Source organism: Dioscorea cayenensis, chromosome 5 (genome assembly GCF_009730915.1).
Source record: "Dioscorea cayenensis subsp. rotundata cultivar TDr96_F1 chromosome 5, TDr96_F1_v2_PseudoChromosome.rev07_lg8_w22 25.fasta, whole genome shotgun sequence".
In the NCBI taxonomy this organism is placed as follows: domain Eukaryota; kingdom Viridiplantae; phylum Streptophyta; class Magnoliopsida; order Dioscoreales; family Dioscoreaceae; genus Dioscorea; species Dioscorea cayenensis.
Genome location: NC_052475.1, coordinates 30,629,727 through 30,771,033, shown reverse-complemented (window position 1 = coordinate 30,771,033; position 141,307 = coordinate 30,629,727). Strand labels below are relative to the sequence as shown.

Genomic DNA, 141,307 nt, shown 5'->3' with positions numbered 1-141,307 from the left:
TAGTATTATTAGTATTATTATGATTTGAAAAAGGTGAATAAACCAGAGTTTGTTAAAAGAAAGATATGGGTTTAATTTGAGTTTTCGGAAAGCACAACTTTGATTCTTAACACATCAACTGTATAGTAGTGCTACCAATAATTTGAAGATTTCAAAAGTTTATAGAAGACAAAGAAACATCATCATCAAAATCCCAATTGCAAATAGGGGAAATGTATTGGATCTACCATTTAACAGGGCTTTGATTGATATTTAATGTCTCATATGCATCAACTATCAATTTTTGCACTGTGAGCCTGGAATATGTACCAATTTTGTCTGTGTCAGTATGTAATTTAGTGGTTTTGTTGCTGTATTGTGCCTTCTAGTGGTATCATATATAGCTAGTTGTTCTCTTGTTTGCAAAGGATTCTTAAGATTAATAATAATCTTTTTTTATTAGGACCATGTGCCAAACACGTACTGCCAGTCTAAAAGTCATCTATCTTAATAATAGTTGCATTCACCTTGCATGAGGCTCATTTGTATAAGGTTTCTCTTTTTGAGCTTCTGAAAAGTAAAAGCTCAATATGATTTTATCTTCTTGTATTTAACGAAGAATTTATTTTCTTTGGGAGCAGAAATAAACTTAATCATGCTATTATCCAAATGTTCTGTAATACAAGATTTACATTAGTAATCACATATAAAATTATATTCTTTTGGTTTTTTTTTCCCTTCCATACCTTGACATCTTGTATATTATATGAATCATGTGCAGCATTCTTCCTATTCTTTTAATGTTGATTCCATAGCAAATTTTTGTTGACCACTCCACCTTCACTCTTTGCAAAATGACATGCTTTCTTCATTAACAGGAAAAGGCAAGAAAATTCCAGTCTGAAGCACCCTTTGGGAAAGGCTCCAGCATGACTCTGACCAATGGTTTCTTTTTTTCCAACTATATGCTAATAGTAAATGGAGTTTTTCTTGGATTACCTGCCACGATCTTATAGTGCAAATGCTAAGGCTATTTGGTCAACCCTCTTGTTTTATTTGTAGAATTTGGAAGCTGCTGGATATCCTGACTGCAATAACTTGTGGCTGCTGTTAGGGTTAAGTGACAATACTTAAAGATTTTAGACTAGTTAGAAATAAACTGTGAGATATTATCTGTTGTAATATAAGAGCTGAAAATGCGAAAATCATTAGAAAATTTTGCTTTGTTTCATCAAATGTGTTATCCACTTTGTTCACTTCTGTACCATATTCATAATTCAGATCCATGGATGAAGGATTGAACTGAATTCTTGTGCTTGTTCATAAATAATAAATTGCATGATGGTGGTCAGGTCTTGTTGGATTAATGCCCATCCGCAGAACTTTCTCATGCTAAGCACTTCATGTGTTATTGTTTGTTTTAGGCCAAGATAATTATTAGAGCATAAGCATTTGCTGTTTATTCAATTATAGAATTATTGTATGTTCAAACCTTCAAAGATTTCATATTTTCTTAGTCAATTAATTTGATCTTCTTGTTTTTCTATTAAATTTTGAGCTATTTAATTGGTTCCTGTTATTGTCCATTTGTCAAAATAGAGCTCTAAAGTCTTAGTAAACTTGGTCAAAAATATCCAAATTTGTTAAACTAGTTAAATAATTTTACAAAGATTTGTTCTAATTAATTATTTAATATTGATTGTTTTCTTTGCCATCAGATTGAATATGATTTCATTTTTGTTATTTTTTGTTCAGAATCTTGTCAAAGTTTGGATGCGGGATCATTAACATTATTTTACCATAATTTGAAATTGATTAAAAATTATGAAACAAAAACAGTAGTGGTTGGAATCTCCATTCGTGGCATGACCTGGTCCAACCCAAAATTCACACCAACCAACCTAATTTGAGTGATGTTTCACATGGTCTTATTTTAAAAATAAAAATTAAAAATTAAAAAATAAAATTCTGTATATATAACTTTGATACATACATACATATATATATATATATATATATATATATATAGTATTATTATCTTTCTTCATGTGCTCGTTTCTAATTGAAGACATAAATTAGCTTGGCTAAGGTGGCAAACCATGAATCAGAGGTACATCACTAACATTAATCACTAATGACGACTTAATTAGAGATAATATTTAAAATTAAAAACTAACTTTAGATTTAACCATCTGGAAAGGGTGTAATATATTTAAAGAATAATACAAATAAAAATAAAGAGAGAACAAAGCGTAAGCAACATACTAGTCTTTGGTCATCGCCCAGCTTTATAGACTAGTATCCTTCTTCCCCTTCAATTCCCTTATAAAAACACAAGACTCTCTCTTGCTCTTGCTCAAATATCAATAAAAATCAGAGAAGAAGAACAAGAAGAAGATCTTCAAGAATTCATTAAGGTTTGCTTTCTGTTCTTCAGATGCTGTGTTGTTAATGTTAACTGATTTTTTTTTTTTTTAATCAAGTTTGCATGGTGTCTAATGATTGATGGAGAAGTTGTGCGCTGTCTTTGACATGCTTCTTCTTCTTCTTCTTCTTCTTCTTCTTCTTCTTCTTCTTCTTCTTCTTCTTCTTCTTCTTGTTTTACTTCTTTATCATTGTCATCATAATCAGATCATTGATTTCTAATAAGCTATGTTTTTTTTTATTAATTTGATTGAATTTAATTTGTGTTGCTGTTACAACAGGTTTCAAATAAATTTGCATATCAAAAACAGAAACTTTCATGGCTTTTGGAATATCAGATGAATTGCTAGGCACCTTTGTGCCAATTGCTGTCTACTGGTTATACTCAGGATTATACATCTTATTGGATGGTTTCGACAAGTATCGCTTGCATACAAGAGCCGAAGAAGCCGAAAAAAACGTCGTCTCAAGATCATCTGTTGTCAAGGGTGTTCTCTTGCAACAAGCGGTCCAAGTCATTGTCTCACTTCTCCTTTTCATGGTAACCAAAATTCACAATTCTATTTCATGAGTCCAAATAGGTTACTTACAGTTAGAAATAAATTAACCAAATATATTATTTGAGCCCGTTTCAATCTAAAAGCTTTTGTATATTTGTATCAAAGCTTGGTTTGTTTGATTTATTTGCAACATAACACATATCAAGAAGAGATGTATTAGAGTGAAAACATCAGTTAATTGATTAATAATCTTATTACCTTAAGTTTTTGATTTAAATTAGGTCCAAATAATATGTTTAGTTTGCATCTAATACTTATAAAGATCATTTTCTTTACATTTTACAGGTGGTTAAGGATGATACTGCTGTCGCACCGAAACAACCTTCGATCCTTGTGATTGCTACTCAATTCGCTGTGGCAATGTTTGTTATGGATACATGGCAATACTTCATGCACAGATACATGCACATCAACAAGTTCTTGTACAAGCACATACATTCAAAGCATCACTCTCTTATTGTTCCTTATGCATTTGGTGCTCTCTATAACCATCCTGCTGAAGGATTGATTTTAGACACAATTGGTGGTGTTCTTTCATTTTTAATCTCCGGCATGACACCGAGAACATCCATCTTCTTCTTCTCCTTCGCGACAATCAAAACTGTCGACGATCATTGCGGTTTATGGCTCCCTGGGAATATCCTTCATGTTTTCTTCAGGAACAATAGTGCTTATCATGATGTTCATCATCAACTCTATGGAAACAAATACAATTTCTCTCAGCCATTTTTCACTACATGGGATAAGATTCTTGGCACACACATGCCTTATTCTCTTGAGAACAGAAAGGAAGGAGGATTTGAGGCGAAACCCATAAAAAGAGATTAAGTTTTTCATTTCATTTTTTTTAACATACTGTTTTCCCATTTGATCATGTTTGAAATAGATTCACTACTTTTGTTGTTATTTATATATAGTTGCCAAAATCAAATGCAATACTTACTATATGAACACTAGTTTCAATTCAGATATCTTTAAATCACATGGAATTCAAATACCAAAATCCTCAAGGTATCATGATTTTATCATGCAAGGAATTTGATAATTATCTTTTTAAGTAACTCTTAATCAGAAGAAATTAACTAGAAGTTTATCTTGAGTTTGAGTTTGGGTTGAATTCTACTAGGGTGTTAGTTTATCATTTAACACACACATAGAACCTATAAAAAAAAAGCCATATATTTCAACTTAAATATAGTTTAACAAATAAGAATTTAATGGTAATCTTTTGTTACCATATTTGGTTAGTCATGTTAATCACCTCTATGTCAAATTTACCAAAATACCCTTACATATAAAATTTTGAAAAATCTAATTTAAAGTTTTTAGATAAATAAATAATTAAATTATAATATTTAAAATTATTTTTTTACATAATTTTTAAATATACCTTTGTATTTACTAAAATACCCCTATATATAAAATTTTGAAAATTTTAATTTAAAGTATTTAGATAAAAAATAATTAAATTATAATATCAATTTTTTTTTCACAATTTTTAAAATACCTTGTATTTACCAATATACTCCTATGTATAAAAATTTGAAAAACTTAATTTAAAATGTTTAGATAAATAAATAATTAAATTATAATATCAAAAATAATAAGGGAAAATAAAAATCAGGGTTTTGATAATATGTGTAATAATGAATTATATTAAATGAGTGGGGTATAATTGGAAAAAAAAAAAAAAACATTACATATTACAACCAACTTGGTAATCTGGATGGACACCTATTTTGGTGGTAATCACATTACCACTTTATTTGAAAATATTTTACTATTGGTAATCTCACATTACCATCAGCATTACTACTGCTACAGTAACTAAACATGGTAATTTGAATCCATTAACACTAAATTTTCGGTAATATTTTCACATAATCACGAAACAAATGCCCTATAAGTATATTATGTTTGCCATATATTATACATGTGTTTCTCACACTATCATCTGATTAATTTCAAAAACAGATCCTAACATCATCAATCTTTTTCTCATTTCATCTCCAATTCTTTAACCCCCTGTTTGGTTCAGAGGGGGGGAGGAGTATGGAGGGTTTGAGAAAATATTGTGTTTGGTTCATGGAGGGGTGTGGAGGAGTAGTGTATTTTTTTTTGTTTAGTTGAAAAGAGGAGTAGGGAGGAGAGAGAAAGAGTGTAATGTGTATTTGACTATTTTGCCCTTGTACAATAAAATAGGTAATAATATATATATAATATATATAATATATATATATATATATATATATATATATATATATATATATATATATATATATATATATATATATATATAATATAATAATAATCAAATGTAGAATAATAATAATAACACTAATGATAGGGTTTTAATATATAGGATAATGATAGGGTTTTAATATATAGGATACAATAGGAATTTTACATATAGGTGAAGGGCATTAATGGTATTTTGCATTATTTAATATATGCATTATTTTGCAACCAACTATTCTCATTTGTGAAATGATAATGATAGGGTTTTAATATATAGGATACAATAGGAATTTTACATATAGGTGAAGGGCATTAATGGTATTTTGCATTGTTTAAAAAAATAATAAAAAAAAACAATAAATATCCACTCCCCCAAAAGACCCCAATTTGGGGGAGTGGATTATGAGGGGTGAGGAGGGGTGCCTCACCCCTCCTCATCCCCTCTCACCCCCCCTTCACTCCCCCAACCAAACAACACCCACACCCCCAACACCCCTCACCCCTCCTCCCTCTCCCAACCAAACAAAGCTTAAGGCACGATGTATTGTACATCAATGTACATGTATTTAAATAATCTTATCCATTATTTTATAAATTAAAATTGGTTGACTAACATAAATGCTCAGCTCTGATGGTGAGAATCAAATGTGTAAAAGAAATTTTCTTTATTATAAATGTCAACAGAACCATAATTCCCTATTCAACACCAATCAATGAGATTGTCATGTGATCGTTACTTTCAAATTCATTTTTTTTTAAATTCATTAAGGTAGCGTTTGGTTGAATATAATTCTAAATGCAGTGGATTTCTAGTTACAATGTAACTGGAAATACTTGGCTTTCAAAATACAGTGCAGTAAAATCTTGTGTTTGGTTGGATGTAACTGGAATTACTGTATTATAAGATTTTATGTTTGTTTCGAAGGATTTGTAAATCTGGAATTGGAAAACATGTGTATAAGTGTATGGATATGTCTGCGTATATGCATATATATATATATATATATATATATATATATATATACATATATGTATATGTATATATTTGTGTATATATACATATATATTTATATATATACATATATATGTGTATTTATATATGTAAACATACTATATATAGGTATATCTATGGAATGTATATACATACATGTATGTATATATAAATATATGTATGTATATGTATGTGCATACATATATGTGTATATATGTATATGTGTATGTGTGTATGTATAGATTTATGTGTATATATATGTATGTATATGTATGTGTATATATATACATATATGTGTATATATGCATATGTGTATGTGTATATGTATATGTGTATATGTATATGTGTATATGTATAGATTTATGTATATATGTATGGTGTATATGTATGTGTATATGTATATGTGTCTATATGTATTTGTATATGTATAGATTTCTATATATATATATATATATATATATATGTGTGTGTGTGTGTGTGTATATATACATATGCATATATACTGGTTTTGAACTCCCGGGATTTGGTTTTACGGTCATTTTGACCGTAAACCAAAATCCCTCAATGATGGGATTTCAAAAGCACATGAAAAATGAAATACATCAAAACAAACACCGGATTTTAAAAAAGTAAGAGATTTGGAGTTACATGTAACTCCAAATCCCTTGAAACAAACACTACTAACTTTTTAAAGTATTCTTCAAATGCCTGTTTAAACCCCACATCTTTGACGGCAGAAGAATGTAACTCCTCACATGTTGTTTTATAATAATATCTTCCAATTTTAATTTTCTATTTTTTTTAACTAAACACAATTAATCTTGAATTAATCACTTTACTCTGACTATCAAGTGTGCGAAAAATTCTTTTTTTTTAATAAATTATGGTTTATTCACTTTATTCAAAGTGTACAAAAAAATTCTTTAATATATATTTTTTAAATTTTATCATTGGATTGATATGTATTTCATGCTGAAGAAATAAATAGTCTATAATCTATTAGATTAGCTTGGATTTTTTTCTGATATTTTCTATTTTTTGGATTGTAAAATCTTCATTTTAGCAAAAACTTGATTTTATTTTTTATTATTTTTTTGTTGGATTTTGTTAATCCATAATTCATATATTATGGAGATAGAGAAGGAAAAATAATCCAGTTGCTAGAGCATTTGGATGACTCTTTGATGAAATTTAAAGTGACTACTTGACTGAATTACATGATTATTAGACTGTTATAATTAAGTGATGGCAAATTGTAATGAAAAATGTTTCAAGTATTTTTTTTTATATATAAAAGTGGATAAACCGCATATTTATTGAAAAGAAAAGACAAATAAAACCATGTTTTAAGTATTTGCTTTTATTAAATAAAATTCAATATGAATATAATTGTATAGATAATGCAAATTGATTTAGCTAACTCAATGGACCATTTCATTTTCATAATAGTTTTATAGATGTAAAAGTAACACTTTAGAGCATACTTTTCAACTGAGTCTTTTATTTTTCAGAATCATAATAGTAAGATTCAGAATCAAAATTCATTAACTTTTTATAAAAATATATAAATTTTATTAAACTTATACAGAATCCAAATTACAAATACGCAAAGATGGAGACCGAAATGTATTTCTAACATTAATATTATAAGAAGCAATATTATGAGAAAACATTAGTAGATATCCTAAATTAACTAAAATTACAGAAAGACTTAAAAATAGAATTTAAGAAAGATTTGAAAATAATTATGAAATTAAATATTCTTCTCAACAAACTAAAGGAAAAACATAAATAATTAAAAACTAATTACAATGGGTGTGCAAATCAAGTAAGAACTATGCGAGATATATATATATATATATATATATATATATATATATATATATATATATATATATTAATTATATGCATATGCTATTAAAACTTAAAATATAAGATGATGATAGCAATAATAGTATATATAAGTGGAAATATGTTAAGATAAAAATATTTCTAAGTCAACCATTGGATAGCCCAATGGTATGACACCAAAGTGTAAGGGGGAGATCATGGGTTCAAATCTCTCCCCCAATAGTACTGTTCCCTAGTACTGTTCATACACTGTTCATCTGGGATTTTTATATTATTCTCATATTGTACATGTACTGTACATCCGGGTTCTAGTGTTGTTTGGTACTGTTTATATTCATAAAAAATGGCGCTTGTGAAGAGCTCAAAAAAAGAAAAATACAAGTAAATAAAAAGCAGCTGGGACAGCGAAGAAATCCATTTGGAATCACAGGACAGTCGGAGCTGCAAGGTGGAGTAGATTATTCCTGATTCAAGGGGGAGTCAAGATTGCCGATGTTATCTGCGGTCCGTGCGCTCAGGAAGTCGAGGAAGCGCTTTATCTTCTGGGAAGCTTCGTTGAGGAGTTACTGATGAGGTAAAGAAGCTGTAGAAAAATATGCCAGCAGCAAATTAGACGTTTTGAATAAGACTTGAAGAAAAGACAAAGCAGTGTTTTGAAAAATGTGATTATTTTATTCCAGCCAAATATTCCAGATAATGACTATAGAAAGTAGGTCCCACACCAATCTAATGTATATGTAATAACTATATTTCATTTTAAAATTTAGATATATATGTAACATTCAGTGCATGGGCGGGCTGGCCCATGCACAACATGGCCCATCAGACTCACCTTGAGAAAATGTTGAAAATAAAAATAAAAAATTCCTTATTTTCTTGCAATATATGTCTATATACACACACATTTATATGAAATGTTAAAAAACCTATCACAACGTTTGGAAAAATTAATATGCTTGATAAATTTTTACACATTTAATTTTATTGATTAATTACTCATGAAACCATTAGTACAATAGTCAGATGGTAATGAGTTTATTTCTCGTATCAAAAGTTGAGATATAATTGAATATTTAGTGTGCGTGTTAGTGGTGATTACTTTCATATAATTTCAAAAATATAATCATAAATATTCTAAAGTATTTTTTAAAAAATAATTCTACACATGAATTGAGATGATTGTCTATTTATGTTTTAAATCTATAAATTATTTGGGTCTAAACCATTAAGATTCAATAACTATTAGGAATTAAATTAAATATATTAATAAATAAACGGGCATCCCATCACAAAGTGTTGATATCATTAAAAATGTGAAAGATATAGAAACACTTAATTGAAAATAAATAGTCACCAAATCAGGCAATATTTGTTCCCTTGCTTTTAAATTTATTCAAACCGATTCAAACAATGAAGTTTAGGATTGGAAATTAAAATATAAAAAATACTAAAACCTCACAAATATTTATACAGATATTATTTGTGTAGTTTTTTTTTAAAAAAAAAGTGGATAAACCACAACCATTAAAAAGAGTATTTGTGTAGTTATAGAGCTTCTATCTAACAATAGAATACAATGATTTTTTTTATTAATTAAAATTTTACAATTTATAGTCCCGTTTCAAATATTTAAAAAAAAATATATTAGTTGCAACCACTCTCATGTTTTGAAAGCAAAAAAATAAAATAAAATAAAACAGCTGGAGGATTTCCATACCAACATATAAGAAGCCTTGAGTTTTTTGGCACTCATTATTTCATTAATGACCATGCTAAATCAATCCCTTGACAACACTGACCCGCCTAGAGTGATTAATCTCTCAAATGCCTCAGTGAGAAAGGACAAATGATCCATTATATATATATATATATATATATATATATATATATAGAGAGAGAGAGAGGATCAATCCTCTATGCACGTTCACAGATTAAAAATCTGTGAACGTTGCTTTGGACCGTTGGATTTCGATCCAACGGTCAGACACTATTCAATAAACAGATGTATCAGTGTTTTATGAAGATAGCAGTAAAAACAAAATTAAAACTAACGAACTCATTAATCTAAAAATTGGTTCCTCACCGTAGCTAAAGGTTATCATTATCAGACTCTGCGACGCCTACGCACGCCCAGCAGAACCTTTTCTCATATATATATATATATATATATATATATATACTAGTTAAATTCCATTGTTTTGCGTCAAAGTTTTTACAATTTGATAGGTTTTGAGACAATATTGTATAAAGATAAATAATTCAAAACAAAAACAAAACAATTTAATCCTCCAAATTGTAACTTCAGATGAAACAATAGAAATAGAAAACAACTCTAAATTATAACATCTTTCCGTAGGTTGGCATATATAACTGGGTTTGCAAGTGTAACAAAAAAAAAAGTTTTTAGTTAGATGATATTACTATAAAAAATGATAAAACCTTTGTAATCAATCAAAACATAAGACCGATAAACTCTAACGTTTAAATAACTTCCTATATATAATGCAAAGTATTGGTATACTTTTTTTTTATAATTTTCTTTTAATAGCTATAATTGATTTTGAAAAGTATATATTGAATATGTAATGCAAAACAAATAAATGGGAACTTGAGTTTCTAATTTTTTTTTTTTTGTATTGGTAAAATTTTGATGGGAATCAAGGAACAACATAATTTAAGGCTATAATGTGAGAATTAGTTCTTAGTGGTTTTGATTTTTTTTCATCGAGTTGTTAGAGAGGATATGAAATCTATTATTATGTACTTAAATTTATTATATTTTTTATATCTCTTGACCATATTTTTTTATTGTTCTTTTATTAAATATTATTTTATCTTAAATCATTTTTTTTGTATAAATATTTTCTGGTGAGGGCTTTTATTCTCTTCTTTCCTTTTTGCTTGTTATGTACTAATTCACTCTGTTTCTATCCCAATAAATTTGTGGTTTATACATTTTAATCTATATATATATATATATATATATATATATATATTCTACCTATAATGCTATAATGTGGTTGATTAAACTAATTTTTTTATATTTTAAATTATATATTTATATATAATATTACTTTAATATACTTTAAAATTGTAAAAATCCTAAAGAGACTGATAGAATTTGCCAAGTTACCTTAAAAAACAAATGATATACAAACAAACTTGGTTTAATTGTTATTCGATATATATTTTCTAATTAATAATTTAATATGCATGGTGCCAGTTGGCCTAGTATGACATATATTATATAAAATGATAGTAGTTGTTCTTCAAAGCATGTTTAGGTGTCAAATGGGCACGGCAAGAAACCGGGTGATGGTTTCAATGCCAGATTTGTTCTTGTTTTAATTATATATATATATATATATATATATGATCATGTACTACATATGTCATCTTTGAACGTTTTTGTTATCAAGATATACTTTGAACTTAGCAGCCTATCACTACACCAAAAAAGTGTTTTTGAGGCGGGTTAAAGCTTTCTATAGAGGCGGTTATAACCGCCTCTATAGGTATAGTGTTGTTTTTTTTACCCGCCTAAACCGCTAGATCGTTCCGTCTCTATACTTTAGAGCTGGGTTTCTATCAACCGCTAGGGTAAGTTTTATTTAGGGAAGCGATTTTTTAATAAGAAGAGTAGAGGCGGTTATAACCGCCTATAGCTACTAAGTTTTTCATTACCCTTCAATAGTTTTAGAGGCGGTTATAACCGCTTCTATAGCTACTAAATTTTCATTACCCTTCAATAGTTTTAGAGGCGGTTATAACCGCCTATAACTACTAAGTTTTTCAATGTTCGAATAGTTTTTAGAGGTGGTTATTACCGCTCTATAGCTACTAATTTTTCATTAATTCTGAATAGTTTTAGAGGTGGTTATAACCGCCTCTATAGCTATTAATTTCTTCCATGTTTATACTTTTAGAGGTGGTTATAACCACCTCTAAATTTGTTATTGAATTCAATTTTAATTTTTTCCTATTAATAATAAATAAATTTATTGAACCTCAGAATCAAAAAAACATAAATTTTTTTCATTACATTCAAAAAAATACCCTAAATTCAATTTCATTGACCTTTATTGACATGTTATGAGTTAAAGTGCAATGTTTTTGAGTAATAACAAAATGTAAGAGGTTTACACTATTTATGTACTTTCATTACAAAAATATTTTTTTGAGTTAATTACACAAAGTAAAAAAAGCTTCATGTATCTTCATCTTCAACCCTCTTGATCTTTAACCATGAATTCTCCAAAATCTGCAAAAACATTAAAAAACCAATCTTATTCAATCAAAATCCAATCTTGTATTTAGAATGACCAAATAAAGCCTACACACAATACACTAATTTTAAAAAACCTAATTGTAAATTTGATATTTTCAAAGGCAGAAAAATAAAAATTGGCGAGCAAAGAAACAAACAATCTAATAATGTCAATCAATGCACTTATTGAACCCACAAATGGTTAAGATAAATAAAAGATATTACACTGATGTTTAACCAAAATGATTAGTTGAACTAGAATACAAAACATTGAATATACAACGTCGGTGACTAATACAATTTATGCTAGTTCCATTTGCCACATTGTTTTGGAGACTTTTAGTAAGAACCACAAGGTAACATAAAGAAAACCAAGTGAGAAGGGATTTTTTTTTTTCTTTTTTAATGTTATATCTATTGTACTATTTAACTAAGAAGAGGACTGTTATGTGTTTGTTGTAATCCATATGCTCTCTCTCTCTCTCTCTCTCTCTCTCTCTCTCTCTCTCTCTGGTTACTCCTTTTTTAATTTTTTTTTTAAAAAGTGATTTTTTGGGATTTAATATCTGGTATATTATTATTGGCTTCTAGGCTTTGATTGATTTGTAGATCATTTGTTGTTTAGTCAGTATAATTCAAGATCATGTGAGTGTGAATTCTTTTGTTGGGGGAGTAGGCTATTTCAATCTCGTAATATCAAATGGGTAAAATTATCATCAAGTTAAATTGGATTAATATCATCATCAATCTCTTAAATAAATTAAAATAAAATAAAGCCCCAATTATGTAAATATTAATAATATACATAGATATTAAAATTGTTCAATTTCTACCTGCAGTTATATAGCCTATAATCAAAATTCAGGTGTTTACATCCATTTTTTTTATTTTAAAGATCGCACTCTAAATGTGTTTTACCACATTCTAATGGTAGCTAAAAATAAATAATAAAAATTATTTACTGTTTTTTTCACAAACCAATCCAACCAACATTTTTTTAGAAATACATCTCAAAAAACCACTAAATTTCTTACCTAAATCCAAAAATAACCTTGGTTAACTTCCCAAAACAACAATGCCAGCACAAGTGACCAAATCAACCATGCATATGCATAAACTCAAACCCAAGGACAATTATGAATTTTGAATAGCCTGCAAGGATCTAGTAGAAATGCATTTTATGCATCAATTAGATTATGAAGTATTTAACTACCAATACATTAATATTAATAAACTCCAAACCCATGAGCAATTATGAATTTTGAATAGGTTGTGAGGATTTAATAGAAAGATATTTTATGCATCAGATCAAATACATAAGTACTTAACCACCAATACATTAATATTTATGAAACAATCTCTTAACATCAAGACTTTGGACAAAGTATAAGGAGCGAAACAAAAACATATGATAAGTAGGAGAAAGATAAAAGTCATCTGGCAAGGATTGCGCTCGGTATCTTTTTTAACATCTAAGATTCATAACCACAAATAGATATGCAAGCTTATATGCCTACACTACTGATCTACTAACTTTGATTGCTTGCAGAAAATTAGAAATTGAAATAGCGAGAAAAACAAAGTGCACCCTCAATAGCAAAAGTCAGTTGGCAAATGTTCCAATAAGTAAAGGAGCGAGAAATGGCAGTATCCATGTTGCTAAAATAAAGAACCTAAACAACCACCCAGATAAAGCAAACCAGAGGAAGAAGATTGTCTGCAGAAAACAGAATGGAACAGGAAAATGTGAGAAGTAATAATTAAGATAGATATAAATACCAATTATACTCCAAGGTCAGAATTTACTCAGCCCACAAAAACTATGCTAACATATAATATTTAATAGATGATGCTTCAAAGCTTCAGTTCTAAATGACTTTTTAAAATAAAGTAAAAATAAGACTCAGCCTCTACATTTATATACATGTTTTTAGATATCTCATGGCAAATTTCAAATGCATGCAATGTTAAAAACATGAAGAGAACTCAAAAGTTGCAAAAATTTTAAAGAATCACAATATGCAGTTTGGAATCTTCAGGAAATACACTCTTTTTCTTGCAAGGGACTACATATATATTCATTAGAAATCTTGAATTCCTTTTAAGCAAGGTCACCCCATCCCTGCTCATATTTTTTGGTCATGCAAATCAAAAGAATAATAAGAAGAGAGAGAGATGTTCCAAAGGCATTAGAAAGCAACTTTCATGGAAATACAAAAGAAAGATTGATATGTATAGTACATAATCTTATATCCTAGTTCTGAACCATATACCCTTTTGCCTCACAAAGTTACTAAAAAATGCCCTTTTCAACAAAGAAGCAGGTCCATGTAAAAGTCCTAGAGAAACTGTGAATGCTTACAAACATATCAGGATCAATCTTCCAAAGAATTACCTAATCAAAAAACCATTTTGAACATATAGGGTATGCCAGTGCTATCCAAACAAATCCTCTCAGAGATACAATTGCATAGAGTGAAAGCAACAAAACTAATGACATAGAAGTGAATCAAACAATGGAACTCACAGCAAAAACCCCCTGCCAAGAGGAGTCTCAAAAAAATTAGGGAACTAAACTATTGAATCAATTATTGTAAAACTAATAACTGATTAAAGATAAACCAATAAACATCAAGATCCTCTATTAATTCACTTCCTCCCAAATTTCCACACCATCATCAACACCATCCTCCAAAAAGTCTCCCATCCTCATAACTCCCCTGCTCCTCCTCCTCCTCCTCCTTTCCACCATCCTCCTCCCAACAACGTCCACCTCCACATTAAACAACGTCCACCTCCACATACCAATTGAGAAAAAACCCTAAAAAAAATCTCTCAGATGAGAATGCCTCTCTCATGGGGTTTAGAACTCACCGACGGAGGCGATCGCCGATGTGGTCTGTGCGGCGGTGCGGTCATCGATGCGGGCTGTGCGGGCGATGCGGCGAAGATCGGTGAAGATCGGGCGAGTGAGTGCTGGAGATCGAGAGAGAGAGAGGAGTGTGCGTGTGTGCGGGTGTGGGTGTGAGTGAGAGTGAGAGTGAGTGGAGAGAGAGAGTTTTTGTTTTTAATTTGTGGGGGTTTTTAAAACCGGCTGTAATTTATTTAAAAATATATATATAACATAATTATGTAGGGGGTTCTAAAAACCCCCTCTATTAAAGTGCTTCTAAAACTAAAATTTGGTGTAGTGTATGTAGAGCCTGCATCATCGTAGTTGGATTTACAATGTAGGAATACCTCACAATAACCATTAGATGCGCTGTTATTTGCTATTATTAAATATTTTTATAATTTAAAAAAATTAAAAATATATGCACCGAACTTATATATGCGTGTATATATATATATATATAATTTTGGTATAAAAATACTTTCCAAAGAAATCCAAGCCTTCAATTGTGAACAGCACAAGTGGACCGTAAATTAAAGTTAAATATTTGTCCATATTGAATTTCTCTTGATATACGTCATCTTTGAACTTGGCAGCCTATATATATATATATATATATATATATATATAATATTGGAATTCACACTGATTATGAACTCCTCTTAAAGCTTCATTAATTTTCCTCCAAAGTTTAATAAGGGCACATGAAATATAAGCAAAGCATACCACTAATCACATGTAGAAAAGAAAATATAAACCATAATTTAGAGAAATTCTAATTTTAAATCGCAATTAATTTCATAATCTATTAGATACTATATCTTATTTATAAAAAATTTATGAGATTAATTACAAATCTACCCATCATAGATTTAACAATTTTATCCCTACAAATAATACACATTATTATATAAATTCATACATTTAATTTAAATAATTAGGATTTTATCCAAAATTTATTTAAAATATTATAGTTTATTTTTTTTTTTAATTTAAAACTGGTGCTATATGCATAATTATCAATGTAATTCATGTACATCTATACAACTTGATGCATAAATATTATTAGATTCCCAGATAATGTGGTTGTCACAACCCACCAATATAACTAATTTTTTACAATTTTTTCAGGGACATACAAGTTTGAAAGTGGGGTTTTAATAAGATGATAAGTTAAAGACATGCCGCCAATAACCCTCCAATATATTTATCTTAAATATTTTTTGAAAAAAAGTGGATAAACCACGTGCAATAAATGAAAGAGAAAGAACAAAAGTCAGACCAAACGGTCAGAAACAACAACAGAACACAAAAGCCCACTAGAAATGGGGGCAAAACATGCCAGTCAAACACCCGACTGGTTAGGACCCACACAGATAAGCACTACCCCAGCACCTGATCAGAGACCCCTCCACCGAGAGCATCTTCACCGGTGGGATCCTCTTGCTGCCCAGAAAACACCAAGCTGCGACGAAGTGTAGAAGTATGCTCACCAAAACTCGCCTGCTGAGAAGAAGAGGTTTCACGGAGCTCGTCACGAGTACATTTCTTCTTCACCGACCGAGGAGGTTCCGAAACAAAACTTGCATCCTCCGTCCACCTGGAGGAGGGTTTTTTCTGTTGTTCACTTTTTCTGGCTCCCGGAGATTGAGGATGCTGATCTCCCACAGCCTCTGACCAAAGACCAGGTAAGAGAGTTCTGATAGTCTTCTCAAATGCAGATTCCGATTCATGCAATTAATAATGGATGGATGTGTGCAATTAATAATGATTTATATATATATATATATATATATATATATATATATATATATATATAGTGGCCTTGACCAGAGGAAAGTCTAGTCTTCAAAAAAAAAAAGAAAAAAAGGGGACAAGGAATGATAAGGAGCCACATTATCACATGGTACATCTAACATTAATTATATATGGTCAATGTTGTTGCACAATTATATTAATTTCCTCTAAATGAGAGATTTTTAAAACATGTAAATTTGAAAATAATAAAGTGATTTGTTTATCTCAAAGAAAAAGAAAATCATGAGAGCTAGTACTCGAAGTTACAAGAAGAACACATAAACTTAATTATTATAAGAAGAAAAAAAACATGTAGAGAGGATTAATCATTCATTAATACAAACATGTGGATGAGATCAAACCACATATATGTGCTTCCAAAATGAATAATAGCAAAAAATTAAATATATCTGATCAAACTTATTAATTACTTAGTATACTATATAAACTCTTATAATTAAGAAAACAGTTTATGATCAGTAGTGAATCACATATCCTTAAGTGGCCTAGCCTCAAAGCCTCCACCCTCCCTCTTCTCCACACTGAAAGGCATGTAAGTCCCAAAGACCAAGTCCCATGACATAAAGAAAGGCTGCGCATAGTTATACTTGCTTCCTTTGAGACGGTGGTGTATATCATGGTAAGCCACGTTATTCCTAAAACACAACCGAAGAGGATTCCATGGCAAATAAAGAGATGAATGCATGTCTATAGACTTAATACTTGCAAAAGAATAGAAGAATATGCTTGTCCTTGGCGTCATGCCGGAGATCAAGAAGGCCAAACCACCACCAATAGTATCCAAAATGAATCCCTCCAAGGGATGGTTGTAGAAAGCACCCCATGCATATGGCACAACCAATGCATGATGCCATGAATGTATGTGCTTATACATGAACTTGTTTACGTGTAAGTATATATGTCCCAAGTACTGCCATAGATCAAGAACCACCATGGCTATGAAGAACTGGCATAAACATATTAGGAATGGTGGTTGCTTTGTCTCTCCACCACCATCACCCATCACCATCTGCATATATATATACAGTGATACACACACACAAAGAAGATAGATAACAGCTAGCCTATATATTTATATATATATATATATTGAAGGTTGGTTTGAGATATAAATACAAGTATATATGATACCTTGGTGACTATGGTTTGCATGACTATCTGACCAATTTGCTGGTAAAGAACACCTCTGATAACTTGGGCTTTGGTAGCAACGTTCTGCTTTTCTTCTGCACCAACTGGATGCAAACGGTAGTCTTCTAAGTATGTACCTATAAATGTATATATGGCTGCGACAGTCCAGTAAACCATCACCGGCACATAGACGCTGAGAACTTCATCAGAGACATTAAAAGCCATGGATGATCCTTCATGCATGAATTATAAAAAACCAACTATAATGAATTAGTTACCATTGGAAATTAAAACAGTGTGAGATAGAAAAGATGTAAGGAAAGTGAGGGACATACATACAATTAAAGAAAGCTCAAGAGCTAGCTTTGAATGATATATCTTCTCTGTAGCTAGTTCTTGTTGGTGTTGCTTATAGGAAATAGGGGTCCTTTTATAGTGCGGAGGAGGCCCATGTCTTGCGTCACTATGCATTTTACTAGCATTTAATGTTTAATCAAAATGGGCAAATTTAATTAATGTGAGCTTCTTCCATTCCGGTCGCTTTCATCAATAATTATGGTGTGAATGAGGAGGGTAGTCTTTGGCTTTATCAGGGAAGAAAAAAAATTATTGGTAATCAAATGCTCGTTCAAATTTTTTATAAATAATAAAATTTTGAATCATAGATGAAGAAATATTTTTTTATGAATATAAATAATAATTATGTGTACATCTTAAAAAGACCTAGTCATTTATTTTGGAGAAAAAAAAAAAAAAGTCTTTGGCTTTAATTTCATTCCACCTCCTCAGTTTGCTTGCAATTGCATTTGCAATTAGTATATTATCTTTGTGCTCATGATGTACCTGATATATGACTTATGAGCGTGGGATAACAATTTATATATGTAAAAGATGGAAAAATAAATAAATTATAAGATTTGTTTAAAGGCATATGGGTTACCTGAAACATGAGAGAAGTGGGTTAGTTTGAATTTTTTTTTTTTTTAATGATCTATTTTTTTTTACTCTAACTGCTGTTCCAGCTTTATATGCTAGTATTACACGGAACTCCTAATTAATTAACATGTTATGTGTGTTTTAATTTCTATAACCATGTAAAGATAAATTTTACTAATTAACAAAGTTTGGATTTTATGTTTAGGAAAAAAGTACACCTGGTTTGAGGCGGTGGCAGAACCGGAAAAAAAACGAAGAGGGTGCTAACTTAAAAAACTAAGAACAAATTTTAAAAATTTATCTTAAAAAAAAAAATTTCAGATCAGTCGAATGATATGTAATCATTTAACCATCTAATTTAAAAATAATAATAATAAAAAGAGTGTTTTAGATCATAAGTTTTTTAAGAGGAAATTAAATAAAATAATCAAGGCGTAAACCATATTTTTTTTAAAATCTACATATATATTAAATCTTAATTTTAAAAAATCAAGCTCAAATAATAATTTTTTTAAAAATATATTTTTTACTATAAGTATTAATTTGTAAAAAAATTGATTTAAAATAAAATAAAATAAAATCTTAGAGAGAGACAGAGAGAGAGAGACAGAGAAGAGAATATCTGAATATCTGAATATTTGAAATAAAGGAGGGGTCTCCGATCCCTGTCCTTTTGGAGGAACCTTGCTAGGTTTTTAGACGGCTTGTTAGAATATCTGAATATGGAATATGTTTATATTTAGTTGATATTAACTTAGCAATATTTCTAAAAAAATATAACAACTCTATATGATTGCAATTTAATTTGAAACAAATCATGTTTAAGAGGTTCTCATCCAATACTCATATATTGCCATGATGATATGCTTAACTATAGTTAAAAAGTTTACATATGTTTTTATTTCAAAAATATGTTTTTTATTTTGTAAAATTACAAAAACCCCTCTAAATTTCTAATATTTCTAAAAATACCCCATTAATTTGGGAAACATACTACAATTATTGCCTAGTTATATCAACGTTTTTGAAATTAATTATTTATAAATACAAACATGTTGTTCTACCATTTTAGAAATTAAAGTTCGAGGAACTTAGTTGTGGAAAAGCATCTTGTAACAACCAAATTCTTATTTAATACAAGTTAATCAATAAAATCTGATTTTTAATTTTCATGAACAACCACGTTTAGTTGACTTTTGGTTGGAAATAATATTTTATTATTTCTGAAATTGGACCATGATTATCTCATTTTTTTTTAAAAAAAAAAAAGTGGATGATGATTATCTCATTTAGTTAAGTGGAATGGGAAAACTCTATTATTAGAATTCAATAACTTGGGTAATATTTATTAATTCAATAGGTGGTAATCTAACATTCCAAACAAAATATGAAATATTTTTCCCATTACATTCTTTAAGTTGAATAAAATATCAAAAATATAAATTTTTTAAAAAATTAAAAATAATTAAACTTCATTTTTCTCCCACAAATCTTTTATATTAAAATACCCTTATCAAAACATTTAATCAAAGATTAAAAAAACATTTGAAATTAAATTTCCTTCTCAATATTGAGTTGGACAAAAATAATTATATTTATTTAAAATAATTAAGTTTAACTTAATTAATATTAATAAAATTAAGTAATTTAAATTAAAATATTATTTTATTTAATAATAAAAAATATTTACTATTAAATAATTTTCATATTTACATCAAAATATTATGAATTATGATATATTTGGTATCTATTAAAGAAAGATATCTTGATAAAAAAATAATTGGTAATATAAAATTTTCAGCTATAAATATAATAATATTATATTTCAACATTCTTTTGTTAATTAAACTTATGTATATTTTCTTTAACATAACTTGGTAATTCTATTCCTAATGATAATATAAATTTCGAAAGCCTTAGGACATAAACTTTATTAATTGAGTTTAATATCAGGGCTACGATTTAGAGCTCATTACTAGGTCATAGGTATAGGGGTTGGTCCAAGGTATCTAGAAGCTTATTTATTATAATATTAACTATATTTGACCCCGCATTAACTATATTTTTATGCACATGATTTTAGAGGTTTTCCAATGTTCTCTGTGCATTTTAATATACATCTTCTTCTGAGACTGTTATGAATTAATTTATTATGTTACACTGTTAAACTTAGTGGAAGCTCACCTAATTAATTATATATCAAGCAGCCAGCCTTTACTACCTCATTATTATAAAAATCTATAATTAATTTTTTTTAATAAAAAATAGATAAGATACCATTTTATTGAAAACAAAAAATGATTAAAGAAAAAACGCAGGATAGTAGGTAATACAAAAGAAAAAAAATTGTAAGAAATACGCCAACATGATTCACTAGTGATGAAAAAAAAATTCTAAAAAAGCATTGAAAATCTAGTAAAAAATAACAATATTTAGGGGACAGTTGTCAAGAATATATCATTTATTATCGGTATCACAGAGACATTTGAAGAGTTGGCCACTTTGAATGGATCTGATATGTAAAGTTAACTCAGATTGATAAATGGAGTTAAAACTACGCTTGAATATTAGTACAACATCCTTAGTTTTTTTTTCTTTTTTGATCAAGTTGCAGAAATCAAAGAAGAAGCATATGATTAATTTTGATTATAATTAACAAATTAAAATAAAAGGTGCTTCAATTAATTAAATATTCCGGTGTTACATTCCAATCATATGTTTTAAAAGATAGCTCGGGCCAAAAATTTCCAAGAGGTACCTATCAAGATTAAGGCTCCAAAATGACTATACTGCACCAAATGATATTCGAGTCATGGAAAATACTGAATATTTGGTCAAAAAGATTTTAGATTTGAGAGGCGAAAGGATATTTGAAAAAGAGATCATTAACATTTTTCTCATAGCATGACAGATGTTGTTGTTGGTAGCTTATTGTAGTCGTATTTTGAAAGGTTGTCTAAATTTAGATTTTTGTCATCCCAAACCAACTAGTCAATAATGTTAATAGTACCGGAGCATCTACTTAGTCCATAGTCATTGGCAGAAAAAATTCACTTAAAAAAAGCCCATTGTCCTCCCAATGCATTAAGTTAGACTGATTAGGAGAAAAACTTGAAATGCTGACACTGAGCTCAGCAAACATCGACTTGACTTGGAATTAACCTAATCTTATTTCATAAAATTATTGATTAATAATTCTTTATTGATAACAACCAGACTTGAATATATATCTTGGTGTTTTAAATAAAAAATTTACAGTCTGATAACAACCATGCTTGGAATGTGTATCTTTTTAAGAAGAACCCTGTAGGGGCTAATGGAATGGTATGTTTTGTTCCAAGCGATAATGTTATTAAATACTTAGTCCATGCCAAACTTGTCCGTATAAGGTCAAAAGAGCTTTGGTCATGGAGTATTTATTCCTCTCATAATAATTTTTTTTTTTAAGAAAAAAAAAAATCTGAAGTTCAAACTTTGGATTGTGGAAAAGCATGATATTCCAACACTTTGGTTCAAAATTTCTTTCAGTTATTAACATAACACATCTTCTGAATTTTCTTCATCATTTGACTGAATTTACAATTTTCTCAATTGTTTTTCATGATTATAGAAATTCTCATTCTTTATTTATAAATACAAACATGTTGTTCTACCATTTTAGAAATCAAAGTTCGAGGAATTTAGTTGTGTAAAAGCATCTTGTAACAACCAAATTCTTATTTAATACAAGTTAATCAATAATATCTGATTTTTAATTTTCATGAACAACCACTTTTAGTTGACTTTTGGTTGGAAATAATATTTTATTATTTCTGACATTGGACCATGATTATCTCATTTTTTTTTTTAAAAAATGGATGATGATTATCTCATTTAGTTAAGTGGAATGGGAAAACTCTATTATTAGAATTCAATAACTTGGGTAATATTTATTAATTCAATATGTGGTAATCTAACATTCCAAACAAAATATGAAATCTTTTTCCCATTATATTCTTTAAGTTGAATAAAATATCAAAAATATAAATTTTTTAAAAAATTAAAAATAATTAAACTTCATTTTTCTCCCACAAATCTTTTATATTAAAATACCCTTATCAAAACATTTAATCAAAGATTAAAAAAAACATTTGAAATTAAATTTCCTTCTCAATATTAAGTTGGACAAAAAAAATTATATTTATTTAAAATAATTAAGTTTAACTTAATTAATATTAATAAAATTAAGTAATTTAAATTAAAATATTATTTTATTTAATAATAAAAAATATTTACTATTAAATAATCTTCATATTTACATCAAAATATTATGAATTATGATATATTTGGTATCTATTAAATAAAGATATTTTGATAAAAAAAATAATTGGTAATATAAAATTTTCAGCTATAAATATAATAATATTATATTTCAACTATATTATTGTTTTGTTAATTAAATTTATGTATATTTTCTTTAACATAACTTGGTAATTCTATTCCTAATGATAATATAATATTCTAAAGCCGTCGTTATTAATTGAGTTTAATATCAGGGCTACGATTTAGAGCTCATTACTAGGTCATAGGCTCAGGGATTGGTCCAAGGTATCTAGAAGATTATTTATTATAATATTAACCTAACCATATTTGACCCCACATTAACTCTATTTTTATGCACATGATTTCATAGGTTTTCCAATGTTCTCTGTGCATTTTAATAAACATCTTCTTCTGATACTGTTATGAATTAATTTATTATGTTACGCTGTTAAACTTAGTGGAAGCTCACCTAATTAATTATATATCAAGCAGCCAGCCTTTACTACCTCATTATTATAAAAATCTGTAATTAATTTTTTTTAATAAAAAATAAATAAGATACCATTTTATTGAAAACAAAAAAATGATTAAAGAAAAAACGCAGGATAGTAGGTAATACAAAAGAAAAAAATATAAGAAGTGCGCCAACATGATTGGCTAATGATGAAAAAAAAAACAATTCTAAAAAAGCATTGAAAATCTAGTAAAAGATAACAATATTTAGGGGACAGTTGTCAAGAATAGATCATTTATTATCGATATCACAGAGATATTTGAGGAGTTGGCCACTTTGAATGGATCCGATATGTAAGGTTAACTCACTCAGATTGATAAATGGAGTTAAAACTACACTTGAATATTAGTACAACATCCTCCAGTTTAGTTTTTTTCTTTTTTTTTTTTTGATCAAGTTGCAGAAATTGAAGAAGAAGCATATGATTGATTTTGATTATAATTAACAAATTAAAATAAAAAGGTGTTGCAATTAATTAAATATTCCAGTGTTACATTCCAATCACATGTTTTAAAAGATAGCTCAGACAAAAAATTTCCAAGAGGTACCTATCAAGATTAAGGCTTCAAAAGGCTATACTGCACCAAATGATATTCGAGTCATGGAAAATACTGAATATTTGGTCAAAAAGATTTTAGATTTGAGAGGCGAAAGGACATTTGAAAAAGAGATCATTAACATTTTTCTCATAGCATGACAGATGTTGTTGTTGGCAGCTTATTGTAGTCGTATTTTGAAAGGTTATCTAAATTTAGATTTTTGTCATCCCAAACCAACTAGTCAATAATGTTAATAGCACCAGAGCATCTACTTAGTCCATAGTCATTGGCAGAAGAAATTCACTAAAAAACAATCCCATTGTCATCCCAATGCATTAAGTTGAAAAACTTGAAATGCTGAAACTGAGCTCTCAAACATCGACTTGACTTGGAATAAACCTAATCTTATTTCATAAAATTATTTATTAATAATTCTTTATTGATCTTCAAAACAACCTGGTTGTCAGACTTGAATATATATCTTGGTGTTTTAAATAAAAAATTTACAATCTGATAACAACCATGCTTGGAATAGTATTTTATTTTATTTTTTTATTAGAACCCCGTGGGGCCAAGCAATAATGTTATTAAATACTTAGTCCATGCCAAACTTGTCCGTAAAAACTCAAAAGAGCTTTGGTCATGGAGTATTTATTCCTTTGAAAATTATTTCTTTTTTTTTTAAGAAAAAAAAAACACAAAATTTGAAGTTCAAACTTTGGATTGTGGAAAAGCATGATATTTCAACACTTTGGTTCAAAATTTCTGTCAGTTATTAACATATCACCATCTTCTGAATTTTCTTCATCATCATTTGACTGTATTTACAATTTTCTCAATTGTTTTCCATGATTATAGAAATTCTCATTCAAAGATCATTTTTTGCCAAATTTTTGAATAGTCACAAGATTTATTTTTCTTCCAAACAGAAAGTCTTAAATGATGAATATGAAACATTAATTAGGACTAGTAAACAGTACAACCATCTAGCTAGGTAAGAAATTGTATTTTATGTCATTTAATTAGATTTAAGTTACTATATTTTACTTCATTTTTTTCCCTCAAAAATTTTTATTAGTGGTGAATACCCAATAATTATATACATAATAAATTTTTAAAATTAAATTATTTTATAAGTGATTAATATATATATATATATATATATATATATGAATTACAAAAGCGTGTAAATGAAATTTTAGTACTGGGAGGCAACTCGTATATATGAAAGGAGGAAAATTACAAAATTATATATATATATATATATGAATTACAAAAGCGTGTAAAAAGATTATATAGTCCATATTTTCAAAATCAATAGATGTGAGACTGTGTATCAAACCAAAAATACCATGCTAAATGGAAATAAAACATATTATTTGAAATGGAAATAAAACATATTATTTGAAACCGATTAAGTGAACAGATATTTATATATTCAAATCCACATTTCCAATTTAACCAATGTTAATATAAATATTAGATGAGCTATTAATGGGACAATCATTGAATTATCCTATTAATTATTTTTTGCATTCACTAATATCACTTAATACTGAAATTGCACTATTTTCTTGCCCACGAGCATACATCCTGCAACTATTTCTCAACAATGAGTACAAAAATTTTCAAAAGATAAAGATAAATACAAAGGCTAACAAAGCCATCAATTTAATGTAATTAAATTAACAATCATTGAATTTACATTACAAGATCAAACCTATTTAAAATATAGAACCAATGTAAAAATAAATTACTAATAATCTACATAAATTTTTTCTCAATTAGATTCTTCAATACCTCAAGTTTCTGAATGATATTGGGATTCATCAAGTCTCTGGCCTCCCTCACAAGTGTACCTTCTCTACTGAAATGGTATGCATCTACCACTGTCCTTATCCAAGTGTGCAATTGCTCTGGAGTACTACTAAATAAGAAAATAATAATAATAAATAAAACATATACAAAGTTTATCACAGAAATTAAAAAAAATAATAATAAAATTTACATGTGATTGATTTCAGGCATGCTTACGTGTATAAACAATCAACATCCTTGCCTTCCAATTCATCCCCTGGAGTGAATGCATCTGTGAGAGCACTTAACTTTTCCTCTGGATCTTCAATTGTGAGGAGATATTTCAATATTCTGATCTCTTTTGGCACTAATCTCTGCAGATTTCCTACTGAAGTCTTGTATAAATGATACAATATGTCCTTTACCTGTAGACAAGAATGGGATCAACATTAAACACAAACAATCTGTTTTTTTTTCTCTCTCTCTAATTGTGAGCATTCATACCTCCTCTTTCATCATGTTTGAATCTTTGGCAGCTGACCAAGCTTTGGTGACCAACAACATCAGTGCAGAATCGAGTTGATTTTTCTGAGCCAAATCGTCTATCTTTTTGCAAGCTGCATGTAAGGTAGGAGAACTGAGGATATCTTGAAACTTTAACTCAGCGGCATTTATGGCCTCAATGCTCTCTGATGCAGCATCATAGGATTGCACAGCAGCTAAGCAGGTATTTCCTAATTTTGCCAATGCTGATTGAAGGATACAATGGAAATCAGTACCAACTTGGAAAAATTGATAGGTATTCAGAAACGTTCATGACATAATATAAAAACCACCAACTTTGATAAGTCATTAGATTGTAGTTACTGATAAATCAATCTCACCGTTCTGTTCAGCTGGGTTGTCAAAATATGATTCTGCCACAGTATGAAGATGCACAAAGAATTCCTTTGTGAAATCCTTACGCCGCTTGGCAACTATGTCATTTATTTCAGAGGGGGCCTCTTTTATCACATTAAGTAGTTCATTATGTCTCTGGACATCATCATCTATCTGAAAAGATAAATCACAGTAAGGAACACGCTGTTATTACCTACAAGAAAATTAAAAAAAGAATAATGCTATCACTGAACATACATACAAATTAAACAAGCATACCCCCTGAGTGTCATTTATATAAAATGAAAAAACTTTAAACAACAAAATATACTAAACTTTAGGAAACTCTTTGCTTAACATGATTACTCAGGTATTAGACTATCAAGCAACGAGAAGCAGAAATACAATCATAAACAATCTATAACATTTACTTGTACACAGGTCCCTGACTAGAGTTGGGTCTCGGAAGAGTTAAGCAAATGTATTATATAACTGTAGCCCCCACATTGTAAAGAGGCTACTTCTTGCCTCAAGCTCACAATAAGTAATTATGCTAAAAGCAACGTTATTGGTATGCTTAAGCCTATAAAGTCAATTATAAAATTTAAAACGTTGTAGAATACCTCCTTTAGTTTCCTACCAAGTCGAAGAAGTTTGTGCTTCATTCCAGGATCAATTTCGGCATCTGCCCTTTCCTGGCAGCGCTTATAAAAATGAGGTCTTAGGTTACTCCATTCCTTGCTAAACGCTAATAACCTTCTCCAATCAGTTGGTGTAGGCTTGTCAACCATGAATACTTCAATAAGTTTGTCACAAACCTTGATCATTTTATGATCATCTATTAACTCAGCCTCATCTCTATCATTCTCAGTCATCTCAACATCTTGGGAGGGGCTTTGATAAACAACTGTATTATCTGACTTCACAGAGGATGATGACAAATCCTCAGCATAATCACTTGGTGCTGCCATCACATCATGTCCAGATGCACTTAATGTATGCTTTGCATGATGTGATACATGTAATAGATGACCTGAGAACAGAAAACCATCCGCCAGTGATTAGATATGATGGCAATACTTTTATGTTCAATGTTAAATGAAAACAAGTAACAAGACTCAATAGTATAATCTAGCCAATAAATAAGATGGTCATTCTTCAAGCCACATAAGCAAAGATCACGAAGAATCAAATAGCATAATTGATCAAACATGACACCTACTGTAACAAAAAAAAAAATAATAAAACGCTACATCAACAACTTTATTGTTCCATATCTTTCAACCAAAATCATGTCAAGTGCTTGCATATGCTTCCTTAACGAAAACAGAACTCTGAAGAAACTCTTTGTCAAAATAAGCCATCATATTTTACAAGATTTGAGATTTAATTAAAGGGTGAAGCTGAAAAAGTAGTTAATGAAATGAAGGCTAAAAAGATCCAAAGACATCTCCATCAAAATTTTTATTTTCTCGTCTATTTCATTCAAATAAAATAGAAGAACATGGTTCCATTAACCAAAGATTAATCCAAGCAACATATACATTATCAAATCCTCAAAAAGAACACAAACAATCAACCATCCTTATATCACTCAAAATCTCAATTAATGTGAAAACAAAGAATGAACAAAGAGATACAATAATGAGCTAATAACTTCTGATGGACGAAAGGAAACCATTAAGAACATCACCAGCTTCTCTAATATTAAAAGGGTCCTAATTTTTTTTAATCAACACCAAGTGTGTAAATTAGACCTAATTGAAGCTCAAGAGCAGTACCTCAATGAATTGAATTTGGTGAAAAGGTAAGATTTTTTACCTCGGTGTCTACTGGGAACTAGATGGTTAAATAAATTCAATGAGATGGCTCGGCACCGGCGGGAGAGCGGGAAGTGAAGATTACCAGGGCGAGAAGAAGGACGCCAAGAGAATTCCAGAGCACCAGAAGTTCCCAATAAACAGGATGGAGTCCCCAGAGGAAACTGGAGATGCAGAGCTCGGGAAGCAACATCCATGGCGACAGGAACGAAATTTTAGGGTTTTGGACAAGATTGATCAGGTTTAGGGGTTCAAAGAAGGATGTTTTTCAGATTAACCCTCAATATTTAAACAACTAGTAAAACAAAATATCTTCTCCAGAGGGACTTCTTTATAAATTTAATTAAGGGTCATTTTGCAAATATTTGATATACGAGGACTAAGATGAGAATTCCTCAAAAGCTCGAGTTCCTTCTTTTCTCCAACGTTTTCCCAGACTTCCCGGAAGTCGTTGGTTCGGTAACTTCCCTCCAAAATCCGTTTTTCTCATTCCTTGCAAATGCTGGCATTGAACTCACTTCCTCTTCAACCTTTCTCAGCCAAAGATACAAACAGATCATGTGCATTCGTTAAATCCCGAACAAAGTTGGCAAAAATCCCTCCTTTTCCATGCAATCCTCCTTCACTTCACATCCACAGAGAAAATCTCTTCTGTTGCAGGTGTGCTGTGCGAAATCTAGATGGTGAATCCTCGTCCGGTGATTCCTTTTCGGTTCAAAGTTTGGTGAATGCTGAAACTTTGTCTTCAGTTCTTCAATCATGCACAAATTTGAAAGAGGTTAAGAGGGTGCATGCTGTTGTAGTGAAGTTGTTGGATGTCCCTGTGATTTTTATAGATAATAATTTAATCAGTTCTTACTTTAGATTCTCACAACTGCGGTATGCAGAGAAGTTGTTCGATAGAATGCCTAAAAGGAATGTTGTTTCTTGGACTGCGGTTCTCAGTGGGTATTTGAACATGGGTTTGGATGATGAGGCTTTGTGGTTGTTCCAGGAGATGATTGAGAACTCTGTGCAGCCTAATAGTTCGACATTTGCGTGCTTATTGAAGTTGTGTGGGAATTTATTGGACCTTGAACTAGGGCGGCAGCTTCATGCTTGTGTTGTGAAAGGGAATTGGAGCAATTTGATTGTGGATAGTGCCATTGTGTACTTATATGCACAGTGTGGTGATCTTTCTTGTGCATCTAGAACCTTTGAACGAATTCCTGTGCGAGATGTTGTTTGCTGGACTACAATGATTATGGCTTATGCGCAACAAGGGCGTGGAAACAAGGCATTCTCCATGTTCTCTCAGATGAAGCAGCATGGATTTAAGCCAAATGAATTTACAGTTTGTAATGTACTGAAGGGTTGTGCAGAAGGGAAGGAATTGAGGTTTGGGAAGCAGTTACATTGTGCTATAATCAAAGGCATGTGTAGACAGGATGTATATGTCGGAAGTTCCTTGGTAAGCATGTATATCAGATGTGGAGAGCTCTTTGATGCTCGACTAGTTTTTGATAGTATGACAACGAGAAACACAATCACTTGGACTTGCATGATAGCCGGTTATGCACAAAATGGCTTTGCTGAGGAGGCTTTATCATTATTTGAAGTAATGAGGAGGAGACGTGTATCTGCAAATAACCTTACGATCGTTAGTATTCTCAGTGCATGTGGTTTGTCAGGATCCTTATATCGTGGTAAAGAAGTACATGCACAAATAATAAGGAACCATTCTCACAGGAATGTTTTTATTGGTAGCACTTTGATATGGTTTTATTGTAAGTGTGGGGAGTATGATTATGCAGCAAGAGTTTTGGATGCCATGCCGGTGAGGGATGTCACCTCATGGACTGCAATAATTTCAGGACTTGCTAAACTTGAACATGGCTCAGAGGCACTGAGATTCTTGCACAAGATGTTGCATGAAGGTGTGGAACCAAATCCATTTACGTATTCTTCAGCATTGAAAGCATGTGCTAAAATTGAAGATGTGAAACATGGAAGATGGATCCATGCTTCAGTGAACAAAACCAGAGATCTGTCAAATGTGTTTGTGGGCAGTTCACTCATTCATATGTACATGAAATGTGGTTCTATTAAAGATGCTTTCAAAGTCTTCGATACTATGCCAGAGCGCAATCTAGTCTCATGGAAGACGATGGTTGTAGGCTATGCAAAAAATGGGCAGTGCCCGGACGCATTGAGGCTTATGTACAGAATGCAAGCCGAAGGATTTCATGTGGATGACTACGTTCGGTCCACAGTTCTTACTGCATGTGCTGATGCTGAGTGTGATATACAGTGGTCATCAGCTTCTTGTTCATATTCAGGTTGATTTCAATGGTGGTGTGGATGGTGAAATCATGTGTACTCTAAACTTATGATGATCCAAAGAACAAGAAATTATGGTGAACTATATAACGCCAAATGATCTCATGTACAAGTAGTAATCGGTTGTAAGGGCTGTCAGACTTGTTCTTGATTGTGTTGTTGTAGCATATAGTGAATTTGTATCAATGAACTTAGAAATATATCAAAAATTTATTCTGCGCTGTAACATCTTTCATGATGGAGTATTTTGTTTATATCACTTATGTTGATATAAAGGAGCTTGTAAGAAAAGTAGTAGTCATTTTCTCCATCTGGACGTTGTTGTTTTAGCAAATTATTAGGCAATATGCAGTTCTTTTTACCCACCACCTAGTGGTCTACTAGTATCTGTATGCTCGTCGGACATTTTCACAAATGGTGAGTGAGTTAGAATCACGATTTCATAAATGGTATAAATTAAAATCACGGACATTTTCACAAACGGTGAGTGAGTTAGAATCACGATTTCATAAATGGTATAAATTAAAATCACCGATGAAAGCATATATTTTAGGAGTGTGATTTGTATACAGATGGTCCCGGTGCTCATATGTATATATATACATTGTCTCCACTTGTTCCAATAAGGTTTATACATATCCCCATTTTTCTTAGCATCATAACCGTTTATTTTGGCAAAATGAAAAAAAATAATGTAGTTCTTTTTTATGATTCGAGAGGAGTATAGGAAAAAGAAGAGTTATTATTTTGTTTTCTCTATTTTTTTTACTATATAATTATTAAAAAAAAATTTGTACAAATGGTGACAAGGGTTACCCTATAAAGAGGTGTTAAAGAGATAAGTATGTACAGTGGTATACTAACTATATTGACTTAATGACCCATAAGAATTTACCATGTGAGCATTGTAAGGTGGACTAACATACATAGCAATTAAAATCTGTCACATGCACTCAAAATGATATATCAATAACCACAATCTCGTAATAGTAAATTTTCCTATCTTGCAACTTAAAGAGGTGAAGAATATGACTCCTTCTACAGAGGATCCGGTGAACAAGTAAAACATTACTAATATGGTATTCTATAGTATATCTATAATCTGTGTGTAGGGTATTACACAATGCTATGACACAAGGGATTCCACATTCACATTGTTTCACTTGCCCACCACTTATGGTGACTTCCATTTAACCATATAATTATTACAAAATTCTTTTATATATATATATATATATATATAAAGCTATGATTAGGATTAAGAATATACTCCCTCCATTTTTTTTTACTTGTCATATTTACTTAATTCACATAATTAAAAAAAGTTGGTTAAAATTAGTTGGTCACTTATATTTTTATAAAAATTTCCATTATTTTTCAAATTTACTCTTGTTTAAAAATCTAATAGTAGAGTATATAATTTAATATTTTGATTGTGATTTATTAAAAATTATACAAGTATATTAAATTAAATAATAAATTTAAAAATAAAATTATTTAATACTGCACAAAATTTTTAATGTGACAAATAAAAAAAATAGAAAATAAGGAAAAACTCCAAAACGTGACAAGTAAAAAAGAACTGAAAGAGCACAACGTTAATTAAATAAGAATCCGACCCAATAAGCTTCGGATCCGGAAACCAGATCCGATATGAACCCTTGAGAATTGTTAGTTAAAACCAAAAACCCTCGCTTTGCTCCTCCCAAATTCCCAATCCTCTGCTCTTCCATTCTCTTCAATCTCTCTGGATTCCTCAACTCATTCTCGTATTGGTTTTCTTCGTTGATGGTCATAGAGAGAGAAAGGCAAGAACTTTCGGTGCATCTCCGTGGTATTGCGCCATAGAAATCCATAAGTGAGGTGAGATATCTGACCGGCATCCATTGTTGCGCTTTGATCTTGTAGTTGTTCTTCTTGTTTGTCTCGCAATGATGATGTTTAGATTTTTTATCAAGAAGCTCTGTGGACCTGCTTTTCAGCATCCTTCTTCCAGAAATCCCACTTTTAGATGTATTTGCTGCTTCTCTACTTCCATAACCGAGGGAACCATACCTAAACCACCTTCTGCAGTTGAATTTAACTATGTTGGATTCTCCTCAGAGGAAACATTGAGGGCTTCAAAGCCCCTCAATGAATCAACTCTGCCCCAGCAACCAGAGTTGATCCTTGGTTTCTTGAAAAGAAGTGGTTTTGATGATATTCAGATCAAGAATCTTGTTTCTAGGCACCCTAAATGGCTCCTCCTTGATGAAGAAACCTTGCAGCCAAAGTTCAAAGCTTTGCAGGATTTGGGGTTTTCTGGTCCTGATCTTGCGGGGTTTATCATAGCAAACCCCTTTGGAATTTTCCGAGATTTTGAACATAATCTCTTGCCCAAGATTGAGTTTTGGATTGACCTTCTTGGTTCCTTTGAGGCCCTCATAAAGCTTCTGAAGAACAATAGACGCTTTCTTAAGCGCAGCTTGGAGAAGACGATAATTCCAAATGTAATGATGCTTAGGGAATGTGGCATTCCTGATATTAGGATCAGATCTGTAGTGAAGCACCGACCAAGTTTCATACTGCAGAAGCCGGACAGGTTCAAGACTTTAGCTGCGCATGTGGAGAAGATGGGAGTTCCTCGGAGCTCAGGGATGTTCTTTTGGGCACTTAGCTCCCTCCAAAGTACCAGTGTGGCCAGGTTCAATGCAAGGTTGAAGCTCATGAAGAGTTTGGGGTGGTCAAAGGAAGACTTCAATACTGCATTTTGTAAGAATCCATTGTTCTTGACACCCTCTCTGAAGGTTATGAAGGAGAAGATGGAGTTTTTAGTGAATGAAGTTGGGTGTGAGCCATCTTATGTTGCCAATCATCCAGTTCTTTTGTCATTGAGCTTGGAGAAGAGGTTGATTCCAAGACATTGGGTATTGCAGATGCTGAAGTTGAGAGGGTTGGGCAATAGGAAGAGTCTGACTACTGTAATGTGCTGCTCAGATAAGAAGTTTATCAATGATTTTGTTCTGTGTCATTTGAAAGAAATACCCGAACTCTTGGGGATTTGTTCCATTGGCCGCAAAAAGAAAGATGGCCTGGATGTCCTGGTTCAAAAACTCAGTGTCCTTGCATGAACTAAGGTATGAATTTCAAATTTTCTGAATTATTAGATTGATAATATTTTTGAGTCACTCTGAATGATATTATTATGAAAATTCATATTTGGAAATTGGTTGGACTTGTTCACAAAGCATCCCACATCTTGTAGTGTGAAGCAATTGAAGTACTTGGCAAAGTTTCCAAGGCTTGTTGTTTTTACCTTTCAAACTTGTGTTACATAGATTAGCTGACATGTTCAAGGATTTAACAGTTTTTTTTTTTTTTTGAAAAGGTCAAGGATTTAACAGTTGGGAAATATCTTTTAAATGAACTAGGTAATAATAGGTATGCCTTCCAGGCTACGATTAATAACAACTAATTCATTTTATGTACATGATGGCCAGTTGCTGGGAATATGAAAAGCTTTCGTTCCTGGCAGGGAACCAAGTGTAATTCTAATCTATTATGTATAATTTACGGCGGACATAGGTGAATCCAGTAAAATATTCCATCATCATCTTTGTGGATTTTCTTATTTGGAAAGTTAAAATGATGCTGAAATTTGACATTCAAGAGAAAACACAAGGAAATATTTGAGCTGTATCTTGATGTAAGAACTCTTCCAGGAATTACTCGGATGATCTAAAATGACTTACAATTTAGAGAGGGATTGAACTGGCTGTCCACCTGCAAGTTAACTTCAAGGCATACTAGTAGAACCATTGTGGCTTTTCTTTGTCAAAAATCCAGAGTTACAGAATTTTGGGTTTTGAGCCGGGGGCCACATATTTGTTCTTATGAGATTTGAATGATATTTTATCATGATTTGGAATGAATGTTCAATCGTTCCACTCTTTTCTTCTATGGTAACCTTCTGACAAGCGCTTCCACTCTTTTAATATGTGGTGACCTTCTGACAAGCTCTTCGGATATTTCATTATTGCTTTTTGTATCACATAAGTGATTAAAGAGATGATATCTTGTTGTCAAGGATGCAATTTCTGATCCATTTTCCATGGAATTTTTTTTACAGAATCTGTGCAATCCAAGAACTTACAATCATGGAATGAGATCAATCTGGTTTCTTCACCGAGGAGATGAATCTGGTTTCTTCACCGAGTACCAGCGAAGGAGGGAATCAAGAATTCGGATTCTGGTAATGGTTAAATTAAAGTTGAAACAAAGAAAAAATTGTTTTTGATCGAGTTGTTACTTGCTGAAGAACCAAATTAATTAATTTCTGCAATATAGTTTAAGTGCATTCTTCTTATTATTTCTGGTACTGAGGCTGGTGACTTGGTTGTGATTACAAAGCATTCGCGCAAAACATTGTGATTGTTATGAGATTAGGAACCAATTATCAGCATGCAGAACAAAAGTTTAATAAATTATTTAAAAAAAGAAGGTTTTTAATGGTAAAACCATGCATGCCATTATTGTTGATTATCAAAATAGTAAAATCCAAAAGTTGAAAACATATAACAAATAATTTTTGTTTTAGAAATTTCTGAATATAAATAGTTGCCTGTTTGCGGAGGAAAGATGAAGTACAACGGCATTTAATTTAGTCATTAATATGAAAATCATATCATTCTCAAGAAGTATATGTAGTAAAATACTATAGAAAAATATATCTTATTCATTTATTCTTAGATCATAGTTTAGTTTCCATTACTTCTCATTTATTGCAAACAATATATACTAGATAAATCTCTCGTTCAAAATAAATAAATAAATAAACATAAGGCCTTAAATCATTTGACAGTGTGGCATTAGAACTTTTTGGCTCTCAAAAAGGTCATGATATAAGAAGAAGAAGAAGAAGAAGAAGAAGAAGAAGAAGAAGAAGAAAAACAATGAAACTACAGCTAGCAGTGGTCAAAATATTCCAAAAAAGGAAGAGGGTTCTCACTTCTCATGATCAGTTTGAAGGGACATGATAGTACTTTCCGTTACACATGCACCTGTAAACAATAGGGCAAGACTCAGCAAGAGAACACTTGAAGCTCACAATCACCCTCTTGCATGGAAAACAAGGTCCACATGCATGAGAACAGTCTGGCAAGCTTGATTTAGACCCATATATATCTTTCAAAATATGATGATGATGATGATGATGATGATCCTTTGACCCCTCCATCAGAGCAATACTCACTGCAATTAATATATATATAACAATTAGCTAGAATCAATAAAGCAAGCTATCCATCAATAAATAAACTAAGTTTGAAAGATATATATGTATATATACCAGGAATAATGAAGAGAAAGCATTGGGATAGAAGAAAAAAGAGGAAAAGAGAGGTTGCAAAGAGGTTGGTTTGATGCTTCATTTTGGTTCTGGTTTGAAGATGATCAATATTGAAAGGTGATACTTTAAAAGATGAAGAGAAGGATGGATCATATATGTTGTGATGAAGAAGCACATCACATGATACATGCATGGGTGTTTATGAATGAGGATGGTCACATGAAGTATCAAAAGGAAGGGAAAGTGGAGGGAGTGAGTTCATTAATGGATGTCATTTGAAAGAACGTAACTGGAGGAGTTATTAATGCATGATGTGATCCTTTGAAAGGAGTTCACGGAGAAGGATATATACATAGGTACTGTTCTCTGTTGTTGGATTTAATGAAGCTCTCATATAGTAAAGATACATATATTTATGTGTATTTCAATGCATGGATTTCTTATGTTTTTGTAACTTTGCATGCATGGCATGCAGAATATGGGACCACAATTTCGTATGAAAATGGTCAACTTAATTTATTTCTTAGTTCAAGCAATTAAACTCTGAAAGAAAATGAGGAAGATCATGGAAAGAAGAAATTGAAACATGGTTAATTTCTTCAAGCAACCAAACACTAATTAAGGCTGTGTCATGATTAAGCCTACTGCATTACTTGCTCTTTGGACTAATGGTAAAATATGATGACGTACAAAGTCTTTTTGAATAATACGGACAAAGTCTATCAAAGAAGTATTATATTGGTTGTAGTGGTGTGTAATATTAAATATATTTATTATAATTTATTTGATTATTTTGGCTCACTTGTAACTTGGATCCGTGGCGCAATGGTAGCGCGTCTGACTCCAGATCAGAAGGTTGCGTGTTCGATTCAGGTCGGGTTCAAAACTATGTTTTTTACTATTATTATTTTTAAAACAATATAAAATCTACGGAGCAGGTGGTTTTTCATATCAATGGCAACAAAATCAAAATGTTGTATTTCAACTTACATTTAGCGGTGTCAAACGGGTCGGCATAGCTCGGGCCCATTATGGTCATGCACTATACGTGCTCAGACCGGTATTGCCGTCTAGAAATCATGCCGAGCTAGCACGACCCGCCAACCTCTAAGGTCGCACGTGGCCCGATCCAGTTATATTATATTTTTATTTTAAACCCCAAAAATATATAAAAAAAATACCCTAAATTTGTGCGTGCGGCCCGCTTCAGACCAACACGGCACGCCACGCCAAATGCAAGTTTTTTCTTTTTATTTTAATTTTTTTGGTATATATATATGTATATTAATCAATAAGGCTTTTAGTTCTAAGTATTTGAATTTTAAGATATTTTTTAAACAAATTTAGCAGGCACGGCCCAAACCCTAGGCCGTGCTAGGCTAGGGATTTGCAGCTCGCCAGCCGGCACGACTCACGGCCCGCTTCAGACCAACATGGCACGGCACACCATGCCAAATGCAAGTTTTTTCTTTTTATTTTAATTTTTTTGGTATATATATATTTTTTAGTCAATAAGGCTTTTAGTTCTAAGTTTTTGAATTTTAAGATATTTTTTAAATAAATTTAGGGAAGTTTTTTTATATTTTTGGGGTTTAAAATAAAAATATAATATAACCGGATCGGGCCACGTGCGACCTTGGAGGTTGGCGGGCCGTGCCGGCTCGGCACGATTTCTAGACGGCCGTATCGGTCTGAGCACGTATAGTGCATGGGCCGTAATGGGCCCGGTCTGAGCACGTATAAATATTTTCAAGTAAATATCATATTGTTTGGTTTGCTGTAATTATGAATGATTTATTTACTTGAAAATTTTATAATTAATTTTATTAATTTTATAAAAATAATTATGATAAAATATTTAATTATATAAATACTAAAGTATAAAAGTATGATATTTATTTAATTTTATTACTTAAAAATAATTTTATAATTATGAAAACAATATAATATTTTCAATAATAAAAATATTTAATCATATAAATAGTAAATTATTAAAATATTTAATATTTATTTAATTTCATTACCTAAAAATATTTTTATAATTATTTTTAAAACATTATAATATTTTCAATAAAAAATATTTTTGTCATAAAATTTTTTAATCATATAAATATTTAATATTTATTTAATTTATTACTTAAAAATATTTTTATAATTTTTTTTAAAACATTATAATATTTTCAATAAAAATATATTTTTGTCATAAAATTTTTTAATCATATAAATATTTAATATTTATTTAATTTTATTACTTAAAAATATTTGTGTTAATTGCCAAATACCCCTTGAAAGTTTCGTTTATATACATTTTCCCCTCTAATTTTGGTATCCCCAAAAACACCCTCTTTTTCTCTCCACTTATTTTTAAACCCTTCAAGTCGTTAAAGTGACTAAACGGAGTTGGGTGGGAATTTTTTTGACAACAATGACCTTCATCTACTAACGCAACTTTTTTTTTTTAATACGGGCTTTTATCTACTTGTAAGAAAGGTCTTCTTCTAACCGAGTCTTGGTTGTCCTTTTTTGGCATGTTTGCTCGTTCCATTTGGAATCTGTGAAATCTCGGGTTGGGTTGGTAGATCCGATCTGGAGATCGGAGTCACGGTGGAAACACCTAAATCCGCCGGCGACAGCGTGGGAGTTCGACGGAAGTGCACCATCACCGGAGCGGACCTCAATCGTTTCTTGGATTTATGGGTGTTTGCCCTGTTGTTTTATTTTCTTGGCGGCAATAAACGATAGACACAAAGATCAATGGTTTGAAGTCGGAGAACCCTTTAGAGGACTCCGTTGGTGGAGAGTTGGATCTGTAGACAAGCTCTGCTGGTGTTGGGGTTGAGGAGAAAGAGGTCGTGGAGATCGTTGGAGAGGTTGAGGAGCTAGTAGCATTGGAAGAGGAGAAGGAGAAGAGTGAGGAAGGTGAGAACTTGGAGAATCATACTAAGTTTCTGGTTGAAGAGACAAAGGAGAGGGAGAATGTAGTTGCGGAGGAGGTAGACAGAGATGAATTAGGAGACTAGGTATTTACACACAAACATACACTATTAAGTGGAAGCAGACTAAGTTAAGCTATTAGTACAATAATACATTATATTTTGATTAATTTAGATCCCAAAAACTCTTTAGAAATTATTGGATTAAAAAAATTAAAAATTAAAAATTAAACTCAAATTCAATTGGTCTTTTTTTAAATAAATGCTTAAAAATAATGTTTAAAAAGAAAAATATCTTGGAATAAGAACTTTAGGGAATTAGAACATAAAAGAATCACCTTTTTATGGATATATGAATAAATCATGAGACTATTTTTACCATGGATTAATTCTTGTTCTATAAACTTTAGGCTATTTTTACCGAGTACTCTTTTTAAATCTTGTAGATTCCAATCAATATTTTTCTTCCGAAATTAGAAGTACATTAAACATAAAGATAAATTTTTTTAACGCTTTTTACGTTTAATAATAGTTGTTTTTTTGTTTAAGTTATTTTTATTTCCGTTTATCAATCCCGGGTTTTTTTGTTGAATCTAACACGTTTTTCGTTTAACGGTCTCGATTCTTGCTTTAATTTACTCGTTTTTGTTTATCCGATTATGTTAGAGTGCATTGTTAAATGTTTTTACTTTTTTTAATTTGTTGGGTTTCAATAGTTTTTACATTATATGTTAATGCGTGTCGATTAAGTTTACTAATTTTTTTGTTTTAATAGTTTTTGGTTTTTTTGTTTGCGAATACACTTTTTTTATGTTTAACAATAGGTTTTTGTTTAAGTTATCTTGTTTTACGTTTAATAATTCGGATTTGCTTTTAAGGTATCGCGTTTCCGTTTAATAGTCTTGGTTTTACGTTTTAACAATAGTTATTTTTGTTTAAATTACCTTGTTTTCTTTTATCAATCCTGGTTTGTGCAAGCAACCCCATAATAAACATTCCGACAATTTCAAATTTATCCATACAAAAAGAATCGACATAAATCGGATGAATTTGAATTAAAAAAAACACACACACATACCAATTAAGAATCTCCAAGGTGATCGACATAAATTCTAAATCGTTCCTTTCTCTCTTACAAAACAACGAATACCCTCCCCCTCCTCATCCTCCTTCCGTTAATCCGATTTCTTCGGTTCTCTAAAGTACAACACATCTCTCATTAGTATATTGATTCTCGTCAGCCTCTTCCTTTTCAAGGCCGAGCCTTTCCCACCGACTTCATCGTCAAGGCAAACCCGAAGAACCCATAGCAACAGAAGGTGGTGATGAAAATGGTCGAAGGCCACTAGAGATCCGTGGTGAGGCTCAAGGTCTTTCAAAAAATATTTGAAAGATGGGAAAAAACTGGGTTATTTTAAAAAAGATGATGTGCTTTTATCCACCATTGTTGAGGGTAAAAATGGAATTCAATCAAATGAATTAGACGGAATTAGCTGAAAGGGGAAAAAATGAAGTGAAACAAAAAAGGAAGGGCTGTCCGGCAAATTCAAAAGTCAGAGGGGTTGTCTGTGAATTTTTTAAACTGTTAGGGGGTAAAAAATAATTTTCCCAAAATATTTTTATAATTATTTTTAAAACATTATAATATTTTCAATAAAAAAAATAGTTTAATTTTTTAATCATATAAATATTTAATATTTATTTAATTTTATTACTTAAAAATATTTAATCATATAAATAGTAAATTATTAAAATATTTGATATTTATTTAATTTTATTACTTAAAAATAATTTTATAATTATTTTTAAAACAATATAATATTTTCAATAAAAATAATATTTTGTCATAAAATTTTTTAATCATATAAATATTTAATATTTATTTAATTTTATTACTTAAAAATATTTTTATAATTAAATTTAAAGATAATTTACTTTATTAAATATTTTTATAATTAAATATAATGGTGAGTGGATACCACTTACTTTACTGCATTTCAATTTACAGCAAATTTTGTTATAAGTTGAAATACTGTAAAAGTGAGTGAGATATAAGTCCACCTACATATAAATGGAAGTTTTGCAACAAACCAAACAGTCATTTACATATAAAGCCACTTATATTACAGATACTTACAGCTACTTACAGGTAACCAAACAGCCCCTAAGTGAGAGTGACAAAGGTGTTGGAGCTGTTTATGCCTTGAAGGAGAATAATGCTCAAATATCTTATTTCCTTTGCTTGGTAGAGGATTGCAATCAAATTCTACAGGAGGTTAGGAATGTGCATGTTTCCTTTGTGTTACGATCTGCGAATATGGTTGCGCTAGACCAACTTATTCTATGCAAAGTTGATGGGAATGGGACTCTGCTCCTACTTGTTTATCCTATGTAATCTTGTCTGATTTAAGTTAATCTTATCAGATTTTTTTTTAAAAAAAAAAAAAATCTTACACTCAAACGTGACGTAGATCATTAACTTGTATTTTCATTGGATCAAAACAAATATTCTGTTAACACGTAATTTGTGGTTCTTGCCTAATTTGATTGGTTAGATTGGTGTGTTATTATGTTGTATTACTTTTTTTTATTCAATTTCAATATTAAAATTTCAAATTTAATTTATAATCAGTCTTAATTTTATTTCAAAATTTTTGGAAATTACTCTAAGACTTGTGAAATATAAATGATAAAATAGATAAATCATTATTCATAAAATCAAATATAAAATCAAACAAGTGAAATATGGAAGAAGAAAAAAAAAAATAGATACGAGATAATAAGGAAAGTGCTACACGTCACAATTACAACCACAGTACTCATGGATCATCAGTGCTTATTGGTTATTGTCAATCAATTTGGAGAAGAAAAAAAGTCCTCCATGCTGGAAGTTAAATTCATAATTCATGGATCGTCAGTGTTTAGTGGTTATTGTCAGTCAATTTAGAGAAGAAAAAAAGCCCTCCATGATGGAAGTTAAATTTTTAATGAAGTTGAGACATTGCTTGATGTGTGGATGAACTCCTTAAACTTGAATGCTTTCTTAAATACAAGAATATAGGAGATTAGAGCGTAATCAATTTTATGAACAATTGACCTGAAGACTTGTGATGAGCTTTTAAAAATATAATTGTTGGGCTCAAACTAAATATGCCAATAAATGACTCGAACTTCTCTATATTATTTCTCATATACATGTGTTATACAAATATGATTTATATATACGATTCTAAAATCTTATCTGTTTTTTCCTACTTTTTTTTCCTATTAATTGAAAAACATTTTTTTTGAATTTTGATTGTGATAACAAATCAATAGAATGGAAGACCAAACATTGTTGCAATTTCTATACTGTGTCCAGAAAGTCAATAGATTGCATCTGCAAATGACCAATTATATAGTGTTTTTTCCAATGTTATATTCCTTTTTTTTTCTTTTATATTGAAGAACTAACTCAAAATCTTTTTTTTTTAAAAAAACTTCTTTTGAAAATTCTTAAGAAAAAGATGCTAATTCAATAATATAAAATTAGCAAAAGTAAGGCAAGATGATTAAGATAACTAGATAAGGATAGGTAATTCTTGTGCTTGAACTAGCATAGTTTGTTTTTATCATGCCAAGATTCTAATTCAATTAAATTTGATTTCAATGATCAAAATACATGGTAAAATTTTCTAAATAGTTTCTTTATTTTTTTAAATTTATCTTTTTAACTCTTTTAATTTGAACTATAATTTTATTATAAAAAAGATGAACTGACATGACTTATTTAAATATAATAGAGATTAAAATTTTACAATTTAAAATGAGGGGAAAAATTAAGAGAATAATTATATCATTTTAAATTCGGTTGTTTTCTGTTCACACTCAAGTTTACAACAGCATGGTTAATAAATTTTAATTAATTACTAATAATAGTATTTTAAATTGAATAATTTAATATTAAAATTATTGCTTTTATATTTAATAATATCCATTTATCAATGTCAACAATCTTTTCGATAGCCTGACATGTTAAGCAAGTGTCAAACATCCCCAAAGAAATTTCCAACCAATTACGTGACTTGTTGAATTAATGAAGAAAAAAGAAAATTACATATATGCCCTTGAGAAAATACATATATAATTATTTATATATCTTTTATAAATATTGTATACTTTTTATGAAAAAACGTAACCATTTATCAATGTCAATAATCTTTCGATGGCCTGACATGTCAAGCAAGTGTCAAACATCCTCAAAGAAATTTCCAACCAATTACGTGACTTGTTGAGTTATTGAAGAAAAAAGAAAATTACATATATGCCCTTAAAAAAATACATATATAATTATTTATATATCTTTTATAAATATTGTTTACCTTTTTTTATATAAAACTGAAAAAAAACATAAGGATAATTATTTAAAAATCCCTGCGAAGTTTCATTTTTCCTTGCAGTCCCTGACATTTGCACTTCCCATATTGTCCTTTTTGCATATGTTCTTTTTTAGTCCATATTGTGACAACCATTAGTGTTTTTTTTTTCTAAAATAACAGAATTGTCCTCTCTTTTGCCTCCAGCCCAATCACATCAAACATTTTCTCTTGAAGCCTTCATCTCCCTCCTCTTTTGGTGTACTTCATCTTCATCTCCATTCTTTTTTTCTCTTGTTCTTCTTCCCTTTCTCGTTGTTTTTCTTGTCCTTCTCGTTGTTCACATTCTTTCTGTCGTTCAAGTAAGCAACATCTCTATTGGGTTTCGCTTAGTTCCTCCTTAGGGTTTTTACGCAGGTTTTAGTCATCATGGAGACATTTTGTGCTGTAATTCATTTCAAATGCGAAGGACGGCTGCTACAATTCACGATCCTCACCACATGGGAGGTTATTATAGGCGAGATATGTGAACTTTAGATAATACGCAGATAATACACAGAAAGAACGTATATTACACTGAAAAATAACATTTTACACCAGAAGAGACGTATATTACACAGAAAAGCCTGAAACTAATTATTGTTCTAAGTACCATCAAAAGTCGGATTCTATACAGGTACGAAATACACACGAAAAGCATGCAATAACAATCTACAGAAAAGGAGGTACGGAGGATGAAGATTTTTTTAGGAAATCAGTAAATCATCATAGTTTACTGGTGCGCCCGTGTCTCTTTAACAACCATTGATGTGCATTTAAACATACAAAATACTAAAATTTGATTCCATTAAATTAAATTTAATGGAAATTATTCAAATTTCAAGTAGTAATTATAATACACACATATGTTACAAAGTTCCAATGACTAGATGAGATCTTCAATCAATTTGGGTACATCATCACCATTAGTTGCATCCTCTTTCTCATCTCCACCACCATTCTCCATCTTCTCATCTCCAGTACCGCCGATCTCCAAACCGCAATCCCACTTCGAAGACCCCTCATCTTCTCCCAAAACCACAACCCTGTCACTAGAAACTCAATCTCCAACGCCCACAACAATCACATCATCTTGATTCCCTCGTTCCCCATCATCGACCTTATCGGCAACACCTCCACAAACAGAATTCTTCTCCTCGCTTTCACTTCTTTCGGCGACGATCAGAGCGTCCGGGATTTCACAGTTGTTTAGGCCGGAATCTTGGACACTGTTGTTGGCGGATGAGAGGATGCGCAAGCAGTGGTCATTTTCATGGAGAGAGATGGGAATGAGGAGGAGAGATAAAGGATGAAGATGAAGAGGGAAGCAAATAGGTCATTTCCATAGCCACTTAACTACACAGTAATGGCATCATGATATGATGGGAATTACTTTGAAAAAGAGGGACATTTGAGGAAACAACAAACTCAAGAGAATTTTAAGAAAACTGTAAATTATAGAGGGATTTATAGGGATTTAACATATAATATGCTTAATTTCGGAAATAGTATTTGTTATTTTTCATATTTAACTTAGTTAAACATTGATCCATGCCTAGACAACTAGAATATAAGTCAATTTATATACCATCATCGAATTAGATATCTTTCATTTAATACATTGAACTATCAACTAAAATATTCTAAAACACTAGTTCATGCCACGCTTAACTTAAAAGATAAATTGATATATAAGTAAATCAGAAATAGCCATTTCTCTTATCTCCATCCATGCGTTAAACAAAGGGGACGGCAACCTAAAATCAGGAGTATATTATTGTCTATGATTTTGTTAGGTATATTGGCAAATACGTGTGGACCCCTTTTTTTATTTTTATTATTTGAATTAGTTTAAATTTTTTTTAATTTTTAGATTTTAAATTTTAGATCTTATTTTTATCGTCAGGATTAAATCAAATCTCGTCGTCCTAATCTTTTTTGCTCCGGAACCCTCTAGAGAAGATCTTCACGCGGTGCCTAGTTTTTAATAAAAAGGGGGGAGACCGGAAAAACCCTACCTTCTCTTGTTGTCAAAGTGGCTTAGGCAGCGGGGTCCCGATTCTTGGTAGAGATAGCAACTCCGAGTACTGAAGGTAGGATCTTTAAAACTTAGATATTGATTTTTGGATTTTTGTTTCCTTGTTGTCCTTTTTGTTGCTTGATTTGTAGCGATGGTTACTTCTGATCCATTCTTTTGATTCTAGATTTTTTATCTATACCTCCTCTGAAATAAAATTAGAAAATCTTAGCATGTCATGCTATGTTTAAATGTCTCTTTAACTGTCAGTCCTCTATATTTGCTTTAGTATGTGATTTTTGAGATTTGTATATACTTTTCTAAATATCTGCAATTTTTTAGAAAAGTACGGATTTTTTTGTTATTTATATTTTAAATTATTTATTTATTATTATTTTTAGAATTATTTTAAATTATTTTAAATTTCACGTTAATGATATTTTATTTTAGAATTATTTGAAAGGTTTAATATTTATTTAAATCCGGATCATTTAATTCCTGAATTTTTAGATAATTTATTTAAATTCAGATTTTTTTTTTTTAATTTCTGAATTTAGATATTTTATTTAATTTTTGATTAATTTATTTATTTAAATTCATATTATTTAATTTCTGAATGTTAGATATTTTATTTAATTTATGATTAATAATAATTATTGGAATCACGCGACTGTTAAAAAATTTTTGCTTTGCGTAATGATATTTTTACCGAATAGATTTCCCGAACAGTTTCCCGGATGACATGTGACATGTCAAGTTGGCATCCATGTCAGCATCCAAGTTGGCATCCATGTCAGCATCCACGTCATTCTTTCTTTATTTTTTTTAGAAAAATTTAATTTCTTTTTATTATCTAAATTCTAAATTAAAACATTTAATCGAAAACCCCTCCCTAAACCCTAAACTAGGGGTTTGTGATTTCTTGTTTTTGGATTTAGGGTTTAGGGCTTAGAGTTTAGGGTTTAGTATTTATTATTTAGGGTTTAAATTTTTAGATTTTTAGGGTATAGATTTTGTAGTATTTGGGTTTATGATTTTAGATATAGTTTTATAATTTTTTTTTAATTTCAAGTATTTAAGAATTTTTAAGGTTCAAATTTAAAATTTATATATAAAAAATAATGACGTGGATGCGGATGTGGATGACAAGTTGGGCATCCACATCATTCGGAAAACCTATTCAGTAAATCTATTAGATAAAAATAGCATCCCTTTTTGTATTTTGCCAAATATGAATTTTGATAGTTTATTGTTTTGTGAACATATGCACACGGTTCAGGCTCGGGTCACCGAGGGTAAATATATGAATTTTGTTATTTTGTTTTGGCAATAGTTGTTTGGGGGCCTATATTCTTAGTATTATGACATTTTTATTTGTTTGAAATAAATCTATGATGTTTGATTGTGTTGTATTTTGACTTTTTAAAATGATCTTATTGTCAAGCTCATAAATGTTGTTGATATCTCTTTTCAGATCAAGAGTAGAGTTGAGTGGCGGATAGCTTAGCGGTCGTTGGGCAATCGCCGAATAATTAGCATGTAATAAGTCTCGTTTATTGTGGGCCTAGGTTTTATTTAAATAAATTTGTATTTTTTATTTTTATTTTTTGCAAAACTTATGTTCCTAAATTTTGCCTTCTTGTTAGATTTTGTAATTCTTGAAAGCATCCTTTGTTTACCTTACCGAGGGTTCGAATCCCTCTCTTTCTGTTTTTGTTAATTGACCAACATTATCCAATTTCTATAATTATGAAACCCATGTGAGATACGAAAGAGCAAGCTATTCTCTTTTTTAAATTGCATTGACCGAGGTTGAAGCTCCAGTGAGCCAGATTCAGGTGTGACAATATGATTTTCATAAGAGTATATAATTATTTACCTGTTTACTCGGGGGGTACTTATGTAATTTTAACAAAGTTATTGAATGCTGAAACGGAGGACTTTGACTAACTCAAGTCTTCATACTTTGCCTGCTCCAAGCATGCCTAGTTTTCGCCTTCATTTTCTGCGCTCTTTCCATTCAGCCTTAGATTCTGTGTTCCGCTTATCTAAGCAAAGCCATTGGTCCAAAATTTGTTGTTTTTAATTTATTTATTCAAGTTTGTCATCTTGTATTTGATCTTTTCTCTCTGTTGGAATCCCTTTGTCATTTTATTCTATTTTATTTTTTTATGTACTTGAAGTAGAGAAAGAAGTCCTCACTTAAAATGGTTGCAGATAAAAGTGAAGGGCGGGGGTTCCTTTTGGCAGCACAAGAAAGAAGAAACCCATGCAAGCCTGCAATGAATGCAATCATCATCTTAGGAGTTGGGAGAAGACATCTAATGGACCAGTTTCTTTGATAAGGGTAAGTAAGGGTGAGTGTTCACTTCCTTCTCATGTTCCTCCATATGCCACCACTCACAAGAATTACAAATAAAGTTCTTTTAAAGTTTTTATTTTATTTTATTTTTAAATAATATGAACAAGTCACGACAAATAGATATACAATTTCTCTTATTAATTAAAGTATCGTCCAGAGTCAAGTGCTTTAGCTATTTAGCTATTCAGTGTTGCAGGCAAAAGAAATTATTAAAATAATAATTATTTTTAAAACATGTTAACAGTTTTATTTTTACTCATGTATTTCACTATAATATTTTTTTAAAATGCATTTTATAATATCAAAAAATAATTCAAAAGTCTGCAATTCGTGTAATGTCAACTCTTAAAGGTGAAACTCTTTTTCTTTTTAAAAAAGAACACAGAAGTCCATGAAAAAAAAAAAAGATCAAAAACATTTTGGTATTTGTAAAATAACATGACAAGCACATGCCAGCATATGCAATTATGCAGAGCTTTTGAAGTACAAGTCTCAACAAGATAAGCCCAAAGAAACTCATACAACCCTCCCCCAACTATTGAAGCAGTTTGCAACAAAGACTCTCATTGGTGAGCTCTTCTTTCTTTCCTTCTTCTGTTTGTCCTTTGTATTCCATCTCTTTTATTAGTTCCTCAATCATTTACATAACTGATATGTATTTTTTTTTTTTTTTCTTTTGGTGTTTCCTTAATAAGAAAAAGAAAGAAAACAAGGTTAGTTATGTTAGTTGAACAATTTACAGTTTTGTGTCAGTCATTCTTCAATGTCTGATCAATTGTGTTAATGCAAATAATACAGCAAAAAAGCAATGTCTCAATGGAGGCAAGCCATTGGCATTGCACTTGCAATCAAGATCATATTAGTTCTTCAACCAGCATTAGGCCTTGCCAGCTATAGGCGAGAAGAAATTGTTTCTCAACATGGAGTAGTTGCTGCTGATGATTGGAGGTGTTCTAGAGTTGGGAGGGATGTTCTCAAGGAAGGTGGACATGCTGTCGATGCAGCGGTGGCTGTCGCACTTTGTTTAGGCGTCGTTAGCCCTGCTTCGAGCGGCATTGGTGGCGGAGCTTTCATGCTCTTGAGGCTTTCTAATGGCAAAGCTCAAGCTTTTGATATGAGGGAGACTGCTCCATTGATGTCTTCAAAGGTGAATTAGTAGTACAAGAATTTGAATTCAATAAATTAGTATGGTTTCATTGATCCAATTGTTTGATGTTTGTTGTTCATAGAACATGTTTGGAGGCAATGCAACATTGAAAGCAAATGGACCACTGTCAATTGCTGTGCCAGGAGAAGTTGCAGGACTTCATGAAGCATGGAAAATGTATGGCAAGCTTCCATGGAAAAGGCTTGTGATGCCGGCTGAACTATTCGCTCGAAATGGATACAAGATATCTCCTTATCTACACATGCAAATGAGCAAAACCAAAGAAGCAATTTTCGCTGATGAAGGATTGAGAAACATGCTGACATTGAATGGAAAACTCTTGCAACCTGGAGATATCTGTTATAATAAAAGATTAGCGAGTACATTGCAGGCCATATCAATGCATGGACAGAAGGCATTTTACAATGGTTTGGTTGGTAAAGCATTGGTCGGAGACATTCAAAAGGTCGGTGGGATATTGACAATGAAAGACTTGCAGGAATATCATGTTAAAATCACGGAACCAATCTCTGCAAATATAATGGGATTAGAGATCTTAGGAATGCCTCCACCTTCTTCTGGTACTGCTGCAATGATACTGGTATGCATTTATTATCACAACTCTCATTAAAATAAACTGCTATGGAATTCCCTTTTGATTATGTGTGTAGAAGTCATGTGCTCTGTATCAAATTGCGGTCATTAGACATGTGATCATGTGCTTCTAATATTTCATGTGTCTTCTATTTATTTAATCGTCTTGGAAGAAATGATAATTTTATCGTATTCTAATTCATGTTGTTGTTCTTTTTTCTTATGCACAGATCTTGAACATTTTAACTCAATATGGAATTCCTTCAGGAGTTTCGGGTTCTCTCGGTCTTCACCGGCTGATTGAATCACTGAAACACGCATTCGCAGTAAGAATGAAACTCGGTGATCCGGCATTTGTCAATGTAACACAAGTTGTATCAGATATGCTATCGCCGAAGTTTGCTGCAGAGTTGAAGAAAACCATATTTGATAACATGACATTCAGTCCTGATCATTACGGTGGAAAGTAAGCAAAACCATTGAAAAAAAATCAATAAATCATATTGCATTAATCAGTGTTTTATATATCACAATGTATTTGCTCACAGATATAAACCACTTGTGGATCATGGAACAAGTCACATATGCATTGTCGACAGAGAGCGAAATGCGATCTCAATGACAAGCACGGTTAATGGGTATTTCGGAGCACATATTCAGTCACTTAGCACTGGAATTTTACTGAACAATGAAATGGATGATTTCTCAATTCCTGCAAATTCATCAAGCAATGATGTTCCACCTCCAGCTCCAGCAAATTTTATCAGTCCTTTTAAGAGACCTTTATCATCTATGACACCAACAATTGTTCTCAAGGTGATTCATTTTTACTAGTCTCTTTAACAGTCTTAAAGTATATATATATATATATATTAACAGAGTTTTGGTTTGTGTTTGTGGGTGTACAGAATGGGCAACTGAAAGCAGTAGTGGGTGCCAGTGGAGGATCCATGATCATAGCTGGAACTACAGAGGTTTTTCTGAATCATTTTGGCAAGGGAATGGACCCTCTTTCATCAGTATTCGCTCCCAGATCCTATCATCAGGTCTTTCTATATAAATTTTATATATATAAATTTGGGTTTGTGTTCAAAGTTAGATGGAGATTATCTAACATGATATCACTGTTATCCATGTTGTTGTTGTTGTTGTTGTTGTTGTTGTGCAGTTGATACCTAATGTACTACAGTATGAGAATTGGACCACAGTGACTGGAGACCATTTTGAGGTCCCTGCAGAAACAAGGGCAGCCTTAAAAAAGAAGGGTCATGTCCTGCAAGCCCTGGCTGGAGGGACCATTTGCCAGTTTGTGGTTCATTCTTTGAAAAATGAGAAGGTGCTTGGAGGTGTAATTCATGGCAAGCTCACTGCCATTAGTGATCCGAGGAAAGGTGGTGTTCCTGCTGGGTATTAGTTTTTTTTTTTTTCATTTCAATGATGATTAATTAAAAGATTCTTCATTGTTATTGGTTTGCTTGAACTTTCAATTCATCAGTTTATTAAATTGTTAATTCATCACTTAAGTCTAATCTATATTTTGAAGTGTCACAGCTTGATTCCAAATAACGCCACCAACTAATGCTTGCTATTATAAATAAGCATTAAGTTTGTTTATTGCTATACTGTGCTTTGACCCAGTTTTTTTTTCTCGAAACACTTAATTAATTAAATTTTTTAATAAAAAAAAGGGCTTCTCGAAACACTTACAAACGTTTTTCTCAACGTCCAAGCTTCTCAGACCAAACACGTTTTGATTTTTTAAGGTTAAATAATTATGTGGTAACTGGTAAGTCATCTAAACACAACTAATTTGGTTATAAAAAAAGAATAAATTAAACTAATTTAATTTATGGCAAACAATCTTCAAGATCTCTCTCTTCCCATAAACAATTTGCACAAGAATTGTATATGAACATCTGATATATCTCAGGGAAACATAAATATTTCAAGCTTTTCTATGATTACATAATACACAGCCAAATCCAGAGCACAAAAAACAAAAGTGACAAAACCTAGCAGTAGACACAGATCATAAGTTTTCAAGTAAGAAAAAGGAGACAAAATGTGGACTGTATATACTAGAACAGTTATGATTCTCAGAACATGTTTCATAATCAATTGGCTTCAAAGATTACCTTCTTCTTGTTCTCAAAGTTTCAGAACTACTGTTATTTTCTTCCTGTTCCTAGCCGCGGCTTTCCTTTAACCTCGGATTCCTATCTCACAACAAAGACGATGTTAACGATAGCATAATCACAGAGTACTGACATAGATTATAGCCACCTCTGATTACTATCGAATTTTATATCACCATGTGACTCATGACAAAGTTCATTATTACGGCTATTCGTTACTGATAATGTGTGCATGAATTGGAGGAAAGAAGAAAATAATTGAAAGAAAATGTATTGATAAAACTTTCTTTCGTCTTTCTTCTGTTCGCTCAATGAACATGACCTAACAGAAGATGATCCATGCAAGTTCAAATACGTTGTACTTAAAATCAGATACCATCAAAGAGTTCATGAGTTAGAAAGATTTAACTTAATTAATTAGGAAGATGATACTTATCAAATAATAAACTTGAAATGACCTGTGGGCTATGGAGATAAATATAAGTCTTTGCGGTTGCTGGGTTGTGATTTTCAGCACCCTTGCTCCAGTCATAGCAAACCTGCATAATTCAAAAGATAAGATTTCATGTCAGAATATCACGTCAAATTTTGATTAATAAAGTCAAAATTAGCGTATGATATAAAAGCCAAAAGAATACAAGGTATGAAAAGAATACAAGGAAAAACATGTGAAAGAATACAAGGCAATTTTTCTGTCTCCGTTGTACTCTTTATGCATGAAAAAGAATACAAGGTAGAAAGCAAAAGCCACACAAACTAGATGGCATAAAGAAGAGATTTTGGCAGAGAAGGCAAGAGCTAGACTCTTATGTAGAGATAAACTACATAATCAGAGTTCCTAAGCTAATCCTGAACAAATCAGAAAAATTGCTCACCGCATATGCAAAAATTGAACCGTCATGGTTGAAAGTGCTGCATGGGATAGGACTACTGCACCTGGCCATAGCCTACAAAGAAAAATAAATCCAATTAAAGAAAATTAGTGTTTTATTGGAAATATTGGAAATCAATTTATACATTTGCAAAATCATTTGAAAATTTAAATAGCATATATTTTATTTGATCCATAAATTTACATAACAAAAATGATATAATTTTGAGAAGATAAAAACCATGTAAACTTCATGTGTAAATTAAGGCTTTTTAAGCAAATGGATGATATATATCCTTCTCAAAGTCAAGTCATTCATAACTTATTTCACACTTGAAGCATCTGAAATAAATAATTTTTTAACAAATACCATTAGAATGGTTCACTTTTTGTATGTATACCTTTCAAATTTATACAAGATAATTAACTAGAGCAGAAATCAATTGAAATACAAAAGATGAATTACTGTGTAAAACGAACCTTCAATCTCTGTTTGCTATCCTTGTCCCAAAAGTTGAATGCACCATCTGATCCTGCAGTTGCAAATGTATGGTGTACCTGTGGCAAGTCTTCCGCACATAAGATACTAAAAATTTGCACTGCACATAGAATTTTACACAATTATAGATGGTCATAACAGATAACACATGATGCCAGTTGATCCCTAAATACATATCTATGAGATGACACACTCTGGTTTTGGGGATTGGGTGTTGGCATAATCATCCATTCATTACTGAAGAGTAATGGGATCATTAAATGCAAAAATAATCAAAGATTCATTTCAGAGAATATGCCATTGTTCGAATTTTTATAATAAAGTCCCAAAGGTTTGCATTCAAAATAGACAAATTAGCAGACAAAACCCCATTGAATGGCCTTTCAAGCTAACTTCTGACCTAAAATGACAAACATATATATAGAAATTACAAGTTTATGATGATAACCACATTGTATCTTGGGCAAAAACAGCCATACCGTTAGGAAGAATGAAGAATAACTCAGAGAGTAACAAACTGATTAGCTAAAGTTAATCTCTCATCACCAGGTCTTGAAAGGAAAATGCTTGTTTTGTCAATAGAAAAAATAATGATAAGCAAGAAAAGCAAGACTACAGGACAGTGTTTGAAGTAAAATAAATAAATAATAATAATAACAATAGCATTCGAGAGATTAAAAAAAAGTTCTAATTTGTAAAGGATCTTACAGGATGAAAGTTCAATGAATTCACTGAATAGATCTCACTGCCCTCTCTATGGCACTTGAATGTGAAGTTTTTACTTTGCTGAGAATCATCCAAATGATGGACACCAACCCTTCCTTCAATAGATCCTACCTGCAAGGGAAGGAAGGAGAAACAGTGTTCACAATAAACCTTGCAGAGTAGAAACAAGTTGAAATTGCTAGTCATTGAAATACACATGTAATAATCAACTTGAGGAGGCAAGTAATGGGGTGCATTTACTATACTAAGAATTCATTAAAACCTTAATTACACAAGTTAAGATTTAAAACTTTTGGTGTCACTCAAACATATAAACAAGCTCCACTAAGGTTGCAGTAAACTGGTGCACTCCTGCAAGAAAAGCATACGGACTCTTGAACATTGGGAAGGATTAGCATCAAGCACTAAAAAATTCAAGAACACATCAATAGGTATTGCTTTCCTCTTAAGCTATTTGAAGGTTTCAATGAACGAGTTGTGCAAGTGAGCAGACCAATTAGCCTACGGTGCAGACTAAAAAAAAAGACAAGTTGTCATTGGGCATTCAATAGCACCATACTGTTATCCATTTGGTGCATTTACTTTGCCTATGACATAATTAATTGGGATGAATGCTTATAATGACTTAATGGCTGCAACCACTCCAGTACAAAAGCTGAAATAAAAAACAGGTAACTAAACATTTATATAGACAAATATGAAAGTGTATAAGATTCAGATATGCAGTGTCACAGAGCATATTACCAAAAAACCTTGTTGATCAGGAAATGCAGCAACACACCTAGTCTGGTACTTGACAGGTGACTGGATTCTCTTGAATTCGGCCTGTGGATAATGTCAGAGACAACAATTGTATGATTTCTCTATTGCGCATCTTAAGTTAGGACTTAGAGGGAAACAAAAAATAAATTAACATTCGAGTATCTGCACAGTAAGAGACAGAAAATCTATTTTGCCACAATCAAATAGTTTAAACTGAGTGAGCACATCAATGTCCAATCCTAACAGAATTTATAAATATCTAGTACATAAAAAAAACTTGTCTTCAAGCTAATTTGAGAGATGGGAGAGTATTTGATTTTATTGATGCATGATGTAGCATTAGCAACCTAAATTACAGATTTTAGGCATATTAACTAAATTGTAAGCTATAGACAAGATAAAATGAATTATCTTTGTAGTGGAAAGTATGTGCCAGATTTTATTGGCTTGTCACACTGTCCCAAGCATGCCATAAAATGATAGTTTTCATGAATTCATTTTACATGGACTCTGTTGATTTACCAAGCTAAAAATGGAGCTTTAGTCCAAATATTCCCTCGAGAATTGTACACATGCTCTAAACACGATGACACTGGGTCTTGTATGTAAAATGGCACTACTGATGGAATGTCAATATCTGACATTTTTGCTTATCATTTTTTGATTAAAGAATCAGGGATGGGTAGCATATTAAATTGGAACAAAAGCATGGTTAACAAACAGAACATCATCATATGATTATGTTAGACAACAATGATCCAGCATGGGTAACTGATTAGTTCTTTTCTGGACCATATATATAAATACACTATCAGCACCTGCACATCAGACAAGAAAAATCTTAGCTGTAGGCCATCACTAGTCAAATATATGTTACCTGAGGATTTTGCAAGTTATAAACTATCAGATTTCGATCTGCTGTGCCAACAACCATTAGTGGATATTGCACTGTCAGAGCATAGCACCTCTCGGGGAGTTGTTGGGTATGAACTGGTTGTGCTTGTCTGGTATCCCAATATCTAGGAAAGGTATTGAGAAGAGAAATATCAAGATTTATAAACTAAGAAAAACAAACATATTGCCTGAAACGCATTAAGACAAACTACAGATAGAGAAATGCTACAGAATTCCTGTGAAATTACATCACAAGAAGCTACAAATAGCCAATATTTAACAGATGTCAAAAGCAGTAAGTCTGCAGTTAGATTTAGAAAAACTACCAAAAGTATTCAACATTACTTTGACATGCTACAAGAAATGTTATAAGTCCGCCAGATCTTCCAAGGGCCATGATCTCAAAATCTGAATAGGCCCTGGAACCATGTAGAGGCACATATATGCTGCAAGTCTAACCATTTCAATACATATGCTACAGTAACCCGATACTGTCCAATCTAGAAAGGCTGAGGTAAATAAAAGTCACACAACCCAAAGCCCACAACATTTGAGAAATAATACCAAGAAATAGTAGGGAATCTACATATTTATCATGTAAAAGTTTATTTTAAAATGATTCAAATACATGGCCCATCAATTCGATATCCCAATCAAATAAGAATCGGCATAGAAGACACAATTCATCATTTGAAGCAAAGAGTTTTATTAGCTAAGCAAAATAACCACAGGAGGATGCTCAGTCACTGCAAGGAAGGATCTAGAAAAGAATAACATACAAGCTGATACTAAGAGCAAAGAATAAATAATGTTACAGAGACAAAGACATACTTTAGAGTCTTATCCCAACTTCCAGTTACGAGGAGGTTCATAGGTTGGATCCAAGCCAGTTCTTTTACAGGTGCATCATGAGCAGCCACTGTGGTCGCTTGGGCACCAGACATCAAAGGCCACATCTTAACCATCTTATCACACCCTCCAGAGAAAACTGCTGTACCATCACCTTTCCAGGTTGAGCAAAGGACCTAAGGAAATGGTTATATTTATCACCACATTAGAAATTTGCAAAGAAAGAAAAAAGAAAGCACGAATCATAGTTCAAATATTTCTTAGTTTTTTAATCTATTATAAGCTAACTTCATTAAAGGACCACATTTTTGTCAAAACTCGTACTGGCTGATCATGCGATATAGATGCCTTTGGTTGACTACTTCCTGCCTGAATCTCCCAGCATCTAACCTGCAACATGATTAGGGAGTAAAACAACCCATATCATAAAAAAAATATTAAAAATATAGTGATGCAATTACTTCAGCACAGAAATCTTAAACTTGATAAACAAATAAATATAAACAGAAGGAGGAAATATACCTGGTTATCCCAGGAAGTGGCCACCAAGTAGTTTCCAACAGGGCTAAAACTTAAACTAGAAACAGAATCACCGGGAGAGGGAAGCACCTGTAGTGAAGAAAACCATGTCACTAGATAATTTAGCCGATACTGTATAAAAAACCATGGTAAGCGACCTTAGTGAAAAGATATAGTCAAGCTGCAGCCACACGTCTCAGCAAGGAAATACATATTAGAGAAAATTACAATAAAATGGCAAGATAAATAGAGCAAGCATGACAATGCAGGGCCTCCTACCTCATAAGACTTGTTTGGATTTGGATTTGCATTCAGCCCTGAAAGGGCCATTTCCCTTTCCTAGTAAGCTCCTTTAAGTAAACAAAATTTATTCATTAGCAACTGAGAAGAGATGAACAAAGCACTCATAAACAGCAAGTATTTCACTAAATAAAGAAATGATCAATTTTCCAACTTGAGATCTCCAATGAAGAACATATTGATTCCACGGCCACATCAACCTTTTGTATATCAGTAGAACAAGAAAAAAGAAACAACAATCCAGTTCAAACAAACACCTTGTTTAGCAAGGGAAACAATGTTTGTAGCTAATATCCACCCACAAACACGACATCATATGATCAAATGGAAACTGAGTCCTAAAACCAAAACTTCTCCAACTCAAAATCTTTATTTCTCGCAAACTCCCATAACACCTCAATCCCATCAAACACAGCAACAGCAATCAATTATCATCAGCAAATTTCACGCAAACAGCCATTCCATTGTTCAAAAGCGTTGAATTTTACAAAAGCATAAATAACAGATTAATCAAACAAAGAAAACACAAAAGCTACAAATGCTCAATAAATAAAACGCAGCCATATCCTCGCCTCATCCAATCATACACAGTCCAGCAACAAATTCAAATCAAGCAACAAAATCCCACCAAAGCTAACACCCAAATCTCCAATACTACAACAAAAACGGCATTAAGACAAAACAGGCAACCAAACAAGACAAAAGTATCAAGCTTTAGATCAAAAGAGGAGAATCCTTGCTTCGATCCAAACAACAAACCAAGAATGGCCGAACATAAAGCTCAGAAGATCTCACCAAAACCCCACCCTAAACGAGAAGAGAGAGAGAGAGAGATGTACGAACGGATTCCCAGTGGTTTCTTGAAAGCCGAGAGCTTTGCGAGGGGTCGAGACGAAGAACTATAATAATGTTTTCAGAGAGCTTGGCAGGGAAAAGAGCGGTAGCAATGGACGGTGGAGATTCGATGTCTTTAATCGGACGGCTATAAATGCATCTCTGACAATGATCGGCGAGCTTGACGGTGGATATCTCTCCGTTCGCGGTCAAGACGTCAGATCTTACGTGGCAATTTTTTATTTGGCAATAATTTCCCAAAAAAGCCTTCAGAATGACCATTAAACCCCCAGGTCTTTCAAAAACTATAAAAATTTTTAAATTACTATTTTACTTTTATTATTTTTTATTTGTTTACTTTCATCTGAGTAAAGATAGAAATAATTTTTAAAAAAACTTGAGTCATCAGGATATTTAAATTTTTTTTTTTTTAAATCCCTCACTAGTCACATGTTACTTTCCCGGGACAAATGAGTCATTTCCTGCACTATAAAAGAGGTGTTACCATTTGCTGATTGATCCTTTGAAACAGTCGAAATTGCTCTTTGGGCAAATCTCTTTCAATGAGTTTATGTATATATCCCTGAAAAATCTAAAATTAGCATACATGTCCCAAGAAAAGTGAAATTTACTCATCTCCATTAAAATATTTATAAAAAATTTGTATATTTTTAAAAATATAAATTTAGTTTATAAATGATTATAACTCGTAATATAAAAAAAACTGAAAAATATGATTGTATATTACTATATATGAAATGTTTAATATTGTGAGGTATATACCAAGATATAAAATATATTTTACTTTTTTAAAAAAGTTATTAATGAAAATAGACACTTTAATTCAAGTCAAGAGCATTATATATATATATATATATATATATATATATATATATATATATATATATTTTGACAAATATAAAAAGTTTTGTAAAGAGTGTGCAGGAAACACAAACAGGGAACACAAACATCTTTAACAAGAAGACCAGTCCCACTAGGCTATGAATACTTTAGCAAGTCAAGAGCATAATATATGTAACAATTTTAATTTTTTTTTTTTTTTTAAAGGTGGATAAACCACTTCAATTAAGAGAAGGAACAAGTATAAAAACCCACACACCTGAACAAAACAGACAATTCAGGAACAAAACAACCCAAAGGACCCACACAAACCACAAGAAGTGGCACAACACCAACAGACGACCAACAAAAGAAAGAAAAAGCAACACACTGACAAATGGCGCCACACCGCGCCAGAACCAGAACCAGACCAGAAACTAACCCATGGACTGGGCCAAAGTGTCCTCAGAAGGCACAGCACCTCCTGATCCCTCCGAAAGCATAGCTCCACCAATCTCCTCCACCCGGGATCCATCCTGAAACAGACTACGGCGAATGGAATCAGCAGGAGCGTCCAACTTCGCTCTAGACCCCTCAGCAACTGAAGTAAACCAGGATAATAACATATGATCAATTTTAATGGTAAGAGCATGCGCAGTCAAACAATTAGCATTAAAATTGCAATCATTTCTAGCAATCCAAATATTCCAAACAATAGCTTTGACCACCAGATCTCCTAACTCCCGTGAATCATTCCTCAGCGAGGAACGCCAAGAACCCCAGATCAAATGCATGAATCTAGGAGCTTCTGAGAGATGAAAGAGGCGCTCAAAGTAGTCCCACACTTGTCTAGCAAAAGAGCACTGGAGGAACAGGTGATCCACCGTTTCCAATCCAGCATTGCACATAACACAGGTAGCAGTAGGGAGACGGTTGCACCTTCTTTTTTCAAGGTTCTCAAGAGAAAGAACTCTATCTTTCCAAGCAAGCCAGTTAAACAAAGTGATTTTCTTGGGACATGAGTTACGCCAGAAAAATCGCGCAACTGGGCACCGCAACCCACCATCTATCAAGAAGCTATAAAATGATTTAACCGAGAAGGTGCCATTGCCTGTAAGTCTCCACCACTTCCTGTCGCCCCCACTTCCATCCAGTCCTTGAATCCGCGACAAGGTATTTTGGATATCAAGGTTAGCCGAGAAAGGGGCCTGCCCACAAACAGTCAACATTTCTCGTACCGTACCATTGGGCGCAGTCGTCCTACTAAACTCCTCAGGCCAAAGAAACATAGGAGCACAACCATTAATCCAGCGATATTTCCAAAAAAGAGTCTCCATCCCGGAGCTCACGCCTTGTAACACACAACCTCTTAGAGCGGGGAGGCAGCTTAGCACCCCTTTCCAGAAGAAGGATACCCTCCCAGAAAGCCGGGGGAACATGTTCCAACGCTGCATGCCATAATTAAACAAAATAACATTCGCCCCACACCAAGACGCATCAGACATGAACTTCCACCACCATTTGCCCAACAACGCTTGATTGAAACAATGCAAATCTAATATGCCCCAACCCCCAAATTCGCGAGGGCGGCAAAGGGTCTTCCAACCAACCAGTCTACATTTAGGATGATCAATATCCGTCCCAGACCACAAGAAATCTCTACGAATCCTATTTATCTTTTTAATGACCCAGCAGGGTACCTTAAAAAGGGACATCCAATATGTAGGAATAGCCGAAAGGACAGAGTTAACCAAAGTGAGTCGTCCACCAAGCGACAAGTATCTCCCTTTCCACAATGGTAGCCGGTTGTTGATTTTAGTTATGATCTCCTCCCAATCCTGTCTACGAGGTCTTCTACCAGAAATCGGGATACCCAAATAGGTAACCGGGAGGATCCCCCTAGCGCAGCTGAGGGTGCTAGCTGCAACTGGATCTGGAAGAGTGTCGCGGTCGGAAGCATAAAGACAAGTTTTGGAGAAATTCGTCGCTAACCCGGTCATCCCTTCAAAGACGTATAACATCAGCTTAATCACCCTCAAATCTTCAAGGCCACCCAAAGACAAGATTAGCAAATCGTCTGCATAGTGCAGATTACACTTACGCCCGTAGTTCCCTAAAGGCACCCCAATCAACACCTTGGATCTAAGCGCGTGAATGAACATAGCGCAGAGGGCATCCATGACGAGCACAAACAACATGGGAGACAACGGATCTCCTTGTCTTAAACCCCTTTGGTAACGAACATAGCCATTAGGTGAACCATTAACCAGAATAGAAGCCTTGGAAGAGAACAAGATACTTTTAATCCAACCCACCCACCTATCTCCAAAGCCCCTGATTGTCAATAAATCAAAAAGGAAGTCCCAATCCACTGTGTCAAAAGCTTTAGAGAAGTCCACTTTTAAAATATGCCCAGAGACTCGACGCTTATGAATGCTAAAAAGTAGTTCTTCTGCAGTGGCAATGTTATCAAGGATGCATCGACCTTTGAGGAAGGCCGACTGTTCAGGATCCACCAGGCCAATTAAAGCCTTACTGAGCCGAGTGGCCAATAATTTGGAGAGGATCTTCAACGTCGAGTTAATCAAGCTGATGGGTCTGTAGTCACTGTGAGAGGCCGGCGCAGCAACTTTAGGGATAAGGGCGATATTGGCCCAATTGATCTTCTCCAGGTTAGCTCTAAAGTAATAGAAATCTTCACAGAGCCGGAAAAGGTCCTCACTGATCGTATCCCAATTTTGCTTAAAGAAAAAAAATAGGAAATCCATCCGGCCCCGGCGCTTTGTCACCCCCAAGGTCAAATACAGCTCTTTTAACTTCCTCAATCGTAAAAGGCCTTTCCAGATCCGCAAGATCAACATTCTCCTTATGTGCAAACAGTTTATGTAAGTCCACTCTGAACCTCGAAGGTCACTTCTGCCCAAAAAGAACCTTAAAGTGATCAGCAAACGATCTGCCAATATCACGAGGAGACACAAGCGTGTTCTCGCCAGACCGAAGCTGAGGAATGAAATTACGATTCTTGCGACCATTTGCAACAGCATAAAAAAATTTTGTGTTTTCATCGCCTTCTTTAAGCCATTGCAGTCTAGATCTCTGCTTCCAATAGATCTCTTCTTGTTTGCCCAACTCCACCAAATTCTCAACGATAAATTTTTCCTGATAAGCCTCCTCCAACGTGAGCCTCCTGGATTCCTTAATAATATCCAGACCCTCAACATCATTCAGCAAAGCCAGTTTCTTGAGTTTAATTGATCCATAATCTTTTTAGCAAGGATGAAAAGCCCCACATCCCACAGGAGTAATATCCGACCACCATTTTTGGATCAACTCATGAAACCCCTCTGTAGTTGTCCAAGCCAATTCAAAGCGAAAAGGCCGAGGGGTAGAAGTATGGGTCCCCACTTCCAGTCTAATTGGCACATAATCGGATCCCAACCTGGGAAGACACTTTTGAATCACTCTGGGGAAGCAAGCCAACCAGTTAGTGTTAACCAGGAACCGATCCAACTTGACCCAGATTGGATTCGCTTGACCATTAGTCCACGTGAATCTTCTACCTGTTGCAGGCGGCTCCATTAACCCCAAGTCGTGCATAAAGGAGTTTGCATTCCTGATGTCCTCAAGATTAGGGTTGCCCGATGATTTGTCGCCCACCTCAAAAATAGCATTAAAATCTCCACATATCACCCAGGGCCCAGAAATAGCACCACCTGCTAACCTCACCTCATCCCAGAACGTACGTTTTTTGGATCTATCATTTGGCCCATACACCGCCGTACAAAACCAGGTAAGATTAGACACCTTAGAACAAAATTTCATCGTTAGACTGAACTCCCCCTGCAAAGCAAGACTACCATTCAAAAGTACACTGTTCCAACCAATAGCAATACCACCCGCCGATCCCCGAGCAGGTACGAAAGCAAATTGATCAAGATGGCTCCCCCCAATCTCCCTCCAAATGGCAGGACAAATCTCCTCTAATTTAGTTTCTTGCAAACAGCAAACCTCAGCGTGGTGAATACTTAGAAAGTCCTTAACTAAGAAGCGTTTAGACGGCCGCCCCAACCCTCTAACATTCCAATTCACTAAGTTCATGGTCCACTAATAAGAAACCCGACCTTCCGCAGAGGTCGCCACATTTCCCAAATGACATGAAGAACGGGATAATTCAAGATTACGAATATGGTTAAAGCATTCAATCGCAGAATCAGAAAAGGAAATACCGCAAGCATCACAGTATTTAGCAATTTGAGCATCAGACCAATCAGCAATGAATAAAGGTTTAGAGCTCGTACCTTTATCACATGCTCCAGACACACCTTTCTTCTTAGCAGATTTAGGTGGTTCGATCAGGTACCCCGCTTCCTCATTGAACCTCGAGGAAGGTTTCTTCTGTCGTTCACTTTTCCTGGTTCCCGTCGCTTGCTCTATTTTACCCGATACATTCTCCTCATTCAAGCCTGGCAGGAGTTTCCTTAAATTCCTTTCAAAATCTGACACCGAAGCGTCCGAGTCGCCATCCAAGTCCTGTACCGACGTATCTGAAGATCGAGCATCATAGTTCTCCCCTCCAACCATTAGGTCAGTGTCACCGATGTCCCTCTCCTCAATGAAAGAGGAACCTGGGACAAGGGCCCAGACCCCTGCCAGAAATTTCCACAAGAAACCTGCTAGTGGTGCAATATTAGGAGCCACCGATTTCATCCCTGAAATTAATCTCTGAATGACCCGGGACAAAATCAGGCCCCATAAGAGAGCCTTGGGCCGAAATATGACCCAATTTCTCCACATCAGAACCCAAGGCCTGACCATTAACCATGTTCGGCCCATACTCTTCCATGGAATCAGTCACATGCAACGAAGGGGAGCGGCCCAATTGCTGGCCCACCTCACACAAGAGCACAGGATCATTAATCTCCTCGGACAAGTCGCAGCCCACAACCAAGTTAAGCCCAGCTACATCAACTAACGGATCTCCGGCACCAACATTGCTAACGTGGTCCAGCATTAATTTCAAAGAATCTTCAGCTGGGCCCCCACCTACGTTCACGTGAATGACCGGTTTCTCTCTCAAATCTGCAACCTTAAACTGATACCCACTTTCCTTAACCTGCACCCTCGTAGCCCTAGGAATCATAATCTGCACCGCATCATCCTTGGGAACCTTAACCTGCACCCTTCTTTCATTAACGTGCACCGCAGTCCCCCCAGTCAACCCATCACTGCCATCTGTCCTCTTCTTATCGTGGTCCGGCACCTCACGAGAACAAGCGCACCAGAACTCGACACGCTTACCCTTCGTACCCTGCGATAACCTACTTCCTGCCCCCTGTGACAAGCGGCACTCGGGAGACCGAGCCAACGAACGACCATCAGACCTCCCGGAGGCAGCTACCGGACCATCAATTTTGCAAGCCAGTCCTCGCTCAGGACCCTTGTCGGTGCCACTGTGGGAGCGCGGCTCAACCATCACCGGCTGGGCCTTTAACAGAGTAACCGGTAACCCTTCCATTCTCTCCTCCGCAGCTTGGCCGGACGGCGTCTCCTTGAAACAATTATCCACTAGCTGGGAGCAAGGCTCTACCATCTTATGATTGACCGAGCTCGCAGAAGCACCAGAGGACGGGCGCCGCTCCACCTCCTTCGTCTTCCCTTCACCCGTAGCAATGCCTTTCCTCGCAGCACTCTCTCTCGGGCCAAGAACATAGTAACCCAGATCCCTGCGAAAGACCGGAGCTTCTGCACGTTCCTCAGTGAACACCACATTGTATCTCCTCATCCCCATACTGAAGTCCAATACCAAAGGCAAGGAGACACCCAAACGGCGTCTCACTAACACCGAAAGGTATTGTTTATGGGGGAGCACCGCCTGCGAGAGCGCCACTAGCTCTCCCACCGGACGAAGAACCTCCGAGATTACTCGCCAGCACCAAGCATGGAGCGGCAAGTTCCATATAAGGACCCACTGTCCCTCCCCCGTAGCTCTCCCCACCGCTCCAATCTCAGCAGACCAAGGTGCAACCATGATCACACAAGGACCGTCTTTAGTCACAATCCTAGATTTTCCCATCTTGCAGAGATCCTTCACCTCCTCCTTGCTCGACAAAGGGAGCAAGAACGAACAATCGTTTAACGGTGTAATAGGGCCCGCCAAGGTCATGTTGATAACGGAGGGGATGACGACCAAAAGACTTGATTCATTAACAAAACCTTCCACCATAGACAAAACAGCAACATTTGCCAATTCCTCTCGCGGCTCTGAGGTCTCCGGAGGCAATGGGATCGAGAGAGAAGCTCGGTTGACCTGCAGGTTTCTCTCAGACCCACGCGAGGAATTGGCCACCCCGGCGACCGGAACACCTGTCGACTCCACCTGCAACCCCACACGCTTGGAACGAACGTGCACCTTCTTCCTGTGCGGACTCCTCCTCGATTCCACTGGGCAACGAGCTGCCATATGGCCCACACACGCACAACGCAAGCAAACGATTTGGTGTCGACAATCCGCGGTTTTGTGGGTGTTCCTGAAGCACCGTCCACAAGAGGCATCTTTCGGAGATCTCGGCCTCTTAGAGCCAGCGAGGGAAAACTGACCGGAAGGAAGCCCAGCGCCACTACGCTTCTCCACACGCTTCAAAGGAGGAGACTCACCTGAAGAGGCAGAGCTGGCAGCCTGAGCATACGACATACCTTTCTGCTGCCGCGAAAGACCTCCAGACGACGCAAGACCCGGCAGCCCAGCACCGGCAGCCTCCTTCCCTTCACGACCCCCACTTTCGCCAGGAACTCCCCAGAGGCTCTTCAGGAGACTCCCCATTTTGTGCCTTCTTGTGTATTATCTCATTTTTTTTTTATCTTGGAAGGATTTTTAAATTTTCAATCATATATATATAACCCAAATTATAAAAGCAAAAACTCTTGGCAATTTATTAACAAGAATGACCAAAAAAAAAAAAAACTTTGCTCATTGGATAGAGAGAAAAAAAAAAATCAATAGATTTAACATAACAAAATATACATCATGCACCACTACAAATAGCTGACAAATATTCACATGCTTTTCAATCTATAATCACTGGAAAGCATTCTAAGAATTTCAGCAGCTAACATACTTCTGCATTTTCTGCAACATTTCTCACTTCATTCATCAGCCATGAAGATCATCATGTTGGTTCGCGGGGACAATTAGCCCATAAGGAACTCAGTGTCCGAAGTCGATGGAAATGCTCACCTAGAGCGAGCAATCCTCGTGCTGCTTGTCGCGGCGTTAAAATATTATGCATTTGCCTCAGCGTTTGTTGTTGAAGGTTGTCTGCCTGTTTCAGGAGCAATGCATATCAAGATAATGCAAGTTCAATGAGAACTTCATAAATGAGAGATTGGAATGAATGTCGAAAACAAAATGATTGTTGCAGAAGAGAACTGAGAATCTACCTGTATTACAAAACTCGCAAGTGCATCCAATCTCTCCATTGCATTTGTCATTGCCATCATGTATGACATATCTGAGGTGCCGATAGGATCGGGAGTAATAGCCTCGGAAAGAGTTTGTTGAAGCTTATTCAATCCTTGGGAAAGAGCATCTTCGGCTTGCTGAGATGATTGTTGTAGACTGCAAACGGCCGCTAGCTGAGGTTCAGTCAGGGGATTGAGCTGCGCCACTAAGACCTGTCCATAACTAAGCATTCATATTTGTGATACAATTGGAGAAATAACATTTGATTATAAAGTAGGTGCCTCACCTTCAGAAGCTCAGATGGTCGAAATCCTCCGATCCACAGAAAAAATCGTTCTGTAGCTGTTCTCCACATCCCGGACATAATGTAGAACACATCAGCTTTGGTGGCTATTGCTTTTATGCGGAAGAGATCATCGTAATGCCGCATTCCACTTTCTACAAGTATCTTGAGCTCTACATCAGGAGCATTTGTTTGGAAAGCAAGTCCTAATTCATTCATTTGCCTACTCTGTTCTTCGACCCAATTCCCATACTCCATTTGAAAAGCAAGAACCTCTATTGAGGCCAAAATACAAGCCACATTACAAGTGCTCATTAGACACTAGACAAATTCAAAACAAGAATTTGATAAAAATTGTAAACTGCTTTTAAAAAGAATATACCAAGTTAAAATTTCATAGTTAACAAAAATCACTACGTAACACCAATGACAAATAAAATGAGCCAAGTACTTCACCTGGGCTAACACTCCCTGATAACTGAGGAGCTGGTTCTCGTAAATGACCACCCAGATACATAGTCTGCAGCTCTATACACTGTGATTAGAAGATGAACTCCAACCAAATGGTTATCATTAATATTAGTGAAATATTACTGTACCTGCTGTCTAGCCTGATCAAGCTCTTGTTCTAGCTGTACCAATCTAATGCGACTTGATTCTAGTTGCTGAACATACGCCTGGAAAAAAGTTTATAATTCAATTTAATAACTTGGATACACCATAATGATTCAAGTAACAGCAACAGATTGTAGATTTCCTCAGGTTAAGAATCAACCTTTTTCCGCAATCGGCTTTTCCGGGCAGCCTCTCGATTCTGTGCAAGACGTCTAAGTACCTACATATGAAGTTATGCATGGATTTAAGTTCTAGGGCGAACAACATTACTTATCCAACAAGTAGAGCTAAAAGAAGATGCCAATGCATTTGATGATCAATGCATTGCTTTTATTTTACATAGAACACTGCTTACTTCTTCAAGGGGTTGCATGCGGAGATATACCAGTTCAAGAGACTCTGATCAAACTTTACCTTTGATTAGAGGTGTTTAATTTTGTACAACATAATCAGTGAAATTATTTCAGATGAAAGTATGTTTGTGCATAACTTTTAACTGAGAAGACTTTAAGCATGATAAACACATTTTTGTACACAACTTAAATATCCATGTTGGCTTTAGACACATATGAAATAATGAATGCTAACATCATTAGATAGAAAGGTAAAAGAATGACCAAGTAAAATGAAAAGAATATTACAAGAATAGAATATTAGTATGACAAATAGGAGCTTTTCTCATAAATTTAAAGGTGCTTGCCTTATCAGTATGTTTCTTTTGTTCATATGTCTTTGCATCTTCAAATGTCTCATGATGAATGTCTTCCAACTAAAAGATAATAGATAACCAGAGTTAAAAAAATTAAAAACAACAACAACAACGGCTGTAAAATTCAAGATACAGTATGCATTAAGTTCCAAGATTCCTCACCTTGTTGTTAAATTTTACATTCGATTCAACAACTGTCGATGTGCTTGTGTTTTGGCTGCTTTCAGCTTTAAAGGAATCGCTCCGCATGTTCATATGATAGCATGGTTCATATATACCCATTTTTCCAGATGTAGCAAACTGAGTCGAACCCGAATTCATAATATTTGGACTGAGAGTAAAAACAATACTAATCATCCACAAACAAATAAGAATAAATTTCAAGCAACTCTAATTTAATTCTTTCACTGTTTGTTTGAACATATAGCTCCAATGCATGGTGCTTCTATGAGTTTCTTGAGAAAATGCCAGTCTTCTGAAAACAATCTTCATAGCAACAATTGTCGAAGAAATCTTCAGTTCATTTTAAGGTAGAACATGGTTCCATGTGACGATTTTAACCATTAGGAATTATGAATAACGACCAAGATTATGAAGCTCAATGGCATTGAACGTCTGTACATATATAATCACAATCAAAATCCTCTACTGTAATCTCCGCTTTGAGGTACACTTTTTAAAAAAACTAAGGTTCATCTTTAATGACAGATAAACCATGAAGAAAGGAAGGCAAATCATGTATTTAAACCCGGAATCTTGCATGACATCCACCAACAGTGAAATATTTTTGATGTGATTTTTCCTCTTAATGACCTTATGAAATGATTGAATCTCTGTAACTATTTGACTCTTATGCTTGGATATCATCTCAGAAGACTAACCATACAACTTCAAAGCAACTTCAAAGGCAATACATGAATCTAGTAATTGAAGGAGAGCTTGGCTTATAACATACATGCCATAATCATGCAGGAAAAAAAAAATCAAATAAAGAGTCAATAATCAAATCTTTTTCATAGGAAAATCTATAATCCAACATAGAAATTCAATTAAAATCTAAACAAAATGCGTTGGAGAAACCCATAGAGGATCAAAAGAATCAAATAAAGAAAAAGAAAAGCACTACAAATAAGATACATACCCAAATTAAAAAAAGGAGCCACTTTTAAACTTAAACGAGCTTTACTCAATCCAAAAATACAAGAACAAAAATCAGTGAAAACAAGATGGAAAAACAAAACAGAAAAATCTTTGAACAGTTCCAACACTAATCTCAAGGCCAATAATAACACCATAAGCTCGTGGTTATCCAAACAATCAACAACAGCAGCAGCAGCAAACACCAAATATGACAGATAAAATTCAATTAAATCTTTCTAAGAAAAATAAAAACCAAACCTCAAAATCACATCAACACTTTGATATCATCTCAGGAACAAATTCCAAGGGTCACTTGAATCTAAAGAAACACTCCAACGCAAAGCTCTAAGACCTTGACCAGTCCGCAAGGCCCTCTCGAATGGATTCGGATTCGAAAGATGGGAACTTTCACTATTGAGAAGAAGAAAAGAGGGAATTTTGGGAAAATCACAGAACTCGGAAGTGGAGTTTCTAGAAAAGTATTCCCTTTTTTTCCTTTTTGTGTGTGTGTGTTTTTGTTTTTTTAACGTCATGTTTCCACTGTTAAACAGTTAATTAACGCCGTTAGTTACAACGTCTAAACGCGGGAAAGCAAGCGAAACGGGCCACGTTGGAGGTGTAATTTTGGCTATCCTGTTCCTGCAGCTTAATTATGCTTCATTGTGCTTTTATTCAGGAGGTGATGAAGTTGTTCTATTACTCAGGATTCATGCAAGCATACCATTTTTGAAATAGAAAACTTTAACAAAATAAATAAATAAATAAATAAAATAGAAACAAGTGCCAATAAATTCAAACCAATAAAAACCTCACCTGTGTTTGCAGTGAGGCAAACTATCTTGAAGATAACCAAAATATAACTCCATATCTCTTAATATTAGAGCTTTACTTGCAAGATCATCATCACATATCAAGCTCCATAATCAATTACTTTATGTGAATTCCTATTCAATAAACATTAAAAAAAAAAAATTATATACACATACATACATAAAATAAAAATAATACGTGGGATAAATAGAAGAGGAAAAGAAATTAACAGAAATTTATTGTCAACTACTTAGAGAGTAGTTTTCTAGCTAATGAAAGTGAATAAAAATAAAGAGAGAGAGAGAGAGAGAAAAAGGAAGGAAATAATAAGAAGATGAGCTAAGAGTACTTACCAAAGCATGATCAGAGAAGTATAATGAGAGTGATAAGCAAAGAGAGAAGTTGAAGATGATGAGAATAAAGAGAAGAAAAAAGAAGGAAGCACCACCTCCACCTCCACCTCCACCTCCACCAAGTAAAGTGTCAACCACAATAGGATGCCAAATCCCATGTCACTCATTTCATCAAATAGTAATATCTTTTTATAATGGAATACCACAAAGCATACAAATAGCTAGCTAGAGTTTCATTCTCACAAGTAATATATATATATATATATATGGAGTTAATTAGGAGGAATAAACAATGATCAAGTGGGTTGCATCATTGTATATATTTTGAGGCTTGATTTGCATTGAAAGGACTCAACTAAGACGGAGGCTTTGATTCTTTTAAAGGATAAGGTTTGGTTTAAAGTTTAAATTTTATAAAGTTTTAATAAAGTTCATAAAGAGAGAAGTAGTTCACTAATATTTTGATTCTATGGTACAATGGTATTACCTAAACTAGGAAGACTAGATTCATATGCAGCTTTCCCTCTTGGTAGTGATCATGCAATTAGGTTTTATTAATTAGCCATTTGAAGTTTCATCCAGAACTATATTTTGAGGCTTTTTAATTTTTGTAATCACTTGCGTAAACAAGCAAAGCAATGGATGATCACTTCTAATTAACAAATAAAAAGCCAATGCCTTTGGAGTGCTCTACATGCTGTCCAAAGGGGAATGCAATGCCATGTGGGGTCCTCTTTGTGTGAATATATTATTATAATAATAAATTCCTACTTTATGAAAAAATATTTTATTAAAGCTTTTTATGATTCTCTAATTAGCCGACCATGGTTTTTTTGAGTTACGTAACTAGTTAGACATCACCATTTTTTTCTTTAAAAAAGAAAAAATCATGATTATTAAGAATATTATATAAATGCAAAGATACTAATAAGAATAGAGAGCCAAAAAATTTACCAAAAACCTTTCAAAATTCATCTTTTCTTTTCTTCCTTTTTCTTTATTTCTCTCTCTCTTTTCCTTCTCTTCTTATATAAAATATACAAATGAGTGGGGGTATTTATAGGGTTACAAGGGTTGAATGAACGACTATGATCGATTCGATCCGATAGTCCAAAATACCCTGGTAGGTGGAATAGTAACAGTACCAACGTTTGCTGCAGTGTTGTGTTTGCTACAGTGTTTTTCTAGATGGTTGCTACAGTAATACCGTCTGTTGCAATGCTTTACTACAGTAGGCATCCATTATAATATTTTATTTATAACAATGATTATATTTTGAGAAAAAAAGTAGTTACAAGGATTATAATGTTGGGGAGAATACTAATAAAATCTCTAACTTGGGAGTAATCTAAGTTTTTCGAAACTCAGGGAGATCTATATCTCTAGGCAATAGTCTTTGTTGGCCCAACTTCTTTTTTTTTTCTCTTTCTTTGTTTTTGTCCTTGTTTTTTCTCTTTTTTGGGGTTTTATAAACCTCACCTATGATGAGGTTTTTAATCAGTCTTCATTGTTTTGTCCTGTCATTTTTTTCTTTTCTGTGTTTGGACTATTTTTTCTCTTTTTTTTTAATAAAGTTGTGTTTTATCCACTTTTATTTTAAAAAAAAAAATCTAAAACTTTGCATACATAATAAGTAATATTATAAAATGCCTAAAAATCCACCAATGGTGAAGTGGGGCCAAACAAAAAGAAGAATTGCAAGTGAACCGAAGAGACAATTGATGGGATTGGATCATTTATCCTAGAGTGATATGAACTGATTAAGGTATTAATTGTTTTATTACGGTTTAATCAGCAATAGTACTAGTGAGGGAGCCAAAAAAGTCTAAGGGGGTGTTTGGTTTGAAGGAAAGCAATGAGAATCATTGCTTATAGTGAGGAAACCCTTGTTTGGATGTGGAGTAATGGGAGTGAGAGAGGCATGGGTAAAGAGTGAGAGAGGCATTGGGGAGAGTTCCCATGCCTCTCATTTTTGAGATGAGTGGGAGGGGAATGAGGGTTATGATGGGTAAATTTACTCATTTACCCTTTTATTTTTTTTAATTATAAATCTATTAATCTAAATAATTTATTATAATAATTAAATAATAATTAATCCGAAAATATTTAAATACAATATTAATTATAATAAATAAATGAATAATATTAAAAGTGAACTATTTTTAATTTAATACTTAATTATTTTTAATTAAAAATGAACTATTTTTAATTTAATACTTAATTATTGTAATTAAAAATGAATCATAATTGATATGAATGGTTATTATGACTTAATTTTTTTAATTAAAGTTAAATAATTATTTATTATGGTTAATTAATTATTAATTAATGATATTAACAAAATTTTTAGATATTAATAAATAGTGTCACATGTGAGCTATTAAAGTTAAATATCTTTTTTTATAATAATGAATTTATTTTTAATATTTAAATAATTTAAAAAATAATTATCACACCTCATTATATATATATAATAATAATAGTAATATTCATTTATATAAAAGGGCATGACGGTCATTTTATCATATTTTCCTTTTTCACTTTTTCTCATTCCCAATAAACTACCTCCCCAATCCTTCCAACCAAACATAGTTTTCATTCCCATGCCTTTTCCAATCCCCCTCATTTTCATTACTCCTCCACTCCTTTCCATTCCATTCCTTGCAACCAAACGGCCCCTAAGTTTGATTATCGAAAATAATGGTTACAGAACTCAAGCTTGACTCCCTCACCACTATTAATTCTAAGTAAGATTCATAAGAATGACCATGGGGCAAGGCGGGGACAAAGAGTCCCTCCCCACTCACTCCTCGTGATGTACAAGAAATTTCAGTTTTTGCTCTATTTATTAGTTCTTGTGTTAATGTCATTCATGCATTACATGCATAAAAGAACTACAAAACCACAACATGCAATTGAAAATCAAGTGACCATGTATCCTTCGCTGGAACTAATTAAAGTAACCAAAACTCAAACATTAAGCACCTACTGCAATTGACCTGATTCCAAACAAATAAAACAATGCTCATCATTGAAAAGAAAAAAATAAAACAAAACAAAAATACATCAACTACTTAGTGTTGATTGAAATTCATGGTTCTATAAAACAACACCGACACAAATAAATAAAATCTGGAGATGAGAAAATATATTGGGGCTTGTTTCTTTTGTTTTTACTTTATATATAAATATAATTTTATTTCATAACAGCGACCCCAAGCCTCCCATCTCAAGGCCAGTGGGACATGGGAGTTTTCCCCATTCTCGTCTCACGGGGAGGGAATCGGAGATTCCCCTCTCTATGCCCATACGTTTTCTTGATGACAAGACATATATACACTTTGTTTAAATTATTATTATTGTTATTATTATTATTATTGTTTTTATTGTTATTATTTAGTTAATCATTTATATGTATTTTAGGTTTTGTAGCATATACTCACATAAGGTGAGAACACATGTTTGTTAAGGTATTAACTCTGTATTTATACTTGACATTCTTTATCCACGTTATAAAAAAAAAAAAAATTTGTGGTTGATCATATACAATCACTTGTTTAATTTTTTTAATTATTTTTTTAAAAAATATTAGTAAAATAAATTTTATGATAATTCTAAACTTAGTTAACCAATGAAAACGTTTCAATGTATTGATGGACTTCGATATAATCTAAGCCATATCCTTAATATTAAATTTTAAATCTTGAGCTCAAACACTAGTAAACTAAAAGATATATACTTGCAACCAACCTTACAATATAAAAACCACATAATTTATAAAATTAAATAATATTTACAGAAACAAATCATATACAACATTGATATATAATATGGTGTTTTTGGCGCTTATATCATGCAAACAAAGGAAAGCAAATCTAAACTCTCTTGCAAACTTTTGTTAATAATGGTGGGCGACAATAATGAATAATGAATATTGGTGCTCTGTTTTGGTTGGTTGATTCCTTGTAGTGCCATCTTTCTTGGCTTGAGGATATGTTTTTCAATAATTAAAAAAGAAAGAAAGGAAAAGCTAATGTTGTAAGCTCTCTCCATCCATTTGATTACGGTTTTGGATCAAAAGTTGTATGTCTTCTTTGGTGGGTGGAGAATGCAACCTATGGCTCTAAATTAAATGTAAAGCCACTTGTCAAAGTTGGCAAGCACAATCTTGCTCATTATAATCAATCAAACATTACAAGGCATTGCTCACTTACTGTTTAAAAGATTCTCATCACATTGCTCTTGTGCCTTTCTTTATCTATTTTTATTGATTTATTAAATTACATAATAATGATGAAAAAGTGTAGTGTTAATTATGCCAATTTTTTTTTATTGTTTATTTATTTATTGTGTAACGTTGAAAACATAATAGAAAATTAGTCGGAAAGATTTTTGTCATCATTTTTATCATTTTTTCATTTTTTTAATCATATCAATACTTGACTATAGTTGTCTTACTTTGATATTTATATATTTTTTTTATAAAAAATTATAGCCATTTCTCCATTGATTCAGATTAAATTTTACTAAATTAAATCTGCATATAATGATATATATACACACAATGATATATATACACACACGATATGTCTTCTACAAACGTCTACATAACGTTAGTAGAAAATACAAAAACAAAAGAGAGAAAATTAAAAAAAAACAAGTATAAAAGGAATTTAAAATTTCTTTTGCACTGGTAGCTATTCATCAAATTTAATGCTTGAAAAATGAATATCCATAAAATTTTTAAACTAAGAATGTTAGTAAAAAACTCCCCTTCATATATGTATACACACACACACACAAAAGGGGTTTTATGAAGTTTTTATATCATCAAAGGCATATTTAATTGCTTATTTAATGTTCAAGATAATATAATTGTTTATATGTGGGCACAAACTATGTAAATTTTTATATAATTTTGTAATTGAACAACTCAATATCCCATCAACAAAACCAATATATTTGATTTTAATTTTAAAAAAGGAAAAAAAATAAAAATTTAACCACTCTAAAAAATATTAGCAGTAGAAATTTCCTTATTTTATTTTATTAAATTTATATTAAAAATAGTAAACTGATTGTATGATAATTATAAGATTTTGCAGGGATATATATGATAAAAAAAACAGAAATACTGTGTTATCGGATCCTAACTTAACGGATGCAAGGCCGGCCCAACAGGCCCATTGGATGCACTTAATCTTTACGACCCGAATCCGAATCCGAATCCGAACCCGCTTTAACGGGTTCACTTCCACCAAATCCGCTTCATTTTCACTCTCCCTCCAATTTCGTGTCTCTTTGTTTCCTTTCATTCTTCCCAAAACCCTAGCCCTAATTTCCATCCCCGCTCTCCGGCGAGAGAGGAGTTTGAGTGGAGATTTCGTTGATCAGCCGAGAGGAGAGTTCGATTGGAGATTCCTTTGGTCAATCGAATAACTCCCATTGGTAAGCCCTCTAATTCCTTGGATTCCTTACGGTTTTTGTTTGAAAAATTTTGAACCTTGAAGCATTGCAGTGCTACCTTTGGCTTCATTTTCTTTTCACTTTCCTTTGGGAGGTTTTGTGGTATTTTAGATTCATTTTATTGTTTATCGGAGCTTCCTCTTCTGATTGCTTGTACAAGCTGAGCATATTCGATAAATTTGATAAATTTTGTGTGCTTCCCAGTTTTTTGAGCTCCATTAAGTAGATTTTTAGTTTATTTGACGCTTTAGGATCTTCACAGATTGCTTTTTCTGTTGTTTAGTCTTCATTTTATGCAGGATAGGATATGCAATGTGTTTCCGCAAGGGGAGTTCATTGCTGTTATAATGTAGATCTAAGTTTCTTAGCATTAATTTAAAGGAGCATTTTTTTTTTCTTCAATATCTTAGTTCATTACGGATAGATGGAGGTTTTGCATGTTGGCTGAATAAACTTTGAACAGTAGCATTTTAGTTTGCTCTTGCTTGCTACAAAAATGTTGTGTGTAAGCTGATATTTGCATTTGGTTTGTTATCTATTCTTGTTTGGAAGTCAAATTATTCCTCTGTTGTTCCCAACTTCAAATTCAAATATGTGACTAAGTTGCCTTTTTATCTGATAGGGATTTTTCATGGTTGATATAAAATCATAAGGAGTGTCATGATTGATTCTGACCATTTGAGCATCACTGATGTGGGGAGAAGTGGTTCTCCTGGATATTCCCCGTTTAAGAAACAAAGGATGTCAGACAATTTGGATGTTGAATCTTCTCTACCCATTCTGTTCTCCTCTGATTATTTTACTGAACCATGCATTAGTGAGCTAGCTGTCAGAGAAGCCATTGATCCAGGCTACTGCAGTAGAGTTCCAGACTTTGTGGTTGGAAGAGTGGGTTATGGGTATATTAAATTTCTTGAGACTACTGATGTGAGGTGCTTGTATCTGGATCACATCGTCAAGTTTGAAAGGCATTCTGTTGTGGTTTATGAAAATGAGATAGAAAAGCCCTCAGTTGGATGTGGCCTTAACAAAGCTGCTGAAGTGACATTGGTCCTACAGTTGAATTCGTTGAACCCACGAGGTTTAGAATCTGATGTGCTTGTGAACAAGCTGAAGAAGAGCACAAACAGGCAAGGAGCACGTTTCCTTTCATTTGACATATTGACTGGTGAATGGAAATTCCTTGTCTGCCATTTCAGTAGATTTGGATTGGATGATGATGAGGAGGAAGACGTTGTCATGGATGATGCCATGGCCCAACCTAGTGCACCGATAAAAGGACCTCAAGTCCAGTCTACAGAGCTTGTGTTGTCACATTCACTTCCGGCTCACCTTGGGCTGGATCCTCAGAAGATGCAAGAGATGAGGATGCTAATGTTTCCTGCAGATGAGGATGAGATGGAGGACTTTGATGGCCACTTTCCAGTCCACAAGAGAAACTTCAGCAAGGATCACATGAAAGCAGATTCTCCAAGCTCAGGTGCTAAAAGTCCTATAAATAAACTTCCTTTACAAGATTCCTCTCGGAAGAATAGCAGCAAAGCAAGCCCTTCTACTGTCAGAAGGGCTCCACAAGCTTTACTTGAGTATAATGTGAACAGTTCTGACAATAGCCCTTCTAGAAGCATCCTATTGACAGGGCAAAACAAGGGATTGCCACTCAAGGAAATGAAGGTACAAGGATTTAAACTGGAGGTGAAAAATGCAACTCCTGTGACTGGTAGTTACTCTAAAAATATAGTTGATGCTGCTTTGTTTATGGGACGCTCTTTTCGTGTAGGATGGGGACCGAATGGTGTCCTTGTTCACACAGGAGCCCCAGTTGGTAGTACTGGAAATGTGTTATCTTCTGTGATTAACGTTGAGAAAGTTGCAATTGACACTGTTGTGAGGGATGAAAAAGGCAGGGTTAAAGATGAGCTTATTGATTTGTGTTTCTCTTCTCCCTTGAATTTACACAAGTCATTAGATCACGAATCTGTCGAAGTTGAGTATGGCTCCTACCACATAAAGCTTCAGAAAGTTGTATGCAGTCATTTGACACTTGCAGATATTTGCCGATCATATGTTGGAATAATTGAAAAGCAACTGGAGGTTCCTGGTTTATCCATGTCTTCTCGTGTGCTTCTGATGCACCAAGTCACTATATGGGAACTAATTAAAGTTCTATTCTCAGAGAAGGAGATGACTGGGTCTTTGAAACCTTCAATGGATGAGGATATTGAAGAAATGATGCTTGACAAGAAGGACATATCTCTTGACATAGACCCTGAAGCAAGCCCTTTTGTTCGCAGAGCTGAGTTTAGTTATTGGTTGCAAGATAGTGTTTGTCACCGTGTACAGGAGGAAGTAAGCTGTTTAAATGAATCTAATGAGCTAGAACATATACTTCTACTTCTTTCAGGACGACAGTTGGATGCAGCTGTAGAACTGGCTGCTTCTAGAGGTGATGTTCGACTGGCTATTTTACTGAGTCAAGCTGGTGGGTCAATGGTTAATCGGTCAGACATGGCACAGCAAATTGACCTCTGGAAAATTAATGGCTTGGACTTCAGCTTTATTGAGAGTGATAGGTTAAAGTTATATGAGTTGCTTGCTGGTAATGTTCAAGGCGCGTTTCAGGATGCATCAATTGACTGGAAAAGATACCTAGGGTTGGTGATGTGGTATCAACTAGCTCCTGATACGTCTTTATCTGTCATCATTCACACCTATCAACAGCTTCTGAATGAAGGGAGGGCCCCATTTCCAGTCCCAGTTTATATTGATGAAGGACCTCTTGAAGAAACATTGGACTGGCAGGCAGGAGACCGTTTTGATATAGCATATTATCTGATGCTTCTTCATGCTAATGAAGGAAAGGGCTTTGATCTACTTAAAACAATGTTTAGTGCCTTCTCTTCAACATATGATCCACTTGACTACCACATGATTTGGCATCAACGTGCCATATTAGAAGCTATTGGTACATTTAGTTCAAATGATCTTCATGTACTTGATATGAGCCTAGTTTCCCAATTATTATGTCTTGGGCAAATTCATTGGGCAATTTATGTTGTTATCCACATGACTTATCATGAAGATTACCCATATCTTCAGGCTAATACTATTAAGGAGATTTTACTGCAGTATTGTGAATCATGGAGTGGTCAGGAAATACAGCGTCAGTTCATCATAGATCTTGGTGTACCCTCAGCATGGATGCATGAGGCTTTGGTGGGTAGCAGCCACATTTTTAAGTGAACCATGCATACTATAGATGAAAGATTTTCATATTTTTGATATGCGCATTTGTGTCGTTTTACAATATATATGTTTGAAAGCCCTTTCTACTAAAAAATTCATATAGTTAACCTATTGTTGTTGCAGGGAATATATTTTCATTATTATGGAGATCTTCCGCAGGCCCTTGAACATTTTCTTGAATGTTCAAATTGGCAAAAAGCTCACTCAATATTTATGACAGCAGTGGCTCATTCCTTGTTTTTGACTTGTAAGTTTCTATTTGTAATTGTTTATCAAAAATAGTGCCAAGATTCCTTTATTTGAACCACACTATGTCAACTCTTCTGGTTGGCTGCCTTATTTCCCTATCCTCATATTAGATTAATGTCTTAGGATAGTTTTTATCTTGGGATAAATTGTAAGTCTATCTGACTTTTTACATATGCGTGCAGCAAAACATTCAGAGATCTGGAGGATCACTAGTTTTATGGAAGAACACAAGTCAGAAATTGCAGACTGGGATTTAGGTGCTGGAATATATATTGATTTCTATGTTCTAAAGAGCTCTTTACAAGAAGAGGACATTACTGATGAACCTGTAAGTAATTCAATATTTTGCTAGAACAACATTGCGCATGAGTATTTATGGTCTCTTTCCCATAGAGTGAGTAGCGAGAAATTACTTAATCAAGAAAAGAAAATTATGTAGATCAGTAGATCATATTATTCTTTTGACAAAACCTGGTTAAAGAAAATTTAGATTACCACCTGTATAAGATTTGATGACACATGCTGCCCTTGAGAATGAGTGTAGAGTGTTTTCTAACCATATCCTTTAAGCGTCTGAGTAATTTCCTCAGATATTAAGTTTTGTTTTTTTGTTTTTGGTTTTGTTTTTATTGTTTTGTGGTTGATTTATGTCTGGTGTGGCTTGTTCTTATTTTATGATTCAGCTTGAAAGATGATTGGAAGAAGTTATTTGATATGCATTGACGTTATTACAGGATCCACTGGAAAAGAAAAATGAAGCATGTAGAGATTTCTTTAGCCGCCTGAATGAATCGGTATTAATATGGGGGAGAAGGTTACCCGTTGACGCCAGGTACATGACCATTATTTTTTTGATTTATATTTACCACCTTGCATGCTGGCGTAATCTTCTGCCAAAGTTTCATCTAATTGCCATGCAATATTTGTGAACTGAAACTATTTCTCCTGATGATTTACATAGCCAACCCAATGTATATATTAAGGATTTGTTTGTCAGTGCTACATTCTTCACATGCCTCATGCTACATGGTGATACGGATCTGTGTATTTTTTGTTGAATTGTGTTTCTGTGGGATTGCCTTTTATAGATTTTTCACAATGATATGATTTTTTATGAGTATAACACCAAACCACATAAAACTCAAGACATGTTTTAAGTCTTCTCACTTCATGAGGTGGCTTTCATTTGATTTTATTTGATTTATTATTCGCAACAAACCTGAAGTCTGAGAAGAATCTCTTACAAAATAAATACTCCATTGTTGGATGAAACAGGGTAACCTATTCAAAAATGGTGGAGGAGCTCTGCAATCTTTTGATATCCACTCCGGGGGTTAGCTCAACACCCTCAGTTCAGATGAGCTGCTTCGAGACAATGCTCAGTGCTCCAATGCCAGAAGATATTCGGTCTTGTCATCTTCAGGATGCTCTCTCTGTCTTTACCTATTTACTCTCCGAAACAGCATCATAGATCCGTCTGCTCTCTTACATTTTCAGCGATGAAACAGCATCATAGATCCGTCTGCTCTCTTACATTTTCAGCGATGGTCGGAATTGCTATTGCGCATGTAATACCTGAGTAATGCTGTTTGGTTTTGGGGGTTTTGCCCTATTTAGGTATTCTTCTTCACCCTTACCTTGTCTCAGGTGCTGTTTCTTTTTTCAATGTTGTGGTCCTGTGGAGTTTTAATTCAAAATGTAATATAGCTTAATCTCAACGTCAAGGGTGTGAAGTGTTTCTGTATGCTCATAAGCATTAAACATGTACCTTTTTATAATAAGAATGTTTTAAAACACTCCCAAATAGAATTGGTAGTCTCTAATTTTATTAGATGTCTCCAAAGAGACAATTAGAAAAATTTTTTTTATCAGTTTGTGATCTTCTACCCATACTAAAGTCAGCATTTTTTTTTTACATAAGATTTAAGTAATTAGACAAATATAATTAATAATTAATTTGAAAATATTAATATCAATAAATAAAATTTATTAATTAAACAAATAACATTTTAATTTTAAAAATTAATTAACATTAATTAAGTGTCAACAGTGTTCTTTGTAAATTATATTAAATATTCAAGCCATAACCTTTTGCGGAAATCCTACTACCCATAAAGATTGCAAACATTACAAGACACAGTTCTGTAACCAATTATCAATCTGATGTAGTACCTGCAGGCTGCAACCTGAAAATTCATGAACAACAAAGTTCATCTCTGCTCAATGCTCAAAGAACAGAAAGAAAGAAAGGAAGAAACACACAAATCTTTGGACTAATGAACTGTCATACAATCACCAAAAGGTTTGTGAAGATCCAAACAAAAATTAAAAGCAGGGAGAAAGAACAACAACAGAACAAATTCAATCAGTTCAGTAATTGAAGAACTATCACAACAAGAATTCATCTTCCAAACAGCAATCTATCATTCAGAAAATGAATCGAATCAGATCTCAAGAACATCAGGCAGAGATCTCAAACAGCAAATCCAGAACAGATTCCACAATTGTACACTTGGTGAAGCTCAGGGACTTTATCAATGTTCCGCAACACAATCTTCTCCAAGAAATACTTCTCCGACCGGCACATTACCGTCCGGAAGTCATAGTCTCTCCTGCGCAATCCTCTGGACTTGAGAATCTCCACTACTCTATACCGAGGAAGCAACCTCTTCTCCAAACTATACATCAAGAGATCAGGATGCTCAACAACGTAGGAACTCTCACAACCCACATCCTTTAATAAAAACTTCATCTTTTCCCTCACCATCTTCTCTGAAACCAGAATGAAAACCGGAGCCCTACGGAATGCCATGAAGAAATCAGCTTCTGACCATCCAAAGCTCTTCATCATCTCAAGCTTCGCATAGAACTTGGCTTTTCCAGCTAAGTACACAGCCCAGATAGCCCATAGGAACAACCCTGACCTCCGGGGTACGCCGGTGCAATCAACGAGCTCCACAGCCGTCTCCAGCTTCTCCCTCTTCTGCAAGATGAACCTTGGAGTTTTGCAGACAACCATGACGATACGCTCGTCGGAGACGCCACATTCTCGAAGAAAGGTGAGATTGGGAATCACCACATTCGTCAAGCTCGTCGTCATCATCCAGTTCCCTCGCTTCACCAGCGTCATCAGATACTCCCCAGAACCCAAGAAATCCCTCCAAAACTTCAACTTCGGAAGTAGATTGCCCTCTAGGCTGAGGTGGAGAGCTCCAGGGTTGGACGTAATGAGGTGAACGATATCGCCATCGGAGAAGCCGAAGTCCTTGAACGCCTGGAACTTTGGGGTTAGGGTTTTGTGGAGATCAAAGCAGAGCCAACGGGGATGCCAAGACACGAGCTTTTTGATCTGGGATTGATCGAAACCATGAGATTTGAAAAATGAAACAATGGAATCGGGTCTTTGAGGGGATTTCAGGTGGGAGATAGATTTGGAGGCCTTCGCCGCTTCCACTGTGGAGAACCCGAGGGTGGAGACGAGGTATTCCGCCATGAAATTAGTGTTTCGAGCTTTAGCTTTCGCTTTCGCTTCCGCCGCCGCCGTCGCGGCGGCGAAGCCGCGCCGGAACGAGAGCTTGGGAAACATCACAGCTTAACGGATTCTCTCACACGTGTTAGGGTTATAAACAGGTCGGATTCGGGTTTAGTATAATAGATCCGACCCGTTAACCATTGCCATACCTTTAATTATATAAGCTTCTTCTCCTCATTTTGACTTGACTGCTCGCCGAGGAGAAGCTATTCGTCGGGTTCGGGCTCGGGCCTCATGATATTCAAATCCGTTTCCCGCCACGAATTCGTTTCCCCGGCGAGGCGTTTCCTGTCGTCTTATCTCCGGGATCGCTACGGCTTCATTCCCCCACCCTCCCTTGTGCCCTCCGATCCAAACCCTAGCTCGCCGGCGGATTCAGGTTGGAAGAAGAAGAAGAAGAAGAAGAAGCCCCCGTACAAGCCGCCATCCTCCCTGGATCTCGCTGGCCGGAAGCCGGTGCATTCCGACTTGCCATTCGACTTCCGGTTCAGTTACACGGAGAGCAACCACTTGACGAAGCCTATTGGGTTGCGGGAACCCAAGTACTCGCCTTTTGGCCCTGGTGCTCTTGACCGCACCTGGACTGGCGTCTGTGCCCCCGCCGTTGACCCCACTGTGCATTCTGTTGATGAGGGCGTGCCGGAGGTGGATGAGGAGGAGGTGAAGGAAAGGAGGGAGAGGATTCTTGGAGAACCGCTTACGCTGGCGGAGCGGAGCTTCTTGATTGATAAGTGCCAGAAGCACAAGACCAAGCGCCAAGTCAATTTGGGTAATTTCCTTTCCGTTCAGATGAATTCATTGAAAAATTTGGGGTTTGCTTTAAATGTTGTTCTTTTTTCTTAGTGAATTTGTACTAAAAGGAGTGTTTTCTTTAAAACCCATTTGCTTTTCATGTTCCTAGTGCGTGTTTAGATTGCGGAAACATAGAGGGAAATGGAAAGACAGCATGAATGAATGAAGAGTATAAATTGGAAGTTTAAATGTATTGGGAAAAAAAAAATCTTTATTATCTTAGGACAATCATTTATAAGGTGCTGTATGTTATAGGGAGAGATGGACTAACCCATAACATGTTGAATGATATTCACAATAACTGGAAGCATTCTGAGGCCGTTCGGATAAAGTGTCTTGGTGTACCTACTGTTGACATGAAGAATGTCTGCACTCAGCTTGAGGTATTTCTCCTTGTCTTTATTGAGTATCTGATGTAATGTTTAAGCAGAATTGATCTGATGATTTCTTGTTTATGTTTTCAGGAAAAAACTGAAGGTTTAATTATCCACAGACATGGTGGTCAGATCATATTGTACCGAGGAAGACATTATAATCCCAAGAAAAGGCCTGTAATTCCATTGATGTTATGGAAACCTCATGAACCAGTTTATCCAAGGTTGATTAAAACAGTGATTGATGGATTAACTGTTGAAGAAACTAAGGAAATGAGGAAGAGAGGACTTGCTATTCCTGCTTTGACAAAACTGGGTAATCCGTGTTTGTATTTTGTTTGGTAATTTTTAGTGTATCTGTTATGCATATTGTCTTTCATTTGAGTTATCTCTTTTGTAGCTAAGAACGGTTACTATGCCAGTCTTGTGCCAATGGTGCGAGATGCTTTTCTAACTGATGAGCTAGTTCGTATAGACTGCAAAGGCCTGCCAAAGAGTGATTACAAGAAAATTGGTGTTAAGCTTAGGGTATGTGTTTGATTTTTCATCTATTTATGGGGTCTACATATAAACTTTGTTGGTGATACTCTTGCTTTTCTAAAGCCAAATGCCAATTAAATGCTTTATTATGCATATCAAGACTGAAGTTTTTTTGTGACTGACAACTTATGTTAAGATTTTGAAACATGTGAGTAATGTATTTCACTTTTTCCATTTTGATATCATGCCCTTTGGACGAATCACATGTAAACTGATGGAAACTTGTATTTTTTTTATTTAACTGTTAACACCATTGAATTAAGATTTTCTTTTGTTGGAAAAACTTTCTCATGATTTTCTTTAAATATATTATTATGTTAGCTATCCATCTCGTTCTTAATGCATAGGACTGGAGTTGCAATTTGAAGTGCTGAAAGCTTTCGTTAGAAATATGGATACTACAGCGCATGTTTCTCTACCTCAATTGGGTTATTAATCTCAACTGGCCAAGGTTCCTGTCTCTTGTTTTAAGTCATATACACGAAGATATCAATCCTTAGACAGTGATATCATTGTTGAGAATCTTTAGACATGAATTCTTTTTGCCTTTGAAGCTCTGAAATCTAAATTATGTATGTTTGCTTATATGTATAGATGTATATAATCTTTAGTTATGATTAACTTGTGATCTTACATCCTATACAGGAACTTAGTCTCCATGATTTTTTGGTTGAGAATTTTTGCGGAAAATATTTTGTGTGTGGCTTCGTAATCTCACTATTTAAGCAAACTTCTTCTCTAGTTAGGAACTTCATGAAGAATGATTCTACTTCTTTTACATGTGTTTTCTGAGTTTCGCTTATGCACATATTATTGCAGGACTTGGTGCCGTGCGTTCCTGTGACCTTTGACAAGGAGCAGATTGTGGTTTGGAGGGGAAAGAACTACAGCAGTGCAACACAAGAAAACTCGGAAGTAAAATCATTCCCCCAAATTGCTGAATCTGATGTTGATGCAGACAACAGCAACTGTTCTCCTGATCAAAGCTCAGATGATAACCAATTCTCTCACACATCAGATGGTAGTGAACCAGATCAAAGTACAGATAGTGAATGATATTCTTAGACGGGAATTGAAGCTGCACAAGAAACACCAAGATACTCATATTTCACTCAGTGTTAAGGTGCTAAAAATTTATCAATTGAGCTATGGTTAAAAGCATATCTGATTTTCCAATTCAAATCTATGGCAGATTTTGCAATTCAGATTCCTCCTTTGTTTAGTGAGAACTGGTGCTGGGATGAACAAGCAAATGATGAACTGCAAGTCAACAAATTTCAGCTTTTACTTGCCATACTCTTCGGTAAAAGAAAATCTCCACAGGATTATCAGATTAGGAAAACTGTTTACTGTTGATTCAGCGAGATATTGATAGGCTAATTATATTTCTCTCTCTTTGAGAGTAACATCTATGCCAAAGATTTTGATTTATTAGTGATGTTACTTAAACTGTGGTTTGATATAGATCACAGAGTGCAAATTTGTAAGTCTTTACATGCAATTACAAATTTTATGCGGGTGTATATGCAAAATCTCATGGACTGTGTAAACAAAATAGAGAGCTGTGTCTTGCACTAAGAACTTCTTTGCTACGTCTGGCATCCTCCTCTTCTCGCCTCTCTCTCTCTCTCTCTCTCTCTCTCTCTCTCTCTCTCTCTCTTGAACAGTAGCTCTAATGGCGAAATGTCTGGCAATTATCCCCCATTTTGTCCATGTGGTCCTCTTAAACCGCCCTGTTCCCACCCAATCTCCTTCCTCCGTCCTCGGTGCCATTGCCGTTCTCTCCCTGGGCGAGTATGCTTGGAATGGCAATGCCAGGGGTTTGGGCAATGAAATGGAGCTGGGGAATGAGAATGATGGTTTTGAGGCGCACTTTGGTGGGATTGGATCGACGGGTGGGAGCTTGATGATATTGTGAATCTGTGAGAACCTGGAAGTTATTTGCTTCGTCGGTTGCTTCTTTTATTGTGGACATTGCACAAGTAATTATCATTGCATTGCTGCTTTATCTTTGAACTGCATGTTTGGCTTTTTCAAGTTCTGCAAACTACTTCCCACTCACTTCGAAAATGATAAATTATCTCACCATTAATTGCTCCCTGAAGTAATGACACGGCCATAAAGGAAAGTAAGTATTCTATTTCCAATACACTTCAGAATCTAGCCACAATGTTCTCTTGGATTATGATTAATAATATATATGCATGCTTGTTATTTGTGAAATAGTGTAACAGATTATTCTCCATTCTGTCTGAAAATGCTTTGCATACTTGTTTGCATTTATTTATCATTTGATATTGATTTGCATATCTTCTCATTTTGGGCCATTGATAAGGTGCACCATTATTTGTTATTTTTTTATTATTATTTTTTTAATACCAAGTAATATGAATAAGTTCATAAGTACAGGGGGAAATGACAGAGGAGAAAAAAATTGGAAGGCTGAAAGACCTTGCTAAATGACTAAAAGAAAGAGTTTGAGATTAGGCCCGACTTTCATCAAAATTGGGCAGCAATTTTCTACAAGGGTGGACATTCTTGTACAAGAATATGTTGATCAACTCTCTGAATTTCAGGTTAGCTTTCTCTTTCAGCCACATGATTTGTGCACTTTTTTTTTTCTAAGAAAAACTTTGCCTTCCTTTCCTAGTTTCATCAAGACAGTTTTATCTGCTTCTTGGCAGGTCGGGTATATCATGCAAGCTTGAAGGGACAGGAAATTGTGATTAAAGTGTAGAGACCTGGTTTGAAAGAACTTTTGACATTGATTTGAAGAACTTGAGGATTGATCTTATGCAAAACAGTGAATATATATATATATATATTTGTAAATCATTATGCATCCAGAGCAAAGTGGCTGCTAGTTCACTTTGCAAAACATTGACCATCATAACTATCTCATCATTCTGATATTCAGGTAATAGCTGAATACCTCCAGAAGGTGGATCCTAAGTCGGAGAGATTGGGTTGCAGTTTATGATGATTGTGCCTCGTGTATCAGGTTATGTTTCTCTATGGTTCCATTATTGAATCAGTATTGATGTGATTGATCCACATTATTCACTTTAATGATAAAAATTTTCAGTTTGAGTCAATTCTAAATGATAAGTTAATGATAATGACTGATATATGCCAAACATATTCTGTTCTGGTTTTTTAATTCCAAAGTCGATACAGCAAAGTTGATGTATATTTTTTAATGCTAATTGGGCAAGCATCATGATTAAGTTCTCTTTTTTTTTTCCTCTCTTTTCCCCATGCATCATGACTGCTGAGGCACACAGGCACTGTTTTTGCTGGTGTGATGCACTCTCATATGTAGACCCATGATTACTTTCCAATTAGGTGAACTGTTCTTTATCTTGATAAAAATTGCTACTTTACATAATAAAACTTAGACCACTTGGAAAAATACCAACCTCAACTGATAGCACCATTTGGAGCCCAAAGCACATATGGCAGACTTGGCAGTATAATGAACCACTCGAGAAAGATTTTCTGTAAACACTACTAAAAAATGCATTTATCTGCTTTTAGATTTGATAATACCGTTGCTTTCTTTAGGAGATAGATTGCACCAGAGAAGCAGCTAATGCCAAACAATTTTCCAAGAACTTTGGAATTATGGATTATGCAATGGTGCCAAATATCTTCTGGGAGTACATCACCCCACTTGTTGGTCTTGTTCATTGGCTATTCTGTTTAGATGCATGTTTCCTAGGAAATTTTCTTGTACAGTAAGTGCTCTGTCCTTCCCTTCTTTAAAACAGCTATTTGTGTGGACATACATTTTTACTATGGTGTTTGTTCCTGGAATAAAACAGGATAAAACAATTAGACCAGTTGGGTGTTGATCGCCAGAGGTAGTGATAACATGATACTGTGTTTCTCTGTGGGATTATATAGATTCATGTATATCGTGTAACCGCTTCAATAGCTGCCTATGATTGCTTGGTTCTAGTCTAAGTAGTTGATGGCTAATCCAAGTTTGATTTTCACATCATTGACTGGGTCGGTTGGGTCGGTATGCTGTGTAGAATCCTACCTGGAGCAAATTTTATCTCATGGTTTTTTTCATGTTAACTCGGTGAGTTATTTTTCTACATTTTTTTAAGATGAATCAAGATTTTAAATCATGGCATTCACTTTTTTAATAAAATATAGAAAGGTACTAAAGACGGAAATTTTGTATTGACTGCTGTAAGATTATAAGATACATGCAAAGCCTTTTCAGAACCACTTCATGGGCTATCAGTTTATATAGGGTTTACTATTTATCCTTTTAAAGGTTTGTGTTAGATATTATATTATCAACACAAGTTGTTTAATCTGTAATGCATAAATGAATTTAAATTTTCTTGTCTCTATTTGAAGATTTTGAAAGGTTTCTATCTTGACTGTAGGATTTATTTCAGCCACCAGCTCAAGTGCATTTGCACTTAAAATGGACAAACAGAAAACTGTTCAACTGACGCTAAAGTATTGGGCAATAGCCCACAAAGTGATCGTATATTGTAATTTGAAACATTGCTGCTTTGGAGAAGTTAAATGAGGAAGTGACCAACTTTTAGGCTGTGTATTTGAGAGCAATTTGTAGCAGGTGGCTTATAAATTTTCTTAGCTTCATTTATTGTGCTGCAGCATCCTGGAAATATTGCTGTGGATGATGTCAGTGGTGGGAGGCTGATCTTCTATGACTTTGGAATGATGGGGAGGTTGGTTCTTTTATCTCTGCTGCATTTAACTTATTGGTTATTTGATCTATCTATCTACTTGATTTTTTGTTATTCAACTTCACGCCATCCATTGATAGCAATTTTGCTGTCCCAATATGCTTGAAACATTATAAGGTGTTTATGAGAAAAATCCAGACAACGTTGGTTTATTTCTGCCATCAACTACTTATGACTGAGTGTCCTCTGATTCATCATCTTGTTGCTATGTTCTGTCACATGCTAGATAATTAAGATGTATTATTATTGATGGTTTGAAATTGGGAAGATGTGCACCCACTGATCAGTCTTACATGTAGGTGTTTTAAGCAATGATCCAGATGGGTGTCCTTGTTCCTTCTGGAGATATGACAGCTGTGAGAATGACTGCTTTGTTCTTTGTTAATAGGTGAGAAAGCAAGAACTGAATTTTCATTTATACTTCTTTACCCTGTCTCAGTTTCTGTGTTTGTTAACCTATGGAACAATATCATCGGCAGCTTCAAAGAACATCTTGCAGCACAATGGAGAGAGAGGGAAATGGTAACTAGTGAACTTTGGTTTTAAGAAGCAACTAAGCAAAGAAGAAAGATTTGAGAAGAAAAAAGCAACGATTAGCTGCAATAGGTAGTGTGTTTAGTTTTTTTTTCCCCTGTGCTAATTTAGAATAGATATAAAATATCGATAGTTGTGATGATTATGAACTAGTGTAACAGGGAAGACCTTTTGGCAATTGCCACAGATCATCCTTTTCGACTCCCTGCCACAGTCACATTGATTTGTTGTTAAGGCATTTTCAGGTTTCTAATTGAAATACCAAATAAATCACTAGTTTCATATTTGTATCCCCTTAAAAGAAGACTCTACGTAAAAGTAAATTTTTGTCTGGGTAGTATTGGACGGGATAGGCAAGGTCTTTAACCTAAGATTTGACATCACTGAGATTGCCAAACTGTGAGTCTGGTTCTGAAGTCTTTTATATACCTTCTCATGCTGATTACTCATTCTTTGGATCTTCAATATCTAATGGAAAGATTATATGACTGTTTTGCAGCTATGCCTCTGAATTACTTAGATTTCAAAAGGCCGGTTACTAAGTTGTTGTGAAGGCAACCCTTCTGCTCTTCTGTTGGACCTGCATGTTAATTAATTGAATGCCAGGATTTGCCATTATCTGTTAATTATTTTATCATACAGGACATTCATCAAGATTAGATCAACAGTCACGCTCATTTTACAATCTATTTGGACAGCTTGACAGAGTTGAAAAGCTTGCTGAAATTGCTCAGTGAGTGGTAATGTCTTAGTCTAACAATCTTCATCATCTCGCATCATGGTTGTACCTTAGCTGCATTTACATCCTCTTGCGGGAGCAAGGTGATCTTAGGCCTGGGTGTGAACTTAGGAGTCTGAGAGAGCATTCCAAAGAGCCACTGATACAAGAAAAACAATCGGAAATGTGAGTAGATTTTTACTCAAGTGCTTTGTCATTACTTTGTCATTTCTTTATGTAAATATCATTTTGTCCAGATCAACAATAAAGTCGAATTTTGGATACGGCTCAGTCTCAGGGATGATCCATTTCTTTCAAAGAGAATATATGTTCTTCAACATGTATTGGATAACCTGTGTAACTAAAATAACTGATCCTTTAAATTTGTCAACTTTTCAACACTGATTAACAACATTCAATTCAAAATTCGATAGAAACCTAGTTCTCTGATCAAGTACATTATTCATGCCAGTTTAATTGAGATAAAAGACATGTTGAACCTGAAATAGAACAATACAACAATGTTACAGTTTATTACAGGTATGAACAACTTGTTAGTTTCATGGAAGATGTCACACACTGTTCTCCTTACTCTGTCAACACAAACATTTTTTTTTCCATGCAGCATAAACTGAAAATAAGATGCCTTCTTGCAAAGCCTGCAATTTTTGCGTACACCAAGAAAGCAGCTGCAACACGCCATGAAATAAAAAATAATAATAATAACAATAACAATAACAACGACAACACCACCACCACTAATCATTATACAACATCAATAAATTTCCTGCCGATGACACAACGTGCCCATGCATTAATACGCACCACTGTGGATCCACTTCGGATAAACATCGAGCTTTGCAGATTGCAAACTTGCAGAGGTTAATAAAAAGGGTGGACATAAGCTCCTTTTTCTGCAACTTTCTTGTGGGCAAGAGATCATCTTGGCCCTGACAATTCAACTGCATGGAGGTTATCTGTTGAATCTAGGATCCATTCGGAGCTGCGGTGTGGGGCCATCTCCACTTCGTGGCGAACCACTTCTACCTTTTGCCATTCCTCCCATCGCTCTGCGAGACCATCTCCTTCAAGCATCCTCACCACCTCAGACATTTTTGGCCGTTCCATTGGGGAGCCCTGGGTGCAAAGTAGGGCCACTTGGATGAGTGATTCAACCTCAGCTTCTACGTAGTTATCCTGTAGATCTGGATCAACCAACATTTCTAACCTTTTCTCTTTGAGAAGTCCTTTCACCTGAGAAGAGCAAGTAGATTAAATTAAGCGGAAAAAGGAATTTGACAATGCCCAAAAAAAGTCTTCCTTCTGAATATTCTGACAACTCATGGATGGATCCCCACAAACATTGGACACCAAGTAAGAAAAATGTACACATTACACACCATATCACAAAGACTGCAAGCAGGACTAAACAGCTGTTAAACTTCGTCTTAGTTTGGCGCTTTTATTATAACCATGCCTAGTTATATAATGAAATGATGCAGGAAAGAGTATTCTAAGAAAATGATGCTTACCCAATCAAGCAACATGACATCATCATCATTTGCAAGCCGAGCAAGATCAAATGCTCGTTGTCCAGTAATCAGCTCCAGAAGCATGATTCCATAGCCAAAAACATCAGTCTTCTCTGAAGATTTTCCTGTGGATAGATACTCTGGCGCAATGTGCCCAATTGTTCCTCGGACAGCCGTTGTCACATGGGTATCCTTGTAGTCCATAAGTTTGGCCAGACCAAAGTCCCCAACGACTGCCTCAAATTCCTCATCTAATAAAATGTTAGCAGCTTTGACATCTCGATGAATGATCTTTGGATCACAATGATCGTGCAAGTAAGATAGCCCCCTTGCAGACCCTAATGCAATTCTTCTTCGAGTTGACCAGTCAAGAGGTGGTTCAGATGGAGGACGCTCTAGGGGAAGATCAACAAAAGCATTAATAAACATACATGAGAAAGCAAACTTACTACCCAAGAAAATTAATTTCTCCTGAAATGAAAAATTGAGAAATACTAGTTGCTAGTTGAGAATAAGTTCTAAAAATAGATAAATGACCCCACAGTTTTTAAGGTATGATTCTTCCTGCTACAGTTATAATGAGGGAAATGGGTACCTCTCAGGCATGATGCAACACTTCCATTAGCCATGTAGGGATAAACAAGCAGACGTTCAGTGGGTGTCATGCAAAAACCACGAAGACGAAGCAGATTTCGATGCACAGCCATGCTAATCATTTCTACTTCTGTTTGAAATTGAAGCTCACCACCAGGTGTCCGCTCTTCCTTCAGTCTCTTTACAGCCACTAAGGAACCATCTGCAAGTCGTCCTTTGTACACCTTTCCAAAACCACCTCTGCCCAAGATGTTTTTATTGCTAAAAGTATCAGTAGCAACTTGCAGTTCTCGTAAAGAAAATCTTTTCAACTGGCCAAGATGAACTTCTGGATCCTCTTCAGCTGTAGAAGACAAATGCAACCCATGACTTATGTTGTCCACCTGAAAATTTTACTAATGAGCCAATATCACTAACCAGGCACATCAAAGAAAAGTTCTTGTGGTTTGCGGCGGCGCCACCATGCAAACCCAATTGCAGGTGCAGCAAAAAGCAAGGCGGCACCTGCAGCAACCCCACCAGCAATTGCTCCAGTACTGGAGGGACTACTTCCTGTCAGAATAACATTAACAGGCATAAGAAACAGCATATAGCAGTTTAGCAATTACGTATATTGTGAGTGAAACATATTACAATACATGGTTTGAGGAGGAAAATAACACAGAATGGTGCACCACTTACAGAGATTTCAATTTCCAGCTCACTTGCAGTAATTTTAAGTGATGGCAGGATCAAGAAATGAAATAAACAGTCTATCCAAGCCAAAAAGGGAAAAAAAAAATTCCAGCAGTTTTACAGAACTAAGATTCAGATTTAAGCAGGTTAGCTTTGTTGTTACAATAGAATGAAACTGATAAACAAGAAAGATCTTAGAATAACATCCGGTATCACCTTGAGATGATGGTGGTCCTGGTGCAAGGAAAGGAGGTGGTGGAGAAAATGGCGGAGCACCAGGACATGGCTTTGTCGTACCAGGTCCGCATAAAAAAGGATTGTTGCCAAAACTGCAAAGTTTCAGCATATGACGTCAGCAGATATAAATCTGACAAATCTGAGTCTGGTTAAAGTTTTATAATAAAAATACCTAATGGGAGTAAATAATGAAAAGGAGCCTGAGGATGGAACTTCACCAGACAGATTGTTGTTTGACAGATCACTGCATGTTTAATTATCCAATGTTTATTCCACAAGAAATGATTTTCACATAGGGAAACAAATAAGACAAATAGAACAATGTAGATTCTTTAAAAACAGAAACAGAGCAACTTACAGAACTTGGAGTGCATTGATATTTGTCAATGATGTAGGAATTTGACCAGTCAAGCTATTATTGTTAAGCCGGCTATCCTTGCACAGATATTTCAAGAAACAAGAGCTTGTTAAAGTTTTATAGCTAACATGACGCACAATTATTTGACGAAGAAAGTAAAGCATTCATCACTGCAAAATTTATCCAAAAAATATTCAACTGATCTCAGTTTATACAACAGACCAGCTAACACTATTTCTCAATCACAACCCTGGACTCTAGGTTTACTTTGTTACATAATCAACAGATTAATTTGAGCAAAAGAATGCGTTTCCTGAAGCCAACCAAAATTGCTAAGGCAAGAAAAGGAAGTTACACACATCAGAGATATTAAAACTGAGATAAGAGATAAATTAACTTACAGAAAGCGCAGTTTTGACAAGTTCCCAAGTGTATCAGGTATTACGCCAGTAAAATTGTTTAGGTAAAGATCCAAGCTCACCAAGTTTGTCAGGTTCCCTAGTTCACTGGGAATTGTACCACTTATGTTGTTACTGTAAAGCTCCCTGTAAAGATTAATGGAGTAAGTATGATTATCAAGTAATCTCCACCAGAAATTGTTCCCTGCTCAAATTAAGACAAGTTGGAAGAGGATGCTGACAAGCTACATTGATGGCTACCATGTAATGGCTGCAGAAGTACTGAGCATACAAAATTCTGAATGGAAAGATGGCCATATGTAATATTCACCTAACAGGCTATGGGAATGACGAAATGATATAAAATTGGCTTTGTGGAAAATTCATTTGAAACTTTAAACATGAACCACATGATATTCACTAGTATAAATGTCAAGCATGAGCACACTAGACATATCTATACTTGGCCGCCATTCATGGAAAAAGCATGTAAAAACCTCATACTCAACTTGCAAAGAACACTGGTTTGGGTCTGTGAGACAGTAGCACTGCCTGTTTAATATAGAGGGAGCTGCTGAAGGTGTACTTAAATATAACAAACCAGCATGCAAGTAACTTGCTACTTATTACTGTTTCTTTGCCAAACAACCACATTCTGACATTGCAGATGTAAGGCAGACATCATAGACTGTCCAATATCGAAGATTAAAACTAACCTTCATAAATCCATTTGCAAAGAGATCTATCATGATAATGAATTTTTACTTGTCAATAGGATTTTGTTCATGAGAAATTCAGCAGAGCCCCTCATATGCGAAAAAGTGTCAACTAGAAAAGGCCAAGAAACAATACTAAATCTTCAGCTAGCACTAACTTACAAGTACTGCAGATTTTTCAGCTGACCAAGCTGTGGAACCAACGAGCCGGACAACGCAGCATTCCCAAGGTCACTGAAAGAGGAAAAGAGAGCATGGCAGATTTCATGATACAAGAATAGCAATGCCCTGAACTGGCACACAATGTTAAGGCAGCAAACTATCTACTTACACTCTAATCACACTATTGTCATTGTTACATGTAACATGGAACCAAGTGCATGGATTGACCAATGTTGGGTCCCAACTTTGAAGTACACTATTAGGATCATTTAAATTGGTTCGTAACTGGTGTAGCGCATCACCTGTTGGCAATCAAAAAGAAATGTCATGATAAACTAAAAAAAAAGTCACAAATCAAACACTAAAATTTAAGGCTGCTAGCAAATATATGGAAATAATATTTATCGTATTAAAAATGTAATCAGTGAAAGGGACAATATATATATATGACACATCAAGAACTTAAGGAGAAGAAAAAACAAATAAATAGGTTTCATCACCAAACAAGATATAATCATCTTTGTAAACTTCATTCTTTCAGCAATATCTGTCTATCTCAAAAAAAAGAAAAAATTTACCAACTCCACACATTATGCTTAGAAAAAGAAAAGCATCTATTACAGCACAGATAATACTTCTCCAGCAGCAATATATCAACACCACAAATATATCAACATGATCTTATGACAAAAACTCTTCCTTCACTATTAAAAATAGGCACACTTCATAAAAACCAAGCACACATACTACTCAAGTTCATGTGGACAATGCAACATCAGGCATAAAGATAGGCAAGCACTGGTCGCCCAAAAAACATTTGCAACTTCTAAGAATCAAGAAAAAGTGTCCAAGAATCCAATGATAAGTTCCAATAAGAAACACAGCAAGATCAAAGCACCAAACTTTCCAGCAAAAGAATTTACTATCTATTCACAAACCAACTGGGAACCACTTACAAAACAAGCACTCCGTTTCTGGCAACCCTAGAAAAACCTAAGCATCATCCAGATCTCTCACTCCCAAACCAGCATTATCTCAGCTAAAATCCCACTCCTCCCCACCCACCCACCACAAAAAATAATAATAATAATAATAATAATAATAATAATAATAATAATAATAATAATAATAATAATAATAATAAATAAAAATAAAATGAAAACAAGAACAGAAGATCAACGCAGAGTGCCGAACCTTACCTTCCATGTTAGCCAAAACCCTAGCCAGAGGCTGAAACACCAAGATCAGCCACAAAAACCACGCCATCATCCCCTCCCGCTCCATCAGCATCACAAACCAAATCTCCAAACTCCAAAACCCACCTACACTCTCAGATCCATCCAAACCCTCACCTCCGAAATCCCAACCACTCTCAAACCCAGCAAACCCTCCAAAACCCCATCATTCCCATCAAGAAGACAACCGATCCGATCCAAAACAAGCTCTAATTCCAAAAACCAGAAAGGATTCGAGATTCAATGTATATCCAGAGAGAAATCGTGCAAGATTTACCTTCTCATTGCCGGGTTTCTTCTTCTTTCCCTGAAAAATCTTTTAATGTTCGGGAAGTGAAGGCAAGTGTTGTAGAGAGATGGAGGGAGTCCTCATGGCTCCACAATAAACAAAAACATACATCCCTATCATGCGGTCATCTTATTCGCCGTTGATTGTGCATCAAGATCAACAATAGTTTTTAATCGAACGGTGAAATATTGTTCGTATGGTGAGGAAGTAAGTATAGTGGAATGAGAACGGGCAGGGGAGTCGCGTGGAGGGTGCCCGTTGTTGCCCGGTGGGAGTAGTCAAAGCCCCCGCCCACGCTTGAGAGCAGTGGAAAGGGACCTAACTCGAAAGCCATTCGAGTCAAAGGACAAGATGGGGTCCACAATGTGCCACGTCATTCAGGTCAAACAATGTGACGTGGACTCTGAAAACCGGTTCAGTGTAACGGTTATTACTTATTAGTATTACAACATTTGTTAGTATTTTTTTTTTTTTAAATGGGCTGGGCTTTTTGCTGATGGGCTCGATCACCCAAATAAATAAATAAATATATAAAATATATATAACATAATAAATAAGTCACCGTGGGTATGAGGAAGTGCATCAAAGCAATAATAATAATATGTAAATAGGTCTTAATTATTGATATTATTGCAATATCATTTGATATCGAATTGTTATAATATAATACATTATAATAGATAACGGCTTTTTTAATTATTAACACTAAGTCTCTTGTGTAGGTTTTAAGTTGTTCATTTTTAGGAGGGTCTGAGATCAAACCATAAAGCTTGTGTCAGATGAGAGTACATATGTGTTAATTTTTTTTTTCATATCCTTGATTTTTTTTTAATAGGAGTTGTTTGTTGTTTATTTGTCAAAAAATATATATATATATAATATATAAAAAGAAATTTAGTTTTGTATGTAAAATTAAATGTCTCAAGATAATATAAATTTTAATAATTAAAGAAGCTTGTAAGATCATGGGTGTACGTAATGTTATCCGCAAGAAAACTTTTTGTCTTTATTTTGAAAAATAAAATTAAATACAAAATTAAAAACAACCGGCTACATAGTTAAAATAAAGAATCAAAGATCTTCAAACCTAGACAATATTATGAAGCTTTAAAAGCCTGTAATCTACTTTAGAATACTTTAATATTTTAAATTAAAATAAAGGCTTTTTATAAAAATATTATTGATGTATACTATATAATATACATACATTATGCATTCATATATAACATTAGAGTTTGGATAAATTCAATTAATTTAATTAATAATCTAATTAATTTTTTTTTAAAAAAAAATGGAACTCCTTGAGTTTTGTTCCGTGAATTTTATTTTATATATTTTATTATTTTTTTGCAGGATATAATGTGTGTATATATATATGTATAATTAGAAGAGTTTGATTGGGCATGCTAATTTGGAAGGCAATGAACAAACAAAGTCTATTTGGCAACACTCAATTCACAGGCTATCCACTTTGCTAACCTTAATTAAATTATTTATTCAGTGCCAAACAATCTAAATAAACAAACTATTAACTACCCACAAAAAAACAAATCATAATATTTCAAGGTTCTAATTTAATTTCTCATAGAAGAAAGAGTCATGTGTTCAAACAAAAGGAAAAAAGAAATCATGCCATAAACATTCATAACAGACACATTTCTGTTAATTAAACTTCAATTCAAAGATATTAACAATCGTTGCCATTACTAAAAAAATTAAGCATTGATATTATAGTGATGTACAAATGAATTAGATAAATATTGGATTGCCATTAATAAAAAGAATTCTTTGCTATCTTTCTGTCATTAGTTTTAATATATTATATTTGTAGCTTGCTTGTATGATGCTTCCTATAGTTTATAAGTTTAAGGCCGGCAAGAACTACAAAGTTATCAAACAAGTTACTAAAACTTTTTTATCAACTTTTATTATGACAATATAATACCCTAATATATATATATATATATTTATAAAAGTGGATAAACTATTAATTTATTTAAAAAGGGAAAAAGCCGAAAACAACAACAGACGACTAAGACAAACAAGTAAAAGAAAAAAACAGAGGAAAATGAAAAGAGGAGGATGCAACACCAGCGGTGTAACAGAACAATACAACGAGAAAAAAAAACAACAACAGAAAAAAACCCAAACAAAGATCCACAACCAGGAGCTGAGGAGACGAAGTCCACCAAGAGACAGCAGAGGTCAGCTCAGCCGGGTCCAAAGGGATCACTCATGGGGTTGAGGAGGCTGTGAGTTGCTGGCGAGATCCGTAGATCTGGCGCTCAGGAAATCGAGGAAGCGCTTGACAGTCACAATGGACTCGTTGGAAACTTGTTGTGTCGAATCTTTAGCTGCAGAGCACCAATTAATTAACACATGATAAATTTTAATAAGAATAGATGCAGTAGAAGTAAATGTAAGATTAAAAATACGATTGTTCCTTTCCAATATATAAAGATACACACACTTAAGTTATACCAACTCAATGAGATACTCAAAAAATAATAAATAAATAAATAAATAAATAGGGCATCTAGTGTCTCTATGTGGAGGTTCATGGCATCAAAACATGGCATGGTCTTTGGGTATCAATTTTTCTTTCTTTTGGCTTCTTGTCATTATCTTTTAATTAGTCACCCTTTTTATAATTTATTTTTTTAAGCTTAATCATTCCCAAACTTGAACATGTCTCTTGAGGCAAGATCACACAAACCCTTAATTTGACCTACAACTATAAACAAGTCCATCCATGTCATTATAACTCATGCCTATTTGATCAACATCACCATCTATTTATATTTTAGTTGCATTTAATCTAGTGAGAAGACATATATTAATGGTCATTTAAGTGTTTATGAAATGATATTAGTTCATACTGTAGACATTTGGCACAACCATATATGTTGAGTATCCCTTAAATTTCTTTCATTAATTAATTGGCAAAATTTATAATTTAATAACTATTGTTAATGGCTTTAATTGCATCCTTCGGCGTGATATATTCCTTTTTTCATGATGTGATTGGAGGAGAATCTTAGCAAAATATTACTTTTTTTTTCTTTAATCAATATTCAAATCTTCTTATAATTAGAGCTCTATATATGTATATATATATCACACTAATTGGGAAAAACAAGAGACAAAAAAATAATAAAAAAATTTATTATTTACTTCATTTATTAAATATATAATTGAGTTTTCATTTCTTTATTTAAGTTAATTTATTAAGAGGTAAATATAAATAATTAATTTACTTTATGTTTTATCAAAACAGTCTTTCCACTTGCACTACTCTTCCCACCATCTTCTTAAATTTGTTCTTCTAAGTTCTAACCTATAAAACCAAACCCTAAAGTCCTCAACTCTCTCACCATCTCCACCATGAAAGGAAGGAAGAACCACCAGCATGATCAGCTCATGAGCCCTGCCAACAGCCCTCCATCGGACGCAGACTCCGGCGGCGGAGCCGGCGGCGGAGCCACCTCTTCCAAAGAGCAAGACTGCTTCCTCCCCATAGCCAACGTGAGCAGAATCATGAAGAAGTCCCTCCCTGCCAACGCAAAGATCTCCAAAGAAGCCAAGGAGACGGTGCAGGAGTGCGTGTCGGAGTTCATAAGCTTCATCACCGGCGAGGCCTCTGACAAGTGCCAGAGAGAAAAGAGGAAGACCATCAACGGAGATGACCTTCTCTCTGCCATGACAGCACTTGGTTTTGATAACTATGTTGCCCCTCTTAAGATATATCTCAATAAGTATAGAGAGACCGAAGATGATAAAAGCTCGATGCCGGCAAAGCAAGGTAGTAGTAGTACTGATGAGGGTGGAACCATGAATGGTAAACTTTTAGGGTTTGGTGGTTTTCATGGAGGTGGAAGTGCAAATGGTGGTGGAGCTTTTTCCAGTCATGTTAATGGAGGAGTTCAGTGGTAGTGCATATAGACGCACTAATAACAGTGCATGCATGGATGCATGCATGCATGGATATATATATATATATAGTACTGTATTCTTATTCTTGACTTTGTTTCTGTCTTTCAATAATGTTCTGGTTTTTAAAGATAATTATTACCTTTTTCTTTATTCTGTATGTGTGTTAATTAATTGCTTTTAAGATGAATGTTTTTGTGTGTGATTGTTTTCTCTTGAAGTTCTCTCCTTTAAGAGAATCTTTAAACTTCTTTTCTCTTTATGTATACATAATGCATCTGTGTATAGTGTGCATAGTGTGCTGATGAGATCTTTTGAAATTGTTGGCAATTTGAACAAGAACAATATGATGTAATAAAATGAAGGTGGAACTCAAAATGGTAGTTGACCTTGTGTGGCCACTCATGTCATGTTAGACATGATCCAATGGGCATCTCCACTACTTGTGTCATATATATATATATATATAAATATTAGGGAGCCTTCTGATTCATTTATATATTCTTAATATCAAGAGACGAGAAAAATAAATAACTCATGTCCCATGTGATATTACAGGTTTAAACAACATTTGTATTTTTTATTGCCATAGAGTATTATTATTACCTAATATACGAAATATATAATTATTATTATATAGTAAACATGCTAACTGATCAACTCCGATCCTGTCATGTCAATGAGGCAATAATTCACATGACTCACAAGTGAGAAGGGAATATCATTCCTTTTGCAAGCACTAGTTTATTGGAATGAACTTTTAATGATGAAGAAAATAACAATTATTCCATGAATACTCACTTTTCTAATTACATAAATATTTAAAGATAAAGAGATACCACACTGTGATGGTCATACATGTTTCACATGTTAATTTGTTCTTGCTTGGAACTTCTCTAGAACTAACCTTTCATCTTTGTTTTTTTGAAAAAAATCTGAAAAACAAAACAACACAAAATTATCAATTTTTTTAAATATAAACAAGACTTACTTCTTTATTTATAATTTGGATAAGTCGTTTTAAATACACATATTTTATTATTATGTTTTAACTATCTCTTAATCATCTATTAAAAGAGTAAAACTCTTAATCTCCCGCATCCTCAATAAGAGTCAAATACTTGAACACTGGGTTATTAGCACGCGTTGTGGCAAGAACACCTGTTACAACTAATGTTATATTCCTCACAACTTCAGCCTGTCAACATAAAGAAAAGCACCATGTTGGACAGTCTATATATATATATATTGAATGATTGTTTAAAATAAAGAGGAAAAGAGTGAGAGAGAATGGACAAAATCAAGTATTAAATATAATACTTTTTGTATTGTGAGCGGGGTGCAAAAAATTTTATAAGTTCACTGAATGTATCTTCAGCCATTTGGAAGTACATAAGATGAAGGGTTTAAGAAAAATATATAACTGTTTCCATCTATAGTATAAAGTTTTCCTATCCTCATTTGAAGAGAAGTATGCTCCCCACTTCTTCAAAGTATTATCTTCATTTATTTTAATGAATTCTAAACTTAATGAAGTACTCCATTAATTTATTTAATTATAGCATAGACATATCAGTGGGACAACTTTTTATCTTCTTTTCTGGTTTGATAAGACAATGGAATAAAACTCCTTTGATTGTAACATTTGATTTGAGCATAATCAACAAGAGTTTACTGAAAAAATGGATTCAATTATATGCAACACTATATATGTTTCTAAATAATTCCTTATATAATTAATGTTTCATGACTATATATGTATCCAACTATTTTTCTTAAGATACTTTTTAAATTGTGATCTTCATACAAACTTTCTATACACTTCAATTGGCACAAATCACACACTTTTATAATTAATACAAAGTGAGATTCATTTGTCTCTTAAACAAGAAATGACATTCATCTATTTTTTGTGCTAGATAACAATTATTCTCACTCTCTATTTTATTAATTATTTTGTGGAAGAATTTGAGGTCATGCTTGACAAAAGAAACTAAGTTTATAAACTTGATCTTCCTTCTTAATTTTAATTATAGAGAATCAATCAATCAAGTAACATACAATCAATATTTTCGATAATAAAGATTGACTAACATATCAAGATGTATTATAAGTAAACAGTCCAAGATAGATCAGTAAACTAAATGAATATCTTGTTTGACACTATATATAATTATATATATATATATATATGTAAATCTACACATGCAATTAAACTCCAAAATTCTTCAAGTTCATGAAGTGATTCAATTATATATATAATATATATAAAGGCAAGTACCAAAGCATAATGGAACTCAGTGAATTGCGGAAAATGGCCATTAATGTCTTATCATGTCGAGGAAAACAAGGAAAAAAGAAGCCATTTAACCAACCACTTTCAGAAACAAATTACAACACCTTCCTCATTGTCTTTCTCTAATTAATAAACAACGCCCTCCTTCATCTCACCTGCCCAAATAAAAAAGTGCTACTCCCCTCCCTAACCTTTCCACTTAGCCTACCTATTTAATTAGACTACTCCCAAACCAACGTGTTTCATCACTTTGATAACACCTACAAATTACTCTACCAAACCCTAATGCAACTCTTTCTCCAGACTATATATATATTGTTGCATGTAACTATATATAGAGATAGGATATTGAACACTCTTTGCAACAATTATCATTGCACCTATATATGGACATGGCTGATCACTTACAATGCATGATCCTTCCTCGTCACAGGAGAAGACGGTCTAGAGCATCGACGGAGTACTTAGGAGTACGGCGGAGACCATGGGGGCGTTATGCGGCGGAGATTAGAAACCCTTATACTAAGGAGAGACACTGGTTAGGCACATTTGATACGGCGGAGGAAGCAGCATTAGTTTATGATATGTCGTCGATCACCTTTAGTGGCATCGGTAGAGCTCAAACTAATTTTTACTATCCATTTCTTACTATGCCTTCTCCACCTCCTCCACCGCCGCCTCCGCCACCTTCTCCTTCGGAGGAGGAGAAGGAATATTGCTCTGGGTATAACTTGGAGATTGGTGAAGATCATGGTCATTTGGTTGATGGTGATGACGATGATTCAATGACTATCGCCACCATTTTGCAGAGTTTTCGCCAATCGAATGCATTTCCTTCATCTTCGATGCTATGATAAACATGTTGTTGATCACTTGCAATGTTGTATTGGAGGATCAATGCTATGTTCTTGAGAAGAACAAAATTATAAATGAGGTTAGTTTTGTTATGAATGAAATCTGTCTTTTTTTTTTCATGAAGGCTTTTGTGAAAGTGATCAAAGTCTTTAGACTTATATATATATATATATATATAATGTTAACAAACCTAGCATTAATTCTCCAAATAGGTTATTAACTAGCATATTCTTTCATACTGAATTGGTATATGTAAGTAAATCAATTAAGCAATTCAGATTTGCATGTAAGCATGGAAATAATTAAGTTCCTATAATATATATATATATATAGCTTTAATTTGCATAGACCAAAATTTTAAGGAGTATACATAAGCATCGATGTGAGTGTGCAAAAACCACAATATGTATGCATGGCATGGTCCACGTTAGATACGTATGTATATTGATTATGTATACATATAGCTATCTCTGAAGATTAAACATATACAGTGCAATTTGATGTATAATATACATATATATCTTTTTAGAAATATAGTTCAATACATGATAAGCATATAAATAAGTGGTTCAAAAAGAAAGTTTTGAAGTTCATTAGGAAAAAGCGAATGAACTTTAATCATGAGAAGATTTTAATTAATTACTCATTAAGGTTTAGATATATCGATCTCTGTATTCCTTGTTATATATGTTGTATGTTTCTTTAAATTTAAATGCAGTACATACTGTATAGTATTCAGCACTGCCCAGCGAGGGCATAATATACAAGTGATCTACAACATTATCATCCTTTTGTTACATACCAATTAAATAGAAAAGGAGAAAAAAAAATATATATATAGAAAGAAGGCATGCTTTCTATCTTTAAAGAAGGGAAGTTTGTGGGTCTCATCACCTCATTTATGGAGAATATATATTGTAGAAAACTATGAAAAGTTTAAAATTGATCATTGCATTAACATTGTATTTTTCTATTTTTGAGTGAATATTGATTAAATGAGATGTGAATTGTGAACGATAGATTTTCACATTAATGTTGTAACTTCTGCACTTTCTTTAGTTAATAACTAGAACGCTACTGTATCGTTCTCTTGCAAGAAACTGTTGTAAATTTTTTTTAAATTAGTGATTTGTTTATTTTCTTTAAAAAATATATGTTTATTTTATTTAAAACAAAAAATATTTTTTGTAACCAATATAATTAAGCCACGTATTAGGGATAGGTATACTTATCGAGTATAAACACAAAAGTTTTATAACACCCGTGCCTTCACTCTATGTAGGCTGAAGTTCTAATATATCTCTTTACACAAAAGTCTATATATCAATAGACTAATATTAAACAAAATTTTAAAAAAGTTGGAGGAATGCAGTCCTGAAGCTAAATAGGCAAAGTTGGAGGAGCCTACGAAGAAAATCAAGCGGAGCCTGGAATTCGTTTCGGCTAGGGAGGTGGAACCCAATGACCCTCCGGAGCATACCTCATCACCGGGAGAAGTTTAGCGATGGTGGTTGTTGGCTGTTGAGGCCTGTCGTGTTGGGGCCTCCTTTTCTTGTATTTTTTTTTCTTTTCTGTAGCTTTGTATTGGTTTCTCCCACTTCTGGTGGGTCTTGAGACTTGTTTTGCTGTATTTTGTGTGGGTTCTTTGCCTTTTAATGAATGTGGTTTATCCACTTTTTATCATTTAAATTAAAAATTAAGCGACTCTTACCTAACTAATAGAAAATAAATATTATATCACTTTTCTTTAAAAAAATTGTTCATGTAATTTATTATAACCATTTGTTTTGTATTTCCATGTACTTTTGTTTAACTAATTAATATCTCTACTAAGTTATGTTTATATTTATAAAAAGTAAAAACTATTATTGAGAGTTTAAAAATTAAATAATTGCAGCTAACAAGTAGGGGCAACCAATATATATAGCTGATGATCAAAACTTTTTGATTTAATATTTTTATAATTGAAAGATTACATCAAAACTTTTTCTTTTTTCCCTTCTTCCTCTCCGGTACTTCCTTTGTCAGTGAAACAACCGACAATTAAAAAAGTTTGATTTAAGGGAGGCCTTTCCACCTCCAACTCACAACATTGACAGCAAAATTGATGAATATATATATATATATATATATATATACTCATGGATGAGTTTTGAATATTATCTCTGTGAGTAGAAGTACAAAAACAAACTTCACTTTTTTAACTTGGATAAAACATAAATGACAAGTAAATCTATATCATATATTTAAATTAATAATTACTTTTGTATAGCCTAACCTAATTAATGATAACCAGAATGAAATTACTTCTAGTGTCTTCACTTAAACTCTGATCTGCAAACACAAATGATTGAAATAGAAAAGAAAAGACATGATACGAATCTTCCCTTTTGTTTTTGTACAACCTTTCACATTCATAAACACATCAATCAAGTCCAACCTTTCAGGACTCTCCATACACTTATCTTAATTATGCATACTCATCACCATTAATGGAACTCCATGTATAAAAATAAAGGAAAAACTTGAAACTTATTTTCAAGCCAAGTATTACAGGAAGGAGAAACAGGAGGCCAACAAATTAAGGAAAACCAAACCAGAGACTTGAGTTTACATGCAATTAATTAAATCTACTTTAATTCATCTACTAATCCTCCCAAAAAGAGCACAAACTACAAAACACCATTCACAAAACCATCAAACCACACTATTAATTTGTTCTTCAAGTTGATTAAAGAACTTTGTTGATTTTCCCACCACTTCCTGGGCTTGGTGGAGGCTTAGTTGGCCTTTTTCTTGTTACCATCATTGCCTGAATCAAAATCATGTATATATATATACCATCAAACCAAAAAGATATATATATATATACACACACATAAAGGTAAAGAGAAAGAAAGAGTACTAACATTAATATTTCTTGCTCCAATTTCAAGGTCCTTAGAATCATTGTGATGATCCAACAGGCCAAAACAGCTGAGAAAAGAAGTTATAAAGAAGTTCATCCAAGAGCATGGATCACAAAAGCCACTCCCTCCACTAACTGAAGATCCATCTTCCACTTCTTTCTTACCATTATCTTCCTCCATCTTTTCTATGAAGAATAAAAGAACATGAAGAAACTCTTTGAATATATGAAGAAACTCAATCTATGTTAGGATATAACTATATATATAATTAAATAATTAGATATAAAAAGTAATTAACACTAACCTTAATTATCAATCTTTATAATGTGATCTCTTTCTCTTTCTTGAATGCACCTTGGCCTTGAGAGATCTTCATCACTTATAGCCAGCAGTATTTATAGTAGCAAGTTCTTGGACTCCTTCTCATGGCCATAAATATCACCAAACCATATATTTTTATAACCCCAATTAATAAGATGGATCAACTAAAATTTACTACTAAGAAAAGTCATAAATTTGGCAGATTTGAACTTTTCTAGGCTGATACAATTATCAAGTACATACACATTAATAAGAAGATTAATTTATGTAATTAATTAGCTTAATTAATTATATATGTTTCTTAAATTTTTTTGGTAAAGGTGAAGACCGAAGAGATGACAAAAGGAAAAGGTCATACATGCATAGGATGGAAATGGAATCATTTTGGCATTGGAATTTCAAGATCAACAACTCTCACAGCACACCACAAGCATATGGTCAGACTAAGACACAGACTAAGGTACTCAATAGAATATCAAAGAACAAGGAGTCTCACTGCATGTGCTTACTCTGATGGCATGTCTTTGTTTATGGATATCAGTGACTAAAATAATAAGGATGTATATATACATATATATGTATATAAATTCTCTCTTTTATCTTCTTTTTCTTCTCTTTCATTAGATTTATGAGTGTTAAATGTTAATCAAACCAAATAGAGGCACGGGAAGGAAATTGTTTATTTAGTTTGATTAGAAGTTTAGTTTGGCACCCATTGGACAAACATAGAAACCAGACAAATTCATTGCTGGTTGAAAGGTCAAAACACACAGGCATTAGTACGTGTTGACCATCTCAATCTTCGTATGAATGCACTGCTGGATGTATGAGTCAATGGAAGAAGAAGTCAGTCAGTTAATTATATATATATAAACATATATTTCAAGTGTTTAATTGGTGAAGTGGGACTTCATATTCATTCTCAATTTATAAATCAAAATCTTGATATTTGATAATATACCTTCTATATATATAGTGTGTATATCAAATTTATACATATACACTTACATGTTGGTTGTACATATTTCTCCGTAAAAATAAATAAATAAAAAACCTCCTTCCGATGAGGAATCAACTTTTCTTTTTTCTCAAAATACCATTTTTTCCATTATGTTATTGATATATATATCAATAACAATATTAATAGAGAAGCAATATATTGAGACCAAAGTACGTGATGATTTACAAATTTTCATTTTTTTTTTTTGTTGAATCTTATGTGCAAAAACAACATTATTTTAGACATATGTAATTTTATATATCATCACGAACTTTTTTAATGATATATCAAAAATTAATTTCTTTTACTTGATCAACGTTATAATTTTCCAATAAAATATACAAAAAATAAAAGACCGGAAAAGACCAAAGACTATTCCAAGTCTTAGTAATTTGTTGGTACATGTACAAAATTAATTATTCTAGCTACGAAGTCAATCTTTCAGACCTTATTCAAGCTTTTATATTTTTACTTAAAATACATTTGACTTAAAAGATTGATAGTAATTTGCAGATGCAAAGATAATGTATCTATAGTTGAATTAATTATATTCATGTTTGGTAAACTTGTGGTGTCCCATGACATGATCCAGTTTTCCAGATCGTCAAAACAATTGATTTGTTTATGTATTTATTTGAATAACAAACTATAAGCATCCATTTCACAACTTTATATTTTTTTTATATATTATGAAAAGCACTCCTTACTAAGCTCTTGTTCCCCACACTGACCTTCACTGAGACTCAAATCAAAAGAAAAAAAAGAAGAGCATCAACTTCTTTCATGGCCAAGCTCATCCAGCAGCTCAAAAACAAGTTCTTCAACTTCTTTGATCTTGTCAAGGGTGTTAACAACACTAACTCTAAAGACAAAGGTGATATACATGCATGCATGGCTTAATTAATAGTATCTATATATATATATATATGTGCATCAGTTCTCTACTTAATTATTATTCTCATCTTGTTCATAATTTTCCTCTTTAATTACATATATGAACTTGATCAGGTGGTGGAGATAACCACAAAATGAGTCATGCTCATGTTCAGGTATTAATTGAATGCTACTGCATCTTCTGTTCTTTGTCTCTTGATTTCTCATTTTTAATCTATATCTATATATACTTAAGCAGAGCCGAGGGATATCAATAACAACTGTGAAGCAGAGTGACATGGCAAAGCCGTCTCATGGACCTCCTCCTCAAACCAACTGAAAGGCATTTGCTCCATGGGAGAACAGACTCAAGTTCCTATATAGAGTGGTGTTGAGGAAATTAATCAGATGGGTTTCTCTATAAGTCTGGTTTGTTTGTGTGTGATTATTATAATACTACCTTGCTTTGTATATGTACATTTTTTCCTTTGTGTTTTCATGTTCAAGCTCGGTTGTGAATCTTATGATATAATGCTTGTTGGATGTGGATCATGTGATCAGTGATTTTCTTTGTTAAATAGAGCAGTACCGCTCTTAATTAATAAGGGATGTTCAAGTGGATCGGGTGCATGTAAGAGATGTCATGTATTTGTTTCTTGGACGTATGTACGTGATGTGTTTTTAAAGCAGTTTGATATATATATATAAATATATAATGCATTATGTTTCATTTGATTTTTTTTAACCATTCTTGTTATCAAATAAAGTGAAAAGAAATGGTATGATTAATCTCGTCCTAATAAAAACGAAAAGGAAAGAAAAGAAAAGAAAAATTAATCAGAGAGAAAAGGACGGTTCAACAGCACATTTAATAAATAATTAAATACCATAAAAGAGAAAAGAGAGAAGAAGAAAAAAAAGCGAGCTAGGGAAAATTTTTTATTCTTCTATAAAATAGCCAAGGGAAAATAGAAACAAAAGAAAATGAAAGTGTTTATTTATATGCCTTCTCATATAAACAAAACAAAGGTAACCCCACAAAGATTTGTTATAGTTTAGAATCTTGTTCATTATAGATGACACAGGTGGAAATCATTTTACTTTGAAATAAAAGAGAGAAATTTAGTGCGCATAAATTAAAATGGCATCCAGAGATTTTATGATCTATGCTCATAAAACACTAAAGCATATTATATAATATATATATATATAATGTGTATGGTACATTATATATTACAAAGTAAAGCTGGGAGTTTGATTTTTCCTCAGCAAAAGTATATATGTGTCTGTGCCGCTGTGTGCGTGTACGCATAGTTATTGAGATCAAAACCATGGGCATCACAAGAAACTAGGAAATTAATGGGAAAAAAAAGGTACAAGGAGAATAATTCATTAATTACCAAATAAATGAATATGAATGATGATTGCAGAACCAATAAATGAATTAATTAATCATATAATATCTTGACAGATCAATAAAGCACTTCTTTCTTTTTTTTTAATGTCACAACAAACAAGCGGATGGACTAAACATCTAAACAAAATTCTATTGAATTAATCATGACATGCATTTCAAGTTGAAGAGAAGATCTAGAAGGAAGTCTAGCTGGAAGGACTCACCAGAATTTACAGCCCAACAACGTTCTTCATTTAAGGGTTCACAAACTTATAATATCTCTAACGAATCTTCTCTTCATCAAAGTTTGGCAAAGCCCCCACATACTAACCATGGCTCACATAAGCGAACTTGACGTTCATATATATGTTTGGACCTTGGAATAAAATAAGAGAGAATATGTATGCATATATACATTTAGATGATCAAAACTAACAACCTGCCATGTGGATCTATATCCCCTACATTACGTGTATGCATGCATGGCATCACCCAAAACAAAGCTCAATACATCCTCTACGTGTCCCTTTGAATGCACGTGGCAAACTGCCATGCCAACAGACATCACCCACACGTGTTAACAAACAAAGAACCAACATCTCCAGATATATACAATAAGAAAGTTAAAGAAGAAGATATATGGCTTCTTAGATTTGATACCTTGGATTGGATCAGGAGTGGGCCGTGCACATGGGAATATGGGATCCCTTTTCAGTGGACGTGTGAGACCCTTTTGACATACACCGTAGATGGGTCTGGGACAGATCTTCACCGCTGAACTCCCTGCCAAGTGGCAAGCCCTGCCGTTTAATTAACTCCAACAGTACCTTTTTCTTAATTCAAATCTATAACGTATATAAGTTATAAATAAATGTAATATAATGTTGTTGGTAGGGGTGAAGAAAGAGGATGTTAAGGTGGAGTTGGAGGAGGAGAACATACTGAAGATAAGTGGGGAGAACATGAAGGAGGAGGAGGAGGAGGAGAACGTGGGCGACACGTGGCATCGTCTGGAGCTAGCGGCGGCGAGGGAAGTTAATTTGTACGCCGGTTCCGGCTGCCGGAGAACGTGAACATGGATGGGATCAGGTGTAAGATGGAGAATGGAGTGCTCCATGTTGAGATTACCAAGAAGCAGACACCGCGCGCCGCAGCAGAGCAACGTTAGGAGCATTGAGATACAGTAACATGCATGCATGCATGCATGCGTGTGTGCATGGGTTTGGAATACTACTTACGTAATGTGTGTAAACATGTTTACGTGCTTGCTTGTACGTGGAGTTTTCATGGTTGTTTGTTGATCTGTTTGGTGTTCTAGTGTATATATAGTATAAGTTTTGGAGAGCTTTTGTGTGTCTTGTTTATATGGGCTTAGATTTTACGATTAAATAAGAGCTTGTAAATATGAATATGTGTTGTTTGTTTTAGTGTTGAATAGAGGACAGAAAGATTAGTCAAAAATAAATAAATAAATAAATAAATAAAGAGGACTGAAAGGTTAATTATGCTGTTGTACGTTGTGTTTGTTCAAGATCTGTGATATTTGATTTTCCTAAAGATTTTTCATTCATTTTGAGATGTTTCAGTTGGTAAATACAGTTTGTTGATCACCTTTTAAAAAAAAATATATATATAAAGCATTTAAGAACATTTGTTAAATATATTATCCTAAAGTAAATAGTAATTGATGGAGCTAGAGCTCGGAAGACTTTGGAGAGCTGTCACATGCGTGGGCGGTGGTCACTGGTAGGAGCTTAGGTGGCGTGCGTATGCGTTTTATTTATTTATTTATTATTTTGGGCAGGTGGAGTTAGGTATTGGCTAGATTTTAATGAGTCCACAAGAAAGACTTAAAGTTGATAGATGTTAACATATTCCTAGATTTTTAATCAATCTAGTGCGGTTGGTGGCTTGGAATTTGCAAGGGGAAATAATTCATCGGGCACGGGCCGGGTAACAAGGCCGGTCGGGCCCGACCCGCCGAGTCCGGTTCATCGGCCCACTGACCCGGACCCGGCTCGGCTGGGTCTAGAACCCGGCGGGCCGGGTTGGCCCGTCGGACGCGCCGGGTCCGGGTCACATGAAGCCGGGCCCGGAACCGGCCCGGCAGGGCCAACCCGCCAGGGTTGCCCGGGGTCAGCCCAGCAGCTGGGGCCCGGCGGGCGGGTCGTGGCTCACCTTAAATTTTTTTAAAAAATTTAAAAAAATTACAGAAAATTCAAAAAAAAATGAGAAAATTTGTGAAAATTCAAGAAAAAATTCAGAAAATTTCATATAAAAAAATGAATTAATTAAGACACAAAAATGAAGACTACGAGTTTCGAAGTAATAAGAGATGTCCACGTATTCTGATTTAAATTTCACTAAAAATTGAAATTACTACTAAATTTGGAAATAAATGGGACTTGGACTTAATTCGTTTACATGCGAGATTAAGTTGCCTACGTATCCTCACGGGTGTAAGAGGAATCAAAAGCCCACGTGGTTCTATTACAGCATTATAATCGTCACTCACTTACTTAATCGGTACCATCTAGGTCTTGGTCGGGACTCGATGACTGTCGGAGCGGGTGTGCTCATCATGTTATACGTGTAGAAGAAATCACTAGCATCTGGACTTCCTTCATACAGCTTCTTGTTGCCGAACTTGAGCACGTTTCCGGGTCGTCAGTCCGAAACTTGAATTTCAATATTTTTGTGGGGTCGATTGCAAATGTGTCGAATCCAACATGTTTCCACTGCGCTAAAAAAGTGCGCTCGCATAAGCTCATCGTAGACATAGGGACATGCAAAAAAATATCCTTTACCATTAGTGAAAAGAATGGGGTACTGGATTTTTCATTACTTTGCCACCGATTGAGGACGTTGAAAGTCAGTATACGTGTTGATTTCTTCGAGAACCCGGAAAGTTGTGTTTAAGTACAAGTCGAGCTCTGTATATTGTGATCCCCTTGGTTTCTTCTTTGCTTGTCTCTGCCGGAATGATTCTCCTCCACCACTACTAGATTGTCCTCTCGCCTCCTGTCTGACACAGTGGAACTATATGACTATATCTAATACTGATAGCTATCATATAATTCAACAAGTTGACTCTAGTATCAACAACAATTTCATTGACATCCACGATGCCGTCGAGTCCGGGTTCAGATTCTTGAGTATCCACGTCGCTCATGGGCAAGCTCATGGGAACCGGTTGGGAATCTTGTCCTCCATTGAATCCTAAGAATTTGTAATATCGTCCAAATATTCCTGCAGAACCTTCTAGCTTTTTGCCTTGGATCGAGAACAAATGCAACTAAAGCAATAGGAGGTATAGTTTTATAATAAGACAACCATTTCATTTTCATAGTGATTAACGCACAAAACAATTGTGGATCTAATCTAAACTTCAAAATTGTTCGATCAGCGTCCAATGACACCATATAGAAATAAATGGGAAGTAGGAAAAATAAACTTGGGAAAACAAATTAGTACATGTGTTAAAAACCACAAGCAAATCAATATCTGACGATAATTACCCGGTTATACTCATATAAAGAAAAACCAACTAAGGAATCATTAACAAACTTAGTCGACAATGTCCTATAGGAAATGTTGCACTAAGAAGCCCGATAAGTTGAGTTCCATCTTGTTTTTGACATCTTTAGGGAATTTTTTTGACCCTCATGTTATGTGCTTTACAATAGCGAGCCCATTGTTTCATGAGGGTCATGCTTTTTCCCATATAAGCTACGATCTCCCTAACGGGGAGTACAAATTCTTTAAGCTCTTCCAAACCACTTTGCACACATAAATTTAAAACGTGACAAACACATCTTATATGAAAATATTTGCCACCACATGAAGGCCTCAAAAAATCTTCTAGAGGTGTAATTGAGGCCGTATTAGCGGAGGCATTATCAAAAGAAATCGAAAAAATTTTAAACATTAAACCAAATTCTTCGATAACTCCACGCATAAGTCTATAAATATTATCGGCACTATGAGACTCGTTGAACACCCTAAAAGCGAGAACACGCTTTTGGATGTTCCACTTGTCATCAACCCAATGTGCCGTAATACCCATAAAAGAATTTTCATGAAAAACATCGGTCCAAACATCGGAACATAAAGAAACCGAAGAGTTGAAAGTACGAAAATACTCACAAAGTTGTTCTCTACCAAACTTGTATTGTTTTGAATATTGTTCTTTGAATTGTCCTTCGTGAAACCTTCTTGCATGCCGGTTGTAGTGTGTCGTTGATGCATTCTTGAATTTGACACCGTTCGTGAAGTTGAGCGCAAGCGCTCGACGAAATTGTCTCCGCAATTTTATCCCACTGTATTTTTGCTTGCGAAAATGTAAATAGAGATGATCGAGAACACTGTATCTTCATCCACGAGTGAACCGAATTTGTGATCTGTGATCGGGCATGTCCAAGCTTGTCCCGGGGTGCTTCTTCTCCAAGTGTCGTTGAATGTGCCATACCCTCCACCCTTACAATGTTTAAATTCGGAACCACAATAGTTACATTTACCATGTGTTACAATGCCATCATTATTATACAATTTTGTAAAATGAGTTTTAAAAAAATGTTAGATTTGAGGGTAATTTACGTGGAGTTGGTTGCTTGTCCGGTTTGTGAGGGTACATCAACCGGGTGCCGATTGTTCTATTGGGCTCTCAAAATCTTGAAATGGATTGCTTTCTTGAGTAGGTGGTGTGGGAGTGGAAGCCGATCCAACAACGCTTTTTCCTCGAGAGGATCCACCCCGTGAAGCCATGTTTTAATATCTAAGAATACAACCACTAATTTCATTCAAGTTTTACAACAAATAATATCTAACAAGTATTTACCACAAGTCTAAAACTAATAATTGAATTAAATATCTAACAATATTACACATAATTTCATTCAAGTCAACAAAAAAATAATTTTTATGCAAATATTAAAAAATGCATACACAAGTCTAAAAACTAATAATGAAATTAAATATCTAAGAATACTACAAAATAATTTCATTCAAGTCTACAAAAAAATAATTTCATGCAAATATTTAGAAAAAAATAAGTATACAAAAAAATTACACATAATAATTTCATGCAAATCAATAAAAAAATACATTCATGCAAATCCAAGTCTACAAAAAAACTAGAAATATTAATTTCATGTACTTTTTAAAAACTCCCACAAGTTAAAAAAATAATTTCATACAAATACATAAAAAAATACATTCATGCATAAAAAAACCACAACTCTAAACTAGTAATAAAAAAATTAATATCATAAATGCATCATTCAATTCTACAAAAAAAATAATTCCATGCAAATATTAAAAACCAAGTCTACAAAAAAACTAGAAATATTAATTTCATGTACTTTTTAAAACTCCCACAAGTTAAAAAAATAATTTCATACAAGTCCATAAAAAATACATTCATGCATTTTTTAAAAAACCACAACTCTAAACTAATAATAAAAATTAATATCATAAATGCAAAGAACAAAAAAAAATCATTCACAAAAAAATAATTTCATGCAAATATTAAAAGAAAACCAAGTCTACTTTTTTAAAACTACCACAAGGTAAAAATAATTTCATACAAATCCATAAAAATACATTCATGCATTTTTTTAAAAACACAACTCTAAACTAATAATAAAAATTAATATCATAAATGCAAAGAACAAAAAAAAAATTCATTCAAGTCAACAAAAATAATTTTATGCAAATATTAAAGAAAAACCAAGTCTACTTTTTAAAACTCCCAGAGTTAAAAAAATAATTTCATACAAGTCCATAAAAAAATACATTCATGCATTTTTTTAAAAAAACCACAACTCTAAACTAATAATAAAAAAATTAATATCATAAATGCATCATTCAATTCTACAAAAATAATTACATGCAAATATTAAAGAAAACCAAGTCTACAAAAACTAGAAATATTAATTTCATGTACTTTTTTAAAACCCACAAGTTAAAAATAATTTCATACAAGTCCATAAAAAATACATTCATGCATTTTTTTAAAAAAACACAACTCTAAACTAATAATAAAAAAATTAATATCATAAATGCAAAGAACAAAAAAATTCATTCACAAAAATAATTTTCATGCAAATATTAAAGAAAAACCAAGTCTACTTTTTAAAAATTCCCACGAGTTAAAAAAATAATTTCAAATACAAGTCCATAAAAATACATTCATGCATTTTTTTAAAAAACCACAACTCTAAACTAATAATAAAAAAATTAATATCATAAATGCAAAATAAAAAAAATCATTCAATTCTACAAAAAAATAATTTCATGCAAATATTAAAGAAAACCAAGCCTACAAAAATTAGAAATATTAATTTCATGTACTTTTTTAAAAAAAACACATATCCATTCTAATAATAAAAATAAATATGAAGAATATAACTAATAATTTTGTTCAAGCCTACAAAAATCATTCATACAATTATTTTAAAAAAAAACTCTATAGAAACTACAAATAATAATTTCATGCATTTCTTATATGTCCACAAGTCTAAAATAATAATTAAAATAAATATCAACAATTTCAACAAATACTTTTATTCATGTCTACAATAATAATTTCGTCCAAATATTTATAAAAAAAATCAACCAAAGGTCAAAAACTACAAATAATAATTTCATGCATTTTTAATATGTCCACAAGTCTAAACTAATAATTAAAATAAACATATAAAGAATACAACTAATACTTGCATGATTAAATTAAGACAAGCCTAAGAAACTATAACTAAACATAAAAATAAATAAATCATCACCAACCTTGTTAATTGAGAACTTCCGAAATCTTAAAAAATAAGAGAAAAACCAAAGTTGAACCACTCCAAGTATCCAAGATTCCAACTTGTAATATTAAGCCTTGATAATTAAACTCCAAGAATCCAAATAATAAGCCTTGAGAGAGTGAGATTATGAGAGAATGAAAGTAGGAGATTAAGAGAGCATGAGAGTAGAGGGTTGGGAAAAGAGTAATAATTGGTAAAAAAAGTAAATAATCTCTGGGGTGGGGGTATATATAGAAATTTATAAGAATTTATAAATTTACGAAAATTTAAAAATTTGAAATTAAAATAGCCAACGGCTATGAATTCAAAAAATTCATAGCCGTTGGCTTCAACGGCTATGAATTTTTTGAATTCATAGCCGTTGAAAGCTCAATCGAGCTTCAACAGGGCCCAACCCGCCGAGTTGACTTTCGGCGGGTTGGGAACTCGAGTTACAACCCACCGGGTTGCAACCCGGTTTAGTTAGAGCCGGGCCCGCGGTTTGGCCCGGCGGTTGGGACGGCGGGCCAACCCGCCGAGCCACGAGTTGAAGAGCTCAACCCGTAACTCCGCCCTGTCTGCATGCGGGCCGGTTCGGGCGGCACGGGCCGGGCCGGGTTCTCGGACGGCCCGTGCCTCACTCTAACCGTTGAAGCCCAGCTGGGCTAACGACTAACTCCGCAGAGTTGACTCGGCGGGTTGGAAAGCCGAGTTACAACCCGCCGGGGTTGCAACCCCTGTTTAAATGAGCCGGGCGGCGGTTTGGCAACCGCCGGGCCACGGGTTGAAGAAGCTCAACCCGTAACCGGCCCGTCTACGATCTGGGCGATTACGGGTCAATGAACCCGGCGGGCGGTTCGAGGCGGGCACGGGCCGGGCCGGGTTGCCGGACGGCCCGTGCCCACCTCTAGTGTGGGAGACCCGTGCTGACGCTACGGGTGTATATATGAAAATCATTTAATTTTTTATTGTACATGTATTTTAAATTTATATGTTATTTTACTTATTTTATTTTATTTTTTTTAAAAATTAAAAATGTAATAAATATTTCATTTGTTGATAATTTTTATGGTTAGAAGATATATCGTAAGTTTGGAAAAAAAAAAAAACCATCTATTTAGTAAGGATTTATTTATACATTAATAAATTACAACATAATTTTTTGTTTTACATTCATGGTCGAAAAGTTGAATTGTGATAGATTAACCCATTTGATTTATATTCTCAAGTAAGTTAGGAAGAGTTACTCAATTTAACTGAGATGTTCTTCATATTTATTCAATTTCATAATTAACTCAAAAGTTATTATTAAAATATTAGTAAACAAAATCACTTGAATTAAACACAAAAAAAAGTTGTTCAAGTTCTCATCCCCAACTCCAAACAGTCACACAATAGAGAAAAAAAAATGCAACAGTTCCACTCCATTCATAGTTGTCATTATGGATGTGCATCAAAGTCAGTGGAGTGTTTAACATCATCATCCATGGCAACAGGAAGGTTGAGGTCGATCAGAGTAACTAATGATGGGATTTTGTGAGATGAATTGGATTTGAGAGGCTTTCCGGCATTGTTCTTTGATGAGTCAACTCCATGGATCTGATGATGGTTTGGGGCCAATGCTTTGCCTCCCTTCTAATGGCTAGTAGTATTTTCGACATGTCAAAGACCAATGTATTAGTGAATGTTTTTCAAAGTAAGTCATGTGAAGATGTTATTTGAGATGATATAAAAAAAATTATTCTATGCTAACTAATACATAAAATAATTTATTGTTATATTAGATTCTCAATGATAATCACACTAAATCTATTTGTTATGCATTTCATTTTGTATTTATTAATCGATATGCAAGTATTATAGTTATATGAAACTTTACTTTTTTATTTTTTATTTTTCCATAAATCATAGCTAGGCCAAGACGCATTTGTAGTTCACTTGATATTTTCAAACATAGGTTGAGGTCTTCAACCGGTCAAATTTGTCTATAATGTTGTTCTTCATTATCTTTATATGTAAGTAAAAATTACATTGTTTTGAGAGTGTCTGAGCTGCTTAGAGTTCCAATTTAGTTTTAATGCTACTTCTTTCTGATATGGTTCATTGTCCTGTAATTTCAATAGAATTCTAAACAATTAAAAGTAATTGTCAAAAAACTAACACTTAGTAAATATTATTTAAAAAAAAATTGTAAACATTACTTCGAGTTTCTCAATCAGCTCTTTTGCATTTGAAGCGGAGACAATGATATGTCGTTCACTTGGGTTGATGAAACCTTCTTCCACAGCTTGGTCAATGAAAGAAAGTAATGAGTTGTAGTAACCATTAATATTCAGTAATCCGACCTAAAACAAAGAATAAGTTAGACATATTTTGTTCATAATTTCCATTGTGTATTGTACAATTGGTGTTGACTTACCGGCTTGTTATGCATGCCTAATTGTGCCCAAGTAATTACTTCAAAAAGTTCCTCAAGAGTGCCACAACCTCCTGCATAACAATTTCAATTGAAATTAATGAGTACATTTTTTTTTGTATTTTTGGTTATTTATGTCAAGAACATTAAAATATAATGATTTGTGATCAGAGGATTTGTCGTTTTTTGCATAATGAATGATAAAATAATGATAACAAAATAAAACAATGGCAGTGAGCATATAATAAATTTGAAATGTCGATTTATGCATTAACCAGGTATAGCAATAAAGGCATCAGAATTGTGAGCCATCTCTGCTTTCCTTTGATGCATATCTGCAATTGCTTTTACTTCTCCTATAGTGATGCCAGTGATATGACAAATTCACAAACCAATATATTACTGAATAGGCATTGGTATTTGTGGTTTGAGTTTTTGTTTTTGAAGAGTTTGTCATAAAATTCAATAATTGTTTTTCATACCTCTTTATCCATTAGAGCTTTGGGAATGATACTGAGTATATGGGAAAAAAATGTTAATATCTTAAGTTTTTTTTTAAATGAATAGCCTTTCCATAACTTTTTTTCAAAAATATCATACCCAAGAACATGTCTTCCACCATCAAAGACAATTTAAGATATCAAGCCCATTAATACAATATTGCCTCCTCCATATACTAAATTAATGTTTTTCACCACCTGAAGGAATTTGCTATGTTATTTAAGATATTTCTAGTTGAGCACATAGAAATGAATAGGCTATATGATTATAAGAACAATAATAGAGAAAAATGATGGAAAGGAAGAAAGAGTGATAAAAAGAGCAATTAAAATTAAGTAAAAGGAAGAAGCCAAACCAGTTCTTTGCCTAGATCAATGGCAACATCTTGGTAACTCTTTTTCTTTCCTAGGTTGCTACCACAAAAATCACAAATTGTCTTGAATTTGGATGTACTCATTATCTTTCTTTTGTTTTACTTTATTAACACTGCAAATTGCATTAAATTATCATTAGAAAAGATAACTTAAAGCTATAAATATGATATGTCTTTTTATTGCTAAAAAAAACAAACAGGTTGACAATTAAACAATAATAATAAGGAAGGATGAGTAAAAGAGAATCTTGGAACCGTAAGGAAATTAGCCTGATGAAATTTTTATATTATTTTTTTTTTATGTTTAGTCAAAGATATTCATCATATTTTGTCGGATTTTCTTAAAAGAAGCTTAGATTTGTTTTCAATTCGTATTTTTTTTAAGAAAAACAAATGTAACTTAAAATGTTAAAATTATGCTAAAATCCAAAAGAAGATAGATTAAAAAAAGATCATATCGGGGAGATATTCCTTGCATATGAAGTTCCATAAGCAACCATCCAATGTATCAAAACTTACGCCATGATTATCTCTAATTCCTTTTTATCTATCATTAATCATTGGTTTCCTCCGATGTATTCTACATAGAAATTTTGTATGATTCGTCTTCTATATACTTGATCTTTCCTGAAAGGATAAAGGATTGTCAAGTCCATCATTTTATTCATATCAGTAACACTGAAAATTTTTCTTTTGTTCTCTATAGTAGTAACTAATGGTGACACTAAGAACACAATTATTAAGCTCAACACATATTGAACATATCCACCAAATACATCCCAGTTCATGGTTTCTTGTAAAGCTCTAACAAATCTGAAACTCACATCCTAAAAATACCGTAAATCTCATGATTTCTATCAAAAATGAAATGTTCTTGGATATACAATTGTTGGCCATAATTGAATAATAAAAGAACTTGATTATTCCCTCCTTGACCAAATTACCAAAAAGACAATTTTCAACAGTTTAGACTATCATATAAAAAATAAGAAAGAATCAACAGGAATTAAACAAAGAAATAAATTCAATTGCAGAACAGTCAAGACCAATAATGACAAAGCAACTCAGCAAAGCTTCCTTTTTTTTCCCAAAGGATCCGCTTAGGCTCAGGCATTTAATCAAACACGTCATTTGCATATCTAAATCTAATTCGTAAATTAATGCCGCGGGCCAAATGATACCCAAGTTAGAGAGATGGAGATAAACAGAGGAGAGTTTTAGGGTTTATGTGGATCATTTGTAAGTTTCAATCTTATATTTATGTAAAATTATTTTAAAAATTCATATGTATATATCGAATATAATAATATTTGTGTATTTGGGATATAGAAATATTTGAATTATGTTATTTTTTATTACTACTTTTAAGAAAAAAATTATATATATATATATATACCAATAGAATGAAATTAGAATTTTAAAAAGAAATATTTATTTATTGATTTATTTATTTATTTTAAAACAATAAAAAACAATAACAGAAACCAAATTAAATTACATAAACATAAAGTTGTTTTCTTTCATAATTATAAATACTTTTTTTTTTTTTTGAAAAAGTGGATAAACCACATGCATTAACTGAAAATAAGTCCAAACAATATCCACTAGAAGTGAAGCAAAAACAAAGTAAAAGATAACAGGGTCGAAACAAAATAACATAACAAGACCCCTAACCCACCCAAAGGTTAGGGTCAAAAAAATCACTGACTACTCAGCTTTGTCTTCTTCGCCGGATCCTGGCTGGTCATTCAGGAAGTCCAGGCTGCGTTTAGCAGACACAGCTGAATCCTCCAATCTTGGCTTCTTTTTATCTGGTACTGCATTCAACCAAAGTAGAAACATATGAATACATTTGCATAATACAGATTTACATTAAATGCGAGCATTTCTTTCCCTAAAAATGCGAAGATTTCTTTCTAGCCAAATGTTCCACATTAAAGCAAGGATAATGAGGTCCCCCGCATCTTTCACATGAGAAGAGAGTTTGGGCCTCCAAGATCCCCAAAGAGCATGAACCGACTGTGGAGGTGACGGTAATAAAAAAATTGGAATGAGAGAATTCCAGATAATCGTGGCAAATGGGCAGGAAAAGAATAAGTGATCAACAGTTTCAATGCTTGCGTTACACATAACACATGTCGCAGTGGGGAGTCTGTTACATCCTCGTGCTGCCAGCTTATCTAGAGTGAGGATACTATTGTCCCAAGCTAGCCAACTAAACACACAAATTTTTTTTGGACAAGGACTCTTCCAAATCAAATTGGTGGTCTTACACATGACCCCCCCCGTGTCTAAGAAAACCGTAGAACGATTTGACTGTGTATCTTCCATTTGCCGTAAGACTCAACTTTTTGCTATCTCTCAAACCATGTGTGTTTGGGACACTGCTACTTAAGAGCCCAATTGTAGAGTGAGTCCCTTCTACGAAGCAAGGAGATTGTAATAAATGAGCCAGATTTTGAACTGTATCAAAGGGGCGATTGGAGAGGATGAACTGCTCTGGCCAAAGTAACATTGGCGCACAATTCTCCACCCATTTATCGAGCCAAAAAAGAGTGGAGTCCCCATTGTGTACAATTGAAGAAATACAATTTCTAAAGGCAGGAAGACATTGTAAGAGGCCATTCCAGATAAACGACCTTCTTTGTGGGGGGCGATTATTGAGATTCCAAAGCGGGGAATTTTGAAAATAATTATAAAGAATTATCTCTCTTCCACACCAAGGTACTCCGGTGGTAAATTTCCACCACCATTTCCCTAAGAGTGCAAGATTGAAGTCATCTAAATTTAGAATTCCCCAACCCCCATGTTCTCTGGGTCTGCAGATACGATTCCAACTGACTAAACGCATCTTAGGTTTATCAATTTCTGCACCTGACCAAAGGAAATCCCTCATAATCCTATCAATAGCTTTGATAACCCAAGAGGGAAGTCTAAAAATGGACATCCAATAGGTTGGGACGGCAGAAAGAACAGAGTTGACGAGTGTTAGTCGTCCACCTAGAGATAAAAGCTTGGATTTCCAAGAAGTTAATTTAGAATGAATTTTTGCAATTAGAATCTCCCAGTCTTGCCTACGAGGTCTTTTGCCAGAGATAGGCACACCGAGGTAAAATGCCGGGAGAGTACCCCTTGTACAGTTGAGTGTCCTTGCTAGATGGTCATCAGGTAATTGAATACCTGAGGATTCAAATAAACATGTTTTATGGAAGTTGACCGCTAGCTCAGACATGCCTTGAAAAAGCAACATAATGAGTTTAATGATTCTCAAGTCCTCAACACCGCCTGCTATCACGATTAGCAGGTCATCTGCGTATTGTAAATTGCACATTTTGCCCCAATTCCCGATAGGTACTCCATACAAAATCCCTGAGTTCAAAGCATGATTGAACATAAGGCTTAGGACGTCAGTAACTAGGGCAAAGAAAAGGGGTGAAAGTGGATCTCCCTGTCTCAGCCCACGAAGGTATCTAACATATCCATTATGTTCTCCATTTATAATAAAGTTAGCTTTTGAGGACAGGAGAATTGCTTTGACCCACCCAATCCACTTTGATCCAAAACCATAAACATGCATAAGTTCCACTAAAAATTCCCAATTTACCATGTCGAAAGCTTTAGCAAAGTCAACTTTAACTATATGTCTTTTGATGCGTCGCTTTTGTAGGCTAAAGATGAGCTCTCCCGCCGCCATGATGTTGTCAAGAATGCATCTTCCTTTGATGAAAACGGATTGGGAATGATCAATGATAGAGTCGATGATCTTGCTTAGTCTATTTGCCAAAATTTTGGAGAGGATTTTAAGAACAGAATTTATAAGACTAATTGGCCGAAAATCACTTGGGCTTTCCAGGTTATCAAGTTTAGGAATTAGCATAATGCTCGCCCAATTGATTCTTTCCAGGTTAGCCGTTCTATCGTAAAATCTAGCACAAAGATTGAGAATGTCACTTTCTACGATGGACCAATATTTTTGGAAGAAAGTTGCAACACATTTTATTTGACGCTTTTCTTTAAAAGGAATATATATTCATTTACAGACAAAATCTAAATCTGAATGAACAAATACATTGGATTGGTACTGTGAACAATATAAGGATCCAATACATTGCCAAGGATGTATATATATATATATATATATTCATTTCTTCAGGTTGATGCTTCAACCCTGAAGAAATGCACGCTTTGTAATTGGTGCTTTCTCATTTAGAAAGGCTTCAATTTTGATAAGAGCCTACAAAGGAAAGAAATAGGACATATTATAACCAATATATTCTACATTGCGAGAATAAAATAAGAAAAAAAAAAGAGAAAGAAAATTCCAAACTGAGTGAATACACAAGAAAGATGATCCAGAGGAGGAGGTTGGTGGTGATACCTCAATGGCAATGGCAATTGGTGTCAGTGTACAAACATCACTGTGACCTTGTTTTGATGCAATCACTGCAATTTTTTTGTAATATGAGAGTGGTCAGGACTTCAAGCACTTGAAAGGGACGATTAAAATCAAATGATTGCACGGATATAAGAATTTCTGGCAAATTATAGACAGGTGTATGATATCCTTAATTTTTCATGGTAAATAAAGAGTTAGAAACATACTTTCTAAGCAAACTCTAGCATCAGCATTAGCATAAGCTTCTCCCCTTTGTTCAGCGAGAGTGGTGAGCCGTGTAAATGCCTGCAGGGAGAAGGCGAAAAAGGTTATAAACCACATCTATGGTTGGTTTCTCTGGCTATAGAAAATATGCACAATGCCATCTTTTGCCTACTAAGAATCTAAAAGTCTACCAATTTAGATACAAATATAAGTTAGTCATGTATGCCACAATGATTTCTCTAGACAATAAGAAACAGAGTTTGAAAACAGTGGAGTTGCTGGTGGAGAAGGCTAGCTACTTTTGTGTAAGGGTCACCAGGCTCTTCATGTAAAAGAGGGCGAGAATCAGTTCCTACAGCAGCAATTCGTTTAGCTAGAGCTTCAAGAGGCACATCTAACCAAACTGTGATCCCCTGTTTCATGTATCGCCTGACACAAGTGAAATAAGTTGGTCGAATTAGATTAAGATGTTCTAATAGAATAAGCATGAAGAACTGGGGAAAGAAAAATTGATAATTGTTAATTCCAATACCAGTTGATTGGACGGATTACAGCACCACCTCCTGTTGCAACAACCAACCGACGCATTGATGATAAGTCTTTTAATACTTCACTCTGAAGGCCACAAAGAAAGAAATCAGACCCACATAAATTTATACTCATTGGCCAGTGGTAACTGTAATTATAACTTCAGAAAACAAAAGTTATTTGAAACAACCATACAATTTTATCTTTCAGATTTGAAGGATTAATACCTCATTGTCCCGGAAGAAAGCCTCACTGTGTTCTTTAAAGATCTGAGCAACAGAAGACATTCCAACAGCCTGCTCCACAAGCTTATCACTGCAATGCAAATAAAAAGCGTAAATTTAAGATATTAATCAGACAAAACTTAAGCCGCCAAGTGGAACACAAACCTGTCAAAAAAAGAATAGCCTAAGACTTCTGATAAGATCTTTCCGACTGTGGTCTTCCCAGAACCCATCATTCCTGTAGTTGAAACATTGATAACTGATCAATTAATAATCTCACTAACAAGTCACAGATTGCAACTCATACGAGAAGAGAACTTACCAACTAGATATAAACACCGTCCACATAAATATGGAGCAACGTCTTCTGATTTTCTCTGCAATGTGTAAAAAATTAAGGCACAAAATTCAAACTTCATTTGCAAAATGATTATCATAAATGTTATTCAAAAAAATATTCCCAACCTTTAAGATGAGGGCTTCATCAACAGAGTTATGAAAATCCTCAGACCCTGAAGCTCCAGCTGAATCCAGAGGACGAGGAAAAAGTTTAGTAAACCAACAAAGAAATTTATAGCAATCTGGAATCCAAGATTTCACATAAGGCATCAAAGAAAATTAACAAAACTGGAAAGGAATTCAAAATCATTCTATGGAAACATACATCTAAGCAGGCCTGCATAAATAAAAGTAGTCCTCAGTTGTGATTCTCATGTTATCTCAAAATATAAGTAAAAAATTGATATTTGCGGTGTGCTTGTGAGTGGAAATGCAATCTGCATACTAAAGATAAAAATATAATTGATATTATAATGCTTCTAAGTGAAAAGTCAACTTGCATACTAAATCAACATACATTTAAGCAGGCCTGCATGAATAAAAATAGTCCTCAGTTGTGATCCACATGTTCTCTCAAAATATAATAACAAATTAATATTATTGGTGTGCTTCTGAGTGGAAATGCAATCTGCATACTAAAGATAAATAAATAATCGATGTTATAGTGTGCATCTGAGTGACAAGTCAACTTGCATACTAAATCAATAAAATGCCAAAAGACAGAAACCTATAGATAGTAAGAAATAACAAACCACCATTTTCAACCAAAAGTCAAGTAAAGCAACACTAAAACAAGATTTCAAAGCACAATTCGTACAAGGGAAAACCCTATTTTGGATATGATTAAAATTCTTATTTTTATCAGTTATGCTGCTGCAATGCCGCTTCAATATGATCTTTACTGCTTTCAGTGAAAGTGTTCAGTTGTCTATCCATCTTAATCAACACAAATAAACGAAAAAACAACACTGTCCACAATAATCAATGCCCGGAACAATTGAAATTCTAAGAATCGTTATTTCTCCAGAATTCTAAACAGCTTAGGTTGCAACAAATGAAATCTTTTTAAATCTCCAAAAAAATAAACAACGATAGTCACAAAGGGCCTTTGTGAATCCATTGAATCCCAAATATCGAATCAAGAAAAATTCAAATAAAAATTTCACGCCAAATAATCACCTCCGGTCCTCTTAGTAGAACAATAAACCTTATGCTTGGGGTGGGTGTAATCGTTGTTCATCCGAATCGGAGCTCCATTCCAACTCCGAACGCTCAAGCTGAGCGCCGGAACTCTCTTCCTCTCCACTAAACACCGAGAGAAATCCCATTCCCTCCTCTGAAGCCCAATCGATCTCGAACTCAGTCCAACGGTCACCTCCATCCCTCGTGGCCTTCTCCTCCGATCAAGATCTACAAACCCCTCATCGAAGAGCAAGCCCTAACCCTAGATTTCCTCCTCGAAATCAAGGTCCTTTAATGGCGAGTCTAAACGAAGCTGCGAACGAGAAGGGGAGGTGAACGCGCGACGATTTTGAGTATTTATTATCATCGCCTAATTGTCAATTTACCAATGAAAAAAAGACACTGAATCTATCCTACCTTCTGACGTGGCATCTCTTGAATGGCTAACTGAAAACTTATAACCAGTAGAAAAGCAACACGTCATTAATACGATGATTAAGGTCTGTTGCTTTGGTCTCTTTTGAAAAGCGCGTTCTTGGTGCCTTATTTTAATGTGCGAAATTACGGGAATGCCTTCAGGGGGTAGTTGGCTAATCGACGAGAAATTTGGGTTTATCCATAAGACTGAGGGTATTATAGACATTTTAAGTTAATTTGGGTTGGTGGGCGAACGTAGGGCTCCACCTAGCCGGCACCAACAACCATGCCACGTCAGCAACCTGAGTTTGGTGGAGTGATCTGACGCTGTGGACCGTTGAACAGCAGACAGCATATGACTTTGACCCTTTGATCTTTTGATCTTATGATCTTGGCCGTAGGATTAATATTCAATGGTTTAGATTGTCTTAGACAAAGTCTAATACACTATTCAAAGGTCCTCGTGCTACATCATCATAACTTAAAATATTCTGAAAATGGTTTACTTTTTAGAATTCAATTGATGTCCATTATTTGTGAAGTTCTAGTGTTAATTATAAGGAAAAAAAAATCAAAAAAGTTGGATAATGACAGGGTTTTTTTTTAAAAAAAAATTAATTAATATTTTTTGTGATGGAAATAATAGTTTACCTTCTTCCATTGTTGAAATATCTAATTATCTATGTAACATACATGAGGAGGAAGAAAATGGAACTATGGAAGCGAGAATTTTTTTTATAAAATATATAAATCATAATTTATTCAAATTTAAAAATAATATATATATAATATAAAAAATATAAAATCCATCAAATGTGGAAAAAGATCACAACCAAAATAAAACAAAAAGTAGTACAAAACTCAACTAAAATAGTCAGACAATATCATGAGGCATTTCAAAAATAGAAATTTTGATATTAATTTTAATTCATGGATAGTCTCTCATAGTCAAAAATTAAAAATCTCATAAAATTAAGATTTTTTTTATTGACAAAAAACTCTTTCAGTTTTACAAGTAACAAACTTAAATTATAGTTACCAAAAATATCTCAAATGGTTAAAAATAATTATTTAAAAAAAATCGTCAATAAAATAAATAATCACTTTGCATTGAAGTACAAAACAAACCAACATAAGACACTAAACAAATGAAATTTCTTTTAAAGGTGAACTTATTTCAAAACATTAGATTTCTTAAAACAAGATTTTAATAATAAAATAATGGATTGCTTAATTAATTAATTAATTAATATAAGAATATTAAAGTAGGAAGAAACAAACATAAAGCTTCAAGTGGAGCATATTGTGGGGAAAGGGTACATTCCAAGATGCTGTTGGGATTAGTTGTATCCACGTTGGATTGGAGTAGTAAGGTCAAGCTTATCTCTTAATTGTCCACTCTGAACCCTGACTCATGATCATGTGGGTCATCCAATTCAATAAGTGTGCTTTGGTTTATGGTCCTCTTGTTTGGTTTCAAATTTTCAATTTCAATTGCTTTTGTTTTTGTTTTTGTTTTTTAAAAAAAAAGAAGTATATTTTAATTGTGCTGAAATTTATGTTTGGTGAGTCACGAGGACTCATGATTTGTTGGTACTCTAGATTTTTTATATGTGTGTTACTCCAATTATTTATTTATTTAGATTGTTTTAGGGACATGTTATAATGAACATGTGATTTGGATTTTTTGGAATATGTTTCCCTTAAATTTTGTGGGTCACTCAATATGCTAGTCATAAATAAAATTATTTTATTTTCCCAACATGTCAACAAATTATCTTTATTTAATTAATGAAATCATTAATTATTATAAGATGATTGTTAAGGTTTTTTTTTTTATTGATAGGCAATATAAATATTTTATTGACATTTATTGAAACCGTTTAAATGATTTTATATGAAAATAAACCTGTGTTTTACGGTGGATGCCATATTATTAATTTTGTTTGTGCCACACAAATCACAATAGATGAGTTGGTAAGTTTAGAAAACTGAATCAAAATCATAATTTTTTTTTTGAATTATTGAATTTATTAAAAACATAAATATATTTTCTCACTCATTATTTGTAAATATTGAATTTATTAAATAATGATTTTCTATGCATGTAAAATGTGACAATCAAAGTTTTGAGTGCATGGTCCCTGTGCTACCCTTAATTAATTTGGCCAACATCCCATGTTGTGTGCACTGTTTGGAAAATCATGATACACGTTACATTTCCCTTTCATTTTTTTAAAATTTTAATGCAAATAAATATGAAAATAAAAATTTCTAATGGTAGTTGTTTCTAAAATTTTGGACATTATTCCTTGTTAAAATATGCTTATTTTTATTTCACAATAATATATATTTATGTTTCTTTTTTAACATCCATATATACTATACAAATTTATTTAGTTTTATTAGACTTTTTCTATTAGTTTGTTATGAGACACAAGTTGTAAATTTTTCTAGGAAAAAATAATAAAAAGCCCTATAAGAGCTTGGATAAACAATAGATTTTCTCAATTTATGTTTTTTCATACATTAAAATTCAAATTTTTTAACTCAATTGCTTAAACAACCCAAACCTCAATCGAGATGTGTCGTGCTCGGGTTGGCACTATTTGAATCATGCTCGAGCTCGAATTGAGTCTACTTCAAACTTTATTTGTTAAGCGACTTGGCTCATTAAAAAATAGAGAGTTCAAACCCATTTTTTTAGCTATAATAACATAGTTATAATAATTTGGTTGTAATAATTTTAGTAATATAGCATACATGTATAAATTATTACAATTTTAATGAGCCGCAATTAAACTAATCCTGAGCCTTAATGAGCTGTGCAATTTGAAGCTCGAGCTCAACTCAATTAACTATTTAAGCTCACAAATCAAGTAAGATGAAAAGGAAATATGAACATAATTTGATATAAACAGCATCAACTTCCACAACAACAACAACAATAAGAACTTCCAACAACCATGGTTACAATTGCTTGATTAAATTGATATGAATCAGATAGATTCAGAATACAATTGACAAAATTAAACTTGGAAAAAAAAAAAAAAATGCTTACAATTATTTAAATCAATCCATGCACTTCCATGGAACCCAATTGTTAATTCCTTTATTATGAGGAAACTTACCCTTAACTAACTAACTAAATTAACCATTATTAAAGAAACCCTAATAACTTAAACCCTAATGCTCAAAGAATGCTTCAAATCCCCCACATGAAGTAAATGAGAACCCAATGGCACCTTCCTATTCCCATCCTCATCAGAAACACTCAAATCCTTACAAACATCAACCCTAAACACAACATTCCCCATGGCCTTTGGCCTCAGGGACACCTTCTCAAACCCTAACAAATGCTTATTTGGTGAGTTATGTACTGCAGGAGGAGTTGTGAACAAGAATACTGTATGAGCTCCGCCCATCTCTCCTGAATTTTCAACTCTCAAGTGTATATCAAAGGCCAACTTCTCACACCGGCTTCCGGCGAGATCAACTGATTTGCACCTCTGGGAGTAGCATGCATGGCCTTCTTCAAGTGGAATATAAACCAGCTTTGGAGCTTGAACTAGATGATGGTTGAAGTTGGTATAACTAAGACCATCACTAAAGTTATATATAACTTCGCCGGTGTAGAACCTGTATGTCCGGCCAGGGTACCCAGTGGCAGGGTCTGGCCTCATTCGCATGTCGTTCATCGGCACCTTATCGGCGTATGACTGTGGATACCAAGTCATTGGTAATTTTCCGCCTGCATGTGTCGATGAAATCGGTTATAATCAAAAACACATATCATGCATGGTAAATGAGAGAATGGAGTAATAATATAACTCACTTGGATTATAGTAACCGAAGATAATGTCAGCGATGGCTGCGCCACCAGCCTCACCGGGATAGCCAACCCAGAGAATGCTGGGTATTTGATCATTGTTTTTGGCAAAGGAAATGTCGTAGCCACCGCCGGACATTATAACGAGGATGACCGGGCCTTTGGCTACCTTCGCCACCTCGGTGATGAGTGTTGTTTGCTCGCCAGGGAGGAGGAGACTAACTCTGTCTAGTTCTTCTCTTTCAATGCTTTGGTCTTCTCCGACGATCAAGATGGTTGCATCTGCGCCTGCCGCCGCCTTTTTCGCCGAGTCAAGTTGAAGACTGTTGGATGAACAAGCCACATTTTGGCAGCCAGATTGATACACAGAAGAAGAGATCACTGCTGATAGGCCTTGCAGTGGCGTTGTGTATTTGCATGGTGTGCCTACATTGATATTCATCTTGTCAAGTTTAATTTGATCATACAAATGAATTTGATTGCAATTTGAACATATATACCTTCATAATTGCCAATCATGGTGTGACTAGCATTGGCATTTGGACCAATGATTGCAAGTGATTTTATGGTTTTAGTTGAAAGAGGCAGAGCTCCTTCGTTGTTCTTGAGAAGAACAATGCCTTGCCTAGCAGCATCACGAGCAAGTTCTTGATTCTCCGGCGTGCACACGTCCTTGGGGCCGAGTTCGCCAAAAGGGAGCTTCTTTGGGTCTCCGTCGAAGAATCCAAGCCGCATCAAGACTGCAAAGTTGTTACTTATAGCAGTGTCCACCTTAGGCTCTGCAACCTTACCTGCTTTCACCGCCGCAACAGTATGCTCTCCGAGGAAGCTACCACAGTCCAAGTCCAATCCTGTTTTATCGATCCACTTTATATAAATGCCGGTCTGAATACATTTATAAATGGACATCAGTTTAGTCATTACCTGCAGAGATGGTAATTGCAGCTGCATCTTCAGGGGTTTTAGTGTAATGCTGATTTTCATAAAGCACTTTGACAGAATCACAATCAGAGACAATGTACCTTCACAAAATCAAACATAGTGCAAGATCAACAAACACATGAACAAGCAATTAAGCTCAACAATGGCAGCATTGAAGACACTGCAGTTAGTTACACACCCGTTGAGTTTCCAGCTACCTCTGACTATTCCTGCCAATAGATCATGGTCTGCACAAGTTGGCTTTCCATTCACTTGATTGTAAGAGCACATAACGCTCGCCACATTCCCATCAGTCACGCAGCTCTTGAATGGTGGCTGGAAGGTGTCTTCCATATCCTGCTGTGTTACCTAACATCCATGCAATTAATCAGCAGACCAGTTGCTATCAGAACCAAATAAACAATTCAATTCAATTCAATTCAATTGCATGACAGCAAAGCACAATTGATCAGGACCTCATCTTCCATAATTGTATAATCACATTTAAGTATCGGTTAGTGCACGGTAAAATTTAATAATAAAACTTACCTGGGCGTTGAAGGTTAAACGCATAAATCCTTTCCAATTATCAAGATCATATGCAGTGTAGTGCTTACAACAAGCAGCAACCTTGAGTTTATCTGAATTATCGGCATCTTGCAAACCTCTGACGTACATTATCGCGTATTGGCTTGCAAGATATGGATCTTCTCCGGGAGTTTCTTGACCTCTGCCCCATCTAGGATCTCTAAATATGTTAACATTTGGACTCCAAAATGTCAGTCCTGCCAATCCTACATTGTGCATTGCTCTAGCTTCAGTTGAAACCACCTGCCCTCACAACATGGACATTCAATCAAACATCAATTTAATGCACACATTAGTTACTATAATTAAGTTATCAAACAACGGACAGCACAGGCCAGAGATGCAAACTCTGACATTTTGATTTAAATGGATGTTTTCAATTAAAAATAAGATATTGTTTTCAAGATTGGAGGCTGTCTGCAATACAGGTCATAAATGAGCAGCAAACCTCCAACCAACCAGAAGTAGGAGTACTTGGAGTTAAAATGAACATACAGAAAAAAGGTAAAAAGATAATCAAATATATATATATATATATATATGAAAGCTATTAACTTCCAACCAACCAACCAAGCATTATTTCTTTCTTGCTATGATGCAAATTGAAGACTTGTTGCTACATATCTTGAATTTTGATTCTTTGAATGATCTTTTGATAAAGAAACACTACCAACTTGGGTGATAATTAATGATGAGATAAGGCATTCCCTTCACTTTTACTCACATATATGCAGCCTATCAACAAATAGCAAATATAATGTCTATGTGAATTGAAAAAATCAAAAGATACTTTGGGTTAAGTTTCACATGTTAAAGCATTAGATGGAAAAAGAACAAATGTATTTAATCTAAAAGGAAAGGTATATTTCCCTTTTCTGAAAAGTGGTATTTGAAAAGATAATCCAAGTGAACTCAGAGCTCAACCTCAGAAATCAAATGCAGATAAGAGAACTCAAAACAACTCCAAATGAATATCATATTTAAAACAGAAGACATCATTCCAATATCAAACAACATCAACACATCATCTAATTAAACAGGAGAAAACAAACAACTACAAATTGAATATCAAATTGAAAAAAACAAACACAACAATCCAACTGGAAACAGAGATAAAGGTACGAAAGGCGAAGATTTTTTTTTTTTTTTACTTTCCTAAGAGAGAAATCACTGTTCATCTCCAAAACTCATACCAGATTTGAGAACTCAAAACAACTCCAAATAGATATCTCAAACAACATCAGAACATCACACAAAACCATGAAGACATGAAAAATGAAAAATCCAAGATCAAGATCTCACCTCTCCAATGGTCAGAAAGAGAGACTTATTAAAGGAGGCAGCAGTGAGCAATACTTGTGGAAAGCTGGTAGCCCCAGGAACCAAACTACTGAATTTCGTCCCCGGGCCGATATATGAGACCCCATGCAACGCCTCCGACCACCACTGATAGCTGGGAATCCCAAGCCTGGACACAGCCCCAGCAGCATTCCCCAAGAACCCAACTTTCTCCTCCAATGTGAGCTTCTGCACCAAATCCTTCACTCTAGAACCAACATCCAGTGAAGTATTGCAAAATCCAAAACCAGCCAAAGCTGGATTTGAAGCAATATCACAAGCAAAGATTGGAGTTTGAGCTAAAACAGCATTGAAACACAGAAAACAGAGAATGGAGAAGCCAAGGAAGAGATGAGAAAGATGGGATTTTGATGGTGGTTTCATGGAGGCCATTGGAAGGTGAAAGCTTGGAAGGCAGTAGTGGGAAGTTATATAGAGTGGTGGATGAGGTTGCATGGAGTGTTTCCTTGCCACCCGTGACACCCAAAAACAAAGGAAAACAGAGCAATGGTGGAATACTCTCTGTATCCCGTGAGAGAGAGAGAGAGAGTGTGAGATGTTTGTTTATTTATTTGAAAATTATAAATAATTATTATTTTTTAATTATTATTAAAAAATGGGAAATTTTCTTTATTTGTTTTTTTAATATGAAAAAGGGACATTCTAAAATGTCTTAGTTTTTGTGTTTATTATAATTACCTTAAAAAAAAATTATGTGTACATATTTATGGAAAAATATCAATATTTTCATACATATTGCTGAAGTAAAACAATGGATTGTCATGTCTTCATTTGAATTGTTTTTGGAAATATAATTTTGTTTTCATTTTTGAATGTAATTGTACCGTCGAAATATATTTTAAATTAGTGATGGTAGGACGTTGTTTTCAAAAAATATATAATAGTAATAAAAGAAAAGTACATATATATATATATAGATAAAAATATTTTTTATGTGCGAAAATTGTTTTTCCTTTTTTTTTTAAATTAACATGTTTAGATAGACTGAAATTTAATTAAAAAAAAATCGGTAAAAATATCTCAACGATGATAATATCTAATATATATATATATATATATATTTAAAAGTGGATAAATCACAAGAGAAACAATATAAAATGCATTATATTAAAAATGGAAATATATAGGGTACAACAAAAAAAAGCAATAATAATAAAAGAAAACAACAACAAAAAAATTATTGTTTTTCCTTTTTTTTTAATTAACAAGTTTAGATAGACTGAAATTTAATTAAAAAATATCGGTAAAAATATCTCAACGGTGATAATATCTAATATATATATATATATATAAGTGGATAAATCACAAGCATGAGAAACAATATAAAATGCATTATATTAAAAATGGAAATATACATGGTACAAAAAAAAAAGCAATAATAATAAAAGAAAACAACAACAAAAAAATATTGTTTTTTCTTTTTTTTTTTTAATTAACATGTTTAGATAGACTGAAATTTAATTTTAAAAAATCGGTAAAAATATCTCAACAATGATAATATCTAATATATATAAATCGGTAAAAATATCTCAACGATGATAATATCTAATATATATATATATATATATATATATTAAAAGTGGATAAATCACAAGCATGAGAAACAATATAAAATGCATTATATTAAAAATGGAAATATACCGGGTAAAACAAAAAAAAAAGCAATAATGATAAAAGAAAAGAACAACAAAAATATTGTTTTTTTCCTTTTTAATTAACATGTTTAGATAGACTGAAATTTAATTTTTAAAAAAATCGGTAAAAAAATATCTCAACAATGATAATATCTAATATATATATATATATATATTTAAAAGTGGATAAATCACAAGCATGAGAAACAATATAAAATGTATTATATTAAAAATGGAAATATACCGGGTACAACAAAAAAAAAAAGCAATAATGATAAAAGAAAACAACAACAAAAAAATATTGTTTTTCCTTTTTTTTTAATTAACATGTTTAGATAGACTGAAATTTAATTTTAAAAAATCGGTAAAAATATCTCAACAATGATAATATCTAATATATATAAGTGGATAAATCACAAGCATGAAAAACAATATAAAAAGCATTCTATTAAAAATGATAACATACATGGTAGAACAAAAAAAAACAATAATAATAAAAGAAAACAACAACCAAAAAGTAATAAAATCAATATTTTTAAATAAATTACTTTATTAGGAATAAGTAATAAAATCAATCTTTAAAAAAAATACTTTATTACAAATAAAAAATATTTAAAAAATTACTTTATTAGAATACGTAATAAAATCTATACTTTTTAAAAAATAACTTTATTAGAAATACGTAATAGATAAAAGTAAATTTATAAATCCTAACGAAAAAGTACAAGAAAAACAAGATATATTATAGTAGTTATGTAGAAAGGTCATTGGTTCACTAAAAGGTCGAGACATCTTCCAAGTTATCCTATATTTTTTATATATTTTTTATTATTTTTGAAAAAAAACTTTCATTAATATTATTTTATTATTATTATTATTTTAAAAAATATAACCATGAATGAATATTTTAAGAAAAAAATCAAGACAATTATAAAATATTGAAATCAATGAATTAATGTAGTTTATCCATTTTTTTTAAAAAAAAATCAAATTTAACTAGAAAAAGAAGTGAATAATATCTAGTTTGTGAATGTGCTAACTATCGCACCTAATTTGTAGGAAAATATTGAAAAAGTAAAAAATTTGTTAGATGGTGGACACAAATATCTCTTATTTTATTTTAAATAAAAGTATGATAAATAATTTTAATAACTTTTTATATTATATTCAAACCAAATTCAACATGTTATCCTAAAATATAAGAAGTTTTAAACAAATTGTCAACCATTTCGTTATGAAAAAGAAACAATAAGTCCCATATTAAAGTCGAAAGTTTGGCTTTGTTTCAAAACATAATTGTAGATTTAAAATATGTGTGCAATAACTTATATCACAGACGTGTGGTTTAATCCACACTTTTTTTCAAAAAAATTTAATATATCAAAATTTGTTCAAAATGTTGATTTATGCATGGGAGTATTGTGGTACACTTTAGACATCAAAATCACAAGTCTCTCTCGTTTGTAACACAACTTGTATGTAAATTCTTCATTTTTAAGAAAAACCAAAGTGTCACATTAAAGATATTGATAACAACCTTTAACATTACAGTGAATTGAATTTTAAGGCAATCTAATCAAGCATGTTCGTCCCAACTCAACCAGGTTTATTATTTTTATAAAACAAAATTAATTTAAAAGTTATTAACTTAACCATCTGTCCAATAGGATAATAAATATTATTTTCTCATTCCAACTTAAAAAATCAAGTGTTTAAATTCAATCTGAAACTTGTCCATATTTATTTAAAAAAATATTAGAAATTTTTTTTTGTAATTAAATATACTAAGAAAGTTAAAATTTGATCCATTGCGTATTTGTATTTCTCAAAATATTTTATATATATATATATATAGATAACGAAGTCTTTTACCTTAATTTTTTATAAAATAAACAAATTACATTTATCACAATAAAATAATACGAAAGAAAATTAAAACAATATAATGTGATAGAAAGAGAGTTAAGCCACCACACACGCTTATATATAAAAAATAATAATAATAAATAAAAAGTAGGTCCTCTTAAATAAGATGAGCATCCCCAAAATCAATGGCGCGTTTTACAAACTTAAATTGCATAACAACATGGACCGCATTCAACTAGGATAAAATCACTAATTAATTAATAGAAAATTAACTTTAACCCAAACTAAAAGTTATCTTATGTGTTTGGTTGTTACTTCTCCACTTGTATTTTTCCCAATCAATATTTATTAGCTTTATTAATAAATAATATATTCATAATTCTTTACAAATATATATATATATATATAAGAAACAAAAAATTCTTAAACTGCAGTGCATTGGTCTCTTTCACTTAGGTGAAATATAATTTTAACTTCCAGCTATTATGAATGGTGATGGTGCATGGCGATTGAACGTGAGCTTAGTTGGTAGAGTTGAAGTTTTCCGAAGAAAATTCTCTGGATAGTGATTTATCCACTTTATTAAAAATATAATAATATAATAAATTTTAAAAATATGAGTAGTACATCCCGTGATACAAAAGAAGATTTACACATAAGAATTCAAGTATGATCAGGCCATGTGGTTTTGATCCAGTGGGTCATCTTAATTGCCCTTTCTTTTAAAATTTTTTTTTTATTTTTATTTTTCTTTTTATCATGTGGCCCATGCCAGTTTAAATAATCCCTTTCAATGAAGAAGATTTCAAAGGACAAAGATGAAAATGATCCATTTGGTTAGCCTTTCTCTCTCTCTAAGAGATTCTTTCAAGCTGTCCACTGTTTGTTTCCTTCTCTTAAATCAATCAAGTTGTCAATTTTAAAACCATTTTTAATAATATCTCATGCATAATTAAATTATTTTCCAAAAATTTTTATTGCTGGATTAATATAATTTTCATATATTAAAAAACTAAATAGTCTCATATTAAATAAAAATTTATAGTCGAAACAGATAATTCCCTCATATGAGTGAGCATAAAACTGATAATTTTTAATATTATATATTAGTATAATTATCTAACATGTTTAGTTAGCTATCAAGATTTTTGTTTATTTTCTTTCATTAATAAATGACATTTTAGAAATGAAAAAAATATATATCTTAATTAAGTTATAAAATCATATATTTGGTGAGATTAAGGAGGACATGGGTGGCCACAGGCCACCCAAGTTTGGAACTTTTCCTTTTCTTTATCCTAATGATCAATCTTCATTTCTAAGTTTCAATCAAGTGTTTCATCTTCTACTCATTGTCATTATAAATTTATAAGTCCTACCTTTTTAATGTTCCAATAACATGAACTTTATTAACCTCATCATTAAGAATAATATAACTTACAAATAATTAATCAACTTTTCTTGCATATTTCTATGAAAGTAGTATTTGTGACATATATCCACTTTTTAATATATTTTTTTTTTACAAAATATGAACAAGCCAGGAACGGTGCACAGATATAAAATTAATCCTTCAATAAATACATGCCCTCATTTTGAGTGAGCCAATGTTTAATTCCGTCTTCTCAACAAAACAAGGGATCTAGTGCCAATAAATCTAGAGGTAGTTAGCATATTTAGTTAATTATACAAAATTTTTTCAATTCCATTCGCTTATAATTTTTTATAATATATAATAATTTTGTGAGTGAATAATTATAATAATTAGAAAGAAAAACATGATGCCAATTATAGCTCAATAATTTCCAATGTCTAATAATAATAATAATTTCCAATGAAACTAAATGGAAAAAGAAGTGTGACCTAACTTAATATGATAAGAACACAAGTCCAAGTCTGGATGGAGAAATTTTGCATAAATTCATGGATTCCTTTGTTTCATTGTAAACAAATACATACCATCCAAATCACTGTCTAACTATTTGGAAGAACCAATGTCACCATCTCCTTGACAATCTTCTTCACCACCTTTTTTGATTGGAATTAATTCTCTCTAATCTTTTCAGTAAAACATCAAATCATTCTATTATTATTATTATTATTATTATTATTATTATTATTATTATTATTATTATTATCTGGCATCATTCTTTTTCATGAGAATTAACTTTTCTTTCCTTTAAAAAATTATTAATTTTGTCTCCAAAAAATGGTTTCTCAATATATATTCCCTTCTTTCTTTTTTTTTTTAAAAAATAAAAATATATTTATATAGATTCTAATGGATTGTTTCGTTGTTGTTGCTGATTTTACATGATTGTATTTGATTTAAAACCAACATTATTTTTATTTATTTATTTTGCCCGATAGGCGACAAGCACTCATTTAAAAAATTGTCAAAAAATGAAATATGAACGAAAGTGCACTAGTTACGGTCCTAAGAAGATCCCCTGCCTTGTAGTCTTGAGGAGTGAAACTACTATTTTTTCCACAGGGACCTCACCAAGACTCGTGAACAATATTGATGAATAATTTTTTATCTCAAACGTACATTGCATGAATAGTACTACTGCAGAAAGATTCAAACATTTGCCCTCTTTTTTACATTTTAGTGTCATACCATTGAATTATTTAATGGTTGATAAAACTAACATTATTTATATAAACATCAAAATTAGTAAAAAAAAATAATTAGACTTTAACTAATAGGTTTGGTTCAAATAGTACAAGTGGTTTTGAATTCAGATCTTAATTTACAAACACCAGCTAGGTGTTAAGAGAAGCCCATTCTCTTATAAAGTTGTCAATACTTTTCTCCAAATTAGTTTAGTGCTGTAAATCTTCCAAATTTAGTGGATGAAAGACTAAACAAAACCATAAAAAAAATAAAACTTCAATCCATAGCAACACCCCCAACAAACAAAAAATTTCAATGGAAATTAAGTTATGCTCATCCAATGTAACAGTCCAATCTTTAACACAATTAAAGGCAGTGACATGGATTCATTGCCCTTTCTCACAAGATTGTGTCCCATTCAATTTCTAGTAATGAACTTGAATAATTCACAAGAGCTCATTAAAAGCTGTCCAAAGGTATGTCTGCCCTTAAAATTACTGGTGCATGATGTGACACAAACTCAAAAAGAGGAGAGA

General features: G+C 33.4%; 18 protein-coding genes, 3 long non-coding RNA genes, 1 other non-coding gene and 2 pseudogenes across 35 annotated transcripts in view; 12 read left to right on the top strand and 12 right to left on the bottom strand.

Moving 5' to 3' along the window:
* LOC120261552 (ATP-dependent RNA helicase SUV3L, mitochondrial) overlaps positions 1-1,215 on the top strand; it is a 3,795-nt gene extending 2,580 nt beyond the window's left edge. Inside the window, exon 2 of the mRNA XM_039269485.1 lies at positions 858-1,215. Coding sequence (XP_039125419.1) covers positions 858-912 — 55 coding nt within the window. The 3' untranslated portion in view covers positions 913-1,215. The remainder of the gene's footprint in view (positions 1-857) is intronic.
* A 1,083-nt stretch (positions 1,216-2,298) lies between these two features.
* On the top strand, positions 2,299-3,910 carry LOC120260761 (sphinganine C4-monooxygenase 1-like). The gene is made up of 3 exons (XM_039268321.1): positions 2,299-2,396; positions 2,685-2,944; positions 3,249-3,910. Exons 2-3 carry the CDS (start codon positions 2,723-2,725, stop codon positions 3,789-3,791), a joined length of 765 nt encoding a protein of 254 aa, XP_039124255.1. The 5' UTR covers positions 2,299-2,396; positions 2,685-2,722; the 3' UTR covers positions 3,792-3,910.
* Positions 3,911-17,232: 13,322 nt separating this feature from the next.
* LOC120261904 (sphinganine C4-monooxygenase 1-like) lies at positions 17,233-18,545 on the bottom strand. 2 transcript variants are annotated; one of them, XM_039269924.1, is made up of 3 exons: positions 18,488-18,541; positions 18,153-18,385; positions 17,233-18,030 (listed from the first exon to the last, which is right to left on the bottom strand). In XM_039269924.1, the coding sequence occupies exons 2-3, from the start codon at positions 18,375-18,377 to the stop codon at positions 17,488-17,490; spliced, it is 768 nt and encodes a 255-aa protein (XP_039125858.1). In that variant the 5' UTR covers positions 18,378-18,385; positions 18,488-18,541; the 3' UTR covers positions 17,233-17,487. The 2 variants fall into 2 exon arrangements, with proteins under 2 accessions (XP_039125858.1, XP_039125857.1); XM_039269923.1 differs by having other exon boundaries at positions 17,236-18,030; positions 18,492-18,545.
* Positions 18,546-26,087: 7,542 nt separating this feature from the next.
* LOC120259813 (uncharacterized protein At4g37920) lies at positions 26,088-29,193 on the bottom strand. 3 transcript variants are annotated; one of them, XM_039267254.1, is made up of 6 exons: positions 28,941-29,193; positions 27,743-28,152; positions 27,125-27,293; positions 26,745-26,989; positions 26,478-26,665; positions 26,088-26,370 (listed from the first exon to the last, which is right to left on the bottom strand). In XM_039267254.1, the coding sequence occupies exons 1-6, from the start codon at positions 29,134-29,136 to the stop codon at positions 26,208-26,210; spliced, it is 1,371 nt and encodes a 456-aa protein (XP_039123188.1). In that variant the 5' UTR covers positions 29,137-29,193; the 3' UTR covers positions 26,088-26,207. The 3 variants fall into 3 exon arrangements, with proteins under 3 accessions (XP_039123188.1, XP_039123190.1, XP_039123191.1); XM_039267256.1 differs by having other exon boundaries at positions 26,088-26,367; XM_039267257.1 differs by having other exon boundaries at positions 29,025-29,193.
* Positions 29,194-29,352: 159 nt separating this feature from the next.
* Positions 29,353-31,474, top strand: LOC120260497 (pentatricopeptide repeat-containing protein At4g18520, chloroplastic). Its single transcript, XM_039267983.1, has 2 exons — positions 29,353-29,398; positions 29,479-31,474. Exon 2 carries the CDS (start codon positions 29,844-29,846, stop codon positions 31,260-31,262), a length of 1,419 nt encoding a protein of 472 aa, XP_039123917.1. The 5' UTR covers positions 29,353-29,398; positions 29,479-29,843; the 3' UTR covers positions 31,263-31,474.
* A 1,484-nt stretch (positions 31,475-32,958) lies between these two features.
* LOC120262227 (transcription termination factor MTERF9, chloroplastic-like) lies at positions 32,959-35,606 on the top strand. The gene is made up of 2 exons (XM_039270308.1): positions 32,959-34,374; positions 35,367-35,606. The coding sequence occupies exon 1, from the start codon at positions 33,190-33,192 to the stop codon at positions 34,366-34,368; it is 1,179 nt and encodes a 392-aa protein (XP_039126242.1). The 5' UTR covers positions 32,959-33,189; the 3' UTR covers positions 34,369-34,374; positions 35,367-35,606.
* Positions 35,607-37,395: 1,789 nt separating this feature from the next.
* Positions 37,396-37,467, top strand: TRNAW-CCA. The gene has a single exon. It is a non-coding gene; the product is annotated as a tRNA-Trp (tRNA).
* Positions 37,468-44,680: 7,213 nt separating this feature from the next.
* On the bottom strand, positions 44,681-45,244 carry LOC120260267 (annotated as a pseudogene).
* A 600-nt stretch (positions 45,245-45,844) lies between these two features.
* Positions 45,845-51,558, top strand: LOC120262336 (glutathione hydrolase 1-like). Of its 6 annotated transcripts, XM_039270429.1 has the most exons (10): positions 45,845-46,004; positions 47,403-47,467; positions 48,146-48,859; positions 48,986-49,003; positions 49,089-49,437; positions 49,520-50,038; positions 50,262-50,497; positions 50,580-50,847; positions 50,940-51,077; positions 51,200-51,558. In XM_039270429.1, exons 5-10 carry the CDS (start codon positions 49,099-49,101, stop codon positions 51,443-51,445), a joined length of 1,746 nt encoding a protein of 581 aa, XP_039126363.1. In that variant the 5' UTR covers positions 45,845-46,004; positions 47,403-47,467; positions 48,146-48,859; positions 48,986-49,003; positions 49,089-49,098; the 3' UTR covers positions 51,446-51,558. The 6 variants fall into 6 exon arrangements, with proteins under 6 accessions (XP_039126363.1, XP_039126364.1, XP_039126362.1 ...); XM_039270430.1 differs by lacking the exons at positions 45,845-46,004; positions 47,403-47,467 and adding an exon at positions 47,897-47,992; XM_039270428.1 differs by lacking the exons at positions 45,845-46,004; positions 47,403-47,467 and having other exon boundaries at positions 47,910-48,275; positions 48,764-48,859.
* Positions 51,559-51,914: 356 nt separating this feature from the next.
* LOC120261628 (protein RAE1) lies at positions 51,915-58,547 on the bottom strand. 2 transcript variants are annotated; one of them, XM_039269583.1, is made up of 12 exons: positions 58,426-58,547; positions 57,566-57,636; positions 57,290-57,376; positions 57,092-57,157; positions 56,750-56,943; positions 55,902-56,043; positions 55,007-55,087; positions 54,245-54,373; positions 53,518-53,595; positions 53,042-53,113; positions 52,625-52,705; positions 51,915-52,247 (listed from the first exon to the last, which is right to left on the bottom strand). In XM_039269583.1, the coding sequence occupies exons 2-12, from the start codon at positions 57,614-57,616 to the stop codon at positions 52,200-52,202; spliced, it is 1,029 nt and encodes a 342-aa protein (XP_039125517.1). In that variant the 5' UTR covers positions 57,617-57,636; positions 58,426-58,547; the 3' UTR covers positions 51,915-52,199. The 2 variants fall into 2 exon arrangements, with proteins under 2 accessions (XP_039125517.1, XP_039125518.1); XM_039269584.1 differs by having other exon boundaries at positions 58,430-58,543.
* A 1,150-nt stretch (positions 58,548-59,697) lies between these two features.
* On the bottom strand, positions 59,698-62,121 carry LOC120260266. Its single transcript, XM_039267707.1, has one exon. The coding sequence runs from the start codon at positions 62,119-62,121 to the stop codon at positions 59,698-59,700; it is 2,424 nt and encodes an 807-aa protein (XP_039123641.1).
* A 4,115-nt stretch (positions 62,122-66,236) lies between these two features.
* LOC120261645 (transcription factor TGA4-like) lies at positions 66,237-70,718 on the bottom strand. 3 transcript variants are annotated; one of them, XM_039269607.1, is made up of 10 exons: positions 70,630-70,718; positions 70,280-70,410; positions 68,489-68,657; positions 68,318-68,386; positions 67,778-67,837; positions 67,602-67,679; positions 67,459-67,522; positions 67,006-67,277; positions 66,698-66,931; positions 66,237-66,579 (listed from the first exon to the last, which is right to left on the bottom strand). In XM_039269607.1, exons 2-10 carry the CDS (start codon positions 70,330-70,332, stop codon positions 66,427-66,429), a joined length of 1,152 nt encoding a protein of 383 aa, XP_039125541.1. In that variant the 5' UTR covers positions 70,333-70,410; positions 70,630-70,718; the 3' UTR covers positions 66,237-66,426. The 3 variants fall into 3 exon arrangements, with proteins under 3 accessions (XP_039125541.1, XP_039125542.1, XP_039125543.1); XM_039269608.1 differs by lacking the exon at positions 70,630-70,718 and adding an exon at positions 70,507-70,525; XM_039269609.1 differs by lacking the exons at positions 70,280-70,410; positions 70,630-70,718 and adding an exon at positions 69,725-69,962.
* A 5,200-nt stretch (positions 70,719-75,918) lies between these two features.
* LOC120260993 (nuclear pore complex protein NUP96) lies at positions 75,919-81,386 on the top strand. Of its 2 annotated transcripts, XM_039268635.1 has the most exons (7): positions 75,919-76,077; positions 76,718-79,311; positions 79,465-79,588; positions 79,773-79,918; positions 80,325-80,422; positions 80,866-81,079; positions 81,125-81,386. In XM_039268635.1, exons 2-6 carry the CDS (start codon positions 76,756-76,758, stop codon positions 81,059-81,061), a joined length of 3,120 nt encoding a protein of 1,039 aa, XP_039124569.1. In that variant the 5' UTR covers positions 75,919-76,077; positions 76,718-76,755; the 3' UTR covers positions 81,062-81,079; positions 81,125-81,386. The 2 variants fall into 2 exon arrangements, with proteins under 2 accessions (XP_039124569.1, XP_039124568.1); XM_039268634.1 differs by having other exon boundaries at positions 80,866-81,386.
* Positions 81,387-81,678: 292 nt separating this feature from the next.
* LOC120260938 (transcription termination factor MTERF2, chloroplastic-like) lies at positions 81,679-83,210 on the bottom strand. The gene is made up of 2 exons (XM_039268530.1): positions 82,042-83,210; positions 81,679-81,786 (listed from the first exon to the last, which is right to left on the bottom strand). The coding sequence occupies exon 1, from the start codon at positions 83,174-83,176 to the stop codon at positions 82,064-82,066; it is 1,113 nt and encodes a 370-aa protein (XP_039124464.1). The 5' UTR covers positions 83,177-83,210; the 3' UTR covers positions 81,679-81,786; positions 82,042-82,063.
* Positions 83,211-83,322: 112 nt separating this feature from the next.
* LOC120260937 (CRS2-associated factor 1, mitochondrial) lies at positions 83,323-88,503 on the top strand. The gene is made up of 7 exons (XM_039268529.1): positions 83,323-83,891; positions 84,170-84,297; positions 84,379-84,604; positions 84,689-84,816; positions 85,648-85,951; positions 86,021-87,404; positions 87,513-88,503. Exons 1-5 carry the CDS (start codon positions 83,357-83,359, stop codon positions 85,882-85,884), a joined length of 1,254 nt encoding a protein of 417 aa, XP_039124463.1. The 5' UTR covers positions 83,323-83,356; the 3' UTR covers positions 85,885-85,951; positions 86,021-87,404; positions 87,513-88,503.
* A 145-nt stretch (positions 88,504-88,648) lies between these two features.
* On the top strand, positions 88,649-91,150 carry LOC120260940. The gene is made up of 4 exons (XR_005536531.1): positions 88,649-89,543; positions 89,861-89,949; positions 90,041-90,999; positions 91,071-91,150. It is a non-coding gene; the product is annotated as an uncharacterized LOC120260940 (long non-coding RNA).
* Positions 91,151-91,307: 157 nt separating this feature from the next.
* LOC120260936 (LRR receptor kinase BAK1) lies at positions 91,308-97,029 on the bottom strand. Its single transcript, XM_039268528.1, has 11 exons — positions 96,685-97,029; positions 95,655-95,787; positions 95,486-95,557; positions 94,611-94,754; positions 94,210-94,281; positions 94,024-94,095; positions 93,831-93,943; positions 93,357-93,491; positions 92,941-93,282; positions 92,346-92,740; positions 91,308-92,067 (listed from the first exon to the last, which is right to left on the bottom strand). Exons 1-11 carry the CDS (start codon positions 96,773-96,775, stop codon positions 91,753-91,755), a joined length of 1,884 nt encoding a protein of 627 aa, XP_039124462.1. The 5' UTR covers positions 96,776-97,029; the 3' UTR covers positions 91,308-91,752.
* Positions 97,030-100,257: 3,228 nt separating this feature from the next.
* On the top strand, positions 100,258-101,092 carry LOC120260939 (nuclear transcription factor Y subunit B-3-like). Its single transcript, XM_039268531.1, has one exon. It carries the CDS (start codon positions 100,394-100,396, stop codon positions 100,940-100,942), a length of 549 nt encoding a protein of 182 aa, XP_039124465.1. The 5' UTR covers positions 100,258-100,393; the 3' UTR covers positions 100,943-101,092.
* Positions 101,093-103,627: 2,535 nt separating this feature from the next.
* Positions 103,628-104,089, top strand: LOC120260265 (ethylene-responsive transcription factor LEP-like). Its single transcript, XM_039267706.1, has one exon. It carries the CDS (start codon positions 103,628-103,630, stop codon positions 104,087-104,089), a length of 462 nt encoding a protein of 153 aa, XP_039123640.1.
* Positions 104,090-106,595: 2,506 nt separating this feature from the next.
* On the bottom strand, positions 106,596-107,432 carry LOC120262072. Of its 2 annotated transcripts, none has more exons than XR_005536703.1 (3): positions 107,304-107,432; positions 107,000-107,184; positions 106,596-106,902 (listed from the first exon to the last, which is right to left on the bottom strand). It is a non-coding gene; the product is annotated as an uncharacterized LOC120262072 (long non-coding RNA). The 2 variants fall into 2 exon arrangements; XR_005536704.1 differs by having other exon boundaries at positions 107,000-107,179; positions 107,304-107,429.
* A 1,583-nt stretch (positions 107,433-109,015) lies between these two features.
* On the top strand, positions 109,016-109,916 carry LOC120262199. The gene is made up of 3 exons (XR_005536719.1): positions 109,016-109,194; positions 109,329-109,369; positions 109,453-109,916. It is a non-coding gene; the product is annotated as an uncharacterized LOC120262199 (long non-coding RNA).
* A 3,514-nt stretch (positions 109,917-113,430) lies between these two features.
* On the bottom strand, positions 113,431-120,739 carry LOC120260264 (annotated as a pseudogene).
* A 3,976-nt stretch (positions 120,740-124,715) lies between these two features.
* Positions 124,716-127,872, bottom strand: LOC120262512 (shikimate kinase 3, chloroplastic-like). The gene is made up of 10 exons (XM_039270648.1): positions 127,538-127,872; positions 126,485-126,543; positions 126,342-126,396; positions 126,185-126,257; positions 126,023-126,110; positions 125,800-125,882; positions 125,567-125,696; positions 125,270-125,348; positions 125,046-125,110; positions 124,716-124,901 (listed from the first exon to the last, which is right to left on the bottom strand). Exons 1-10 carry the CDS (start codon positions 127,737-127,739, stop codon positions 124,830-124,832), a joined length of 906 nt encoding a protein of 301 aa, XP_039126582.1. The 5' UTR covers positions 127,740-127,872; the 3' UTR covers positions 124,716-124,829.
* A 3,052-nt stretch (positions 127,873-130,924) lies between these two features.
* On the bottom strand, positions 130,925-135,159 carry LOC120261683 (beta-xylosidase/alpha-L-arabinofuranosidase 2-like). Its single transcript, XM_039269661.1, has 7 exons — positions 134,598-135,159; positions 133,257-133,538; positions 132,907-133,076; positions 132,711-132,808; positions 132,287-132,637; positions 131,793-132,212; positions 130,925-131,708 (listed from the first exon to the last, which is right to left on the bottom strand). Exons 1-7 carry the CDS (start codon positions 135,087-135,089, stop codon positions 131,137-131,139), a joined length of 2,385 nt encoding a protein of 794 aa, XP_039125595.1. The 5' UTR covers positions 135,090-135,159; the 3' UTR covers positions 130,925-131,136.
* Positions 135,160-141,307: the final 6,148 nt, after the last annotated feature.

Coding starts and splice junctions, on each gene's coding strand:
- LOC120260761 (XM_039268321.1), top strand. CDS start 2,723: ATGGCTTTTGGAATATCAGATGAATTGCTAGGCACCTTTGTGCCAATT. Junction 2,945..3,248: donor TCTCACTTCTCCTTTTCATG/GTAACCAAAATT, acceptor TACATTTTACAG/GTGGTTAAGGATGATACTGC.
- LOC120261904 (XM_039269923.1), bottom strand. CDS start 18,377: ATGGCTTTTAATGTCTCTGATGAAGTTCTCAGCGTCTATGTGCCGGTG. Junction 18,031..18,152: donor TGCAAACCATAGTCACCAAG/GTATCATATATA, acceptor ATATATATGCAG/ATGGTGATGGGTGATGGTGG.
- LOC120259813 (XM_039267254.1), bottom strand. CDS start 29,136: ATGGATGTTGCTTCCCGAGCTCTGCATCTCCAGTTTCCTCTGGGGACT. Junction 27,294..27,742: donor TTGGTAGGAAACTAAAGGAG/GTATTCTACAAC, acceptor TTATCTTTTCAG/ATAGATGATGATGTCCAGAG. Junction 26,666..26,744: donor CAAACATGATGAAAGAGGAG/GTATGAATGCTC, acceptor TCTTGTCTACAG/GTAAAGGACATATTGTATCA.
- LOC120260497 (XM_039267983.1), top strand. CDS start 29,844: ATGCCTAAAAGGAATGTTGTTTCTTGGACTGCGGTTCTCAGTGGGTAT.
- LOC120262227 (XM_039270308.1), top strand. CDS start 33,190: ATGATGATGTTTAGATTTTTTATCAAGAAGCTCTGTGGACCTGCTTTT.
- LOC120262336 (XM_039270429.1), top strand. CDS start 49,099: ATGTCTCAATGGAGGCAAGCCATTGGCATTGCACTTGCAATCAAGATC. Junction 50,039..50,261: donor GTACTGCTGCAATGATACTG/GTATGCATTTAT, acceptor TCTTATGCACAG/ATCTTGAACATTTTAACTCA. Junction 51,078..51,199: donor CTCCCAGATCCTATCATCAG/GTCTTTCTATAT, acceptor GTTGTTGTGCAG/TTGATACCTAATGTACTACA.
- LOC120261628 (XM_039269583.1), bottom strand. CDS start 57,616: ATGGCCCTTTCAGGGCTGAATGCAAATCCAAATCCAAACAAGTCTTAT. Junction 55,088..55,901: donor ATAACTTGCAAAATCCTCAG/GTAACATATATT, acceptor CATTATCCACAG/GCCGAATTCAAGAGAATCCA. Junction 52,248..52,624: donor TTTATCTCCATAGCCCACAG/GTCATTTCAAGT, acceptor GTTGTGAGATAG/GAATCCGAGGTTAAAGGAAA.
- LOC120260266 (XM_039267707.1), bottom strand. CDS start 62,121: ATGTTGATCTTGCGGATCTGGAAAGGCCTTTTACGATTGAGGAAGTTA.
- LOC120261645 (XM_039269607.1), bottom strand. CDS start 70,332: ATGGAGTTATATTTTGGTTATCTTCAAGATAGTTTGCCTCACTGCAAA. Junction 68,658..70,279: donor TTGCCTCACTGCAAACACAG/GTGAGGTTTTTA, acceptor TTTTACTCTCAG/TCCAAATATTATGAATTCGG. Junction 68,387..68,488: donor ATGTAAAATTTAACAACAAG/GTGAGGAATCTT, acceptor ATTATCTTTTAG/TTGGAAGACATTCATCATGA.
- LOC120260993 (XM_039268635.1), top strand. CDS start 76,756: ATGATTGATTCTGACCATTTGAGCATCACTGATGTGGGGAGAAGTGGT. Junction 79,919..80,324: donor AGGACATTACTGATGAACCT/GTAAGTAATTCA, acceptor ACGTTATTACAG/GATCCACTGGAAAAGAAAAA. Junction 80,423..80,865: donor AGGTTACCCGTTGACGCCAG/GTACATGACCAT, acceptor TGGATGAAACAG/GGTAACCTATTCAAAAATGG.
- LOC120260938 (XM_039268530.1), bottom strand. CDS start 83,176: ATGTTTCCCAAGCTCTCGTTCCGGCGCGGCTTCGCCGCCGCGACGGCG.
- LOC120260937 (XM_039268529.1), top strand. CDS start 83,357: ATGATATTCAAATCCGTTTCCCGCCACGAATTCGTTTCCCCGGCGAGG. Junction 83,892..84,169: donor CAAGCGCCAAGTCAATTTGG/GTAATTTCCTTT, acceptor TGTATGTTATAG/GGAGAGATGGACTAACCCAT. Junction 84,605..84,688: donor TCCTGCTTTGACAAAACTGG/GTAATCCGTGTT, acceptor TCTCTTTTGTAG/CTAAGAACGGTTACTATGCC.
- LOC120260936 (XM_039268528.1), bottom strand. CDS start 96,775: ATGCTGATGGAGCGGGAGGGGATGATGGCGTGGTTTTTGTGGCTGATC. Junction 95,788..96,684: donor GGTTTTGGCTAACATGGAAG/GTAAGGTTCGGC, acceptor GATTGCCAACAG/GTGATGCGCTACACCAGTTA. Junction 93,283..93,356: donor ACTTTTCTTTGATGTGCCTG/GTTAGTGATATT, acceptor TGTCTTCTACAG/CTGAAGAGGATCCAGAAGTT.
- LOC120260939 (XM_039268531.1), top strand. CDS start 100,394: ATGAAAGGAAGGAAGAACCACCAGCATGATCAGCTCATGAGCCCTGCC.
- LOC120260265 (XM_039267706.1), top strand. CDS start 103,628: ATGGCTGATCACTTACAATGCATGATCCTTCCTCGTCACAGGAGAAGA.
- LOC120262512 (XM_039270648.1), bottom strand. CDS start 127,739: ATGGAGGTGACCGTTGGACTGAGTTCGAGATCGATTGGGCTTCAGAGG. Junction 126,258..126,341: donor ACGGTGTTTATATCTAGTTG/GTAAGTTCTCTT, acceptor TTTCAACTACAG/GAATGATGGGTTCTGGGAAG. Junction 125,349..125,566: donor CTGGTGACCCTTACACAAAA/GTAGCTAGCCTT, acceptor TTCTCCCTGCAG/GCATTTACACGGCTCACCAC.
- LOC120261683 (XM_039269661.1), bottom strand. CDS start 135,089: ATGCAACCTCATCCACCACTCTATATAACTTCCCACTACTGCCTTCCA. Junction 133,539..134,597: donor TCTTTCTGACCATTGGAGAG/GTGAGATCTTGA, acceptor TTGTGAGGGCAG/GTGGTTTCAACTGAAGCTAG. Junction 132,638..132,710: donor TGCAATTACCATCTCTGCAG/GTAATGACTAAA, acceptor TCGATAAAACAG/GATTGGACTTGGACTGTGGT.